Genomic DNA, 121,896 nt, shown 5'->3' on the forward strand with positions numbered 1-121,896 from the left:
TATGAACCCTTACACACAGACACATTCTTAATTAGGACACTTCATTGTCTTTCATTCATTTGGGACATGCTAAACATGCTAAAGTATTATCTCTAACCTTAGCCATAACTGGTTCATGTCTAGCCCTAACAACAACTCAATTCTTAGCCCTAAACTTAACCTACTCCTGATATTCTGCTTCTTATTGGGTCCAGGTTTTGGTTTCCATGAGGACTACTGGTGCTGAATAGGTCAGTGTTTATGCCAGAACAAAACATAGCTTAGTACATAAATAAGAAACAGGCGAAAGTGGAAATGTTAAGCCTTTACACTGAGCTTATCTTTATGACAACTTTTGTATTTACACTCCTTAAGAGTGGCATTGAAAAAAGACAATAGTGAAACTATTACTGTCACACTTTAAGTCACCATGTCAAAGTACTCTTGAGGATCGGTTTATCTTATCGCCCATTAATTGCTGATAGTTAATAGAAATTCAACTTAAAGGAGACATTCACAGTGTTCTAATTGTAATTGGCCATGCAGACGTAGGCATGAAAAAACGGATGGGGAAAAAACGTGAATGTCATGTGCATGTCAAGCCTCTGGTAGTGCTTCATCTGAGAGGTGTCATGTAGAACAAGATAGCTGCACCATTGTTTAGCTGCGTCTTAAAAATCTGGGCGTGTGTAGATTAAGTCTCAGGGAATTTCTTTTCCTGGAGCAGCCTCCCTGTGAGTCACCTCTTGACATCCAATCTCTGCCTCTGTGTGTGCAGTTGTCATGCTTAGCTCCTCGGGCAGTTTCTGCCTCCTGTCAGCAAGTCTAAACAAGGGCCATGTCGCTGTGCCGCGATGACTGAGAATCAGCCTGAGACTGTGTCGCCACAGACCCGTAATCTGAATTTGTCTCCTCCATTCAGCATTGATCTGACATTTGTGTTGTACCACTAACCTAGTCTGTGAGTCTATCTAATATGTCAGTCATTTGTTGGACATTCAAACAAGAAATTGGCACGTATGTGGTTGGCAACACCTTTTGTGTGGAGGGTTGTTTGTTTATAGATGTTGATGTTTTGCAGCTCACTAAAATGTTTCCCTAAAATAAAAATGCACTCTGTTTTCCATGTAAGAACAATTGCTTGATGGCTTTTTTAATATGGGCTATAATCACTTTGCCTGACGTCATATCCACAGAAGTGAAATTTGAAAAAACAAAGCATTGTCATTTCCAGTCACCACCAACTGATCTAAGAAGTAATGACAACACTAACGAACAGTGTGAGTAATGCTGTGACTCATCTTACTTCAACAAGGTAAAAGCAAATGCAGGTTCAGTTCAATACTATATAATAATAATTCATCTCTGAGAGCCAGGAAGTGACTGTGTCCACAATAATGAAACACAAAGAAACACATAGCCATCAATTTGTAAGCAACAATGTCGAGCAGCTGAACTGAACATTAAAACTGATATTTCAGCCAGGAAAGGTTTACAGAACAGTGAAACAATTGGTAATATAGAAAATAAATACTGTCAACAAAGACCTCCGGCAGGAATTAGATCACTATAGGAGAAGTGGTCAAATGAAGGAGGCCTCCAGGTGGCTTTATGATGGGCTTCTGAATGAACAACTGATGAATAAGGAAAAATGACCAGGCATCTAAACCTGGAGTGGTGCCATGGTGGAAGTGTGACAAGCGGTGATTATGGTGTCTATTTTTAAAAAATCTGAAAGGTGCCTGTGGAGACAACCAGGCTTTTACCTTTTGAGAATGCACCTCCACATTCACACTGTTGAAAGAACGACGTGAACAGGAAGCAGCTCAATCTCACTTAAAAAAATGTCTTGGAGGAGCCCAGGAGTGTAGTAGTCATGGGCAGAAAATGTCAGGTTTGAAAATCCTCTAGTGTGGGGCAGGCTTTATAAGAGTTTGAAGCAATGCAATGAGGAAGTAGCAGCATATTAGCGTCATCAGATTGATTCCTAACGTTAACAGATGAAGCATCATTTGGCTCATTCTGCATTTACACCCACACCGTGATGTTTTGATGTCCGTCATCCTGCTGAAAAAAATGTATCAAACCAACTTTAAAGCATGTACATATATATTACAACAAAAATATCTTTCAACGATGATATCCAATTAATTTTCTTTTTGACACAGGCAAGAGCAAACACAAGAAGAGGGTATGTTTACAATAATAAGTGTGGGAGTTTCAGTGAATGCGTTTACATTACAGACTCAAGTAGACCAATTAGACAGGAAGAGGTTTGTAAGAATGTCGCGTGTCTGTCAGTGTATGCGGGTTAATTGTCTCTACCTCTTTCATAATGAACGCTGCCTCATTAATCAAGGTCTTCCAGTGTCCTCTATTTCAACTGCGCTGAAATGGTCTGAGAGACTTCAGTGCCAATTAAACCAAAGAAGTTCCATACAAATACAGACAAAAGACATAACTTCAAAAAAAGAAGAAGAAGAAAAACAGTGCAGCCTCTCTCTCCTTTTACACTTTATGTAAAAACATGTCAGCTGACGTGTTGAAAGGTATGAATGTAACGATGTATTCATGAGTGTGTCCTTGGAGATGCACACACGTCCTCACAGTGTTAGCAAAAGTGAAGCAGATTACAGATTTATTGTATGGCCATTCATCACATTTATTCATTTCCACCGAGTGCGATCATGAATGAGTGCATGTTGTAAAAAGCTGTGTAATATCAGTGTGGAATTAATAATATAACAGCAATGCTACGATGCTACACTGCCGTGCAAATTATGCAAATGCCTTTAATATCTCATGTCCGGTCCGGGGCCAGTCTTTCGCATCCATGGCTCCGAATCGCTGGAATTAATATTAGTCAGGCGCTTTCACTTCCTGTTTTTAAAGCTGGTCTTAACACACACTTCTTCTCATTTCTTGTCTTCTCTCCTTCTATAGCCTTGTGAATGTTGTGGTTTTCATTTGTTTTCCACTTTTTAAAAAAACTGGATATTGACCTGTGTTTAATGTTATTGTACAGCGCTTTGGGCAACTGTGTTGTTTTTAAATGTGCTCTATAAATAAAGTGGATTGGACTGGATGTCTTATCTCTATTCATGACTGCGATGTAAGAGCTTATGAGTCTTAATGAAAACCTGACAGTGTCTCAAGTCCTTACTTTGATGGCGAAACAAGACGGCTAGGTCGGTTGATTTATTTGAATAAAAGGTTGATGCAGTTGTTGCAGTCTCAAGTCTGAAGATTAAATAAAATATACAAATAAATGACATTATTATATCTTAATATTATTGACTTTCCCCAATGTTTGGATTTATTTAGCACTGATTATACTGACACTTTAAGCAGAAAATAAAGTTATACTTTATTTTCACACACTAACAGTCAAAAACACATAGATTTGTATACTTGTGTAAGTGCATGAGCACATATATCTAATCTACATAATTTGTTTGATCTGGTAACCTGTTGAATCATGCCCATGCATGAAATAACCATTTAAAAGGTAAAACATTTTAAAGGACATGGTGAGTGGTTGAAGACCAAACACTGCAGGATATAATGAATGTTATGGCAATAGTGTGGGAGAAATCTGTTGCCCCCAGTCAATTCAAAAGCCATGTTCCTTCATGTGTGTCAGAGACCAACTTCACAGTTGTGTTTGATAGTGTTTTTTTTCACAGAGAGCATCAACCCTTTTGCCTTGAAATCCTTTCTAAAAAAAAAAAAAAAAAAAAAAAATAAAAATAGAGATGAGTCATTTATCACTATGACCGCGTATCCATCAAAATAACTCAAGGATATAAAACTTAAATTGAAAGAGGAACTCTTTTTGTAAGGTGACCTGAGGTTGCACCACATCTTTTCACTGAAACAGCAATCCATGTAGTTGCAGAATGAAAACTGGGAACAGTATTGTACCATAAAAAAAATAACTAGAGGGTGAAAACTCAGTAACTTCTGCTGTGGGCCAAGTGGTAAAAGGATGTTGAAAAAAAACAAAAAAACAGGACCTGTTATCCTTGAATTGCAATCAGAAATGCTGCTTAACAAAACATGTAACATGGCTGAGCAGACCATTTGGAAACTAATGCACAATCACAACACATTAAAAGAAACACAAATGTCCCCCTGCTAATGCAGCTTTTGGTTTGGACAATTTTCTTCACGACAATAAACATTCACTACTCTTCATCTACAATACGGTGCAGTGTCAAATGTAGAAACCAAAGAGATTGTGGAAGCATTTGTTAATTTATGTGACTGAAAAATAAAATCCAGGAGTGAATACTACCAGTCTATTCTCATCACAAACATATTAACATATGGCAATCTGACTAAAATGACTGAAGCTCTTCCTGAACTAGATTGTGTGTTTAATCAAATGTTAATTTTAAATGTCTTATTCATCGAGCAACTTCTTGCCTCCAACATAAAGACAGATCTCTCGCTGATTTCACTGATCTGCTTGAACCTGAGTTCACCTCCTCTGTTTCTTGAAATGTTCCTTCTGTGTTGAGTGTGAAATTGAATCCAGAGGTCAGACACATGTCAGCAAAAGGTGGTAATGGAAGACAGGGAATTGGGTAAATATTTCTGTCGGGGGCGCTCAAAGGACCAAGGGCAAAAGGTAAAAAAAAAAGATTAAGAGCCTTTGTCAAAACAGTGGACAAATACGGAAGTGAATAACTGCCACTAACAGAAATAAAAATACATCAGTGTCACTATATACTGAGATACATCTCACATTGAAATGTGCGTTGTGAAAATATGTTACGTATCACATTATAATGTAAACATTTTTTGTATAACCGTGCTACGTTTCACATTATGATGTGAGAAGTTGACTGAAAAAAAAGGAGCTTGAGGAAATGCTGTGCTGTAATTTGAGTCACAACACACAGAGATTGTGAAATCTCATTTGCTTTCTTCAGGAAAAGGGCCACCTGCATGATGAGAGATCCCACCCACCCAGAACACACTGTTCACGCCCCTCCCCTTTTTTTAAAAATTGAAATCATGCGTGTGTCACCGTGTGGAAACAAGCACCACATCACAATTTTATCTACTGTGCACAATAACGGTCAAATCTCAACCCGCACAAAAAGTAGAAATTCATCAAATTCGATAAATGAGCCATATTCCTTCATTCATCAGACGGGTCTGTGTCGCATTATGAAACTATTACAATTATAAACGTTTCATGTTACAACATGAAATGAACTGCGGTACTGTTGTGAACATCCTGTAAAACACGCTGTCTAACCACTCCCGTCCACATACAAGTGAAAGCCTGTTCCAGATGAACGATAATATGCTTTTCTACACCACAAATTCGTGTTCTGAGCCTTTTGTGATGTGAAAGTTTTTTCTTGTTGTTCCAAATAACATGACCATACGAAGCCAAGTGTGGCGAGGAGGTGAGAAGGAAGGGAACTAATATTACCCAAAAAAAGGGAAAGCTCGACAACGCCACCCTGGGAATTACACCCAGGGAATTACTCTCAGACAACGCACACAGGTTTGTGGTTATTCAGAGGGCATGAGACGTGGTTCCAAGTTAAGATACACCTTTTATTAAATATTCATCAGTTCTAAAATATCAATAAAACTTGTTCATACAAAAAAGGGAAAAACCTAATCAGGGCTGAGGCCAAAGTGGATAGACGAAGGCCAGTGCAGGGGAGGGATCCACCAAAGAAAAACAACAAAATCACCGGGCACACTCGGCAGACACTCAGTGAAGAAAACCCACTCCCAGGGACACAGCAAGACAGCACAGGAGGATGCCACCACCAGGTCACCAGCACCAGCCTACAGCAACTAAAAAGAGAGAGAACAACAAATCAGTGGAGTTGCACACACTCAAAAAAAGAAAAACAACATTCAGAGCCGGAACTTTGAAATTAACTCTAAAATGTACAGGCAGCAAGTGGAGTGAGGCTGAAATAGGCGTTATGTTAATAATAAAATAAAGTGCGTTAGAGTAATCGAGTCAAGACATAATAAAAGGGCTTAGATTACATTCTCAATGTGCTGTGTTAAAAGGAAAGGTTTTACCTTTAACATTCTTAAATGAAAAAAGCTGGACTTCACCACTGCACAAATTCGACTGTCCATTTTAAAACCCAGATTTGTGACTATAGGCTTTACATGCTGTGTCAAATGGCCCAGGTCAACCGAAAGGGACTCACTGGAGCCATTGGGTTCAAACACCTCTTCCTTTCACTAAAATGTTAAAAAAAGTTCAGGGCCATCCATACTTTGATCTCATCAAGAGACTCAAGAAGTGAATTGAGAGGAGGCCTCCTTCCGCTTTAGGGATACATAAATCTGGCAGTCATCGGTGTAACAGTGGAAAAAGAGACCATGTTTCCTAAGAATGGAAACAAAGGGAAGTAAATAAAGCAAAAAAAAGCAGGGACCCTAAAATTGAGCCCCGGGTGACCCACATGACAGGGGAGCAGATGAGGATTCTGAACCAGCAAGCCTTACACAGTTCTATCTGCCATATATGACCTGAACCATTCTAGTGCAGTACCACTAATGCCCACTATGTGCTGTAAACGAAACAGTAAAATGTTGGTGTCCACTTTTAAAAGCAGCGGTCAAGTCACGCACGACAAGTCACCAGAATCAGTAGGATGTCATTGAAGACCTTTAACTAAATAATGCGGATGCATTTTACAATATATTTGCATACCTTTTTAGCAGCAACAGACACTAACGAGAGAAGGAAGGGAAAAGGGCTCGAGGCAGCCGCCAGCATTTACCTGTGACCACACTAGCATTAGCCACCTAGTAGCACCAACCATAACGCAAAGAGAGATGACACTTACCACCGCCACACAACCACAGTAGCGCACACAGGGAGCAGCACACAACCACTCGCCCTACAACACAACGCAAATGCCTTGAGCATAATGACCAAACGAAACGACCAGCGACGTAAAGCAACGTGCTGCCATACCTGTTGTGAACGCGACATCTGACCCGGAAGTGACACAGGTGACGACGGGCGCACGGAGGAAGAACCGATGGGCGGATTACGGCTTTTGCGCCGGCTCACCTCAATGATTCAAGTAACGATAGCAACCAATGTGCACAAAAAGAGCCTACACCAGGTTCAAACTGACTCTGTTTACTCTAAAGGAATAGTACATTTATGATGCAAAAGGTATTGTGAAAAATGTTTGACATTCCATATTATATTTGAAATTACTATTTTGTGTAGTTTGCTCCCTTATTATATTCAATGTGCTTCTCTTCATTTATGTATGCAGGTTTACATTAAATTATATATATTTGTTATTATTAGCATTTTTATGCCAGATGCAGGGTTTGGGACCAGCACAAGAACACCAGATGTCCTTCTACAGCCCTGCCCCTACCTTCACTAAACGTACCCATGGGTCATATTCAAAAACTACCTATGGGTCATATTCAAAAACTACATATGGCCGTTAAGCTGAGCCCCAAATGCAGACACAAAAACTCAGTCGAAAGTAAAATCAAAAAATCTTTAATTTCAAAAAGCAAAGTCAGTCCAAAAACAACAAAAAAAACGACAGCAAAGCTGGGTAAACAACAAAATCAAAGGAGGCAGGCTGGCCGGAGCAGACAGGGACAAAAAGGGCACGTGATCCTGGCAAAAATGAAAAGCAAAATAAGTTGCCGTGACTGGGTTCAAAAGCTGAGAAGACAAACTGAGTGTTACCAGTAGGAAGACTAAACAATCTGGTGAATTGGTCCAGGCTTGAATGAGTGGTTCTCCGGCCAGCCTGCAGGGGAAAAGGCAAGCAGACACACCCACTCATGCAGACAGGGGAAAACAGACATAGACAGGAGGAAAAATTAGAGACATTTTATGCAGAGCCGAATAGTGAGTCGTTTGTTACTATATTTTCCCTCACAAATCTGATCAAACTGTAAAGATGATGTTTCCTCAAGTCTGACAGTGAGATGTCAAACCACACGGTTATGAGATTTACGTCAACAGAATGGCATTGTGCCCTCAGTAGATTCCAATTATGAAAGAAGCTTTTTGTCTCACAGCAGGTTTAGTGGAACATACATTAGCAGAACATACTGTAAGTGCATCATTCAGAGGCATACAGTCATTTCTGTTCTTTACTGGCTTCGTCTAATAGGCCTTTGATTTGTTGATAAAATTCATCCTGATGTTAAAAACACTGTTCATGTTTCCATTAAATGGGTCTATTTAATTATAAATGTTCACCCTGGACATGTTCACTTGTCTCCCTCACTAAATTGTTGCCATTGTGTTCAAAAACCACTTTTTCAGCTTTGATTTATTTCATTCTCAGAATCTGTCTTCACACGAAAATGTGAAGTGCAATGCAATGGTGCTCGTAACTTGCTGTTACTTGTTATGTCAAAAGCACAAACAAAACAAAAAAGTAATAAAGCAGCAGACGCTGTAAACGATTGTTGTGGCAGATAGAGAGTGTTAAATCAGAGTTCAAGATGTGGTTCAGGCTAAAGTTCCTTGTTATTTTTCTTGTCTGACCTTAAATTCTTGGCCGATCTATAGTATACATGAAAGGGGATTAAACTTGGAAAATGTGTACAATCTGTGCAGAAAAAAAACTTTCAGTGTTACATTTAACAAATTGTGTCATGTCACGTTGTCACTTTTAATGTTGTGCAGTGCTAAAGTATTTGTCCCGTCCACACAGAGGCAGAGGGAAGGGTGGTGACACAAAATATAGATGAAATATAGAAGAGTAAATGCAGCAAAGACCACAATTTGAGACCAGGCCAAGACCAAATATTGCTTTGACATGACCCTGGTGTGTTTTAACCCCATGACATGGCGTGATTTTATGGAGAGGACGTTGATGCTATGAGGAAAAATGGAAAACAAAAACTGCTATGGGGCCCAAACCTATAACCACATTAATAAGCAGGAAATTACCCTCATTTCATAATTTCAGCTAAAAGCGTCACAAGCTGGTAAAAGTCTATTACATTGATTATGCACTGGAGCCGTTGAAGCTTTTGTACATATCCATGTGGGTTATTTTTCAGATTTTTCGAGATGTTCCACTTTCAAAAACCATTACCTTATTTGTTGGCAGGACAAAGCTCCAAATACCTGCATCTTTCTATGAATTCTTTCTCAGTCCTCATGCTCTTCCTGGACCCACCGAGAGGTTGTGTCTCAATTATTCTTTTTTTTTGTGCTTTTTGCTGCTTCTCGCCATTCACCCCACCTCTATCTCGTCTTGTTTGTGTTTTATTGTTGGTCTGTTTTTGTTATTTTGCTGCTGGTTCACGATCCCCTCTCTCTTGTTGGCTTTAGTTTAACATAATTGTTGTATTGTTGATTTGTTGTCTTAGTCGCTCATATCTCCTCTCTTTTTTTCCTCTCCCCCACCTCTCCTCCGTCCCCTATTTTCCTCTCACCCCAACCAGCTGGATTTCTTCCCGTGGAAATCAAGTTGTTTTTTTTCTCTCCGCTGTTGCCTAGTGCTTGCTCATTGTGTGAACTCTTTCTTTCTTTCTTCCCCAGACAAGACGCCTTGCAATATTTGATTAGGTTTGATTGGTCTGTTAAGCACTTTGTAACATTTGTTAAGAAGAGCCATTTAAATCTTAATGCATAATTGTATTACATGTCATTTAGCCACAGTATCAGATGGATTGCCATTAAATTTGCTGCAAGCATACAATGGATTGTAATTATATGACTATATCAACTTCTTTGCTATAGTATGTTCCCTTTTTATCATTTTCAAATGCTATTACTTTCTATGTGAAGTCCATGTTGTTTGTCTCTGGGTGATCATCATAATGGCGCTGGTGTATTGACTGTCACAAGCAAGTCCAGTATTTATTTCAGCACAGCCACGGTGCTTTTTTCTTAAAAAAAAAAAAAACACTCACAAAAACATTTTCTCCACCTACAATTACTGTAAATATACGACAATGTTTCACTTTAATGGTATGTGGGTTGTAAAGAAACACACGTATACAGTACACACACATTCTGGAGATTTCTGGGGACAATAACCACAACCCAGAGAAGCACAAACAAGAGAGTATTTTTGATTGAAGCAACAACAAAAAATAAATAAATAAATGCATCTTTCTCCCGGGGTCAAGGCAACATCACTTCCACAGATTCTCTCTGAAATTGAAGGAGCAGGTAGTGGGCACTGCTGGCTCACACAGCTGGATTATGTCAGGTGTAGGTGGAAGCTATAGCATCACTGTGGGGTTCTGCTCTCAACTTCAACAGCTGCACAATAAATCATTGGCGCCACAAGGAACATTTGTGTCTTTGTCATAATACTTTCAAATCTGCACGCGGTCTCTTCTTCATTTGTATTAACTTTCTTTGCTGTGTGCTGAAGTGGTGCATGATTCCACGCTGTGCTCTCTCAGGAAGAAATTGATTGGAGAATTCGGAGAGAAGAATGGAGCTGCTAAGTGCAATCTCAAAAACTGTCTCTCTCTCACTCTGCATTATGTTCCCGCTCCACAACAAGGGATCGTATAGGTTGGAACAGGCTGAGAATATCATGGGAGGGAAAAGTCGGAGCAAATGCAAGCAAAGAAGTACACATTCTGGGCCACCATTAGTTTTGTTTTTTTATATATTCGGTATAAGTATTTATGTCACTTCACTGAAACACATCCAGAAAATACAGGAAACAAAACTGCTTCTACAGGTCAAAGTGTCAACAGCTGTTTAGTGTCACCTTAAAAAAAAAGGATTCATTTCATGTTATTAATAATGGCCACTGACATGTAATGGTAAAAATGTGAGTGTGGTCAAAGTAGCACCACGTCCAAAACATCACCATTCACATACTGATATACGTATTGTGCAGTGACAGGTCAGTATGTGTTCGACTGCATTTTTTCAGGGCTGCTGACCAGTGAATCAATCACTGTTAAGATTTATTCGCACCACATGGTTGTTGTTTGATGTCGATGCTAAAACTTCAACTGCAGTAGAACTTCTATTCCATTGCATCCACACAGTACAATGACAATAAAGGCTATTCTATTCTATTTGTGATGCCTGCAGTATGTGTGTGTATAGACATAATATAGAAACAAAATGTTCTGTGGTGCACTGTCTCTGTGTCTTCTTCTCCTGTCTCTCTACATCAGTGATGTCCAAAGTCTGATTTTTAACGGCCCGCAGCTTCACTTTTATAATGTATTATTTATGGTCAGGGACAGACTGGGACAGAAAATTGTCCCTGGCACGCGTCGGCCCCGATTATTTCAGCTGGTAATGAGTTGTGCTCTGAGACCAGAGTCAGACAAAGATAGTATATGCATTGACCAACTGCAAAATTGTTATAAACCAGTGCCTTTATTTTATTAAACATTTACATAAGCTTTGCCTATAACTGTTGGCGTTACGTAGCTGTATATATTATTTACCCGTGAATATTACATCATGTTACTATGTTATCTGACTGCAGATGGGAAAGAAAGGCAGAAGAGTTTTTTGTTTTGCCTATTAAGTTCACTCCTGTGTGGCTTGGGTTTGGTTACATTGAGAATGAATATAATGATATAAACCAGTGCAGTAGAGACACTAGCAGTGTTTCGGTAATTAATAATGCATATTGCTACATTACAACAAGTGATGAAGTCAACTCTTTTTAAACTTTTCAAGAGCAACAAATGTTTTTGGTCCATTTGTACATTAGTATTTATAAAAGTTTATTTTCTCATTTATGAATCAAGGGTGAAATATAAACTTCTAGTTTTTATTAATTGCAGCTTTTTACCTACTGTAGCCTACCTTTATGTTTTACCCATATAATATATTATGAGTCATATTAAGAATTATAGTTTTTTAGAAGTTGTTGCCTGACTCTAAATAGGATGCTCAATGTGCTCATGTTCTAAGTATACGGACAGCATCAAGAGGGTGTTATGTGATTGGCCCCTACTCGTCGTCATGGATACCACCTCCCAATGTTGCTAAATTCTGGAAAAGGGCAGCTCCTTCACTGTGAACTAAACACGTAAAGTGGTTTGGATGTTGTGAAACAGTGATGACGTCTGACCCGCCAAGTTCAAGGTCGAGATATTTCTGCTTCAGCTTTCTTGATTTGATTATACCGGTCTGTTTTAAAATATCTGTAGTTCTGCGAGGTCCATCGTGGAACATGAGTGCAAGCAATCACCTGCACCACCTAATCTCCCATTTCGCAGAGAGCCAATCTAAGGGTGAGTAGGTATTTATTTGAGGATTTCTAATCAGCTGTACGAACATCCTGCAAACCAACTCAAAGGATTCTAGTCTGTGTGACATAAACAAATTCTTTTTTTTTGTAGTATTTAATCAGGCAGACTCTCATGCCATTAGCCTGTAGTTGTTGTTGCTTTTATTGAGAACAAACATTTATGCAGTAAAACTCAAAACAAGATCGAGAATTATAACAAGTTACAGTGTTTTCTTTGAATTATTTAAAAGCATTTTAACAGTGTGAGGTGTACTTGTTGTTGGGTTCATGGCGAGCTGCACTGCGATTAAGAGCTATCATACTGGGGCTGATGTGTGTCCGTCTTTAGTTTTGAGAAGGATTTATTGCTTTTGAGTTGACTTTCACTTCACCTGAGACTCTGTGCAGCCGCGTCTGTGTGTGTGTGTGTGTGTGTGTGTGTGTGTCAGTGTCTTGGTGAAGCAATGCATCCACATGAGAGAGAGATGGGAGGGAGGATGAGATATCTCACTGGATAGTCGCAGATATATCCAGTGATATATTACTAAAAGTAAATTACAACAACTCACATGTTACTCATTTTTGTGGCTAGAATTCAGGCACAGATGTTTACCCTCTGGCATACAGGAGTGGCCGTGCAGTCACATATTTTGACTCCAAGTGCTATAAGGCCATCGTAGACAACCGAGGTGGAAGCGATGTCTAATTTTTAAGGCAAATTATGGACTGTTAATTCACTGGCATTAAAAAAGGTCCAGATCAGAGGTCTCAAACACACAGCCAGCCACTTAATATTAACTCAAGTTATTTCTTAATTTTGCATCACAAATACATTTTATTGTAAACTTTAACAACACAAATGCTTTTACTTTTGAAATTCTTTTTCTTTTTTCTTTTTTGCCCGCCCCTACTGAAGTTTTTTCTGTGCAGACTAGATGCCCAGTGGCCCAGAGGTCATTTGAGTTTGTGACACCTGGTCAAGATGGTTCCATGTTATATGTTTAGGGTCATTTCAGTGTCAGCTCCTTAAGGGATTTTGAGCGGCTTATACTCCCACTCTTTCTATCTGAAGTGTGACATTCAATATAAACATCCATCCATCTTCTTCCACTTTATCCTCCACATGAGGGTCACATCACAGGGCCACATAGAGGCAAAAAAAAACATCCACTCTCACACTCACATCAATGATCGAGTGTCTTCAATATAAACCTGCTGATTGCAAATATAAACATAAACCTCTGTTTTGTCTGTACAACGTATAAAACAGTTCCTATATTTAGGAGACTTGAATTTATCCAGTTTAATACTGCAAAACAACAACAACAGCGCTGTTTATTTACATGTCCTTCCACATCAGTTATCAATATTTAGACGTGAAAGTGGCTGTGCAACTAGCAGAGCACGCGCCACATGCCTACAGGTTACGCTCTTTCTGTAACCAAAACCGACCAGGGAGCTTCTCAATGCATTATATGAACACTCAGTATAGTCATTCCGTTAAGTGACGGGCGTTCCATGGCTGAAACACTGTCACGCTGTCAGAATTTGTCATTGTACAGAAAATGGAGACCAGTGTCAGCGCAAATTGTACATGAGGGAGAAAAAAGATGAATGGCTTTGGCAAGTGCAAAATGGTCACTTACATGCTTTAAGTGCATATTAAAGCTTTGCTTTTAACAGCTATACATGTGAAGCTGTAATTGTGCAATGGTCTTAGCAGACTATTGTGCAGTTAAAAAACAACAACTAACTGTTTCGTCTTTTTTGGGTGTGCGTTAAATATGAGTCTCCAAAGCCGCCCTCTGCTTGAATGATGCTGAAGCCTCCCTGTCAGAGCGACTGATCGGGTCTTCAGCCTCTGTAATCTGCAGGTCACACAGTGAGAACGGATGTCGTCTTTCACTCTTCCTCTCCTCACTCGTTATGCTTTTTGGACTTGTGTAAAAACCTTCCAGTGCCTTTTCAGGACTCCGATTCTCTGCCTGAGATAGAAAAGGGAATAACAGGGTTTCTGTGTTATATGAGAAGTAAAAGGAAAAACAGATCAACAGCAGCAAGAATTTCCAGCAGTTGTTTGTGAAGGTTCTCAGCCTTCTCAGTTCTCTCTAAATGCCCTGAGATACTCAAGGCATTTAAGTAGCATTTAAATGTTATAAAAACAACTACAATGTTTCCAGTATTGTAACTGCTAACTACTTTTAAAAGGAAAGGAATTGCATGTATGATAATATGTAACATTTATTTAAAAAGGCTTTTTTGCTTATTTTCTTATTTACTTCTACTTTCACCAGCGTGTCACTGAAGAAGTAAACGGACATTTCATTTTAATTCTGTCTTCAACAACTATGGTTTAATGTCGTGCTAGGTCAGAATAACAACAAACTGCACGACAACACTATCAATCTACTAATTCTCTGCCTTAAACATTATTTACAGCGACGCAATGTAGGATTTCAACCTTCAAATAATGTCTCCAAGATTATTTTGATGGCACACATGACTGAGCAGGTCTGAATTGACCTGGTTCTGGTTTTGTGTTGCAATTTTATGGCCTACATTACAGCAATAAACTACTGTTTATTTTTTGTGAGTTTTTTTCTTGCTTTTGAGCAGAATTTTTTTAGTGTGAAAGCTTCATCGTTGTTTAAAAAAACAAATTCTACAGGTCAAGAGATGCACCACTGATATCCCTTTTTCACTCATCAGCTAAATGTCACCTCACAATTTCTCAATTATATCACAGTAATGCATAAATTGATTCATTATGGACAGGCTTGTCATTTTCAAATAATTACATTTTGTTTTCAAACTAGAAAAAGAACCCAATATTCAAATGGCATGATAATTAAATTGTCCATTAGCTGCAATCAAACACCACTGGTGTCTGAAACAGATTATTTTTCTTTATTCAATGTTCGGTGTCCTTCTTCAGAGGCCTGAAAGGTGCCTATAAATATCCTGAATGTGAGAAATTCAACATGATCAAACTGCAGTGAAATACAATTTACTTTATTTATGCCCAGAACGTTGAACTATTATGTCCTGAAGGAATTAAATCCATTTTTAAATATATTTTTGCAGATAAATATAAGATCTGACCTATAAATACCTTCTAAGAGATTCTGAGAAACCTAAAGAGCCAATCGGAGCTTTTAAGTAAGATTGGTACTGTGCCAAAGCAACATGACCAGAAGAAAAAAACTAAGCTTTTTATAACATTGTAGGCTGATTTGCCCTTGTAAAAGTGAGTCTAATAATTGTTATACCCCATTTATGCAGTGTGTAACTGAATAGCAACACTAGCAGTGTGTACATAAAATATCCATCACCATCTATTTCATTGATGCAAGGTGAAATTCATTTATCTGCACAATGTTTACAGCAATGACTCAAAGATGCGTCCTGCTGTTGTTTACAACAGGTGGATCTGTACTTAAAGAATACTTAAAGAGCAATATTTCACAAAAAGCTTAGCCTTGTGGATTCATTACAGTGACATCCAACATCATCTGAGAATCCTGAGAATTCCAAAATAGAACAATTTCTTCTTTGGGTAATTTTATATAACATTGAATGAAAATCTGTGCTTAGGTAATAAAATATGAACATTTCACCAATGCTTACGTGAATAGTGTGTGATAAAGTGCCACATGCTCATGTACTCTCCTGATAGCTCACCAGAATTGTTTTCCCTAATCCTAGCAAAAAAAAAACAGAGCTGTCACTGAGACTCTCTGTGGCAGGATAAACAAATGAGGAGTCTCTCTGGGCGTATGACGTTTTGGCTTTCAAATAAAAAACAAGAAATTAAAAGCATCGCTTCGTCGCAATGAAGCGTTTTCGACAAACAGCAGAGACAAACAAAGGAGCTTCTCTGTTGTTGCATGGACAAATACTCTGAGCAGAGCGGAGCCAAAAGAAACTTTCTCGTCTGTGTGAAGAACTTCAGCAGCCTGAGAAGTAAAAGAAATCATCCTGTCAGGGGCTTTGACAAGGCTGACTGACGAAAGGTGAGATTAAAAACACCAAAAAAATAGGCTGAGGAGGTAAAACGAATGACTGTCAGCAAGTGTCTAACTTCTTCTTCTTCTTTTTTTTACCAGAACTAGTAAACTTATGATGGCACTTCACTGGCTGGCTGCATCCAATTTATTTTAGTTGTAATGAAACCTAGTCTGTGATTGCAACACATTTATAAACTGTTACTAAACCCCTAATCACCTTTTCTCAGGCAAAAACCAGTGAATATGGGTATCTGGTAATGTTATATGTAAATCCAGGTCTCAGCTTAGTGTAATATATTGAAATTATACATTTATATTTTATATTATACATTATACATATCAACAAACCTCCTCCCTCTCTTGTCAATCACTAGCTACTGTATTCAAAATTCTTATGCTGTGTTCACACCAGAAGTGACAAATGTTTTCTTATGTTTTAAATCAAGTAAGAAGTCAGATTATTTTCCCATAGACTTCCATGCAAATGGACTGCAACCAGCGGTGACACCGCCTTGTGGCTATTCAATAGATTGCTTCTTCCAGGTTGGCTTCAGCTCAGAAACAGGATGGAATTCATTTTCTATATACAGTCTATAGATTTCAACTGACTGAATACTTTTTTCGCTCCCCATCACAGTGAAACTGAGAAAGTATGGTGGCTTTCAGGAAGCATAAAAACACAAAACCCTTGAGACCCTTGAAACAACCATTGAAACAACCCTTGAGAACCCTTGAAACAATTGTTGTCTCTCTTCTTGGAAAGTGGTTGTTTATCACGGGAAGATGACAACAAAATACCACCATTTTTCCCTCTGTCACACAAAAGAATGACTCTCTGTTGACCAATCAATGGCGTAACAAAAGTGGAAATGGGGCCGTAGCAGTGAAACATGGTGGACTCCACAGAAGTGGACCTGCTCCCATATAAGAAAAAGATTCATTCTCTGATAAAGTACTTATATATAAAATCTATGTCCTTATCTTTGTGGAACATGTCGATTTCTCAATGAACCAAAGCTACAGACTTACCTTCTTGTTGTAAGTCAAGGTCTGCTTGACGACAGACCGTCTGAACGGGTTCACATGAAATTCTTCCTCACCCTCCACAGTCAGTCTCGGAATGGCCGTCATCGGACGAATAACACCAGGCTTAGTCTGGATAAAGGGAATTCAGAGGATTCATTTTATTTATTTTTTTCACAGCTGCAGCAGGCGACTAAACTTGCTGAAGTGATAACTCAGTGTGAACCTTTTTTGGATCCAGCAGATGTCTTGCCTTACTGGAAGACTGGGGCAAGCTGCCTAAAGAGGCCTGTATCAGCAGTGTAGAAGGAAAACATGAAAATGTTTGTCAGTGTTACTCACATTAGCATCTAAAGAACTGAGAAAAGCACAGACATTGATAGAAGGTTGTCCTCTTAATCCTGTGGAGTTATATTTTGAGGAAAATGCCCTTTTAATTCTGCTTTAACTTACATATTTGGTTTCTCGTCCCAATGATTTTGGAAGCGATGAGTTGTTCTGCTGAAAGTGGAAAAAAAAGAAAGACCTCAAAGTAAGTGCGGTGACTTTTCATTGGCATTTTGTGAGAAGCAAAATTGCTTGTGACCTTTTCAGATATTTCACAAAGCAAAGAAGGAAGAAGACCAAAACATTAGAGCTGAACTTTTGATATGCGAGGGAAAAAGATGGACATCATTTTTTGTCAGTGTTTTGTTTTACATGATTTCTCTTTCTCTTTTCCTCATTGAAGGATGAAAAGCTGTCCTCAAGTTCTGCTGAATGACGGCGGGCACTTAATACTCTCTCTCATAATATATATCCACACGAACACACACACACACATGCTTGTTTTCTCTGGAAAGCATGGGCGGCTCTCTCCTTTGATGAATAATAAACATATGTCTTTCATTTCTTGCACTGTGATTTTATAGTCAGAATTCACTTTTATCCCACTTCTGGTCTGTGTTCCAGTAAAACACGGCACAGTCTACCTGTTTCCTAACCTCAGGTTTATCTTTAACCTTGATATTTTACTTTAATTTCAATGGATGTTGCACTTCGACAGTGAAATTTTGTTCAAATGTTCAAAAGGATCTTGCAGCGGTAGCATGCACTCAATAAAAAAATAAGTGGAGAAGGGCAAAATAGACACATTTCTCTGGTCTATTTTGGCTCACTTCACAAACAAACGCGTTTCGGCACATTAGGTCCTCATCAGAGCATTTGTAATGCTGTGCGAGTTCAACTTTGCAAGCACTAACAACAACAACACCATCACATTCAGCCTCATACGCCACAAACTCAAACACAGCTCTTTAATTGATAATCTTAACTCTAAGAAATATTTCAGTCTTCATTTCAACACAATGTTCCCTTCAGTTCCATTTGCCATGTAAGCTGATCTACAGTATCTTATTGCATTGCATTTAGCACTTCACAGGAAAGTGTGAAAAGGTGCCGTGGGTCAGACACTGTGGCTTTTCCCTGACTTTATTCTGGTGTTTGTCTAAGGCATGTTGGTTGCTTGGTAACAACGTACAGTATGCAACAGGAGTGTGACCCTCAAGCACCTCGGGTAAAAACACCTCCGGCTTCTTCCACGCATTGTTCAAAGGTTTTTCGTTCATTTGTCGCTGTATGTGAAAAGCCTCATAACTTTGCTGAAGTTTGTGCATTTTCCAAAGATCTGTCAGTAGGAGTCAGATATTCTGCTGCCAGCACTTTAACATCATTTCTAACATAAAAGGAAAAACTCTGGATAATCCACAAGTCTGGTGCCACCACCTTGCCTAGTTCCTCCAGAGATTATCCTGCTATTGTGAATGCAACTCAGCTGTCTTTGCCTTACTGACCTAACAGCAAATTCCAGACAATGTCCAGACTTCAAGTAGTAAAGTAAATGTTACAAATCCATCCATCCATCCATCTTCTACCACTTCTTCCTCCACATGAGGGCTGCAGGGGGCACTAGTGCTAATCCCAGTTGACATAGTTGGCATGGTCCACCCTGGACAGGTCGCTAGTCCATTACTCTCACACTCACACCTACGGTCAATTTAGAGTGTCTAATCCCCAAATCAACATGGAAACAGGAGAACCCGGAGAAAACCAACGCACACACAGGGAGAACGTGCAAACTCCATTTGCTACAAGGCAAGAGTAATGTTAAAACTATTCCATATAAACAAGATAGAGGTATAGCATAATTTTCCTTTTACAACAAGAACATTGATTCCTTTATTTCAGGAGTAAATTGTTGGATGCAGATGACAAAAAAAAAAACCTTTACCTGCAGACCAACGTTGGTAGTCGATGACCTAGGGGGCTGTAGTGAGCAGATAGATTCATGATTACATTTTGCAGAAATATGAAGCCAACCTGCTTCATTTCTTACGAACAATTGCCGAGAAATGCATGAAACTCACTGCTGGAATGGAATTTGCCAGTATTTCATCAATAGCTGCATAAAGTTCCTCAGACTGTTGCCGCAGCTGAGCAGGCGAGCACATCTGTGGACAGCACAGAGTTACTGGTCTGTGTGTGTGTGTGTGTATATCACTGCAGAACACCTGCAGCAGTGATGTGTGTGGGGTAATACCTCTGCATGTGTGTCTGCAACACTTCTGTCCAACGTGTCGCTGGAAGTGTCTATTCGCTCTACCTGCTCGTCAATTGCCTGTGAATAGAAAGCAGAGTATAACAATTGATTCCCATGCACGCGCTGCTGTTTTCTGTTGGTGCTGGTTGTATGCTACAGCCTTAGAAAACATTATATCTGTATTCTTGCCAGACAGACACTAACTGAATTATACTGCAGTGGGAGTAACACAGTCCACAGACCACTTTGAGTCTAATTTGACCTTAAATTATGTGGAAAAAACTGACAAATGCAATTCATTTATCTAGAGCCCACAAACTGGTGCTCTGTCTTTTTTTTCAGTTACTGATAAAACAATGTGAAAGAGAGTTGGCTTATTTTATTCCCATTTTACGCTCATATGCTCATATACTGCAGTGCTCTCATGACAGATAATCTGCATCTGCATATTAACAAGGAGAACAAGATTAATTAGTAGGATTAGCGTAAAATGAATTGAGCTCAACTCACCTGCTGATCCATCAGAAGGGTGTTCGTGGGAATTGCAGCAAGCGATTTATAGCTTAACTTAATCTTGTGTGTCTGGAGTTTAGAGACAGAAGAGCATACACTGAATGTAAATGAATTTAAAAGTTAGGTTAGGACTAAAATTCATCCCGCGTTACATACAACAAAACACATCATTTGACTGAGTAAATTTAACCAAAGGTCAATCAAAAAACAACTTTTGCACACTGACACACATGATGAACAACATCAGCTTATGTTTCCTGACTGAAAAAAAAAATGAATTCCCAATACTGCTAATACTCAAACTCTGTCTGGCTTAGACAGAGTTTTGTTCAAAGTTCCCTCTTGCTTCAACGTATAACATCTCAGTTTGTCAGTCATGAGAATTCAGCCATGTGTAATGTGTTTGAAACCTCCGCAAAGCCATGATTTAAAAGTGTGATAAACCCTCGAAACTAGAGAAAGCGGTCAGAGCGTGCAACCCTTTGCCAAGGCCTGTGAGTTTGCCACAGTGTAAAAACACCTCTCTATCTCACAAGGTTAAAGATTTTAAATCTTTTTAAGAGACGTATCCTGAATACAGCTCAGTATCACCACTAAATAATAATAATAATTGCTCCATCAAAATCCTTTACTCACAAGAGAAACAAACACGAGACAACATCTAAAAAACTGAAATCTGATTTGATCCACGTAGTGTAGGAGAACAGAATGTCACAGGGAGCATATTAAATAATATCCTCAGTCTAAAAAAGTCATGCATGTCGGAAAGGGAGTGACTACCTTTCTTTTTTTACCCTCCCTGTCACTGCAGTCTGATATTCCACTCCCCGGCCTCGGGGAGGTTGTTGTGGAGCGCAGGGAGAGAGAAGGAGACGGAGTGAGGTCTCTGATTGGTGGAGCAGGAGAGGGTGTAAGCACGGGGGAGCTGGTGGGTGACGGCCATCCGAGAAAATTGATGGGTGTGTAGCGGGAAGGGGACAGGCAATGGGCTTTGTAAAATCCCTCTGATGTGGTGTCAGGTTTGGAAGCAGGACAGCTTCTCTCAAACTCACACCTTCCTGAGGTGGTTAGTAAAGAGAGAGGAGGTGATGCTGCATCTGAGCAAGCAGAGAAAACTGTGACATCAGATGAGCGTGACTGTGAAGGTGGAGAACAGCAGCCGGGTGGAGAGCGGAGTTTTTGAGAAAGCAGATGAAGTCTTGAGAGAGATGAATTTGATGGGTGACTCTGCGGCACAGAGGTGTCTCGCTCGATAACAAGTTTCGGGGAGAGGTTTTTAAGGTTATTTTCTGTATGGTACGTGGCAGCGTTGCTGGATTTCAGCTCTGGGGATTGGCAGGTGGACGTATGTGTGTGTTGCATTTGTTTGGGAGTTGCACAGTCGAGCATTTCTTCATGCTCTGCCAGAGAAACAGATTTAAAGTTTGAAAGCAGCGACAGTGGAGCCCTGGGTCGTTTTTTGCTTTTTGCTGGTGGAGGTGAAATAACCTGCTCCCATCTTGGCACGCTGCTTGAGTGAGTTTGCTCACAGCATCTTTTTGCTTGGGGGCGTGTCCGGCTGTGTTCAGTGGATTGCACAGGTGAGCGAGCAGTGACACATTTATTAGCCTCTTTGTGAACATGGGTCGTGCTATCTATAGACACTGATGAGGAGAAGCGTGAGGAGAACTCCAGGGGAATAGAGGCCACACTGGAGGCTGCTGAACAGGCTTTGCAGAAGGATAGGGTCACAGGGTTAACAGGCCAGCAGGGGGTGTAAGGCCTCTGAAGAGCAGAGGACAGAACAGGAAGGCGGCCTTTTCTAAGGATGGCAGTTAGGAGGGAAAGTCGGGTGAGAGGAGGTCGGTGCCGGGGAGGAGGGGACTGGGGACAGACAGAGGATGACAGGCTCTCACAGGATGAGAAACAGGTTTGAGGGATATGAACCAGACTTGAGCCAGGTGCCAGAAAGTGCCTCTTGATCTGGGTGACAGATGGGGAGAAGATGCCAGAGAGGACAGACGAGCAAGGGGAGATAGTGCGGCTGAAGGAGAAAGGAGAGACCACAGAGGAGGGCTGCACGACCGACCAGCTCTTGTCTTTGTCTGAGCCGTCTGACAGGAGGGAGTCTCTGGACGAGGTCATGGTGGGAAACAGGTCTACAGAGTCTGTGGGGCTGCTTCTGTCCTCTGACACTCTATTTGCAAAGCAACCCAAGCTAACCTCAGCACGTCCAGAAGTATCGTGACACTGTCGATGGGAAATGCCCCTGTGTTTATCAACAGCTGTTTCCATAGATGTCGCCCCAGCAGTTATGTGGTTGGATGTATTTTCAGGCTGAGTGCTGACTGAATGAGAGGCTTTAGTGAGAGTGTGGCTTACGTGATCCAGCGAAGGCTTCAACTGAAAGAGAATAAAAACATTTATTTAATGGATATTTAACTGTGTGTAACTTTTCTGTGCCTTATCTGGTGAATTTGAGTTCTACCCTTTGAAGGAAAGAAAAAAAGAGACCTTCTGCATTTGAAAAAAACAGAAATAATACATTGAATAAGACTTCAGAAGAAATTTACCGATGGTACTTTTCAATCTACTGGATTAAATATTTTAAATGAAATATCCTGCAAAGAGACACAAACACTTTCACCTTTTTTGACATGATATAATTTCTTTTTTGTTCGCTTATGTGTCATTAAAAGAGCTATAATTATACTTACTTTAAGTTGCGGCTCTGCTGGGACAACGTTTCCTGCTCCTCCTTCCACAGAATCCTTGATAAAGACAAACTCTGCTTTGAAAATCTCCCGGTCTGACATGGTCTCCCCGGTTGTCCTCTCCTGGGACACGGCTACGTTCTGACAGGAGAAAAGGAGGCAAATGTTTTGGTGGAAGTGAGCAAGTGAAACCTGAGAACACCCGAGGTGAAAGTCAGCGTGCCTCCCTGAGCTCAGCGATGTGCTCAGGTTCACCAGCCCACATGTCGCACACATATAATTCACACGTGCACGCACATGCCCTGCTAACATTGGTGTAACACATGCCTCATGGGCAAAGTGAGGCAGGGTCTGTGTCACACGCACAAATCTGAGACGAGTAAACAAACAAGATGGTATCTCAAAAGAGCCCTCATACATATTTATGTCGCTGATATCACTGTCAGTGTTACTTTTTTCCAAGCTACCAGTAGAGGCCACCAGTATTTTTCAAATCACATAATGGTGGCAAATTATTTTGGTCTTTGCCTTTCATCCAATTTAGATTTATGGACAAGTTCCGTGAAACTCAGAGCTCATTCAGCTTCCATAATGAAGTGAAGATGGATGATTGCTAACAGTGTAGGATACATCTGCCACTGTTTGTTCTCAAAAACATCAGTCAACAGTTGCAATGTCACAACATGTTTCTTGTCAGGAAACTTTCATTTTGAAGGTGAAAGCAAACTCTATTATAATTTTGTTTGGTGAGGGCAGTCTCTCACATTAGTATTCAGATAAGCTGTTGCCCTATTTATTTATTTATTTATTTATTTATTTGTTTCTTTCTTTGTTTCTTTATTTATTTATTGGATAGGGGCAATGCAATTTAACATGAAAGTGTTGTAGCTATTGCTAATTTCCATTTCCAGTACTTCGGTGGACTTTTAATTGTCTTTGCCTGTTGTGGGCTTAAGTTATAGTGATCAGCAAGAAAGCTATGCCTCTATGTCTTCCTGGCCACATATCAATTAATTAAAATCAAACGTGGAAAAGAATCACACCGAGGCTACATCCATAATATATGCATTTCAGCTCTGTGTCAGAAGTCATCTGCATAATCCATCCACCCTCAACCGCTTTATCCTCCACATCTGTCCGTGGGTACACCCAGGGCAGATCGCGAGTCCATCACAGGGCCACATGTAAAGCATCCACTCTCACACTCACACCTACGAGCTCTCAAAATCACTAAAACATGGATAAAACAAGATTCAAATCAGATGTGGAGTGGGACAGTGGAGTAGAGTCATGAGGGGAAGGCCGGTCGGAACAGGTGGATTTTGAGTTTGAATTAAGGGTTAGAAAAGAAATATTTCTGAGGTCAGGTGGTGGAGAGTTCCAGAGGCAGGGGCAGAGCGGCTGAATGCCCTGGTGGTGAGGCGGACGGATGAGACAATTAGATGGAGAGAGGAGGAGGATCTGAGGGAACCGGAGAGGTCTGACTGGTATGGAATAAAACTAAGGGGAAACAAATAATAACTAGGAAATTTTGACTGGAAGTGAGTGCAGGAAACGGCATCATTGTTTGCAAATTTCTTAGGTTTTGCTCATCCAGCCTAAAACACAGACTCTGAGTTTTCAAACGAAAAATGGAGCCAGCAGCGTTTTCAGTAGTGTGGATGAGAGGTGTTTCTGATATTGGAGTAGAAAGGATGGAGAAATTGGTAGCATTACAGTTGCTCCATCAAGAATAAAAAAAAACTAAAAAAACAAGACAAAGATATTAAAACATTAAAAAAAAGTGCAACATGTACAGATATACTTGGTCAGTGCAGGCCATGGAGGAGGAACTGGGCTTGTAACTAGATGGGATGTGGGTTCAATTCCTGTGTCAGAGATGCAGATGTGCCCAGGATGGGAAGAAATTCCAATTCTTATTCAGATTTATGAAAGTAATTCCACATCAGGAGCCAGGCCTCCATTGTTTGTGATACTAAACGGCATCGCAAGCCAAAAGACAGCACCACTGACAGCAGCTTTAAGACAATATTCTACAATAACATGTGTGATATTTCAGTGAAGCTAAAAAGGAAAGGGTGAGTGCTAATGACATACATTATTACTGTCATAAACTCCCACATAATTATGATCTAAAAGTACATGTGACAGAGTCTCACAGTGATAAGTCTCATAGTAATGAAAAGCAGCCAGAGGGAAAGTGAGACTGTATTTAAATCATATCAACTGTCATCACTGTAATACTTCCATGCCTGAACTTGCTGATTTCCATGGCTCATTGTTTATTAATTAAGTTCTCAATATGTGTCACTGAATAGACTGTCTCTTATCATATTCATCTGTGGTGCATATTAAATTCATCCAAAAGGACAATTAAGTGAAGTTTGACATTCATTTAATATCATATTTATGAAGTTAAATTGTATCTAACTTGATGTGGCTTTAGGGAAAGTTTTACATAAATTAGAATAAAGGTGTATGCTTCTTTTATTCTGTTTATACTTTGATATTAAAATGATTGTGTCCTCCTTCCAGTAATCTGGTGAGATGAATAGAAAACTCTTATCTGATGCTAGATAATTAGTCAGGTAATTATAGGCTCTGGGTATCATGTTGTTGGTGTATGTTGCCTATAGAAGCCACTCACACTAAAAACCAATGATGACATCTTGAGGTGCTTATACTACAGAGGGACACATGTGCAAATTAGCTTCTTTTATTTTGTTTTATTTTGTTTTGAAAAGCATAGGCTGCCGGATTAATGAGCTGCTGAATGTCTCATGTCCTTTACATTATGTCCTCGTTGTGTCTCCACGTGCAGGACAGTTTACAAGCTTTTGTTTGAGCAAAAGTAGTGAACATAATCTTACGATATTGAAGACTAAAAAGCCGTAGATTCATGTTTTCTTCCTGAGTGCAGGTGTCCAGTTGATAATCATGTCAATAACTCACACAACCACACTGTACAACACCCTGAACTATGACTTTAACACAGCCCAGCTTGGCCAACTGCAACATAAGAACAGCATTTATATGTTAATGCTTATTTTACCCTCCTTGAGTGACACTTTGAATGCCACAATTTAATTAATTTGAGCAACTCACAATTGTTAGAGGCAAAGGCAGCAGTTAACAGATTCAAAAGAAATAGAGAAGAGAGGATGATACCAGTATAAATAGAAATAATTCAAACACACACGCAGTCCGGTGTTGTGCATGTGTGTCCTCTAAAATATGGGAATGTTCAAAGTGCCACAGCTGTGTTGTCGTCAGTCAATGAAGGGCAGTCAGTCCTTAAGGTATGAGGCGAGCAGTGGGGGGGAAGCTGAGCAGTTAATGGTGCCACCCCCCCTGTGAGTGAGCCTTTGAAATCTCAAAGAGGCAGCTGGAAAAAAACCTGACTTCAGGCAGCAGGAGCAGTCGGAATGCACCGCTGTGATGTTGAAGCTGGATGAACATAGTAGCACATTAACCCATCAGCAGATGAAACCACTGTAGGTCTATGTCAGCCACTGCTCTGGCTGCTTTTAATATAGCCATCAGTTAAATATTTCTAGTTTGTCTGAATAAAAGTTAGGGTTAATGAATGAAAGAAAAGAAAAGATAAAGCTGCAAGCAGCATTGTGAGGCCCCTCCCAGTAAAGTTACAGGCCACTTCCTGTTTTGTGTTGAAAGGCCAGCAAAATTAAAAATGGCTGACTTCCTGTTGGGTCAAGTTCATGTTCGTAGACGTCTTCATGGTTAATTTGTTGTGTCACATATTGTTTCAAGCAAATCGGTCAATGTATGGCGAAGTTACAGGCCACTCCTTTTTCCTTTTTTCAAAATTCCAATCGTTGCCGTGGCCACGCCCTTTTGAGACTGCAAGACCTTTTGATAACCTTTAATCTTTGATGTGTCTAGTACAAATCCACACATTTGTAGGTATATGACCAGTTTGTTCTTTTACAAAACATGCAAATCCCTAAGATCCAATCCAATCCAACTTCATTTGTTAAGCACTTTAAACAAACCACAATAGACCAAAGTGCTGTACAGAATAAATAAAAGGCATAATAAATAAAAGGTTCAAAATTAGATAAAACAGCTTAAAATAAATTAGAATCATAAAACACAATAAGAATTAGCAGCCATACAATAAAAAACAATAAATTCTATTCAAATTAAAATATGTAAAATAAATAGATGGGTGCCAAATTCAAAATGGTCGACTTCCATTTGAGTTGATGCCATGGTCCCAATGGACTTTTGTGTTCGTCTTGGGCTACAACATGTTTCCATTAAGTTTTGTGAAATTTGGTGCAAATTAGTTTCGGCTATGTCCTACCACCTGGAACCACTATTCCATATTTCCCTTATTTTATAAAAGTCTTTGCCAGTTCTGATTTGCATGCCAAAAGAAAAGAAAAGAAAAAGAAACCAAACATGTCTCTCAACAAAGACTGAGGAGGAATATTAATGTTTCGTGTGGGTTTGTGGGCTCACTATGAAGCGCAGGAAAAATCAATCAGAAGGATTGACGACTGACTGACAGCTATATGAAAAGGGTAATGCTGAGATCTGGGGAAAAGCAGGGATTCATTGATCATGAAGCATACATGATATATTGATGTGTGGCGAGTGAGACAAGTTACATGATTAGATAGACTCAGATCATATCATATCAAGTATTGATGTTCATTTGACTGTTTAACCTTTTACTGCACGAGAGGAAATATTCCATGTTTCTCACAAATCTTACTAACACGTGCATTCAGAAATAATATTCAGAAATAGTGATACTAACAGTTAGATCTGTTTTCTGAGCATACATGGGAAGGAGTTGGACTGAGAGATGGATCATGCTGTGGTTCTGTATGATTTGTACCTCTGTACATGTTAATCGTGTTACATATTAGATGGTGCATGACGGCTCTTGTGGTCGCTGAGTAATGACATTAAGAAAACCAAATTACTGTCTTAGTCGGACTAAAATCGGACTTTTAACGTTCATGTAAACAAACTGAATGATATCAGTTTTGAGGGTGTGTGCTGCATCTATACCTCATTGGCTTTCATCTGTGGCACTTCGGATGTCTCCTCTGCACTCATAATGCTTTTAAATGGTAATTTCTGCACCACTGGCACAAATGTGAAAGTAGATGACCTAGATGGCACTCCTATAGAAACCTGTAAAACACAGAAACGAGGCACAACCGTTAAAACAGCGGTGCACAACCATTGTCACATGAGTTCACAGAGTGCTGATTTGATTTGTTTTGGCAGGCACTATTCCCAGGATGTTCGCGGGAAGTGATTTAGTATTTTGGTGAATGCATACAAACATTCACAAGGGCAGAGGAATAATATCAACAACCACAGAAACAGCCAACATGTATGCACTGCAGCTTGAGCAAATGTGACCAATTAACAAAAGTTTCCCTGCATATACACTGATTGACATCTCCATAAAATCCCCAGTTTCACATCATGCTGAATGTCACTGAATAATACATTTCTGCCTGCTGCACATGGTTGTGCACTGACACTAATGATCCATCATCACACATGCACAGACAGATTAGGCAGTTTATCTCCTTGTATGTCCACACGAAGACGTGCACTGTAGTGAGCTGCAATTAAATGATCATCAGCTCATATTCTCGTCTGTATGTTTTGTGCTGTGACAAAAAGTCACGTGGCTGGAACGCTGTTTAAAGAAGACAAAGTTGCTCCTTTGTTTGTTTGATACATGGTGATGAAAGCTTTGAAATCAGCATTGGATCTGTGACCTGTGATTTAGTTTGTAGCCATCATCACCGGCTTTGCTTGTTCCACCGCCATCTTTTCAATTTTGGAGCTGGTTCATGGAGCCAAATTTCAGATACGTCACTAAACACAAGAGATGCACACTCCTGCATTATTTTAGTACTGCATCTGCAGTAACCAGGAGAATCAAAACAGGGCAACCACTGGTTAGAACAATGACGTAGCAAAGACAAGTCACCACAAAGCACTGTGAGAGTAATTCATGACATGATAATTTAAGGATGTTTAAAAAAAACATCTAAAAAGGTAAAGTAAATTTCATAAAAGCTCTCATGTGTTGGTATCATAAAACTGAAGACTTGGACAAGCAGGTTTTGCACACATTGTGAAACCTAAACCTAATACATAAGATGCACAGAACACTGGTGATGATGGCTTGGTTCTCATTCTGTGCCCCCAGGTTTAAAATTGAGCTGTGAAATGAGAATGGTAATAGCTTCGCCTCCAGACAGTGACTCCTCTCTGTGATTGTAATCTTTGAGGGATTACGTCTCTAAAAATTCCCTTTCCATGCAGAACAACGTTGTTCCTGCTGCAATGCTTGTATTAAACTGCATGTACGTTAGTGTGCCATGAAGAGGTGTGTTCAGCCAGAATGGCAACATTATATCGCATACACAATGTATGCGATATAATGTTAATATTTGTTAAAGAGGGTTGGGGTGTTACAGTTCCTCACACTGCAAATTCAGCAAGGTTAACAAGAAAACAAGTTGCCATTTCACTTTTTTGCAAACCATGCAAAATGCTATTGAAAAAGACTTAATTGCCATTGTACTGTGGTGCAGAAACAACGATGCAGAGCTTTTTTGGATGCGTTACATATCACACCAACATTTCTAAAGCAACAATGTTCTCAAATATTTTAGGGGTAGGAGGTAAGGCAAGGTGTGACATAGCTTGTGAGAGTGAAATGTCCACAAGAAGAAATTGGGATCAGGACATCCCCATGTGTTTGTACGCTACAATGCATTGTGCTTGTTGTGGGAGGGATGATGACACGATGAAGACAAACCAAGACCTTTTCCTAGCCCTAATTCACTCACTCACTCATCTCCTACTGTTTTATCCTCCACATGAGGGTTGCAGGGGGTCACTGGTGCCAATCCCAGCTGACATAGGGTGAAAGGCACGGTAAAACCTGGACAGGTCGCCAGTCCATCGCAGGACCACATAGAGACAAACAATCATCCACTCTCGCACTCACACTTCCAGTCAATTTAACATGTCCAATTTTCCTAATCCACAAATCTGCATGTTTTTGGACTGCGGGAGGAAACTGGAGAACAGGGATATAGCCCACGCACACATGGGGAGAACATGCAAACTCCATGTAGAAAGGCCTAGTCCTAAATCAATTAAATTCCTATTTATTTGTATAGCACCAAATCATAAAGAGAAATGTGAAAGCACTATGTGTCAGTGGAGAGGGGGGAAAATCCGTTTTAGCAGGAAGAAATCTCTGATAGTAGTAAATTAAAAGTAGTAAGAATGCGATTGATTGGCACAAAAACCACACACAAAAAAAAACAGAGCCTTGGACACAGAAATCCGATAGTCAATTCTGATTTTGTCACTTTACTATGTGGTCCTAGATTGGATTGGACAGACACATTACCAAGACACTTATGAATGTGAAACTTCACATCTTATTTGCGGTGAACAGCAATTGAATCAGAATTACACAATGTTGTCGGTGATGTGAAGTTAAATTAAATCTTAATCTAAAAGATTGGATTTCATTCAATTTATGCTGTGCACATCGTCACAAGAAGAAATTTAAAAAAAAAACAGAATACATGAGGAAACAAAGTAAAACATGAAACACACAAGGGAACAAAACAGAAAACTGAAGAGTTCAATAAAGTAAAAAGTCTGCACAGAAAATCAAATAAACATATCTCAAAAGTCCAAACAAGAAAATAACCAGATGTCTAAAGCAACAAAAATGAAAATTCTAAAAAACAGTGTCAGTAAATCAATATTAGGATAAAAATAAGAAATCTCTGTTAGAACCAGATTCAAAGATGTGCAGCATCTGCCTCAACTGGTTGCGGTGAAAGGGGGACAGAGGAGAGGTGTCCTGTCTGTGCGGTTTTCATCAGCCAAAAACTTCAGCTGTTAAAACACTATGACACTGATCCGCATGTCTGCAGAGAGGCAAATAAGTAATGCAATTATGTCAAAAAGTTTAATAGCAACATGTGATCCCGGCCACTGCAATTTGGGTTCAAAGTTATTGTTACAGTCGTGATGAGGATGAATATGTTTCCTGTATAATTGCACTCCAGAAATCAAAGCACACACCGGTACTTTCTCCGCTCATTAATCACACTTCTGCCGTGCGCTGTGTCATCGGGTCGTCGGCAAACTGCAAACCCGAGATTGAGGGCAATGAAATGTACCTCTCTAATCAGCGAGGGTTATCGCACTACACACTTGAGACTCCATTAAAAAATGAATCATACAATCGCCTCTCAGTGACGCTAAAGATGATTGCTTTGACAAATAAGCTGCTCCACAAAGATGACCAAATGTTTCTAAACCATACTCATGTTTATAATACTGGACACAGACTTGTAGGTCAACATCAAAGTCAGAAATACATTTGAATGAAATCGAGAGGCAGTCATGAGAATCGGGTCACAAAGAACGTCCTTTAACTACACGCTCAATGCAGAACCAGCCAACACGCACATCACACATAATACATATGCTTGTTTTACAGTAGTAACGTATAACGTGAGCTTACGAACAGCTAATAGTGTCTTAATGCTAGATAAATCATGGTCACTAATCAGCTATATACATATATACAGAAGACTCTTGGCTTCAATAATTCGTGGCATTATAGCTGCTTATTTATTTATTTATCATACAAAACACATTGTTGACAAGGCAACAAGGCTAATAATAAATGTTCCTGTGAGATTTCAAATTAGATTTTAAAACACAGGATAAAGTGTTGATATCCTTTGAGCTAGCACATACAAAAGTTCATCAGAGAATGGTTGACTGGTTGACCCTCACCAGAGGCGGCCAGCTACAGGGTGATCACTCCTGAGCCTGCGTACGTCTCATGGGACTACGCATGGCAGGGGCGTCCTGCTCCCTGAGTCGAGTCTAAGCTGACCGCGTGCCTCCTGGCTTGCTACTGGGGCCCAGCACGGTCGTTCCTCTTCATCCAGAGCCACTAGCTGCTTCTCTCTTCTGCCTCTGATGCAGTTTTGATGACAGCGTGCTGGCTCTGGCCCCCAGGTCGCTCAGTTTGGAGGTCGATGTTGCTACGAACCCTCTGCAACCCTCTGATGGTGTGGAGCTGCTCCTGGTTGCTTTAGCCCCTTCACAGACAAAGGTAGTTGTCCATGGGGGGTTGGACACTGGTGGTGGTAGGGAGTTGATGGCAGCTCGCTTGCCCTCCAGGGTGGCTGCAAGGCTCTTTAGGACTTGATGTGTAAAGTGTACCGCCCCCTTGGTGAGACTGGTATGAACCGGTAGGAGGCTGGCCTGGAGCAAAGGGTACAACATGGATCCTCACCAAACCACTGATGGAGATTGGCTTGTAAGTAGCCCTGATGGTAAAGTTCAAACGCCACACTTCCATGGCCCACACATCCCTCTGAATCCCTCAGCTGAATCTCCTCCTCTCCATCCTCCATGCTGGTGCAGTGGCCTTACTCCACACCGGGTGGCTATCTTAATGCTATAATCCTACAGCCACAATCCAAGTAAGAATGGCAGAAGAAACGGCATAGACACAACCTACCTCAGTAATTATTAAAAAAATAATAATAATTAATGATTAATGGCACTAGCTGCTTTGCACACATTGTTGACAAGTTAACAAGGCTGAAACTAAATTTTCCTGTGAAGACATCTCTGAATTCTGTTCTATACAATTTTATTATGTGTACAATTAGTAAAACCACAATTTAGACCATTTTTAAACACTGCATTGAAATAAAGATGTCAGAAGTAAAACATGTTTACATTAAAAGTAGTAAGAACGTGATTATTTCTGTCACAACAAAGACTTTTAATGAAATACAAAACACAAAAGAAACTGAGAGCCCTAGACACAGAAATCTGATTGTGTCACTCTAGTATAGTATGTGGTCCTAGACTTAGATTGCACAGCCACATTCCCAAGAAAGTCAGATGCAAGACACTTGTATTATGAATGTGAAACTTCAAATTTGATTTGAATTGCACAATGTGGCTGGTGATGTGAGGTTAAATTAAAACTTAATCTAATAGATTGGACTTCATTTCATTTCACATAACAGAATACACAAGCCAACAATGTAAAACATGAAACACCCAACAGAACAAAGCAGAAAACTGAAAATACAAAGTTCATTAAAGAAAAAAGTCAAATACACATCATCTCAAAAGTCCTAACAAGAAAATAACCAGACGTCTGAAGCGATTGTGAGAGGCTTCACATTTAGTTTAAAGGTTAAAGATGAAATCTGGCAAGACAGCTGTGTATATTTCATCAGCCGTCAACAAATCAACATTAGGCTAAAAATAACTACATACCATTTACTTTTTCATGATATTGATGCCCTCTGGTAACCTCGTTGTTGTCACTTCATCAGTGTAGTCATAGCAGAACACGTTTGCACGGTGAAAGGTTAAAGAAGAGCCGCTCTTACTTGCCCGCTGGTGTCCTCCTGCAATGTCTCATTGCTTCGAGTGTTGCCCAGGTCATGCTGTCCTCACAGATCACATTTCCCAACCGCCGCCACAGAGTCACTGTGCTACATGTCACCTCAGTGTGCATGCCCTCACCCAGTCACTTATTGTGGTATGTCGGACATGTCTCAAACACTGAATACAAGCGGCACTTAATCACTTCCTGAAGCAGACCACCCTCGCTGGCGTCTTCACGGGGACACTCGTAAACAGTAGCTAACCAGAGAAACAGATATACTTGGAGGCAGTGCAAAAAAAAGGGCAAAATTCACATATGTGTACTTTACTTTGTTATTAATATTTCTAGCAACTTGTACATATTCTCCACTACATTTCCTCTAACTATTTTTGTTACTCGTTACTACCAAATAAAATCAGAAGAAGAAGAAGAGTTGGTAATGGTCTGTATTTATATAGAGCTTCTCCAGTCTTGATGAGTCGCTTTACACTATAGTTTTGCCATTCACACGCTGCAGTCTTGCTCAGGGACACATATAGACTAGCAGAGCCAGGAATTTAACACACAACCTTCCACCACTGAGCCACCATGGCTCAATCCTTACTCCTTTTATACGTTGTACTTCTAAAACTTTAAGTACATTTTATATCAGGAAATTACTTTCAATAGTTAAGTACAGTAAATGTCATATATTTTAAGTCTTTTAATTAAGTAATATTATAAAAAAAAGTGACTTCAACTTCATTTTCTGCTAAGATACTTGTACTTTGACTCAAGTATCCTTTTAAGGTACTTTATACTTTATACTGCTTGTTGCAAAGGTTGTAAATGGTCATTTATAAAGCATATTCATTTTGTTTGTCTGTTAAACTAGCTTTAGATACTTGAATCGGCACTGCACTATTTGCCATAGCTAATTTGTTATTGACACTTCACGTCAATGACTCGCAGTTCAGCGTCGTGTCTATAATAGAAGCTCTGTGAGAGGCAGTAAAGCTGAGTCCTTAGTTCACAAGTATAAACATTTGGGTGTGTCACTAAGTAAAGAGTTTAATTACAGACAAATACACAGCCCCTCCCTTTAGTGTTGACGGAGCAGGAAAATATAGCCCACTGCCAGCTGCTACCGAGCACAACGTGTTATCTCTCCACATTATAAACAAAATCGAGGATTGCAAATCTTATATACACAACAAAGGACACAAACAGTAAACAAAAATCCATTCATCCATCCATCCATTCAGCGCGCTTAACACATGTAGAATGATGTGTTTTTTTATTGTATACTCTGCATGCAATATGTATAAATGAGATGAAATGATGGGTTTTTTTTGGCAATAGTTTACACTGAGCATGAGAGGAAATCTCAGGACGACTATCAAGTTGCTGCACGTACTATGTCTGTATGTGTTTATGAGTTGAAGAGTCTGAAGGTGGCAGAGGGTTGTAGGGGACACAGTTTGAGGGGTAGTGGGATTAGTTATGTTTATAAAACCAAATTCTTTTTGATTAACTGTTAAAGGCAGGTCAGTGAAAAAAGAAAACCTCAGCCTTGCAGCAAATTGTTCTTGCTATCTACCCTAAATGAAAAATATCTGTTATCTGAAGCATCCTACCTTCCCCCGACTCTTATTCAAACTGTCCATTTGTCCATCAGAAGCCTCGCTCCATTCACCCGTTTACGTCCATACTTCAGGAAATTCAGACGCAGAGTGAAAAAGCGAGATGCACACTTATTTATCGGGGCTGTCTTGTGAAGTTCAAAGTGTATTGCTGTGCCGGTGTGAGTATCACCCTGCAGATTCCTTTTATAGCCACATTATATCCACAAATAGCCCAGCAGACAGCAGTCAGCCTACGGGGCACCAGAAACAATGTTCACACTGCATGGGAACAACAAGCAACACAGATCTAAATCCTTAATTTAGATTCTTTTTTTTCCCCTAATATAGTCAACAATGCTCATGTATTTCATAGATAAACAGCCACAACATGACAAATGTGCAGAACAACTCATTTTAACGCAACTCAAGTAGTTAAATTCAAACAGGCATGTATATATATATATCATTCTCATTATATGTGCATAATCCCTTCATCTTATTGTGTGATTTCTTTTGTATCTTGTGTAAAAAAAGGTGCTAAAAATAATGTTTGATTGATCAGAAAGGAACAATGTACTGTAGGCAATTGTCAAGAATGTTATAATTACCATATCACGCTCATTATATTTAATGTTGGTGAATGCTTCGATGTCACCTGACGTGTTCAGGTTGTAGTCAAGGCTAAAAAGGACAAATGAATGAAGGTGTCGCTGTCAGAAATCTCTGTAAAGATTTTCATCTTTATTTTATAACTGTAAGAACAAAAATAAAGATTTCGCCTGTGGATAATGCAAACTCCTTCTCATCCATCAGAGAATTGTGACAGACACATCTCAACATGTCTCCAGTGTAAAGTGTCTTTGAAATGAATGCATTTACTTGCTTGTTTGCCACAACGTCAGCCTCTCTGTCACCGTATCAGAGAGTGAAAACAGACCTCTGGCCTGGACGCTAATCCAGCAAGTACACTACTTTCTTCATTGCCGTCACAGCTGTTCCTTGTCTATTTCCAGCCCCACTCGCCCTCCCTTCATCTGCCTGTGGCAGCCACACACAAAGACAATGACAATTATTTTATTATTTTAGTTGTGGAATATACATATGAGAGACATGGCATTAAAAAATAAAAACATCTAAATTCCCAACAGGGTAAATATCTACTTGCCTTTGGGCATCAAATCCTCAGGAGGCAACAAGCCAAATAATTAAAGTCTTCAAACTGTGAACGATTGCTATTCATTTAATCCTGTTTTCCCATTTTGAAATCACATTTTTGTCAATAGCATTTAGCCTATAAATAATTGAATTAATCATTGCCTTCATTTGTGTGAGCTTTTTTTCTACTAATTCCACATGCTTCAACACAGACGCTTCATTCAAACAATGTGCAGCTCAATTAGGAAGTTATTGCTTGTATTTTTCAGATTTATTACAGATTTTCTTGCACATTTTTTTCCAATTCAAATGGGTGGAAAACTTCTCCAAAAACACATATTTTCAGGTTCTTACGAGTTCCACTTGGAATATTGGTATATATTATAATTTCTGAAATAACCAGCTACAAACACGTCCACATCCAAAGACCCAAAGACGAAACGAACAAAAAAGCAAAGCAAGTCTATTAATAATGAGGTTTTTTTTGTTTTGTTTTTTTTACTGTCCTGACTTTTTAAAACTAGTTTCTCTCCAGCAAAAAGTGCGACCACATCACATGAGTCTTAGCTACCCTCCACTGGCTCCTGGTCTGTTTTCATATTGATTTTAAACTTCTATTAATTGTTTTTAAAGCTGGTATCACTGGTATCTTTCTGAGCTCCTGCATTGCCACACCCCAACCAGAGCCCCAAAAAGGTCCTCTGCCCAACTATTGCTGGGGGTTCCTAAAACCAGACTTAAGTCTAAAGGTGACAGGGCCTTTGCCCCGGCTGCCCCCCAGACTCTGGAACAGTCTTCCCCTCTATATTAGAACCTCCCGGACCCTAAAGACTATTAAATCCTACCTGTCTGTTTCTGGACTTGAAACAGACAGAGGGACAGAAGGCTCTTAGATTCTCATCTTGACAAAAGCACATCACAAGTGACCTCAATGTTGTCATTAACATTCATCAACTCATCACCTCTCCTCTCATTTCGCCACTCTCGCGCCTTCCTTCCCTGACAAGACTGCTCAAAAACGGCTTATCCTCAAGATGTCAATACACCCCTGTGTATCGCTGTGCATTATTGAGAAACACACATTCAAAACATGGCCTGTTCTCCTTTCATTAATGAAAGAAAATCACTATTCTCTGTGGATGCAGGTCCATTGAATTCACCACATACTCCACCATCGATCCCCAGGGGCAGGTACTGTAAGTGTTGCCCACTGCTCCTGCTCCTTTTTGAGTGTGTTCACTCCTGGTATTTAAAAAAGATGTTAAATACAGAGGTCAAACTCACCATCACTAATTGGTGTGTGTAACAAAAAAAAAAAACTTTTCTAATTGGCCAGAGAGTGGATTCTGACATCCCTTCATGAATAAATTTACCTTTATCCATTTTATTTTAATGATCAGTGAATTAAAAACAGCAAAGATGGTGATACAGCACCCTGAGACTCCCATATGCTAATGATTGAGCTCTTTTAAAGCAGTTTAAATATTCAGTCTTTGGCTGCACTGTACATTCTTTCAATTATTTTAAATCAAGTTATTGTTTTATGCTGCACTATAATAGTTTATTGCTCTCTTTTAGTCCAGCTTTTTGTTTTCTTTCTCTCTTTCAATTGGTCTGTTTGTCTTGTCCAAGAAACGGCTCCTGGCACGAATTATTATTATTATTGTCATTCAGTGTCATTGCGGGGAATTGAGGGCGTTAACGTGCATAAAAACTCTTTCAATTTTGCACGGAGGTCAGGTCCGGCGAAAATGCGACATAGCGCCCAAAATTTAGTTCCACCGAATTTCCCACAACAACAAAAAAGTCGACCGTGACTATGGCCTTAACGCAACCGGAAGAGGGCTATTTTGATTTGAATGTTTCCAGTTCTATTTGTTCTTTTTATATATATATATATATGTATATAACGCACATTGAGTTGGCCCTGTGTATGAAATGTTCCAAAGCTGTCGTTCCTACTGTAAATAAAGGCATTTACACAGCCTGCCACAAAACCACACTGCAGCAAGTGTATTTGTATTCTTCTTAGTCATCTTGCAGCAGGTCAGCCATAGTATTCCAGATGGGTTGGAGAATTTGTTTTCAGATTCTCCTTGAGGATACTGTATGTCCCTGGGTCAGGTGAGTTTTACTATACAGTTTTCCCATCCTGCCCCCGAAATAATAGGTAAGAGTCAGGTACCTGGTCAATCCCTGGAGACACAGACATTTATATTCATGTAATTCAGGTGTATGTTTTGCAGAAAGCTGCACATCACATCACAAATATGGTGTCCACTAAGTCACGGGACGGGTTAAAACTTTCTCGAAACCAATCGATTTTTCCCCAAATTAATAAACTTTGGTTTTCCTGCTAATATTATTTTATTTCTCATTTAACTGTGCGTATGAAAGTGTAAGAATGAACATGTTTTTAAATATATGGAATAAGAAGCTATGCTGAATTACTTAGTCTTTACCTAAAAAGGTCCGGTGTGTAAGAATTAGTCGCATCTAATCTCCTATATTCCATACAATAAAGGATGTATTCTTCTATGACTGCATACTAAGTTTCCACTGAAAAGCACAAAATGCAACATATGCAGTAGAAACACAGCAGTGTAAGGTCATGTATATACATATATACATATATATATATATATATACATATGTATATATGTATCTACATAGCTATACAAACAGACTTATGAATAGTACATTTAGTTCTCTGCCAACAAACCCTCCTAAATGTTACACACTGATCTTTAACAATAAGAAGACAGGTGGTATTTAGCGGCACTGTGTCGATATTTAGTTAGCATTTTCAGTTAAATGTCATTTGAAAGAAGATTTTCTTTTATCAACCTTGGCCACAAAATCTTTCCAACCATATCTATATAATCATGCAGTATATGTGATAATAATAGTGGTAGTGTATGTTTGCACATGTGCATTCCTCCAGAGTTCTATTCCCGAGTGGTCTGAAAATGCTACAATGCTACATTACATGAACGACAGACAAGGACTCGTAGCTCATGATGCGAGTCTAACCTGCCACTCATTGTGTCTGAATACCATTTCACACGTAGGGGGTTCTTTTCAACAATTGACACGTCAGCCGGCAGACAGTGATCACTGCTCATAACCACTGACACAGTGTAAACACGGACAGGGACGAGCACTGCATTTGATGACTGCAACAAAAACACAACTAACATAGGTTATTATAATTGAAGTCGGTAAAGTAGGGTGTAATGATTCAATATTGAATATTTGCAGAGTGCAGATAGCAGAACTTGGCAGAAGAAAACTCCTCCAGCCTACAGCTCATTTCTTGTGCCTCCCATGAGCTGCCATCTAAGCAACTCTACACCCGACACGATTTAAAAAACACAATCAATACAGTGTTTCAACCGACAGTTGAGTCATTCCCCTGCAGTTGTTTCCCTTGACTCAAACTCAAACGTGCCAGGTTAGTTTATCAGTTAGCTCCAAAAAGAATGGAGGCAAAGAAGCTTTCACATTCTGTTATTTAATCAGTTTCTCTAACGTTCAGCATTTCTTTTACTTTTAGATTATGTACAGCAAAGAGACATGTTTTGGGTTTTTTTTTCTTCAGTTGAGTGATTGAACTATTGTGTTTGTTTGTTTTTTTTCACTTGTTTGATGTAGAGAGGGTGACAACAGTCACAAAAGCAGGTATTCTAGTGCACTGTCCACAAAGATATGAGATGTTTGCTTGTCTGTCTTTGTACTGAAAGAAGAGAAAAGCCTCCTGCAACAATATATGTGTACTTTATTGTGAATGTGAACACTGAACAGCTACTGTGAAAATAATAAAAGCCGTGAGATTACACAAAGGCAAGTATTGACATTAGTGGTTGCTACCATCTAGGTTTAACGTGTTTGACACAGTGTCTGATCACATGAAGTCTCAGGATGCTCTGTCTCCTCAGCCGTGTACCAGTTTGTCTCAGAAGAGACTATAAAAAGACTTTGCTGGTGTCACATAGTCAAAGGCTTTTACCAGAACACCCAGAACTTACAGCAGCATGATGGGAAACAGAGGTAGCCAGCATAGCATCCATCAATGGACTGCATGTAAAAGTATGTCATTAATTTCATTTGGATGTTGGAGAAGAGTCTGCTCAAGCTTCAACTGTCCATGGTTTGTAAAAAATAGTCTTTGTATTGCCCACGTCGCCGATTACTATTAGCAGCAGTTAACTTTAACAGACTGAAAGCTTTATAATGACTGTGAAAAATACATTCCCAATGTACTAACTCTCCAAAATATCACTGAATAAAAATGCTTCAGCCACTTATTGAGCACAAAGATGTGGATAATAACAGTCCTTGTCTTTCATGGTTGAAGTCGGAGGTCACGGTGGGTAGAACGCGCTATCGAAACAGTCGGGGTGTCTGTCAGAAATGTAAAAGTCATGCAGCGGCTCTCTGCCGAGGCTTTGTGTCAAGAGCTCTACATCTTCATCTGATGTAGAGGGATGAGTGAGGATGATCCGCGGGATCTGATTGCCAGAGATTGAAAAAGAAAAAAGAAAAAACAGTAGTAGGAAGGAGAATAATGATAAATCCTAAGTAGATGATGTGCAAAAAATGATATAACATCACACTATAGACCTAGAGGACGTGAGTGTACGACATTAGAGGGTGCAGTATATCATATAAGGGATGAGATATTTGCTTACGGTCATTGTGTGCTTTCCAACTTGAAGTGAGTCATTTTTTATTGATGCATCTCCCTCCTGTTCAGATAGAGGAAAGTTCAGGTCGCTCTTCATATCAGACTGAAATTAAAACAAGGAGACAAAAATTGAGAAGTGCATTCAGGCCAATATACTGTATTTATACGATTTACGTCAGGGTGCATTTCTGTATTATTATTTCTTTTGAAAACTTGGCTGAAGGCACTTTGGTAAAGCAAAGTAAATGATGCTTTGATTTGAATAAACCACCTACGATGCCATTGCCATTGCAAACAGCCGCCTCCATTCTGTTCATCAAACAGTCTCCTCCACATTCAATCTTGGGCTGCTTGCTTCTCTGAACTCTGCAGGGCTGTCGTCCCGTCACGTCGTCCGGAGGATCACAAGGCTCGTCTTGCTCACAAGCCTCCCCGGTGAGCAGCCTCTCTCTCAGTACTTTCATCTTGATTATGCTCCCAGCATTCCTGAGGGCACTGACCGCCTCGTGGTGGGTCGCCCCCTGCACGTTGAGCCCGTCGACCTGGGAGGACGCATTTTATATTTAGCGGCCAGTGAAAGTAGGAGCAGGGGTCAAAGGTGGAGGATCGAGTGGCACCACAGTCTCACTCAAAAACATGCACGTACATACACATACACAGGGTCTCTGAATGTCCATCTACTCCATAGACACACAGCTAGACCTCAGGGGATGCTCAATCATTCAACATTTGTCAACATGAGACTTTATGTTATTTATTGAAATTTTTGTGGCCCGTAGCATGAATTCTCATCAATTCATTTGCATTCGAGTTATGTCCCTGAGGCGGTAGTAAATGTTTTTTTTACACTCATTTTGTGGAAACTTTTTGGGTATGGGCGTTTTAAACATCAACAGGACTGCATGTTTTTTTGTGACAGGGTGCCCTTTATAAACCTGAGCCCCTGCCCCTTTTACATGTCTGTGCCTGACCTGCTCCCATTAAAGGCAATTATAAGGAGTTCTTTTACTCTTTACCAATTTCAAGATACATGTTCTGTGTGTCAGCCTCACGTTGGCTTCACATCCTCATGCTTGCTGATCTTGTGACGCCCTCCATTGGCCACAAAGGGAACACAAGCAGGAAGTAACATGAGTTTTATGTCAGTCCTGCAGAGCTGCATAAAATAAATTAGGGCTGCAACTAACCTTTATTTTCTTAATCGATTACTCTGTCGAGCAACAGTTTGGTCCATAAAATGATGTTGTCAAATGTCTTGTTTTTGTCCACAAACCAAAATTATTCTGTTTTAAAGATGTCTTTGTCATAAGGAGCAAATAAACCAGAAAATATTCACATTTAAGAAGCTGAAAAATCAGTAAACTTGTTTAAATGCTTTAAATGACCCTAAAAATTTGTTGAATATCAAAATAGATTCATTTAGTAAATAAGTAGGATAATCATCCAGTCAACAATATTTCCCATGGTGCTTTGTAAACTCAACAGTGAATGAAATATTGAAAATAATAATAAAAACAGAGACGCACCTCCAGTAACCTGTCTCCAACATGGATTCCTGCCTTTTCGGATGGACCTCCCTTTGTTACGCGGGAGATAAAAATGCTCTGAAAGGGACGAAAATCATGGTTTGTGATCAGACATTAAAAGCTGCAGCCAAACATTATGCCAGGACACCAGGACAAACCTCATCACGGTCTTTGTAAGGCAGAGAGCCTTTCCCTCCGGCAATACTGATCCCAAGACAATCCCTCTGGTCAGACAGCTTAATCTGTAACTAACAACATTGTCTCATAACAGATGACAAGCTGGCAAAATTGTGGAGCAAAAACACTCAACAGTGAAAGTGATCAAAACATGGAAATTAGCTACAAATACCCACAATCAATAGGTGTTCCTGCAGTGCTTAGTGCGACCTCACAGAGATAATTTGACATGTATGAAAGGAAAAATACAGTGTTTGCACTTACTCTTAATAGCACTTGGGAGATGAATGATTCGTGAGGAGGGGTCTTTTCTGATGCCAGAGAAGATTTCTGGTGCCCTGCGATGGAGGACGTCTTTCTATTGTGGACAGGGTCTCCATGGAGACCAGACCCAGCAGTGAGAGCTCTGCGATGCTGAAATTTCCTGCACTCATGGGTTTCACCTCTCTCGTGGCATAAGCGATGTGGTGTGGCATCACTCTCCGACAGCTGGCTCGTGCCATCCTGGTGATTAGAAACGAGTGGGAGCTTTTATAGTCTGTCATTGGAGCCAGATATCTCACTCTGAACTCACTTGCAATGCATTTACAAAAAGGACTGCGGGAACAGTCACTTCTCAAAGTCACAACAACCCTATCTGACATCTCTCAGATAGGGTTTTCTTGGAAAAATAATGTTAAAAAAAAAAAAAAAAGTTACTTGATGAATATCTGCAGTGGGAGTGCTGATAAAAATGCATGTGGCCATATCAAGAAAAATCAAGACAAACATGAACTGACTTATTGGAAAGAAGAACAACAAAAAAAAACCTACCTCCTCGAGTTGCTCAATTTCCTGTGCACCCTTTTCTGCACTGGAGTAGCGACCACACACACGGCCACTGACTGGGAGCTCTTGGGTTCCCTCCTGCAGACTATCTTTGTCTGGTGCCCAGCTGAGGCCTGTGGTGGTGCAGGTTTGGCTACTGGTCCTGAGGGGCAGGTTAGTGTGGGGATTTCTACGTTCCCGGAGACAGTCGGAGGACTCCACCTGCTTCTGAAAATTTAATTTCAAAGTAATACCTTCAAGGAAATTACTAGGGGCAGGGGGTGGATTAGTGGTAAATCAGTCCTCCATCATTTTTGAATGGAAATGTAAAGCATTGGCATGGTAAGACTGAAAGAGCAGGCAATGTGTTGTTTTTCTGGAGCTGATCTTGGGAAGTGTATTTGAAAACACAATAATGACAAAACCCTGTTTGATTATTCATAGTGTGTGCTTTCTTTGTGCATCTGGATGTCATCTTACTGCACAGCATAATTACAGTGCTTTCTCTTTGGAATACTTGTTTTTCAAAAGCTAAATGCAGCTGAGAAAAAGCTGAATTTTAAGTGCGTTGGTCTCTTTTTCTGCCTTTTGCAAAAAAAAAATCATGTAAAAATAGAAGAAATACAAACATGTTAGTACCTGGAACCACTTGTACCTATATCTGTTTGTTTTTTTTGCCTCAGAATGACTCATCTCAAGACTGCTGATAAATAATTAGACTGCATATGTAGGATGTGATGAGCTCTGGTAAATACACAACACATATTTTTCTAATACACTGAATTAATTCTGGCATCTGTACACCCGAGCACGTGCAGGGTGGACCAATCAGATACGGCACATGCTGGTGGAGAGTTACATACACGTCATGCACTGCTGGACAGATACAACAAGCAATGGAAGGGTAAGGAAATGAAAAATCATTTGAATAATTCATACTATATGGTTAATTAAAAAAAAACAGAATAATTGTATCTATTTTACATCGGACATGAAGCAAGTTAAACTCGGCCGAGAACGACATTGATATTCCCTTCCTATCTAAAAGGGGCCGACTAATAAAAATTAAAACAATAACAAGCACGTTGTTTGGTGTTGCACTCATTTTATTGATCAGTGGTTAAAAGGTTGTCCAGATCTGTCTGAGATCTGTCTTGTGCAGTTTGATCAGAAAAATAATTAAAAACATAAACCTTTAAAACACTTCAACCAATTTCTCTGGTCCACCATTTTTGCAATCAAGTTTAAAACAAATTATTACAACTTATCATGTACCATATAAAAGAATGAGATCAGAAAAAAGGGGGGAGATGTGAATTAAAGTTGAACTTCTAGCAACTTTGTTTTTAATCGGATGTCACCAAATGTCTGATGATTTTTGTTAACATTACTGTGCATAAAAGGGGGGAAAAATAAAATAAAAACACAGCTGGTTTTGGCATCTATTTAAAGAATATTGCAAAGCAGTGAAGCACAACACATAAATAATATTTATATCATTTATATCTGCAATAGCACATTGCAGATAACTAATTTACGTTCGATGGGCGGTACTTAAACTTACCCAAACTTAATCAATTAAGTAAACCGATTTATTATCCAAAATACAGGACTAGATTCAAGGCCATCCACTCACCCAATTAAAATAGTTATATGATTTGAATAAGACATTAGTGGCTGTGTTTTGTTTGTGATTGATTTCAAAAGGGAAGGAAAAAAGAAAGAAAGAACCAAGTTTGAAACAGAGAAGAAAAGGTTTAAAAATCTGTTTAAGAAATTTACTATACATTTGTATTTACATCTGAGCTGCCAAAAAGTATAAAAGTATCAATATTCACAAAAGACTATACAATAATCCTTAAATCAGTAGGTCCAAAAACTCCTGCCTTTATGTTTGCTCAAAATGTAAAAAGAAATATTTACCCAGTGTTTTAAAAATAGATATAGAACAAATATATAATACATTTAAAAAGGTTTGACCATATTATAAAGACTTATAATAGTGCAACTACCTAATGTATATTTTTTTAAAAAGAGGCTTTTTGAAAAAAAAAATAAAAAAAATTTTAATCTTTAAAATATCTTTTAAAAGAAGCGTCTTTGTGCAGATTATTGCTGTGGACATTAATTGAAAAGAGGAAGGCACAGCGGCCGGGTAGAGCGGAGTCAAACGCGCGTTTACACAGGACTGGACATGGAGCAAGGTTACAGGCGTCCCAGGGTTGAATTGGAGGGGGGGTAGGCCACACCAGGGTTTGTAGGTAAAAGAAAAAAATGGGGGCTGCAGGGGCTGTGCAGGACGACACGGTGAGACACAGGAGGTAAAAAAAAAAACAACAGATCTCTGAGGTAAAGGTCACACAGACGTGGTCACTCCATCTGCAGCGTTATTGACCTCATTTTTGTTGGAGTCCAGGCCTTTGGCAGCATTCAGGTCGTTGCGGAGGTTCTCGGCCGCCTTCTTCATCGTTTTCAGCTCACCGGGGTGAGGCGTGGCCCGCCGCAGTAGAGTTCCCTGTGTGGAGGGAAGAAAAACAATTTTGCTCTGCTCAGAATGCACACATGTAGCCTCAGTCTCAGAAGAAAGTTACAGCAAATACCTTCGTTATAGTTCATTCCCACTGGTCAAACAACCTGCTTAATGCCAGATTTTAAACTGTTTTTGTTTGTTTTTTTCAGTGGAGATTTTTAATGACTATGCAATACATGTTTTTATCAGCTTATTCTTCTGTGTCTGCTCCGTTTGCATCATTACGCACACTCATCTTCTTGCATTTGCATAGCCGTTACATTCTAAAACTCTGGAATGTCAATCATCAGATCATCGAAATGATTTAAAGAGAGACCACCACTGACAGTTCTTTTGTTTTCGGCACATCTGTGATGTCACAGTTCACACTCCTTCAAATCCTAGGTTTAGTGTGAAAGAGGCGTTAGGAACAAGTTGCCTAATAATTACAACCACATCCAGCAGAACAACAAAATGTCAAAGGTCAAGTGTGTAATATTTAAGAGGGTTTGTTGGCAGAAAGTTAAGTCTACTAGCCATAAGAATGTCTGCTTCAAAATAATGTAATAAGGCCAGGACCTTGCTCTATAGAGGCCACCATATTTCTACAGCAAGCCTGAAGTGACAAAATAAATAAAATAAAAATAAACTAACTATGTTTTGCATTTTGAAGTGGAAGCTTTCTACACAAAATTCCTTTCTAGTATGTGAATGCTAGGAAGGGTTAAGTGGTGGAGTCCTCGACCCTCATGGGGAGGATAAAGCGGTAGGTGAGTGAGTGAGTGAGTGAGTGAGTGAGTGAATAATAATAATAATGATAATAACAAAGTAGAAAGATCTTCAGACATGCCCTTTGACAGCTGTGTTACATTGTTTTGCTTTCATTGCTGTGCCCTCGAGCTCGCTGCTCTCACCTTTCCATCATCCTCATCATCATCATCATCATCCAGGAAGTGGATAGCACTGGTCCTGTTCACGGCTTTGTTGTCCCACGTGTCATCTGCCATGTCATTTACGAGGCTCTCCAGGGCTCCAAATCGGGCAAGTTTATCAGAACCTGGGAAAAAAAGCCAACACCATTTGTATGAAAATGCCTGCAGGAAAGTGCTCAGAATGACATTAGGTGAGTTACAGCAGGTTAACATCAATAAAGTGGTTGTGACTGTTTCTCAACAATCTGCCAAGTCAAGAAATAAAAGCTGTCACAGAGCCCGGCGCTTGTGAGAGAAACTGCCAGATCACAGTTTCAAATCCCAGCTTAGTCACAGGCTTACAGCGACACAATCTTCCCTGCCCCCAACTTCAGTTTCAGCCTCCACTTGTCTTACATCTGCATCTCTCCCACAGGAGAGACGGCCTGTCACAAAAAATGTATGAATAAATGTGTCATTTCTTTTTTAAAAAAAGGGAAAAACAAACATCTTTTCTAATGCAAAAAATAGCAAATTTTAGCAAATTCAAAATAAGCCACGTATTTATGAGCAAGTCAGTGGACGGGACGACAGCAATAAATAAATAAATAAATAAATAAAAAAAAACCTGCAGCTAAGCGTTGTATCAGGCAGCGATAGAGCCAGCCGCCAGCCGCATGTCTACACCCAGTGGGCGAGCTTTTACTGGCAACAGGCCAGATTCTGCTAAGCCTCTTTAGCCGTCCAATCCACTGCATTTCTGAAAAACATAACCAAGGAGGGCCCTAAGGGACAGGAGGGGGGCCTGATGTATCACAGGCTCTGTGATCCCTTACAGGACCTCATAACCGGCAGATACTGCGAAGAAGGATCAGAGGGCACGGAACACACTTTGCCTCTCTGAGCAGATCATGTGATGATGTCACCAAAACTGCAGGGCACTACATACATAGGAGATGATAATGAATAATAGTGAAATGTCCCATTTGAGCATGGGGGCAATGATGCTGCACATACGGTACATGACGTACACAAAAATGAAAGAAATACAGGTTGAGTTTATATTAGAGTGTAATTTTATCTTTTTTATTTTTTGTAATTTTCTTATTATTGTATTGTATTGTATTGTATTGTATTTTATTGTATTTTATTTTATTTTATCCTATTTTTATTTTTATTTTCACTCTATTCTCATCTCTTAACTGAGCTGGGGGAGGAATAAAGTCATTCTATCTTCAATTCAATCTATAGGCTACAACCATAGTATATTTTCATTTCAGCTCCATATTTAGACCTATCAATATGCATCAATATTAACACAACTAAAAGCACATATCCCATGTCCATTCAGTTACATGAGGTATACGCTTGCCAGGGAAAAGAGAAAGCAGATTTTCTTCTCAGCAGTTGTTTGCTCAGTTTAAAAAAAAAACTGCGAAGCAACAGCAATAAAAACTCACAGCAAGAATTCCTGTTCTTCGACAACAAAAGGTGAAAAAAGTTTAAAACTGAGTGACAGTCAAGTTACGGTCGATGAGAATCGATCACAGAGTGAATGCAGGTATCTGCGTCTTCATTTCTGCCAATTCAGACCAAAAACACTGCCCCAGAGTGGACGGAGCCTGCAGGTTTTCCTTGTAGGTTTACCTTTGTTGTCGGCCTCACATGGCTGCTGAGGCAGCAGCACACAGGTGAGCACCTTCTCGCCCGTCTCGGGATCCTCATCGGTCTGAAAGGTGAGGAGAGGCTGCGACTGGTTTTCGGACAACCACAAAGCTTTCAGCCGCAGCGTGGTCAGTGACATCGGTAAGTGTGTGAGCCTAAAAGGAGGGACATGTATCACTCACTGACTCATATATAAAGAAACCTCAAGATAACCTAAATGTTTGTATTTCCTTATCTTCACAACACTTGTCATGTCTTGCGTTAGGGTGAGAAACTCGTTTTGTCGTTATGAGGAACAGAAACACTGCCCTGACACAGAGGTGTACTAGTCTGTGTGTGCATTTGTATTTATATCTTTGTGAACTTACAAACCTATCTTTGTGGGGACATTTTTGTCTGGGCCTTTTCAGGATTAAGAATTGGTTTTAGGTTTACCATTAGAAGTGACTTTAGGTCACAGTAGGGGGTTAGGGACTTAGAAGTGATGGTTAAGGGGATGGGGAATGCTAAGATAAGTGAGGACATGTGTTTTACTGATTAGTTGGTTTGAACTTGTCTGTCCACCTCCTGCATATGTTACCTATTTCCAGAGACATCGAACACATGCAGCTCTGTGGCCTGGGACAGCTCTGACGGTATCCTCGTCAGCCTGTTCTCTCGTACACAGAAGACATTCAACCCGCTGCAGCCACCGATCTATGTAACAGAGGAAACACTGTGGTTAGGCTGCATGTCAGTCACAGACACAAACTTATACAGACTATAAAGACATCCAAAGAGATCCCAGGGGGATTTTTCCATTCAGTCTGGATAATGGAAGTATAATTAAGTAAAATTTAATGTCTATACATTCTGACACTAGCAGAGGGTTCTAAAGGTAGGAATATTTAGTCCCGGTGGCCAGACGAAGCAAAGACATGATGGGCAGAAGGAGTCCAGCAGTGTTACAGAAAAGGAGCAGGTTAATGTCATCATTTACACAAATTAAATATAAACAATAAACAAAGCTAAAGGTCTTAAATCACCAATTTAAAAATAGGAAACAAAACAAAACTAAATCAGCAAACAACAGGGTCAATAAAACTGAGCCAATGGTCAAGTATCACAGCAAAGCACACATCAATACATGGGCCATGGTTACACTAAGATTGTTAAGAGACAGTGCAGTCTTTGCAACAGTAGACACAGGGGCCATTGTACAAGGTCTAAAGAAGCCTTTCTGATGAAGCCTTCTATCAGGCGTGGCATCACTTAAACAGACAAGAGGTTAGAGACTCGCGTCACACACACACAGAACAAAACAAAACAGAGACACTCAGTCAGAGCTGGAGCGAGCAGTGAAAAAACAGAGAGACGAGAAAAGCACAACATGGAGCATTGTTGGTCCAGTACATGAATGAACTTAAGATAGACAATAAAAAACATCTCAAATTCACTCAAAAACAGTTGCATTAAAGAAGAACTGCAGACAAATGACAACATATCAGTCAGTGTATTAATAACAGGCATCAGCAAAATTGACGTTTGTAAGAACAATGACTAAGAAGAAGGAGAAGTGCAGTTCCTGTCTAACATCGGCAGTGTTGACATGATAATGAAGATGATGACGAAGATCAATAATTTCTGTTAACTTTGACACTTGCACCACCTCCAGGCAACAAGTGTTACAGCTCATGTTTTGTAGATCTGTGTTCAATGCAGCACATGTTTGACAATGACCATGTTGAGTCTGGTTTGATTCATTTCAATATTTGGTTCTGGGAATTTCAACCCTAAACTTCACATTGTGCATAACTACTGGTGTTAAAGAAAGCCCCCTTTCCTATCCACAACGTTTCATTCTCACATTTCGGGTCAATGGACAATCAAATTTTATAAAAAATAAAAATAAAGCTTACCTCTTTAGGCAGAGACATTAGCTGGTTTCTGTCACAATTGAAGTTGGAAAGACGCTTCAATCTCCCAATAGTCCTTGGTAAACTCTAGTGATGAATAAAACATTACAGTTAGAGAGATTATTTGCTGGCTCAAAACCAAATAAAAACCTATTAACCTAAGTCTGTTTAAAAGAACGTGTTGCAGTTGTCCCATTGGTCAAACTATCCATAAAATGATGAGATTCTAAACAAATATAACTAAACTATACCATTAAGAATACCTCAAACTAATAAAATGGTTGTTAGAAATAATACACATTTGAAAACATGGTTGGTGAATGAGTTCATTCGGATACATGGTGGTTAAATTCTCCAAAAAGCCACGTCCACTTATTCTCTCTCAATATATTTCCAAATGTCAATTTAAACAGATGCAGTAGATGCAGCAGCACACACAGTACAGCATGTGCCTTGGAGTAGATAATAGAGATAAAAACCAACCTGTAGATGGTTCTCTGTGAGCACAAGTTCAGTTAGACTTTCACAGTAGCCAATGCTCTCTGGAAGATAAGTTAGTTTATTCTGGTCAGCTTTCAGGATAGAAAGTTTCCGTAGTTTTCCTGCAGGGTAGGAAAAATATATGTTAGACGTCTAGGATAATGTGAAAAATGTACGTTGGTTAAAATTCTATTATTGGCTTGTTTTCAGTTTATTTTACAGGAAAGTGAGTTTGATCTCTTTTACACAAATGATTAAATGGGGTTTAAACAGATCACCTCCTGAGGGATGCATTCGTTTACCACATTCAGGGCATGCAGCTTCTTAGGTTTCATTTGAAAATACCATATTTTAAAAGGTAATAACAATATTTTCCCATTTGTAAGAAATAACCTTTTTAAATAATCCTGTAAAAACATTTTCAAGATATGCATGCAAGAAATAATCATGGTAATAAGGACAATGTGATAATTCACATGTTTACCAATGCTATCAGGTAGAGCATCGATGAAGTTCTGTGACACCATCAGGTCAGTTAGTGCCAGGAGACCTCCCAGTTCCTCGGGTAGGTGCCCCAGTTTGTTTTCCGACACATCCAGACACACCAGGCTTTTCATACTGCCCATCTCCTGAGGTTCACAGCAGAGATGTGTGGTAAACAAACACTTGTGTTACAGCAATATGACAACAAATACATGAGGGGACTCAGTGCTGTCTATGCATTTAATATCAAGGACAAACACATGGCACACAGAACATATTATTTGGCATAACGTGAAACATTTGCATTCCATCGAAAAACAAGACCGATATTTACATTTATATTGAGGGTGATGGGCTTATATGGACCCTTATATGACTTCATCCACTCTGCAGAGCTGCTGCTATGTGTTACACAGGGTTTGCCTTTGCAAAATTAAAAAAGAAATGCTGATTTTAAATGCTAATGAAATTGGATGGGTTTTTTTGTCAGTATTTTCTGATTGTATTTTTTAACAAATACATGTTCTTTGTTCAAACACAAATTATTATACAGCAATAAAAATGACTACATAAAAGAGTGATATTATATTTTACTATAAAGACAATAAGAACATATATATGAAAGAAGAAGTATAGCTTACTGCAGGTACTTCAGCCAACTGGTTTCCATCAAGCCATAAGTCCTTCAAGCTGACAAGACCGCCTATTGACTCCGGCTACGTGGGAGGGAAGAGGGAATGCAGCAAGTGAGAGAGCCAGGAAAATGGAACAGAGACGACATAAGAAGACAAAGCAAACAATATTAGTGACTATTTATTCTATTTTATCTACATTTAATCCAAACTCCTGGTGTGAAAACACAGCCAGGGGCAGAAAAGTGGAAGTAGAAGCCCTGAAAGATGAACAGAAATGCATGAAGATAAAACCTGCAAGTCTCAGATTCGAAGGACGTTCATAATTAACTGATTACCCATTAACCATTAATTAAACAGATTGTTTAAAAGTGGCATCTCAGACTGACGTCTGTTCATGAGAATATCGCTGAACAAGTGCACAGAATCATGAAGTGTGCGATGCTGTGTAAATCCTCATCATGTGCTACTGTTTCTGCTCCTGTTCAACTTTCTAACGTATTTTGTTCATTGTGTCACAAACATTCATCCATAGTAAATGATTGGTTAATAAAAACTTGTGCTGCACACAGCTGTTTTCAAGATGACGTTACGCTTGTTGTGGCCCTTCGGCAAAACATTAATTATCACAGCTGAGTATAAAACAAAAAAGCAAATCCCTATGTTCATTGTACACTAAACTGGAGGAAGAAACACACAGTAAAGCTAGTAAAAAGCCATTTCTTTGCAGTGTAGCTGCGCCTGATCTGAGGGTAAATCATTCACCATCAGAGTGAGACGGCTCACGTAAGATTACAACTTAAAACCACAGCTCAAAGCAGATGGTCATCCTCCCATCTGCGTGATAAGAGGTGAAAGCTGTTCTCGAGGGATGCTAATCTATTTGGACATGCCAAGTACAAGGAAATGGGAAAAAGTTTTGTTCTGCTCCGACTGTGACTGGCTCGGTGTCATTCTTCTGAAAAAAAAAACAAGCAAACTCGTACCAGAATCCAGAGAAATACAAACACTTACCAGACAATATAGTTCATTATTTCCGAGGTCAAGCTCTTCAAGTCTACGAAGCAACGATAGCGACCTGTGGTTGACATATGCAAAAGGAAAGGAAACAACTTATTACCCTCTGTTAACCAGGTAAATAAATGTACTATAAAGACTTTCCTTTATATGTACAAATAGTTAACTTAATGCAGTTAGTTAAATACTTACTCTGGAAGGAATGTGAGCAGATTTTCTCTGAGTTCTAATGAGATCAAGTTGGAAAGGCTGTAATAACAGGCAAAAGGAAAGATCATTATTGTGGAAAAAAAAAAAAAGCATCTGAAAATGCCATGAAAACACAAACTGTAGTTTATTTACAACTTCTACTGATGCACAATGTTCTACAATGTTTAATAAAACAAGACGTTTTATTGAGAGATAAATATGGCTGCACAGTGTCTGATTACGCTCAAATATCTGAGAACAGGAAGTACTTTAGAGGTGTGTCCGCCTTATCAAGGCCTTTAAACTTCAGCAGCATAAACAACTGCTGGTTTAAAGGAAGAGCAAAACGTGCTCAATGACTACCATGGACCAAAGTACTGTGCAGTGCTGCTTGTCAATGCTCCATGCTGTACATGTTACCAAGTATAGGGGGATGTTTATGGCAACAGCCACTAAGTACAGCACAAAGTCCACGTTGTTAATCAGAACCCAAACTAAACTACAGAAAGCACTTGGAGAGCACAAACATCCACCAGGGCTGCCCAGTTTCTGTATATGAATCACATCCAAAATTGAATAACGTCTTTCTTGGGCCGTAACCAACAAATCACATTATCATCATGACTCCTCTCTAAAGCCTTTACTGGAGTTAATAAACCTTGCAGGTATCTTAGTGAATCAAAATATATGGACTTCAATACCAATTCCTGAACCATGCCTTTTGTTAAATTTCTAAACACAACACAGACAGACACAGACACACACGTTAAGCCCCATCTTCCTCTCGTTTGAGGAACGGGGCCCATTTCTGGTAGTAAATTCCTGCTCGCCTCAAGGCAGCAAATCATGAGCACTGTTACATCGAAGGCAAACAGCATGCTGCATGCTTATTGGCTCACTGACTCTGATAAGATTAACTCCTTGGGTACCAAGATTTGACATCGAAGAACACATTTTCAATGAGAGGACACAGAGGAAGTTCGATACCACAGACATGTATGTCAGCGTCTTTATCTGTACACGACCAGCTCGAAAGATTGGCTGACAGTGTTTTCGAAACTCGTCTGTCTACTTAACTGATCATAGAGGTCACCTGAAAGATGTAAACAATCTCCAAGCAGCATCAAGTGTCTCATGTTTCTGTAAATGCCCCCTTTTTCCTGTTCCGACAGAAAACACTGCCATCTCAGGAGATGAAATGATGTAAATATTTATCTTATCTCTGTCTAAAGACAAAATGTCGCTCCAACTGCATCATGGCTTTCATTACCTTCTCGAGATAGCGAGCAGGCTACAAGTCACAGATTACGTAAGGAAGATAAAAACACATATGCGAGGCACATGCCGTACCGCGGAGGAATGGGTGTGAGATCTCTTGAACTTTGAGTGACTTGTTTGGTCGTAAAAACTGTATATGGCATTCAAAATAATGTAAATCAGTCACATGCACAGTCCCAGCCCTCATCCACTGCATGCTCGGTTTGTAGTCATATGAGAAACATAAGTCAACCACTTAGTCTCCAAAATGACAAGTAAGCATAGTTGTAATTAAATAAGTTTTTTGGAAGGACATTGCAATAAACTATGTACATTAATAAGAAGCAGATGGTTTTCAAGACGGCAGACAACACACACATTATTAAGGATATTTACAAAGCAATATTCAGTTCAACGAAACCCAGAATTTTAATCTCAGTTTGATTTTATAGTTATTATTTGAAGGTTTTTAAGACTGTTAATGTTCTAAAATCAACAAACAGAGGAAATATCTGGAAAACGACAAAGCTTCCGCACACGACAAAGTTACAAAATTAAATTGTATGGAGTTAAATCAAAAAATGCACAGGGTGTCTTGAATAAAATCTATCTATCATAGTGTTATTTTAGATTCAGCAGTCCTGACTTGTGAACACGATAAAAAAATTCCACCATGCATGTATTATCTCTGGGAGGTTAAGCAATAGTACTTAATTTATGGCCCTACAGCAAGCCGAGACAAATGTCTGTTTAGTTTAGCTCCAACTATTTCAGCACTCACTGTATCTAATGGTTAAAATATGCCATCCACACCACAACCAATAACCATTGGAAGCATCAGAGGGAGTGTCCCTGTCGTAATCAATAATCAAGTGCTATCAAACTCTTGGTTGGTGTTGTTTTATATTATGTTTATAAAAAACTACTTAGGTGGAAGGTGTAAAAAAAAAAAAAGGTGTTTGATCAGGAAACATTTTATATTATATGACTTCTATCAGCTATGACGAAATGCTGTCTTAGTAAAGTATATTTTTAGCTTTTACTCAGAGACTGTTGCTATTAAAACAACTACAAATAATTACGTATTTTTATAGCATTCAGTCAAATTTATTTATTTTCTCAACAAACCACAAACACAGTGGTGAGTGAGATAAATGAAACGCAGACAGAGACACAAGGCACCATGTGACAAAAGTCATTATTCTAGTGTGCCTGCAATTATTTCCAATATCTCTTCACGTTCAGTTTGGCACTGCACACGTATTAAGAGCCCTTAATAAATCACCTGCCAAGGTTGAAGACTGTCAAGAGACCCGCTGGACAAATATGCAATTAACAGACAGACATTCCTTGCATTTTTAGGTCGATGAATCTCACGATATAAGTGAATAAAGAGGTGTCAAAAGGACATTTACATATATCATAAGAACAATTAAATTACAGTTTGTTCAGATTAACACAGACTACCAACGAGGGTGTATTAAACCTTTAAATGTGGCTTCTGGTAATAAAGCTCTGTGTAAAGAGGACATTAAGACATCATGCTGAGGACAAATGTGACCAAAACAATGTGTGCACTTACTTTCCAATGTTTTCTGGAAGAACTTGCAATGAAATATCATTGATGGAAAGACACGTTAGATTCCGCAGCTCTGGAAAGGTCTCGGGTAACCTGTTACGAGTAAAACACAGCATGTGAGACACCAGCACAGAATTCTAAAAAAAAAAAATTTGACTTTGTCAAGTAATATGTTCAACATTAATGATGCAGATCATTACTGATTATTAGGAAAACATAGAGACCATGTGGCATTATGTCCACTGAAAAGATAAGCTATATTTAAGATGACATTCTGGCTTAAACGTGTAGTTTTCATGTTAAAACTGACTGTACAATAAAAATGACTTGCTGCATTTACTTATGTCCTCTATAAGCTCAGTTCTCTCTGTCACGCAATAAAATACACATTGATTTTTGCCATAAACTATCGCATTAAATTGGCATCTATCGATCATGTTTCTCTCACTCTGAGGAAAAGCAACCATATCCCGACCAGTGTCTTCCCACTGGTTGTTTCAAGACAAAACTTTTCTTTTGTGCTCACATTATCCCCGTAGCACAGTGGGCTGGCCAGACTACTTGGGTGCAAGTTGTGGTCACACTTTGATCCATCACGGCAACAACAAAAGATGCTTACAGCCTTTGAGCTCCTCTTATCTCCATTTTAGTGAAAGCCACACGCGAAAATGTCTTTCACAAGCTTACATAAATGTGGGCGAGACAACAAAAACAGACCACGTCTGCCCAGTATTCCTCCCCAGAAACAATTATTGGAACAAATGTGAGCCAGCGATCAAGACAGCCATCAACAAGTATTAATAACAGACTACACATCACCTGCAGCCTGCTCACAAGTATGGAGCTCCATGTAAGCTAACACTTGTTGACATAAACACAATGTCTACCACTGAAATGTCAGCTGTCAGCGTTTGTTTGTAAATATAAGACAAATTCATAAAAGATGGCTTGAAAAACATCTAATTTTCCATCTAAATCTTACATGGAAAAAAATACAGGTGTGGCTTTAAATAACCTCGTTAATCTATGACAAAGCAAAATGACAGCACATTCCTGCTAATCCCCAGCTGTAACTAGACCTTTACTATAAAACTGTTAAAGCGGAGAGAGTGGAAAATTAGATAACTAGTGTGGGAAAAAGTGTGTTTTGTTTGTATGCGTGTGTGTGTGTGTGAGAGAGAGAGATAGAGAGGGAGAGAGAGCATGTGTGCACTTAAAAAGTATTGAACAGCAACAATGCCTTTTCTAACGCTATTTATTGCTGCCTACTGAACTAGCAATGTGTTTGTGCCCCTGCTGGGATGCAAATTAGTCTGACCCACACACAAACAAATACAATCTATAGACACAAGCTGCAATTTGTGAAGAGACTGTATGAGTGTACATAGTGGGAGGAATAACAGAAGGTGACCCTTAAACACAAACTTTGTCAAAATTGTAAACATAAAACCATCTAATCAATAAACTTTTTTTTAATTAATTTTCATAAATTTCATAATTTTCTTTTAATCTAGATAATTTGGTCTTTTTTATTTAGCGGGAGGTCAAACAGTATAGGAAAATGGGTATGGAAATGAATATTTCAGAAAAATATGGTTTTATTTTTAAAGAGACCACAATTAAAGTCCCTGTAAAGACATAAAAACATCCCTTGGAAATGTGTCAATCACCACCTCACCAAATTTGAGTATTTAAAAAAAGTCACCAAATGTTTAAATATGATGCTTTAGATCATGTAAACATCAGCTTCACTCTCTGCTCTGAGACGGTGTGGGCGTGGCTGCTACAGCCGTCGCACACTATTCTGGTCTCCCTGCTCAAGTGGGGACCAGAGTCCGCGAACGTCGCAGTTTCGTCAGCGAGTAACTTCACATAAAAACGCTCCGATAACATGTAGAGAAGCGACAATTTTCACCATTTTGGTGGTAGTTCAACGACATATTGCACATAAACGGAGGTAGTTTAGCAGAAGTCCTCCACCCTCTCTCTCTTCCTCTTCCTCGTTGTCAGCAGCACCTGCAGCCTCACAGCAGGAGTCTGCTCCTCTTTCTGGTCTTCTCTACTTAGATAAAGTGTCAGAGGTTTTCTGTGTGTTTTTATAGACAGGTAAGACACATTTGTGGGACAAAGGCAGCAGTGCAGGAGACCGCGGTTAAAAGTGCTGAGAGTTTTTATATCGACACTATGTTTGAGGAGGAGTTATGCTAATTATGGTTCTTGTGCATTCTTGAAAAGACTACTGGAGAGAAACTTCTTCCAGTTTCGACTCCATAATTTTTTATGCTACATATATCATTTTTTACATTACATATGTTCTCAGCCACTATTTTCTAACATATACAATGTGAAGACACGAAATGCTGAATTTGCTATAGAGGATCTTTAAGTAATAAATATGACTCATAATTAGTGTTCCTTTCCGAAAAGTAAAAAAGCAACATAAACTGTGGGAGTACCTTGTTAATGGATTTCCACTGAAATCTGCCACTTGGAGGGCTTTGCAGTATGAAATGCTCTCTGGAATTTCCATAATATCTGAATAACAGAAAACAGAAAACAGAAATGACCTTTTGCATTTTTCAATGATATTTGAACATTCAAATATAAATGCACAACACGATATGCAAGTTGTCATCCAATACATGCCAAAATAATACATTTAAAATGCAAGACAGGAATAATGTGCCATGGTACGGGTCTTACGCTTATTGACTAAGAAAAAAAATCAAATGTACAACAATTTTATCAGGGCTTAAAACAAACAGGACAGTGTAATGATGAATGTTTGTAGTTTCTTTTGATTCTCATTTGATTTCCTTTTCAACCAGATGTGTGAACGAGCTATAGAAACCTCACCAGTGTTGCTAAAGGAATTTTGAGTTTATATCGACAACTTGAAAGATTCAGACGAATGCAAACCACAGATTTTCCATCTTCATTTGTTGCATAAGCTTCACTAATGAGGAGTAAATCTGTCAGCGCCGTTCATTGGTGAACTTAGTGGTGGCTTTCTCAACTGTAAAGGAATATTCTCACAGATTTGAACACAGCACCTGGTATATCACTCGTTTGCTTTTCTTACCATTTCGAGAGATGTCCAGTTCTACGAGCTGCATGAAGTTGGCTACTTCTGGTGGAAGTCTCTGGATCTCGTTGTCACTCAGGCCAAGTTTTCTTAGCTTCACCAGCTGGAAAAATGGCTGAAACAAGGGAAAGATATTGATACAAATTAGGTCTTTAAGTCACAACCACATCTCGAACAATGTTTGACTTGTCTTTTTACAATAACATGCACCATGTTTAGATTCTCAAAAAGTCCACTCATTTGTTTGCTTAAAATCAGGAGAAACAATAATAGCATTTGTATAGCAAGCAGCCAAAATGACAGTAGAGGACTGAGGGAATTGACTAAAAAGAAAGACAGAGGTTTAAGGAGTCCTAATTATTTTATTTTAAAAATACATTCAGACTGACTTGGAGCTTTTTTACCTCTGGCTTTTTTCAGTTGGATATGTCAGTAGTAATAAACCTAGCAGCAGAATCCACATTTATTGACAGGAGCTAGTTTGTGCATCTACTTTTAACGGCACCATTTGTGCTGCAGCATTTTAAATAGGAGCAAACATCTCTGGGGGCCTATTGAATTAGCAGACAAACACTGCCTGTTTCAGCTGGAAGCAATTTCTCAAAGACTACAACAAACAGGACCAACCACTCATAGAACTGAACTGATCACATGCCGCAAGGTAGAAGTACAAATGTCCACCTTTGTTGTCGGTTTCTAAAAAATTGAATATCCAGTTGGCACAGTTGTCTAAGGCAAGGGCAAAAGCAATTATCACAGGCACATACTTGACGCCCATGACAAGAGCAGGCAAAGCCTTGCTTGTGTGGTGGCAAAGCAGGTAGCTAACAGTGCTGCTTCAGCTTCCCCTAAGTTTTGGCATAAACAGAACAGAAAAACATTACCTTTGGCCTTTATATTTCTTCTGCTTTATTTTCCCCTACTGGCCATAAAGAGTCATCATTTAATGCAAACACTGAGGATGACTATAGAAATGCAGTGTTTTGATCTGTGTATGTCATATGCTGCTTTCCTATACTTTTATGAAAACATGTCATTGTAAGTGACAGCAATCCAAGCCTTAAAATCTCACAGGGGAACACTTCACTCATTAACAGTTGAAAAAACAACAGAAAACTAGACCTGTGTAGTTCCTTTTTTTAGTATTACCTCACTGTGCTGGAGCTGCATACAGTTTAGTGAAGATTAAACTTAACCGCAGAAAGAGCTTACCTACTCTCAGCTATGTGTACCGTACACAAATCATTCATAATCCTTGCATTACTGTTAAAGCCACATAAATGTTTTGAATTGTTTAGTACTTTTATTTTGTGGCATTTGGTCATATTTAAGACTTAAATTTGTATTACTTTTCAGTCAAAAAAACCTGCTGAAACCAGTCAGTTAGTGTGTACTCCAAGTCATTTCAAATCGGTGAATGAGTACACAGCTGTGAAAGCTGTCTAGTGTCCCCAGCTTAACCTGGACACTCTCCACATGCACCACAATTTCCATCCTCCAAGCTTAAACACGCAAATAATAAAATAGGCCAATACACATAAGATAAAATAAGATACCCACAACAATAAAATGTTAATTTTAGATTAATTTTATTTCTGTTATCAAGCTAACAGGGGTCGTATCGCCACCTAGTGTAGCGGAGGAGTCAACAAATGGATTCCCCACTGACTAGCTAGCTAGCTAGCTGTGCATGGAAATGTACTGACTGTCTCACTTTGCGTAGATGATCGCCGACACTGATGACCTGAACTAGTGTCAGTGAAGTTTTCTTTTTTTTTCTTTTTTTTTGTGTTCAGGCAACAAATGCACATACAGACTACATTTTAATAATGTGTGCACAATAAATAAAGCCCAAGAGTCCAAAAGTCAAACTCCACCCTATTACAAAATGCACTTGTCATTCCAAGGACTTAAGACAGTTCAAACAACTCTAATCCATCATTTCATCAAGCAAACAAACCTCTGTTCTTACAAGTAATGACTGTTTGAACTTTCACAAATGAACCACCTTAATTTCACTTTCACGTTTCACTTACGAAGGAAAAACCATACTGTAAAACGAGGAATTGAAAAGATTTTATATTAAAGTAATCTTCACCTTCTGATTCTATTACAATTCCTAATCAGGTCTTTTTCTTCCAGAACATAGGTAGGCCTGCACACAGTTTATTTTATTATCTTGCTGTCTCAGTGTAGACACAGTGTAGAAAAAGGTTTGCATATTTGCTATAGAAATAGCTTGTCATTATTTTAAGTGGATGAGAGAATATTTGAACACCATTTGTTTTCATTGAGTATGTCTTGGTCAAAGAAAAGAAATCCACAATCCTGTCACATTTAAACATAGACTTTTTACCCTCAATAACAAATGTGCTGTTTGATTGCGAGATCACTGTGTACAGAGTGAATACATTGCATTCCTAGAATTTAAACCCATACCGAATCGCTTTTTACCATTTTTCAGACATACAGCTATCACTTAAGCCTACTGGTCAAAAAACCCACTAACATCTGCTTCTTGTCTGCAGTGGTAAGGAATACAATCAACATTCACTCCCAAAGGACTGCAACAGACACAGACTGACAACTATGAATGAAGGAACATGTTAGTTTCTTCCTCTACTACTCTATTTTGGTAGTATAGATGCTGACACTAAAACCTATTCCTGCACAACAATGGTTCAAGCAGCAATCTGAAAATAAGTAGCCGCCAATGAGTTTTAAAGAACAGCGGAGGTAAAAGTATAACATTGTCACAGGACTCTACTATTGTGTGTTGCATTCCCGCTGTCGTAGCAAAGGTTTCTGGTATGTTCAGAAAGGCAAATTCCTGTCAGTGAGAAACAAGTTGATCGCCTTGTAGTGGGATTGCCCACATTTAAAAAAAAAAAACTGCATATATATGCTAGTTTTGATGTAAAAGAGGAATTTGTGAAATCAAGCCATGCGTTGAACCATTTGTTCCTCACTGCCGTGACTTGTCCTTGTCACAAAGTTTCCAGCACTGCATTTTTTTCCCATCATTGTTCATGGGTGAACAAAGTGCAGAACAAACATGCTGGCTTTGATAAAAAAATATTGATAGAATCAGAGGCAAATGATGCTCATGTTTCAGACAATTTGAAGCCAGTTCTTAGCTGTTCCATGCCTAATTGTGACTGTAGTCTCTGTTGACAGTCCACAACTCAAAGATTTGTCTCTCTCTTGATGATATCATCAAGGGAGTCTGCTAGTGTAGACTTAGAAATCTAACCTGATGTGTGACAGATCACGAAAAGAGTGCAAATTCAGGCAAAAGGTTTATTGCGCCAATATGTTTACGACTTTCAGACTTTCTATTTGAGCTACGCCTCTCTTTTATGACAGTACTCAGAAGCAAACACGGATACTTTGAAACCCTTAGTATCAGGGACTTAAGAGAAATGTCAATCAAATGTTTTTATCTGGCTCTCTAATGTGCTTGATAACAATAAAGAGAAGTATAGAAAATGTAGAACTTTAGCTTTAGCACAAACTTACTGACAGAAGAGGAAAACTTGTTCTTCTTGTTAGTGTCATAGAGCAACATGCCCCCAACAACCACCCATGTGTGACACACAACAACCAGAAAAAAGCCTGAGTTGAGAATACATTAACCATTTTCTCAATTCCCAAGTGAATGTTTGAATCTTCAGTTTCACCCTTAGCATTTCGGTAAGAGAGTGCATGGATTACACCTGTGCAAGTCGTCAAGAAAATCTCTTAACATATTCATGTGGCACAAGACACACATGTCTGTGTCCTATTCAAAAAGAAGTTCATTCTTATACTGCACCTATGTCACTGCATGTGCCAGGCCACAACTAACCCGCATTGACATAGATTAAAAGATAGATTCCAAATGAAGTTCAACAGGAAGGTTAAATAAAATACAGGCTAACTTCAACCGTCTCTACCACAGCCACATGTGAAAAACAACTGCTCTACCCTCCATGACAGTTCTTTCTTCCAAAAACATCTTCTAGTCTTAGCTAGTTCAACCACTAGGTTTCTGCTATGGGATTCACACCAACTTTCTTAACCACTTCAAACATGTCACCAACCCTGCAGCTTCCTGTCTCAGACCAAATATTACATGTCATTTTGGAAAGACCTGAATGGTGGTAAAGACGACTGTTAGTTATATTGAACTTTGGCTGCAACCAATTTTGATTTTATTTAAAGATTCATCTGCAGATTTCTTATTTTATCAATTGATCTACAAAATAAAGCCCAGTACAATTTCTCCCACAAGAAAACCTTCTTTACAAAACTGTTTTGCCCAGCAGAATAAAATATCTAGTCTGAAGTTGAATAACATGAAAATAAACTGAAGATTTGATTGTTTTCATTCAGAATGATAACTTTCTTGATTTAAATAATCATCCTAGTTTATCAAAAATATTCCTGATGTAATATCCTGCAAATTGAGGCGTATATAGATATCAGACAGCTTGTTTCATTCGTTCATTTATTTCTTCACTGAAAATCCTTTCACCACAGAAGATGTGGCCTCTATACTTGAGAAATAGTTAATGCTAAATCTAAACATGATAAAGGAGTAATGTTTTGCTTTGTCAATATAAGAAATGTTCTCAGTATACCAGCACAATGCAGATGAAAAGAAACTCAGTCTTAAAGCTTTGCTGGGGGTTGGTACACTGGAAACTACATTAATCTTTTATACATTTCAACAGCCTGCTATTCCTGCTTTCCTAGTCTTCCTCCTTGACAAGTTCAATTCCACGGCTCGTAAGTAACCCGATGACTTCTCCTTGCAAACTAGTCACATGAATCTTAAGAAAATCTAAAATAAATTACCTTTACTGTTTGCCAATTCAGTCCCCACCCCCTCAGAACAAACAAACAAGCAAAAGAGAAATGGGGCTTAGCAAGTAAAACTAAATAATCTAAACCTTTATATCTCTCTGATTTGGTCAGTAGATTTTCTTTGCAAAACTAATGAAGCCATCTCCTCAAATTCAACTTGCCTCATCTTGTTACTGTAAAAACACACCTTTGTGCATGTTTTTATCTGCCTGCCGGAAGAAATGATTGGAGTCTTGTATGTTACTGCATCTAGGCCACGTCACACCATTGACAATGCAACAATAAATAAAGCAGAACTGGTCAGCATTTATTCAGTTCACCACCTCCGAGGCAAATGTGATGAAGCCACACAATGAGCACTGGGGTGAACTGATACAAAAAGGTTTATCCAGTTGGACGTTTCTTGGGCTCACTCAGCAAGGATTGATGACATTATTTACATGCCAGAGAACACAATCAACAGTTCCTCTAGATGGCATGCAAAACGTCCACCGCTATATTCTCAAAACATACTTAGAATATTTTCTAGTGCCTAAAGACTGCTGAATTGTCCAACAACTGTATTCACAATAAGAGTACACCTGCTAATCACATCCTCGCAGTCACACGATGGACAGAAAACAAGAATGGAGAGTTAACTACTAAACATCTACTGGTTTGTCAGGTGTGCCGTGTGCCAGATGTGTAGGTAGAATAATTTTATTGGTCTTGTATGTTTCAATTTAGGTCATCGATTCATTAGAAAACGCTAGCATCAGCATTGCACGAGTGGGGCGACAACAAATCACATAATGCTGTCTTTGTTTTCAGTCAGAATACCTGTTCCTGTCCTTTCTTCTGTGGACAAAGTAAGCAGTGTGACACAACCATGGGAGGTTGCTAACCCTATCTCTGTTTCATCAAATTCTGTGGGCATGGCAAGCTGTAAATATTTAGTCTGCTGTCTTTTCTTTCCTGTGCAAATCACTGTATGCTCCATTCAGATGAAAAACAACTCAGAAAGAAATGCCCTTCAAAAAGTCCTTCAATCCTATCAGCTTAACATGCAACCCGACATGGCTTCAGTTATACGAGGTCAGGACAGTTCCACAAGACCCTAAGTCTTTCCACTTGTCAGGAACAGCTGTAAACCCAATAAATTAGCAAAAGTCTTTGAAGCATACAGTGACAATAACTTAACACCGTTTTCTCAGGACCTCATCAGAGCGAAACTGAAGGAGCCTTCAATAGTAAAACTGGTTTGGCCACAAAAGTTAAAGGGAATATGTTATGAAATCAAAAAGTCAGTCATTATTTCCCTCACTGTAGGTCTATACACTGTAAGGATATGAGAAGACTCCAGCTCAGGATCTTGAGCTGATATCCTACTTAATCGAGAGCACTAGAGTCACCCCTTAGTGTGATTGTAAAAATGTATAACTACTTTAAAATAAAAACTGTGTGGTGTGCGTAGCCTTACAACAAGCTTTTTATGTGCAACTTAGGCAAGAGCCTTGCCTTACAGAGGCTGCCATCTTGTGTTGCCATGCAACCCAAATGGACTAACTATGGCTTACAATGGAATCAAAGGCCTCCTTTACACCTAGCATTAAAATGCGTTTTCTGTGATTTGATTGCAAACGGATAGCACCTGACCACTTGTAAATACAAGTGTAAATAAAAATGAGGGCGGCTTGTTATCCGATCTGCCAAACGATTTTGAGGAGGTGGTCAAAGACACATTGTGACCAGATTGAACAGAGGTGTAAATGTGATGTGTCTCTGATGCGTCTCCGCTGAGCGGAGGTACTTGGTGGCTCCAAGTACAGCTAACATGACAGCTGCAACAAAACTGCTTGTCAACGACGACTTCTTCTCCTGCTTCAAAAGCAAAGATGAGTCCATACAATAGTGCAACTTAATGTGTGGCTATCATTGATGTTGTTGTTGACATGGCAGCAGACAGAGGTGATGTAAAGGGGGATGACCGTGATCAGATAATACCAGGTGTAAATGCATGTGGTGAAGCGCTATTCGATTGCTATATGTACACAGAAAAATGCATTTTAATGCCAGGCGAAAGAGCGACATCATTTCTGGTATGAGTAGGGCACTGTAGTTTGACACACTTGGGAAAGGAAGGAGTGAGCTGCGGAGTCCTTCGTTACAATCAGCAGTCCCACCATTACATATCACTAATTGTTGTACCCTGGACACATTGCTGACAACTGATGGCCATCCATAGCCCTCGTCGGTACATCATGTGTGCAGCATGAGCTATCAAACTGCAGCGAACGTTTGTGTGATGAAAGCTGCCGTTTATATGCATCACATCTGCTGGTAACTAAAGTAATTCCTCTTACACAGGTACAGAATGTACATGATGCAGTTCAACCCAAATGCAAAATAAGGTGGAGTTACATTTAGTCATCACTCTTTGACACAGGCTGACCCTTTTGGCCTTCCATACAGTGACATGCGGCCCCTGAATTTGCACATTTCCTGTTCAAATACAGGTGAGAAATGCGAGGTGCGGCAGCAGCGAGCCTCCCCACGGACTGTGCTATCACTCACACATCGGGTTGATCCATGCGTGCCTGTGGCTGTCTCTCTGTGTGTCGCCAATATAATGTTTGCAGACACGTTTATTATACACCCAGACTTTTATCAGTCTGGCTATTATCTTTAATTAATGTGTGTGACAAATTTGGATTTCCCGATCGAACATAAAACAACAATGAAAACGCACAAAGGTGAGGCAGACAGTACCCTGCCACTCCGAAAGGTGCTTGATGATCTTGGAGGGTGCAGAGCAAAAGCGCTCTGTTTCTTAACTAAACATGTACCTTACCTATGTGTGTGCAAAGAATGCCGATGAGATAAGAAACATAACCAGTGGTAAATGTGCATGCTGCCAATTGAACAGTGAATAAGCTCCTTTTTTGGGTTCATATATTTGTAAATCTGACTCTGAATGAGCACGGCAAAGCTCCCATAGTAGACCTTTAAGTGTCAGCATAATTATCCCTTTAAAGCAGTAAAGGTACAATTTTGTAAGTGATTTTGTAATATCTTACAATGATTATAAAATGACAAGTTCAAAGCTGTCTCCATTCGGTCCTGGGTTATTTCTGACCTCAGAGTGGGATCACCTGCCCTAACAGGTTTGACATATAAAAGACGCAATGTCAGGACTGTGACATATGGGACTCAAATAAAAATGTTTTGGGATCAAACGCTGACTAGCTTAGTCAACCTGTAGCAGTGGGAAGTGTAGCAGGGGAAAAGTTTCCACCTCCACTGTGAGCCTGCTTTGCAGATCTTGCATAATTATTGTCCCCCGAGTCCTCCTCAGACTCTCACGGGATGTCTGATCAGCTCTGTTGGGGAGAGCTCCGTGTCAAAGGCTCTTCAAACCGGAGGGACACGTTCCATGTGACCAAAAATAAGCTGCGGTACACCGCCTGCCTGCCTGCCCGTGAATGTGGGTCTGTTTTCTGCTTACCTTTGGCAAGTCTCGGAGCTGGTTGGCATCCAGCAGCAGCTCCTCCAAACTCCGTCCGTAGCGATAAATCTCATCGGGCACATAGAGCAGGGAGCAGTGGCGTTTATCGATCATCTCGACATGACGGTTGCACCGCCACAGGGGGATACAGTGAAACATCACGGGGGAGGCGGCAATAAATCTCGTACTCGTGCGACAAATAAACAAACAACGGGGAGGAGTGGGAAGGAGGGATGCAACAGATTGCTACGACGGGACAGTCCCGGACTTAATTCACCGTCAAACAACAAGCCGAGCGATACTCACGAGCGACTAAACACCGAAACTCCAGCTGTAAACAACGCTTGCTAACGCTCGTCAGGTCGCGGCGAACATGGGGATTTCTCTCCGTCGTTGTCTCACTTTACTTTGAAGGCACCTGTTTTCTTCTTCTTCTTCTTCTTCTCCCCTGTACTTGGTTCTTTACTTCCCGTCGCTGTTAAAATCACTCCCGTTTAATTTAAAAAGCACAGGCTACATCTCAGTGCACAGGCGGGCAGCATTCTCGCTTTTTCCGTCTCGTCCCGGAGTTAATTTTCTCTCCCGTCCAGTTTCTGACCCGGAACATTCACTCCCTCATTCCAATCCTACGTCACCGTTCCAGGCTGCTCCTCCCTCCGGTCCCTCCTCTGGATTGTCCCGTCCCGCACAGGGCCGCTGAAGTAGTGCACAGAGGACCGGTAACAGCCGCGGGGGGCCTCCAGCTGAGGATGGACACCCCAAGTAAAAACAAACTTTTTAAAATGTAGTAGTGAAATATTGACTGGTCTATATTCTAAATATTACCCAGCAGTATGTATGATAAGCTATAAAAAGGCAGTGATGAAAGATTAGTTTTATTTTTTATCTCCATCAAAGACGTTATGTTTTCACTAAAAAGAAATTCTGTTTGTCTGCAAACGGAATAACTCAAAAAAGTTAAAGGCTCAGCGTTTAACATTTAGGAAGGTTTATTTGCAGGAATTTAACATACTAACCATAAGTGTATAAAACGTTCCTGCTTTTGTCGTTGTGTTTTGTCGTTGCATTTTCTGTTTAGTTTAGTTGGCGTTTGTGTTTTGTTATTTGCTGTGTTTTCCTATTTGTGGTGATAATTTGCACTTCAGGGCCACCGTGGAAGCAGGATAGGATATATGTTTGTCAGAATCAGAATAAAAATGTGTCCGTCGTGACAGAAAATCATCTTTGGCATGGCTCATACATAAACCAATGGAAATGAAGGAGGAAACAGCAGTTAAAAAAGTGTGTCCATCGTTTCTTGTAAGCGTAGGAATAATTGTTCCCCTTAAAAGTGCTAAGAACGGTACTAGCATTAGCATTAGATGTCCCCAATTCTTAAAAATAGGGCCTTTTGAAAAAGGATTTTAATTTAATTTTCTAGGGATGTACAGTAGGTTATGACCCTTGGAATACATTTTGGTGGGGATCTGGATTCAAATTCAGGATTTTCTTAAACTATTATTAACCTTCCAAGAGAAAACTTTCTTTTATAACTCTGCCAAAAAGTGTCAGATTTACTTTGAAAAATCTCATTTAATATTGTTATATAGGTTTTTATTACTCGTGTACTTTGAGCATAATTTTGAATGACATTAAAAGTCTACGTATCTACAGCATTTCTATCTCAAGAGTGTAGAGCGTAGTGAGTAAGAACCTTCACACATATTTTTACCCTTGTTCACTTTTTAGGAATATTTGGTCTCCTGCCCTACAAAGTATTTTCACCAATTTCCTTTATTTAGCTTTACTTAATGATTAAAAATCCAGGAGTAGAATCCCAATCTCGCATAGGGCACCAACATGCATAGGGTCGACCCTGAATGGATCCAATAATTGTGAAAGTATTGTCTAAAATGTTAAAAGAATAACTACTTTAATGCTTAATTGGGTCTGTTGTCATAAGCTTAGATGGAGGTTAATCTATTTGAATTTCTAAATTTAAAAAAGGACATACTGGTGTCACTTTCCAGGTTGGATGTTCAAGTCAACTCAACCTTTTGTTGCAGAGGCCTCTTGTGGTAGGATAGTGTCATTAACCATCAGGTTATTTTGCCACCAGCCTCCAAGGTTTGCAAGGTTTTAAGCCCTGATGTCAAAGCCCTTTTTTAAGCCCTTTGATAGGGTTAGCAACGCAAATTCCAAAGTTATACACTTCTACAGAGATTCCAGAGATGCATAGTGGCATTGTTTTAAACTATTAAAAGGTCAAGTGTGTAAAATTTAAGTAAAATGGGTATTAATTTGGCAGAAATTGAAAATAAGTGTAAAATCACTTTATTATATAAAGTGTAAGGGAAGAGAAAGGTGAGGTGAGGGATATTCCGCAGGTGCAACATTCATTACACAATACACACAATGTACCTTTAAAATGAAAAAAGCCGAACAAGGGGTGTAATCTAAGCATCTTGCCACAGGTGGCACTAAAGTCTGCAGCAGTTTCAAAACCTCCACTCAGTGAGAGTCCTTGACATGTGGCAGATAACCTTCCACGATAAAACACATTCTAAAGAAAACAAAAACTTTTCCTCCCACAATGTGAGACACTTTGTTGACATTTGAGTGGGTGTCAACAAAATGTAGGGCACAACACAGAAAAAGATGAAAACATCAATTTAATCAAATATACTATGAGCAATAGTTAATGTGTATGTATCACTGTGTGTACTGGTAGAAGAGGTAGGTTATACCATACATTAGTGTAAAAGTGTTACGTTATCTGAAATAGTTTGTGGCAAAAATGTGTTCACTGAAAATAACATTTCTCCTGACATCCTCTAGAGGGAGCAATAGCTCATTTAATAAACTACCACTGACTGTCACACAGGGACTTAAGAGACAAGAAGCGTCTAAATCATGTGAAGTTGCTGATTTAATTGTGAAGTAATAGTGAAGACAATTCATTGTTATTGAGGGGAACAAAACATGACATAAGCCTACGACGAAGACAACAACACAGAACAATTGATGGAGAACACAGACTTATTATAGAGATGACTGTGCACTTTTCCCACATTCTCAAACAGCAACATTGCACAATTATCTGCGTCCCAACTGTTTCTTAAATGCCTTTAAGGACTTCGCCATCATTGGAGCCACTCCTGTGAGAGCAAGAACATAAAGCACAATTATATCCTTATTCGAATCTCATCAATGTTAAAATGTTCATCAGTTCAATCAGCTCACTTGTTTTTTTGCGAGACTCTTGTGAATTTCCTCCGCCTGAACTGGAGCTGCTGAACCTGCTGGACCTGCCGGGCTCATTGCAGCTTGGACGCAATGCAATGTCTTTCGGTTTCACGCTGTATCAAACAGCACAGAGACATATATAGTGACAGACTCTTCTTCATTCTTTATTCATCCATGTGATGACAGCTGTAAAATGTGTCTAATAAGAACGAGCTGCCGTGTAACCAAACTAAAACCAGTTCCGTGTTTGGCTAAGTCCAGGCAAACAAAAAAACGGTTTTACTCTTGATATTTTTAAGTATAAGTAGCCAGTAAACAACCTCAAACCCTGTATAGAACATTCTCTGCATTTAGGACGCCAAATCCCACCTGTATCTGAGCTGATTAGGCTGCTGAACAGCAGTCCCATGGATTTCCTGCTGAATTCGCACATCTCTTGGTGGCTTGGCAACAGTGTGAATAAATGCCATCTTCACCTGCCGACCTTAAAAAAAAAAAAAGTATAGAATGTAAGAATAGTCTGTAGTTTAGAACGTAACTTCATGGGGAGTAATTTTCATGTTTGCACTGCAATGTATGACTCACCTTTGGGTTTATTAGAATGTGCTGAAATGATACTTTTTGTCAATCTCTGGAGTTTCCGTTCCCTTTCCTCCGAGAGTCTGATATACATCTCTTTCCACGATTCATACTCCTGAAGTTGGGAGTCTTTGAATTCTCGCTGACAGTGTTTACCCCACAAGTGGTCCGTCACTCCGATGTAGATCTGTGGAAAAAAACTTGTTACTGGGCAAACAAAATAAACACACAAAGTGTTTTAGTGATCCATGTGGTTGCTTAATAATGTAGAAAGGTAATTTAAGTAAACCTGCTTCTTAACAGCCATATTTTTGGTACATTATGGGTCATTTCAGGATGCACAGCATGAAAAGTAAGATAATGTTTTTAATGTTTTACAGACTGAGTGCCAGATATGACAGTTAAAGTCAATATTCAGATTACAAAAATGCACAGCGTGTTGTTTTTCTGTGGATGCAAGGACTTTAGTATGCCGAATATCTAACAACAAGAAAGCAAGTAGGTAGTCAACAACGCAGTGAACACAAAAGTGATACGTAAAGGGAGATAAACGATCCAACAGCTTTTTGAACTTGGATGAAAGAAAGCTAGCTAAGTCCTGCTTACAAAGAGCATTTTTGAATTTCTCTATTGTATATCATAGAAACATGAAGATGTCCGGGTTTTCTGATATTCAACAGACTAAAGTCTATTCAAATGGCGGCCCATGGGCCAAATGCGGCCCATAACTAAATTCCTAGTGGCCCAGCCTGTGTTTGCACCAGAAATGAAGAAATAACGAGAGAAACACATTTCACTCTCACTCAAAGATTCCTACGTTAATTCCTACAGTAGTCTGATGAGGTTTGATAGCAGTGTTGGTTCTTTTGTATTCTGTAAATGGCACTTTGAGATGTTTGTGGGTCGTACGTGACATTATGTTTATCTTATTTCAAAGAGAAACAAATGCTAATAGCGTGCACCTTTTTGATATATGCACTCGAGTTGCACCTGAGATAGTTGCAGCTAATACTGTGCACTTTTTCTCACACTTTGACGTGTGCCAAGGACAGAAAATCTTTTTATTACTAGTTCTTTATTTATTTATTTTAAATGCACTTTTTGTACGTTTTTAAATTTGTCATCAGCTGCTGCTTACTGGCTGCAGAAAATGTCTGGCCCAGCTAAATTTCTTGGTTTGAAAATGCAGCCCAACTGAGTTTTTAATTGAATAGTTCTGCACTAGAAGATACCAGGGTCACATCTTCAGTTGTGTATTTTATCATCATGAGGTGGTTCAGGCATCTGGTAAGGATGCCTCCCTGGGGAGGTGTTTTGGGCATGTCCTTCCGGAAGGAGACCTCGGGGCCAACCCAGGACGTGCTGAAGGGATTATGACTCGCGGCTGGCCTGGGAACGCCTTGTAATCCCCTCCCTGGGAGGAGCAGGCAGAAGTGGCTGGGGAGAGGTTGGTCTGGGCTTCATTGCTAAAGCTGCTGCCCCCACGACCCAGACCCGGATAAGTAGAAGACAACGTAGCGGAGGGAACGGAGGCATTTTGGCACAATAATCAAACAATCATCAGCAAAATAATCAATAATCTATATTCAAGCAGAAAACAATCAAGCTATACAGTAGGGATTGCAATTATTCCTTCAGTGAGAGTAAATGTTCTCACTTACACCGTTAGGTGATAATTGTGTTTTTGTTAGATTGACGCCAGACAAGAACTCTGTGATGCATATTAGAAGGTAAAACTTAACTAAACTGTAGCTTGTATACTCCATATCAGTTTTGTATGTTATAAAAGATTATAAGCAAACCACCTTGGTGAAAAGCACAAAATCAAATTCAATTGCAGCATATGAAACGAATCAGCAACCAAGATACACGACAAACGCTAACATCATCTGGTTGACGACTACATCACGGCCACATCACATCCTTTTTTTAACTCTTTTAACTTTAACTGTTCAATTATCTGAACAGTGGATTTGTTCATATCTATCCAGACAGTGAGCCTCCAGTCCTCAGAAGGGTAAGCCCCAGTGCTCAGCAAGTGTACCTAATAAATTGGCCACAAAGTGTACGTCTGTCCTGAATATACTCATGTGTCACATTCTTACTGGGTTGCATTCTTCAATGCGTAGCAGCTGCTCCGGCATACACCTCTCCAACACTGGCTCCAGGATTTCAAATGGGACTCCACCTGTTTCATACAGCACTGAGAGGAAAAAATCCCTACACTTAAAAATCCAACGTACTGACAGAGACGTCACAGCGGCACATGAAATAACTTCTTTGACCGTGACTCACAGTTAATGTTGTTCTGGAGTGTGCGGATACACTGCTGGTACAAGCTCAACATGGTTGGGAGGAAGACCATTTTGGCCCCAGAGTAAACTTGCATCTTCTTGTTAAGTCTCTGACCAGTGAAGACGGCAGACTCATCGGAGACGTCATAGAAGTCCATGTCTTTCTCAACTTTAAGACAAAAGACAGGGGGGTCAAAAAGTAACAAATATAGAAAATACACATGCATATATATATATTGATATATATGACACCTTTCCTATCAAAGTACAATGCAGTGGATTGCTTTTCACATTCAGGCAGAATGGCGGGTAAAGAAATGCTCATCAGGTCCATTACAGATTTCTGAAACATAAAAAGATTAGTAGTTAATATAGATGTGTTTAAAAGTAACACTTTCAAAATAATTTTCAAAAATACCTGGTTTGGAGGGCTGGCATTTATAGACAACACAGGCAACTTGGAAGGTTCCATGTCAGGATCTTTTCTTGTTCCCTCTTTCACAACAGTCTTGAATTTTTTGGAAGTTTTCTTTGCTCCACACTGTTTTTTTCTCTTGCGGGCATTAACATCATAGTTCAAACACGACTCAAAAGACTTGGAGGGTTCCTCTCTGTCACCGTCCCTCTCCTTGTCTCTGCGTTTCATTTTGGCCATTTTGTTTTTGTGCTGTGAAAGCTCCTCATTTTCAGACTGTTTGAGAGCACCGTGCCTCTCTTTACTCATTTTCTTCCTTTTTTTCTTCTGGACCTCTGAGCTCCTCGATATTCCTGAGGATTTCTCGTCTCCAAAATTGTCCAGTTTTAATGTTTTTGAATATTTGTCGTTGCATGTAAATAAAAAAGATTCTTTGTCTTCTTTTGATGAGTCTTTCAATGGCCTTGATTTCTTACTTGACTCTTTTTCTGATCCAAAGTTGATTTTCAAGTTTTCCCCAGAATCAGACCTGGATCTCTGATGCAGGTCCTCTAACTTTTTGTTTTTACATAAAATGTTGTCATCTCCCAATTTTTTTTCACTCCAACAATTTGTCTTTTTTGGAGCGTGTGAACCATCCATTTCGTCCTTAGCGGTTTTCTTTTGTATGACATCATTCTGAAAGTTATTCTGGGTCTCTTGTTGAATTTTATCTCGATTTCCCTTACTTTTTCCATCTTTCTCTTTACATCCCCGTCTCTCTGTATCATCTTTCATAGTTCCAGTTTTGGAGTGGGTCTCATCTGAGAAATCCTGACTCTCACTGTGACATGTTGACCAGTTATTGTTTAAATCCTCTGTTGTGAAACCAGCAGCATTTGGACAGTCTGTGCTGTCCTGTTTGTCTTTAACAGACATAGTCTCTGACAGAGCTCCATCTTCTGTGAGGCTGCATCAAGCGGGAAACATGACTTAATTTAGTCAAACATGCACACAATCGACTAAACATTTGACTAAAAAGTTAAATAAACATCAACATCACCTTGTGCCCTCCTTAGAAAGAAGTTTTTTCCAACCCCTAACTAACGTTTTGGCAAATTCTCCAGCTAGTTTGTGTCTGCGCAGAGAGTTTACCGTTTTGCCTATCCCAGTTTCCTATACACACAGAAACGTGTTAATGTCATAGATTTTAATTAAAGATATGCATAATGCCCAAGAAAAATGTATCAACACTAAATGCAACAGACTTACAGCAAGAATGTCTACGGTGATATCCAAATCCTTGAGTTTCTGTAAGACCTTGAGAACCTACAGAGAAAGGAAGGAGCACATCAACAGGGATTAAATGATCTAACAATAGCATTATTTGGCCAAGCATCTTGTATGGATGGATTTAGTTTTGTCGTGTGCACACACACTGAATGCTGCTTGAATGTGAACTAAAGAGAAGAAAACCTGACTAACCAAATATGGCGGTCCTGGTTTTGGATCAGCACAGTTGCTGATTGTGCATTCAAAGCAGAAGCTATTAATGGAAACTTCAGACACCCACTTAGGCTGCTCCATTTACTGCAAACTATAAATGGACAGCTGCTTAAATCTCACTGTATATGCACACAGGAAGTGTGTGTTCTAAAATGTTCTAAACATTTTCACTAAATCTCTAAATACTTTGGGCCAGTTTAAAGGCACACACTTACAACAAAAAATATAAACACGTGGCTTAAATTACAGCGTCACAGCCTGTGTGGATGATGGACAGCCACAAGTTGAACAACTGGAGAGGAGCAGACAATTTTAGCAGCTAAGTCCCTCCCCTATTCAAACAGCCTGACCCCCACAGTGAGGTGCAGTCCAAATGTGAGGTGCAAACTTTTTGTCTGTCTAAAAACGACACCAACTAATAACAACTGTAAAAGCTATAGAGTCCCTTCCGATAGAGAGTTGTTTGTATCATTACGCACGCGCGCACCCCCACACACAGGTGGCAAATCTAAACAATCAGCGATGAGATTAAACCTGTATAATTATCAAACAATCCAGAGGCTGCATGGCTTCCCACCCGCCGTGTATCTACCGTAGCAGACTCAGCCGTAGTGTCTGTGAGCTGGAGTTTGAACCGCATGACTTTCTTGACCACATCAGAACTGTTGGCCATCGTGGTGACTCACGTGCCAAACCGTCTACACACACCGGGCAGCGCGCGCCCATTGATGACACTATTATAATGGGGCGTAACCGGAGACAGGGATGATTATGTCACCATTCATAGTAAACATATTGAACACGAGCAGGGGGTGAATGATGACGAATTAAAAAAAATAATAATAATATGGGCCTGTGAGCATAATGTTGCTGTGTTTAAATGAAAAACTAAACATGAATGGGAAATAATTACCTCTTAGAAATTGACCCTGGAATCACAGCAGCCTCATGAGGGGCTACTGCCACCTTGAATTAATCCAAATCAGAAAGCGTTACTAAAATCTTCTTTAAATCACAGTATTAGCAATAGAAATATAAACATGTGCTTTCAGAAAGAAATAAGACCATTTATATTCAGCCTTTACTGACTAACACATGATCTGCACACAACGGATTTTATTACTAGTGACGTTTTGAGTACGACAAGTTCTTCCTGAGATTCAGGAAGACTGTAAGGAAGAAAGAAAGAAAGAAAGAAAGAAGAAGAAAGAAGAATTGATTGAGCACACTTCTAAATGTTCTATAATTAGATGTGCTTGTCATGTTTCTATCTTACATTCTATCAACATATCCACAAAGACAGCATAATCTAATATTAACAGATGTAGTGGATACATGTGTATGCTTCCTCAAAGCAAAGAGAAAGAGGTTCTCAAATTGAGGCAGCGGTCTCATGGTGGGCTTCAGAGAAAGAAAAATTTGAGTTCAACTAAAAATGAAAACATATCATAGATGGAATATCAACAAACAGAAGCTCTTGTGCTGATCCTAATTTCTCAAGAATTAGAAGAAGACACCAACCAGCCATTTTATGTAGCACAAGGGACGTCTACTAAAGTGGCAGGAGTGGCACCTGGTGTGTTTTGCTGCTGCTGAAGCCCACCTGCTTCAAGGTTTGACATGTGTTCAAAGATGGTCCTCTACATACTTTGGTTGTTACAAGTGTTTGTTTGGAGTTTTTTTTATATTTAACTGTTGCCTTTTCATCATTATAAACCGGTCTGGCCGGTCACCTCTAACCTCTGGCGTGGATAAGGCATGTTCACCCACAGAACTGTGGGTCACTGGACATTTTCTATTCTAAGTCCCATTAGATCAGCAATTTATGATAAACTCAACAACAACCATGCCATATTCAAAGACACCTCAATCACTTTTCTTCCCCATTCTGATGTACAACATTTGAACATCAGCAGGTCACCTTGACCATGTCTACATATTTTAATGCACTGAGTTGTTGCCATGGTGTACAGTGTACATATGTGTACCAATGAATGTATATAACCCAATAACAATTTGCCTTCTGAAGGGGAAGATGTCAGTAATGTAAATTTACTCTAAGGTTAACATAATTAAATGAACTTGTAATGAAGTGTTTCACTTTGAATCATCTGTACAAATGTGCCCATATATACAGCTGGGAATGTTTTACTTATATTCATTTCTAAAGGAAAATAAGATGGTCTTAACACATGTAAGAGCTAATAATTTTTTCTTGACAATGTAATCTTCATGGGACATCCCACTTAGGTCTATGCCTCAGGAGACTGTTCACATCAACTGACTGGAAACTATTGTGGGACACTATATGTTGGGGGTGTATGGTCCCTGCCCTCTGCCATATGCTTTGCACAATACCTGATTGGCACTTGCTCCCCTAGAGGAGGAGTTAACTGCATGTCTCTTTCAGCAGGGGTGATTACTGGTCTCTCTCTCCTGCTCCAGTAACTGGAGGCGCAAGTTCCTTCTTCACCAGCCTTAACTTCAAGTCAAGTAAGTGGAGTTTTCCCATGCTTTATTTTAAACTCTTTTCTTACCTACTTCAAAAGCAAGAAAGTTGTCTAAATATGTTGGCATTATTGTAAAAACAATAGCCTTTAAAAAATAGCCACAATGACAGTAGCCTGCAGTTTTGCCAGTGTTGTGGGTTAACAATATGGAGTGGCTATTAAAGAGTGTTTTTGTCATGGAGAAGTATTTTTGTACATATGCAGGAGAAGCCTGACATTGTTAAATTAAACAAAGAAAAAGGGGCAAAAAATGTTTCCCCCAATATGAACCTACACACTCAGAGGACATGAGGCCTGTTGCTCAGTGCTCATGTCTCAAAGTCTATAAAAGGAACGTCATGGCAGAGCCGTCCAGCGATGCTATTCCTGGACATACTGCTGATAAATTGTGACAGATGCAAAGACAGACATGTTGACCCACTCACTCTCTCACTCCAGCATCACCTAGTAGCAAACATGTTTTCATAGGTGTCAGCGTCTACCAGTGTCTGAATACATTTCACTAACTCTAAAACCAAAGAACTTTCCTCTGTAAAACCAATCATTTAAATGAGCAGTGATTTTTATATTGTTGTTCAGCTTGGGGTAAACAATAAGTATGTAAGAAGGAGGCTAACAGGAATTCAAAAGAGGGTAAATGTATGTATCTGCACATTAAATAATGACAAATATTTCAGAAATACATGATATTTTGATGCAAATCTCATGTGAATGTGTCAGACCCACAGCACACTTTCAGCCACATCACTGATGGTTTGACTAGAAGAGCAAATTCAATTTTGCCCATCCTTTGCCAGAATAATTGTAAATGTAAAGCAGACTTTACAATGCTTTCCTGACAAATATTGCATGTTGTTTTGTTGTTTTGTCTTATGTTCAGGTGTGGGCTGTGTTCTGCTGCTTCAGCCATGGCACCTAAAAAGAACAAGGCGACCAAAAAAAGTAAAGGAGACATAAATGAAATGACCATAATGGTTGAGGACAGTCCCGCCAACAAGATCAATGGGTTAAATGCTCTGTTAGAAGGAGGAAATGGCTTTAGCTGCATTTCAACCGAAGTTAATGATTCGGCGTATGCCCCTAATCTTCTGGAAGGTTTAAGCAGCATGAGACATGAGAGCTTCCTCTGCGATCTAACGGTCTCCACCAAGTCAAAGTCATTTGATGTCCACAAGGTTGTCATGGCCTCCTGCAGTGAGTACATTCGTAACATCTTGAAGAAGGATTCAACACTTCAAAAGATTGAGCTGAACGACCTTTCACCTGTTGGCCTCGCCACTGCCATCACCTACGCCTATTCCGGAAAGCTGACCCTGTCACTGTACAGTATTGGCAGCACTATTGCTGCGGCTATGCTGCTCCAGATTGGCACCTTGGTGAAGATGTGCAGTGATTTCCTCATGCAGGAGCTCAGCGTGGAGAATTGCATGTATGTAGCCAATATTGCCGACGCCTACAGTCTTAAAGAAACCAAGGAGGCAGCTCAGAAGTTCATGAGGGAGAATTTCATTGAGTTTTCAGAAATGGAGCAGTTCCTGAAGCTCACCTATGAGCAGATCAGTGAGTTCCTCTCAGATGATTCCCTGCAGCTCCCCTCAGAGATCACCGCCTTCCAGATTGCCATGAAGTGGTTGGACTTTGATGAGAAGAGGCTGAAGTACGCAGCCGACCTCCTAACCCTCATCCGCTTTGGCACTATCACTGCCCAGGACCTGGTGAGTCATGTCCAGAGCGTGCCCAGGATGATGCAAGACTCTGAGTGCCACCGTCTCCTTGTTGATGCCATGAATTACCATCTGCTGCCATACCAACAGAACATCCTCCAGTCACGCAGAACAAAGGTACGTGGTGGCCTCAAGGTGCTTCTCACAGTTGGTGGACGTCCTGCCCTGACAGAGAAATCTCTCAGCAAAGATGTCCTCTACAGAGACGTAGATAACGTTTGGAACAAGTTGACAGAAATGCCAGCAAAGAGCTTTAATCAGTGTGTGGCAGTCTTGGATGGCTTCCTCTATGTGGCAGGTGGCGAGGACCAGAATGATGCAAGAAACCAGGCTAAACATGCTGTTAGCAATTTCTGCAGGTAAGAGCTGATTGATTTAAAATTAGAATTTTATCATATTGTTTTCTGTACAACCACAAAATAACCTTAATTCCCCTTTGATGGTTTTTTGTTATTTTTCAGATATGATCCCCGCTTCAATACCTGGATTCACTTGAACAACATGATCCAGAGGCGCACCCACTTCAGCCTCAACACTTTCAATGGCCTCTTGTTTGCCATTGGTGGAAGGAATGCTGATGGTGTTCAGGCCTCTGTGGAGTGTTATGTGCCTTCCTCCAACCAGTGGCAGATGAAAGCTCCTATGGAGGTGCCACGCTGCTGCCATGGCAGCTCCGTCATCGATGGCAAGATCCTTGTATCTGGAGGTTACATCAACAACGCCTACTCCAGGGCTGTGTGCTCGTATGACCCGTCCACTGACACCTGGCAGGATAAGAACAGTCTCAGCACACCTCGAGGATGGCACTGCGCTGCCACTGTGGGAGACCGAGCCTATGTCATGGGTGGTAGTCAGTTGGGAGGTCGTGGGGAGAGGGTGGATGTCCTCGTCGTTGAATCTTACAACCCTCACAGTGGGCAGTGGAGCTACTGCACGCCTCTTCACACAGGGGTGAGCACAGCTGGCATTTCCAATTTGAACAACAAGGTCTATCTCCTTGGAGGCTGGAATGAGGGAGAGAAGAAGTACAAGAAATGCATTCAGGTTTTCAACCCTGACCTCAATGAATGGACTGAGGACGATGAATTGCCGGAAGCTACAGTTGGCATTTCATGCTGTGTCGTCACCATACCCACAAGGAAAACACGAGAGTCCAGAGCCAGTTCAGTTTCATCTGCACCAGTCAGTATATAAGGGTTTCATTTATTAGAATTCTGTATTTTACATGTCCAAAGGTCTCCAGCTTTACTTGGTTCTCAACTGTACCAACAGTTAATTCATTGGGACTACATTTAATTTAACTTTCTTTTGATTAGCAAAATGCATGGGAACATGTTCCTATAAAAAAAGTTGACAAAAAAATCTGTTGATTTAAAGGTAATTAAAGCCAGTGCAACTGATACACATGTTGCTATTCTCAATGTTTGTAGTTTAGTATTTTTCACATCATTCATGTCAGACAATGTTTATGATAGAGACAATCTGTGCATAATAGGTGTCCATGTCATTATTTTTAGTCAAAGAAATTTCCATTTGGGGCCAAAAGTTGGGATCTCATTAGCCCTTTTCTATGGCAAATGTATGAAAAGTTTAAACACAATCTCAGTGTTAAAATTAATCTGTGACATGTGTGACTGAGAAAAAATGACACTGGATTATGTGACAGTCCAGTTTATGGTGACGACAACTACTGTGATTCTCAGATACTTGAACAGACTAATGAGTGTGTTGTTAATGGAGCTGTGTTGGCATCACCTGCCAGGTGTAGGTGTTTGTGATTGGTGTTTAAACACACTGCACAGTTTTCAGTTGTCTTGTGCCGTGGGTTATATGACTGACACAAACACCATCAGCAAAGAAGAAGAGGGTTGAATGGATGTGTATGTGATAATAATAAACTATTTTTAAATAAAGAAAGAGAAATGTGACTCTGGAGAGATGCTGTCAGCCTGAGCTTTCCTGGAAATCAGTATGCATGAATTCCCTGACTGCTCATGTCTTTTTTTTTTCCTTTGTTTTTAAATTTAAATTTAAATTTAAATTAAAGAAATGAAGTACGCTATTTTGAGCTGTGGTCAATCATTATTTACTCAGATGCTTTTGTTGTTTTATTAATAATGCTTTTTGTTTTTAAACTTTTAAAGAGATGTATTAATGTTAATTGCAATTTTCAAGAACAAGAGTGATATGCAGGTTAAGGAAAGAAGTGAAGATCAGTGAGCAGCAGTATGGGTTCATGCCAAGAAAGACTACCACAGATGCTTTTAGAGTGCAGCTGGAGAAGGCCAGAAGAACACCATGAACTTGATCAGGTGCCAAGAGATGTCTGTTGTATTTTATGAGGAAGTCGGGAGTGGCAGAGAAGTATGTGAGGGTGGTGCAGTATATGTATGATGACAGTGAGACAGCGATGAGGTGTGCCGTTGGCGTGACAGATGTGTTCAAGGTGAAGGTGGCATTTAATCAGGGATCATCTCTGAGCCTCTTCTTGTTCGCAGTGGTGATATGCAGGTTGACAGATGAGGTGAGGCAAGAGCATCCGTGGACTATGCTGTTTGCAGATGATATTGTAATCTGTAGTGAGAGTATAGGGGACATGTGGAAGAGAGCCTGGAGAAGTGGAGGCATACTTTGGAGAGAAGAGGAATACTTTGGTTATATTTAGTGCTGTCAAGAGATTAGAAAAATTGAGCGATTAATTAATTATGATCTGTCATTAATTGATCTCTTTTTTAATCTCACCTAAAAATTACTTACAAAAATCCTCAACTTGAGGTATTTTCATTTAAATGTATTATTATATTATTGTGGCAGATCAAAAGATTGATAACAAAAAGGGGCTTTATAAAGTCATTTATTGTTTTGACAAACTTGAACAGATGCAGCTATTTGCATTCCGCTGTGTTCTTTTGTCAAACTCCAAATACAATTTTTATTTATTTATTTTCAAATAATTGGAAAATACAAATTAAAAATAAAACATCAGGTCCATATAAAGTAGCCTGACGGTCGCAGACTTGTTCATACGCAGGGTTTTCTCTTCCAGTTTAAGAGCTTTGCTATGGCTTGCTAAATTGCTAACATTAGCTGTGACTGGGTGCTTTGCATTGACATGGTAGGCTAAACTTGAGCTGCTTCGGTGGTAAGCAAACTCCTTCTTACACAGAAGGCATATCACCTTATTAATGGTGCTGTCGGGGTGTTTTTGAAATTTAAATGTCCCGTTCATTGGGCCGAGAACTCTCACATGCTCCTCCATTTTCATGTCTCCTCTCTGCCCTTCATACACAATGACAGTTAATGTCCACTTCAGGGTGCGACTGACCATTGTTTTCCAACCCCAGCAACTCAAGTACAAGAAGCCCAACACATAAAAATCGATTTTATAAAAACGCAAGTCACATACAGAAACAGTAAAGTTGGACGATGAAGTTAACACGATAATGTGACACCCATATTGGACAAAAAATGTTGATGGTGTAGCTGCCGCGCAGGTGGAAAAGAGGAAGACCACAACAAAGGTTCATGGTTCACCTGATTAACGGGGCAATCACAATGATATGATATGATTTCATTTTTCATAATTAAAATAATAATAATTATAATAAGAAGAAGAATGATAATGATGATAATAGTAACGATTTTATTCGTTGGCACCTTTCTTGACATTCAAGGTCACCTTACATACAATGCAAACATAAAAATAGAACCAAATACATAAGTAACAAAGTATAATTTTGTGAATGTGGACTGACACTATTATACACATACACTTTACGCTAATGTCAAAAATGCAAGACAAGTTAGAACATTTTATTTTACACATTTTCTCATTTTAATCCAGTCAGTGTCAAAGAGAATAAACAAGAGACACACCTTTGTTTGTTTTTTACTTGTTTGTTATACGTCATCTTAACTTAAATGTAAGGCTTTCACATGTATGCACTTAGACAGGTTAGTGTCAATAATACGTTTTTTGTCTAACATTATGACTTTAACCTATAAGGACAGCAGCCAGCATGTCACACTGTGAACCCATTCTAATTTGTGAGTGCGAAGAAACAGGACTACAAACATGTAAAATGAACCAAGTAAATACATACATGATTTATGCTCACCTGTCACTTTGTTAGGTAAACAGGACACCTATAGTTTCAGGATTGACATCCGGTGCGGTCTTTAGGGTTCTAGGTGGATTGTTTAGAGATGATGTAACAGACAGATTACTGTTGCATTTCTTCATATGAACCTATCTGGCCATTCTCCTCAGACCTCTAGCATCACCTAAAGCATTTTCGCTGTGGAAACTGCCACTGACGCTTTTTCAGACCATTCACTTTAAACCCTGCAGATGATTGTGTATGGTAGTTTATAATATAAGTTTATAAGACATATGTTTTTCATATACTCACCATGCCAAGTTCAAAGTCACTTAAATAACCTTTCCTCACCGTTCTGATGCTCAGTTCAGAATGCAGTCATAGTTTTAATCATTGTGCTTGATACTCTGCTGCAATGCTAAACAGGAAAGATAGAAAGGTAGAAACTAATTACTGTCAATCAGTTTGTGGCTGTGTGTGATGTACAATAAGGACAATGTTGTCAACCAAGGTTTTGAGCACTGTCTTTCAAATCTATTAAAACCACACCTAGGTCGCCGGAAAGCAGCAGAGTATTAGTTTCTGATTGTGAAAAAAGGATAAAACAACTTCACTGATTATTAAGGATTATGCTTTATGTATACACACTGTAAGATTGCTGTGTCACTCTCACAATCACCTTCTACTTGTCTTGATTTAGCAACATCATTCTTCAGAGCTGGCCAGCCATAAAAATGACTCACTCCTTACTTTGATGTGCATTGCGATTGCTTTGTGGTGCTTCAGTTTATCCTTAGTCATGCTTGAACATGTGTATTCTTTTATTTTATTAAAAGGAATACATTTAAAGATAAACTATTTTCTTTTTTCAAACATGTATTGTGAAGTATAAAAGTACGTATTTAGTAATGAATTGGATCTACAAGGGAAATGTTCACAAAATATGCATACATTGTAACATTTACAGTGAATCCCACCACTTTTTAAGTGACGGTGCTTATCGAGATACATGTCAACATCTGGTTTCATTGTTTAATGGAAGGGTTGACTTTAAGTGTAATTCCTCTATAATGACTGCCTTATAGTAACATTCAGTAAACTGATATGTTCTCTGGATATGATATGATCTCAAGTATGCTGATTTGTGAGCTTCAAGCGGATATTGCAGAGAGAGTGACACCAGGATGAACTGACTTTTCAAAAAATAAATGAACATAAAATGGACTCAAGGCCAAGTAACATTATAACCAATGTAATATATGTACTGTCTGTTTTAAATTCCTCCACTCTGATTCAATGGGACAACACATGTATATCCACCAGCAATTTTGTTTACAATATTTACAGAGGCATAAAATGTAAAAAGAGGAAGCAACAGAAAAATACAATTGAGGGAGCTAAGACCCCTTCAACATCACATGGAAAATAATCTTGCCATGAATTAAATAAAATTGCCGCAATTAAAAGAGAACATTTCTCAAATTTCTCAAGTCCAGTTACTACTGATACTGAATGATACTGACATTTATGACCTGAATTAAAAAAAGTATCTACACATTTTATTTGACTTACCTTAAGTTTACTCAATTTTTGCCAATAAACCTTCAAATTGATGGATGTTATACACTGTACATGTAAGTATATTTTTAGTGCAAGTGCACTTATACTACAGTGGTAAATTTCAGGTGTTATTTGTTTTATTTAAACTTCCTTCGTGCTGTTAGCACTCAATGCCTCCAGATCAGTGGTGGGAGGGCCCGAGCAGGGAAGAATGCTGAGTCACGATGATGTCACTACGCACCCCGTCACGTGTACGGAGCCAGGAGGAGGGCGTGGCCTACGTACATTTAAGTCATCCCAAGCATCCAACAACGAGCATGCGAATGAGTGAGTGAGCGAGCATCAACTGTCCGCGTCACTGTCAAGATACCGCAGAGCTGCACTTTTACAACAACAGTCCGCAGTTGTTCACGTGGCTGAAGCCTCCACGCACTAAGTTTTTTTGTCTTCTCTTCTTCTCACCAGCCCACGGGTGGACTCACTTAACTTAGCTAACCGGTTATTAGCTTGTTATGAGCCGGGGCCTGCTTCTTGTGGCTGCTCAGCTGAGGTAACTGTCAGGGCACCGCCGCTCCAGCAGCCACGCTCGGGCTCTGAATCCTTGCCCTTATCTCACCGACAGCAGCCCCGAGGACCCAGGCTGCCTGCTTTGGTTCGAGACCTACATTCTAGCCCCCCGCGACACCACAGCTAGCTAGCTAATAGTCGGCGTGCGGGGTCAGAAAAAGTAACAGCCTCCTCCACCACCACCACCTCCTCCTCCTCCTCTCTGCCGGTCTGTGCCATGGGTCTGCTGTCACTGGGCTCTCCACTGAACTGGGAAGAAAGCAAGAAGTATGCGGACCACATCAGAAAACACGGCATCATTCAGTTCCTCAACATCTACAACAAGGTGAAGGATCGTCAGAAAGATGTGCTGAAATGGGGCGATGAGGTAAGAAACTTTTTGTTTGTTTGTTTTCACTCTGTTGTGGGTAATAAAATGGATGGTTCGGCCATGAAATCTGACAGATACATAAAACTTAACTGAGTGAAAATCTGTTTTGGTCTTGCTTTGTTGACGACATAAGATATAGGTGGGAATCACAGGGAACCTCACGATACGCGATTCATGGTCAATTATCGCGTATCAGACAATTGCATAGCAATATCTGTCTTACGGAAGAAAACAAAGTTATAAGTGCAGGATTTCTCTATTTATTCACAACATAGAGAACATAGTGCATTAAGTCTATGGAGCATCTCTTAAAGTAGCTTTCTCCACAATTATCCTGCTGTGAACTTCCTATTCTTCACCAGGTAACTTTCACCCACAAGTTTCCCTTCATGTGAAAAGTGGCAGGGACTGTTTACTTTAGAGTGCCTTAATTTGTTAAAATTAAAATATCGATATTTTCCCCGGCGTAGCGATTATTGTATTGTGTAATAAGATATAGTTAATCAAATCAAAAAATAATAATTGAGGTTGCACGATATTAGGAAAACAGGCGATGTGTAACAAAAGTACAAAGAAAAACCATCCTTATTATCTATAATGTTGAAATAAAAAGTTAAGCTTTTTTTTAAAAAATGTAAACTTGTTAAATATGTCTGTTATCTTCTAAGTACTTGAACGATAAAATAAAAACATTTTTTGACATGTTCAAAACCAGTAAATATCTTAATGGCAGAAAACAACACACACTTCTTTCTTTTTTTACAGAGAATCATTTCACAAATCTAAGCAGTCAAAATGATCCACCTCATTGATTTCACTACTCTGTTAGGCGGCATGGACTCACCGTTTCCACAACGGCACCACCTGGCAACTTAATCCTTGTTTCAGTCAACAGACTTACTTAGGGCCCCTCTTTGTTTCTGCCTTCACTTGCTCTGTAAAGGTGCCTGTTCTGTGTATTTGCATTAATGGAGGGCTGCAAATTTTCTGAATCGATTTTGAAAATGAGAATGTAAGCCCCACTGCATCAGCACACATCTATCAAACATGAAACACTCCCACTTTAAAAAACCTGAACCATCCATTTAAACTCAACCATTGTAAACTTATTGTTGGCCAACAATCCCAATTCTGATCCTGAACAGATGTGCTATACACAAAAATGCCAAGAACAACCAGTTCCCAAATATTTGTCCACACGTAAATTGACTGAGAAGCTTGTAAAAAGCTGTCTCAACTTGTACAGAACGAAAGTTTGGCAAGATATGCTGTGATATTTGTTTTAAAGGTATGCAAACTGACATTGAGTATTTGCAAAAAAATAAAGAATGTGTGGTTATGCTATTAGAGACAGGACATAGAGACACCAGTTTTTTTGCTAAATTGCTGCACAATTTATCTTACAGCAGAGCATCTGGATGTTGTGCAATGTTTCTACACTGTAGTTCAGTTATACGTCTTTTATTATATTTATTATAAGAATTCTTACTTGAATGCTAAAGTTTAAAGAATTGTTTTCCTGAAACATTTTGTCCATTGATATAATCTGTAAGCAGTAATTAATGTGTTAAACGATCAAAATCAAATTTTGAGGATATCAACTAATTATTGTTGCCCATATTGCCCACTCCTAAGTACATGAGTGTTTCAACATCCAAAACACATATGAAACTTTAAGCTTACTGCACAGTATCAGTGTATATACTATGCCATTCCTGATGGTGTAACCAAGTCACTTTGTTGTTTACATGTAGCACCACCACTGGCGTGCTTTATAGGACGAGACAAACCGTTTCTCCGGATACATTTTAGACCTTAAAGAAAGTACTGTTGTGCAACATCTTAAGTAAATGTTCTCTTGTTTTCAAAAGCTCCCAAAGCAGGTTTGCCTTTCTACATTCCCCCCCATTCTAGTCCATAAAACATCACAGCGCCAAAGCTTGGTGCAAAGTGTTTTGATTTCGAACAATGTGGAATGCTGTTGTGATAGAGTAATCCCCCTTTCAGACAGAGGATTACAGGGTGGGCAGCGTCAAAGTCAAGGAAACGTGACTGATGAATTGGAATCGATGTGACGGCGTCACAAATGTCAGCTTTCATCTGAGGTCGAGGGATTGGAACTATAGACTAACCTACTACATTTGCTCTTAGGTCGAGTACATGCTGCTGGAACTGTGTGACAAGGATGAGAAGGTCCGACTTGTCCTGAAGGGTGAAGATGTGGTGAAAACGCTTCAAGACCAGGGTGAAATGATCAACCCCAAGTATGTAAACCCCTCTATTGTCACAGTGTGAATGTCTTTAAAAAACTAAACGTTCTCATATAAAAGATTAATTTCATTTTGTTTCCACCTTGGTTTTTTTATTTTAAGACTAATGAGTTGAGTCATAGAATTTTGTGTCTTATAAAGGTTTTACTACTTACCTTCAATAGATAAATGTAAAATCCAATACAATCCAAAATAGCGTCATGTTATATGCTTCACTATGCACAGACACTAAAAATGTAAATAAAAATGTAAATAAAAATCAGCCAAAGCATTTTAGCTGAGTCATGTTTGGGCAGTTTATTTCCTCTTTTTTGGGAGAACAATATTTGTTACACAGTTGGAGATAACTTCACAGTTCATAAATGGTCTAATATGACTGTATCGGACTGATATCAGTATCGGTTGATACTCGAGGTTTTGATATCGGTATCGAAACAAAAAAGTGTCATCATCCCATCCCTGCTACTTAGACAAATAAAACTCCATGACTTTGGTAGTTGGCTCTTATTATTCCACAATCATAGTAACTATGCAAAGCCTCTCTAACACTAAGAACTAAATTAATGTTACACTTTTACTTAGGGCACAAATTAGAGCAAAGGTAAGAAAAATACAAAAAACTCTAACATGTGTTAACTTAGCTTCTGTCTGTTGAGGTTCTTATTCATTCAAGTTATTGTCAGCAGTTAGAGAATAACTGGTTGAAAAAGGTATTCAGGTATGTGGCTGGATACTTTTCTAGATAGTTGATAAGTTAAACAATGCAGGTCGGTCACCATCTGACCCACTTTCAGGTTGTTGTTGTTTTCACCCGCGTTGAGGTGTGAATGAAGGTTGTCAGGGTCTCCTGAGCGATACACTCTGCTATTGCAAGTCCTGGGTTGTAAGAGTGCTGAGGCTCCTTTAAGGGCCATGTTTTATGTGTGTGTGTACACTGAATGAGTGGTTGAGAGACAGCGAGGCAGCAGCGCATTCAAGTGTGTGTGAGGCGTGTCCAGACACCTGTGCCAGTGTGTTCATTTGCCAATAAAACGTAAACGTGTCAGCCCAAGGCATTTTTTATGATCGATTGGTGGTTTGCAGAATTCTTTTGTGGCACCCCTACTTTAAACACATCTTAAATAAAACTGATTCAATAAAACCACTACCTACTCTGAGGTCATGGCTGCGTCAGTAGAATGGAGTAGAATATTTGAGAAGAGAAGAGTAGAGGTGGGTTTGATCTTCCTCCCAGGCAAACAAAACGACTGAATTTGACTAATCGCCTGCATACTGCTGGCTCCCTGTATTTGACTTTCAAAGGCACCACTCATTCTAAAAATTCTCTGTGCCTTTTGTGTCGCACACAAACAAGTGTGTTTTGTTTAAGACATGCACACAGGGACAATAAAATAACTTTTTTTAAATTGAATGAATACAGTGATGCTCAGTTTTCAGTTTTTTATTTTATCAACAGTGGGAATAGTAGAGTTGATATCGACCTCATTACTGCCCCTCTGTCTCTCACACACATTACACAGCACTCGCTCAAGCACATGTACATTGAGTTTGCGCTTGTTCTGCCAATATCACGGCTGACATCCAGTTAAGAGGGAGAGTGCTCAGTCTGCTTAAGCAGAGAGGTTATTGTGGTACCGAGACCCTTTCCCATGGCCTTTTTTTCTTTTTGACGTAAAAGGCTTTAATGTGTTCACAAACTCTTTTATGTTTCTGCAGTCACCCCACACTCTGGAGACCAGAGTATAGCAGCTATATGGTTGAAGGAACTCCAGGGCAGCCATACGGCGGCACTATGTCAGAGTTCAACACTGTGGAGAGCAACATGAGGAAGAGACGACGAGAGGCCTCATCTGTCCTCAACCAGAATGAAAGCCTCTGCACCATCACCTCATTTCCAAGGTACTTGCATAGCTTTTATCGTAAAATGACTTGGATTTTGTGACATGCAGTATACATATGAAGGTTTTCAAAAATACACTTTCATGAATAAAAATTGGGCTTCCCTTGTGCCCTGGAAACAGTTTTGCAGTCGTAAAACACACAATTATCTATCAATCCCTGTGGATCACTGTACCAGTGTGGGTTGACGACAGTGTAACAACAATAAGCATTTAAAATTCACTTGTCACTTGTGCTGATTAATGAGGCATTCACTTTAATTGTTGACCAACGATCTGATCAGCTCAAGCCGAGTCAGCATAATTGCTAGGTTGTTTTGCATACAAAGGCTTAGTGTTTGTAGCAGCAATCTTGTTTTAAGACTTTAATACTTGAATTTTACTAGAACAGGGTGCTCTAGTATGGTGTGATAAAGATGGTGGCAGTTATTGAGCTTTCAATTGTACATGTATGTTAAGTTCAGTCTAGATATGCCACAAACGTTAAATAGTATAATAATAAGAAGAAGAAGAATATGATAAATTAAAATGTCCTCAAAGTTTATGGAAACCTGAATCTGCTTTGCTGGTCCTTTTGTGTAGGTTAGGTTGTCCAGGTTTTACCAAACCAGAGTACAAACCAAGTCCCGTTGAGAAGGGAGCGTCAAAGTCACTGTTCTTCCCAGACGAAGCCATCAACAGACACCCGAGGTTTAGGTACGTCTTCACAACAGTGTGCACGCATGCTTTCCCTCACAAATCAAGAAGAAAGTACAAAATCTACTGCTTTTTTTTTTTACAGCACCCTTACCAGAAACATACGACACAGAAGAGGAGAGAAAGTTGTTATAAATGTTCCAAGTAAGTTTGGGGTGAAATTACTTAAAATACGTTTTGTCACTTTGCCAATCAATGTCTTTACGGGAGGGGGGGATCACATGTACTCGGGGAAGGCGACGACTGAAAGTTACACATTTTCTAAAACAGTTCCATTCTGTCAGTTTGCTTTTAGAAATGCTCCATTTTCCAAACAGCATTTGTGTCTTAAGATAATCAATTTAGCATTTGATTTGTGATTCCCCCTTTTAATTAATTGTTGAATATGAGGACAGGCATTAGTGTGTACAGTTTGCATGCTCTGATCTGCATTCATTCTGGCATTTAATTTGCCTCCTGGACTGTGTGGAATGAATAAGATGCCATTCCCTGTTTTCTTTTGTCAAGTCTTCAAAGACAAGTGCACTCCATCTCCATTTGTGGAGGAGTTTCCCGAGGATGATGGTGAAGCAGCAAGGGCGTCTTTACCCGATCACATCTACATGGACGCCATGGGCTTCGGCATGGGCAACTGCTGTCTGCAGGTACTGAATAAACTAATGGACCAATGTGGCGTCTTTGAGGCTTTGTCTCCTTGAACTGTCCTTTTTGTTGTTTTGTTTTTTTTTTGTCTGGACGTGATGATGTAACCTGCACTGTTTAGTGTTTTTTGGGTCACTGCAACTTAACAATCTCCAATAGGTGATGTATAAATGCACTTCAGTCTCTTTTATTGTGCTGTTGCAGGTAACATTCCAGGCTTGCAGCATTGATGAGGCAAGATATCTTTATGACCAACTAGCAACTTTCTGCCCCATTGTGGTGAGAAGACATTACAGCATGTCCTTTATTTCTCCTTTTTTTTATTCTTTTCCAGCAGGACTATGTCAAATTTTGTAAAGTTTTCATGTTTGTTTGTTTTGTTTTTTTGTTTTTTTTTTTTTAAAGAAGCTTGGGTTCTAAAATCTAGTTCACAGTATGTGATTTTCAGTGTGATAGAGTGGCTGTTGACATATTTTGCGAGTTGCCGCTAATCAGTACATGATCAAAACCTAAACAGGAACACAACTACAGCTCATTAGAGAGAAGGAGGAGGAAGAAGTTCAGCAATTGCTCTAAATTAAGCCTGGTTTCCGCAGTCACGTCCCCTGTCACTTCTTGCATAAATGAGTTTTTGCGACAGATTTTCATCTTGGATGAGATGGATGCTTTGTCTGTGTGTGTGTGGGGGTGTATGGCAGTACTGGCTGTGTGTTTGCGCTGTATATGACGTTTGTTATTGTTTGTTTTAAAGATGGCATTGAGTGCAGCCTCACCCTTCTACAGAGGCCATGTGTCAGATATTGATTGTCGCTGGGGAGTTATTTCTGCCTCGGTGGACGACAGGACACAGGAGGAGCGCGGGCTGAAGGTGAGTGGATTAAAAAAAGTGCAGATCCTGTGCAGAAAGAGTTTTTTCGTCTGCGGTCACTGAATCTGTTGCTTTAGCGCAGGGGTCTGCAACCTGCGGCTCTAGAGCCACATGTGGCTCTTCAGGCCCTCTGTGATAAATGAAATATGGGAAACCATTCTCAACACTTAAATGAAGTAATGTGTACATATAGATGTACAAATTTGGAGTCCTATCCATCTTTGGATCCACATACTTGTGCCAGGCACTTTTTCTCAAGCATGCACTACATCAAATTCAAATATTGCTTTATGTATTTCAAAGTCGGTTACTTTTAATTTCATGAACTTATCACAAACAATAGGACTAGGTCCACAGTGATTTAGGTAAAAACGGCAATGAAATGTCAAATAGTTTCTGCGGCTCCAGATGAATTTTATTTGGGTGGAAAGGGGACAAAGACGGCTCTTTTCATACTAAAGGTTTCAGACCGCTGCTTTAATGTAACTAAACTATTGTCTGACACGATTTTTCCCTCTTGCAGCCCCTGAAAAGCAACAAATACAGGATCTTCAAGTCACGATACGACTCTATTGACAGCTACTTATCCACCTGTGGGGAGAAGTACAATGACATCGAATTGACAAAAGACAATGAGATCTACGAGCAGCTGCTCGCCGCAGGTAATGTCCTCTCGGAACGCGTAGAGGGACTGAATTGTCCCGAAACCACATTTGTGTCTCCATGTTGAAATGTATACTGTAATAAAATTCCTTGAAGCTTTTTACAGTAACAAACTAAATGTTTTATCTCTACAGGAATCGATAAGCTACTTGCTCAACACATCGCTCACCTCTTCATCCGGGACCCACTCACAGTGTTCAACGAGAAAATACACTTGGATGATGAAAATGAGTCTGATCACTTTGAGGTGAAGTTTCCAGTATTCTCTAAGGCCTGTTTTACACTGTGTGTGTGTGTGTGTTCGTTCTTCGGTTTCAGCGTTTCAGTTTTCAAAGGCAAACTCTAAAACACAGCCTCACTGTGAACAACACAGTTGGACACGATTCAGCAGATCAGCGCAGATGCTGCTGCTGTCACGCACCTCACATGCATCAAGAGTGAAACTGACTTAAGGCGTCTCGTCAGAAATCCAACTTTACAAGCTTGATTTCTGCAGGGCTTCATTTTTAACTCTCATCTCTCAATCATGTTTTGAAGAACCTCCAGTCGACCAACTGGCAGACGATGAGGTTCAAACCTCCACCTCCAAACTCTGACATCGGCTGGAGAGTTGAGTTCCGACCCATGGAGGTAATTTCCAGTTGCACCATCACCATTCACTCAAATCCCTCAGGTGTTTTGCATACAGGCAAATTGACACTCAGTGGTGTGTTTTTTTTCCAGTTTCCCGTATGTATATATCCCCACACAGTATACACACACACCTGAGGATACAGTGATATGCATTATTTAGAATTATTTAGATTCTTGGATCATATTTCTGACATAGTCTATCAAAACTTCTTTCCCTTTCTGTCTTTCAGGTACAGCTTACTGACTTTGAAAATGCTGCATACGTGGTCTTTGTGGTGCTGCTCACCAGAGTGATCTTATCCTATAAACTGGATTTCCTCATCCCTTTGTCAAAGGTGAATGCAGATCCACATCCAAAGAATTTTAAAATTGTAGTGTCACACGGGGACTGATGTGTGTTTATTTTTAGTTTAGGCCATAAAGAAGCAGAAGCACAACAGGTTTCAGGAGTGAATTCTACTGCTTGTAAAATACGATCATCCAGCTGTTTGACATAGTTATTTCTTCTTGCCCCCACCCATTCTTGCTCTGCTGGTGTACACACACCGAGCCTGTTGTCAGAGATGTCTTCCTGTTAAAAGGGAGTCTCTTTTTCTCTCCACTGAGGCCGATTGTTTGCTCATTGTGTGAATATTTGGGTTTCTCTGCTCTCTATAATGTTGTAAAGGTTTCCACCTCACTTTGTAGATAATATATGTTTATTAAATTAAATTGAATTGATGCAGCATGCAGTTAACGTTACAAAGGCTACTCATTGCGTGCGCAGTTTGCCTCCCCGAGATTTTGACATTTCTGTAACAGAAAACATTTTGTTTTCATCAGGTTGACGAGAATATGAAAATGGCACAGAGGAGAAACGCGGTCAACGAGGGCATGTTTTACTTCCGAAAGGACATGTTCAAAGGTGAGCATAAAGGCTATAAAACACTGTACAACTTCAGCCTGATGCTTGTGACAAGAGTGTCAAATAGTCCTGAGTAACTGACACAAGTGTGATGTCCACCAAAAGGCTGCAACCCAGGCCTCGATGGTACGTCTGCTGCTCAGAACGGCACGGAGACCGACGGCGCTAATGAGGAATACACGCTGATGAACATCGACACAATCATCAACGGAAAGGTGATTATCGTCTGATGCTGAATGACTCTGTATGTACGTTTCCATGCTTGGTTAAGTCGTGCCATTTAAATTGACTGCTGTCCTTCTCTGAAGTGTCCGCCAGGTGGTGCTATGCCCCATTTGAAGCTTGTCAGAACTAGGCATTTTCTGGTTTATTGCATCACATTATTTTAACAACTTTAGTCTTTCTACCACCCATTAACCTCAAAAACATTGAATTATTTAAGCTGATGGAGCCTTAAAAAGGCCAGTTAGAGTCCAGGTGAATGTACACAAGCGATAATAAATGAAATTCCAACCACATTATCTGTCAAACTAATGTGTCCACATGTATTCTAAAAGTCTGTCTTTAGTCAGAAAAATAACACAATAATATTAAGACATACTGACTGTTGATGCAGGTGTGCCAACACCCCAGCTGTGCCTCACAGAGTGGATACTGCTCCTCTTGTTTCTCATCCAAACCATGACACGTGTTTTTGTTGTCTGTCACCAGGAGGGAGTTTTTCAAGGTCTCATCCCGATTCTTAACAGCTATCTGGAAAATATGGAAGTCGATGTGGACACTAGGTGCACCATTTTGAATTATCTGAAGCTCATCAAGAAACGGGCGTCAGGTAAATGTTCACCAAACACTCACCCCATGGGGGAATCCACTGAACGCCTATGCGTTTCTGTTGCGGCATCCGAAGTTGAATTTGCATCCACGTAAGTCGACAACTTCCACTAACTACTTTTGTGTCGTTTCTCCAGCGGTATGTCTCTAACACAGAGAATAGAGTTAGCATGAGCAGAAAAGTCAATCACTGATACAACATTAAAGTGTTATTTTCAAAATAAAAGCCCCCCGTGTTGACACCATTTGGTATTTCACTTAACTACATTGCTGTGAAAAAGTATTTGCGCGCTTCCTGATTTATTATTTTTTTGCATGTTTGTCACACTTAAATGTTTTCAGATTTCAGATTAAGCGATTATATTATTTATTTGGCTCTATGTGACGTAACTGTGGTTAATCACATTTTTTGGAGTGCAGTTTCACTAGCCACACCCAGACTTGTTGAATCAAGAGAGCACTGTACATCAGCAACACTCTTGCAAATCCAGTGTGGTCAGTGAAACCTCTGAAGTCTCTCGTGCAGCTCTAGCGTTCCACAGCAGACGGAGCTTTGAGCACATCCGGTGGGTGTTGACGGATCGAGCATTGCAAATGCAACGTGCCGCAATACGCGCTCAGTGGAATCCCAGACTTGACGTTTAAGCCATGACCGAGATTTGCATCCTCTCACGTCTGATCACATCTCACTTTTGCTTATTTGAAACAGGCGAACTGATGACTATGGCCAAGTGGATGAGGGAATTTGTTGCCAATCACCCGCAGTACAAGCAGGACAGCGTCATAAGTGACAAGATCAACTACGACCTGTGTCTAAAGTGCGACCGGATCGCTAAAGGTGAAGAGCAGTGCCCGGAGCTCATTGGAAACCCAGTAAACAAGGTGAAATGAAAAAAATAAAAACAACGTTATAGAAATGCATCATCACTGTAAGACAAACACGCATGTGAAGACAGACCAAAATGTGTGGTTCAACAACAAATGTGGTCCAAGTGTAAGAGAATGCAGAACAGCATGTGTGTGTGTGTGTGTGGTAATGATGGAAAAAAAAACATACCTGCATAAAATGTATGTATATATGTTTTAGATTTTTATGATTACAAAATTATTTTAATAGGATTACGACATATAAGAGGTTGTGGAATAGAAATCAGATGTGTATTTATTTTTATCCAGAAAATAATGGCTATCTGTGTGAGAATGTAAATGTAGCAAAGAGCTGTATAGTAATCTGATTTTAGTCTTGTGTTCTGTAAATACTGTATCTTGACTCTAAGCAACGGTAACATCGTAGGCACTCTCTGTTTGCTAGAAATCAGACATTCTTTATATTTGGTTGAGGGTTGTTTTTTGGGGGGAGGGGGGTTGTCTTTTTATTTCGTTTTGCTGGTGACATCATAGTGGGACCTTTTACTGTATGTTGCATCAGACTGGAAATATTAATCAGCTGTTTGCAGTGTGATGCAGCTCCAAAATAAATCTGTACAAAAGGAAATTGGTCTGTTCTCTTTTCTTTCTTTTTTTTTCTCTTGTAGGGAATAGATTAAGCCTGTTCAAATATTATATGGCTTAGGCCATATTAAAGGAATACTTCACCGATTTGCATTTAGCTTTGTGTTACTAGAATATGGCCAGTATTTTTGAATGAGTCGAGAAATATCTTCATTCTTTGTTTTGTTACGTGCCCACCAGTGACACTTGGTCCAAGCCTTGGTCCGAGGCTTCAATCTGCAACGCTAATTCAGCACTTTTTACCCAGAATGTAAACAGTGTCCGCCATCTTTGCTAACAGTTACGCTAACAGGACCAAGTGTCACTGGTTCGCACGTAGCTAAGAAAAGAATGAAGATATTTCTCAACTCAGGGGAAACTGAGGTTGGGAAGCACAATTTTTTTTCAAATATACTACCCCTATTCTAGTAATACAAAGTTGAATGCAAATCAGTGAAGTATTCCTTTAAAATTAAGGATGTACTTGATCAACCCTTGTATAGAAATTATAGAAATCTTTCTATATGATGATATATGATCACCTTGTTATATACACCTACAGAAATGACTGCAATCAACCAGAGCAAAGCAGCCTGGAAAGAGCACTGTAAATGTATATGTACTGTTAAAAAACAGTTAAAAAAACACACACACATACTTATCAAGTGTGAACTTACATACATGTAAATGAGGGTATAAATAGACATAAAATGTAACATGTAATTAAACAAAATAAAATGTGCAAGAATGATCTTTCCACTGACTGAGTTGTTGTGTCTGACGGTGACAGGAGATGTATTAATTATTATTATTATTTACAATTCACTGCATTTATGTAGCAACTTTTAAAATATGGGTGCCTTTAAGAGGATACATAATAAAAAGAGAACAAAGCAGACCTGGTCATCAGATTATAAATGAGGGTTGATTACAACAATAAAAGCAGAGAATCAAAAAGATCAAAATCTAGATATTACATCATAAAAAGAATATCAATTCACTTGTAAAAATGTTGGTGGATTATTTTTCACAGAGTGGATGCCATGACTGAGAAAAGGCCATTCACCCTTGAACCTCAGCTGAGTAGTTTCTTATCAAGTCTAGCAGTGGTCAAAGATGAAGGTCTGTCAAAGAGCAGGACAGCAACTTATCTCAAATACAGCTACTGTAGCTGGAACCATTTCAATTTTCTTGCCAATTGCCAGCAGTGTATGTATGGTATTGTAAATGCATTTTACACAAACTGTAAGGAAACTGGGCTGGTTGTCATTTGTCCAGCAGATTATTGGGTCAAAGGCTCATAAAATATTGGTGGAAAGAAAATAATTTCCAAAAAAAGCTTCACTCTTGGACAGCAACATTTAAACTTCTACATATTTGGCTCCACTTAAAATAAAAGTGTGTGTGGTTTGGTATTTTTTTAATAAATGCTGATTCATTTGCTCCAAAAGTCTTTTTACACACAGCATGTCCTGCAGTCAATGACCGAACCTTCTCATCCACAAGATGGTGATGTTGAACTGCAGCTCCACATAAAACTGAACTGTGATGAGAAATTAGAGCATTACCTTAGTTTGACCTGATCGTATGATCACAGCTGATACAGGACTACACTGTGTAACAAAAAAGATAAAATAAACTACAGAGAGATCTCAAAGGCCGCTCCGTTTAGGTAAACAATTGCAAGATTAAAATAACATTGACTTGTGCTGCAAATATAACCTCGCTGGTGGATGTAATAAATAAATAAATGAATGAATAAATAAATATTTGATTGACTCTTTGAGAATTTGGTCTGCACTGAATGTTCAACACACAAGGCATTAACTTCTCTTTCTTTTTTTCTTTTTAAACGATTGTCCAATGTTTTCAGGAATGCAAATTAACTATCAAACAATTTTCCTTTTGCTTGTCTTTTTGGGCTGTAACAAAAAAAGCTCATTATTTAGGTAAATGCAACACCAAAAATAATCATAACAAAAACAGCCCTTACATGTGTAAGAAACACAGAAACAAAACAATTATGTGAAAACAGCAGAATTATCATCCAGCCCTCACAGATAAGACTCTGTGTAAAATGTTTGAAAATGAAAAATCTGACCTTTGATCCCTGGAGACACACTATACTGTATATAGACTACATCTGTATCTCCTATAACATTATTAATGTCACACTGAGTCTGAATCTGTTCAATCAAATCAAGCCACCATTAATAATATTATTTACACATGTGATAAGATATAGATGAGAGATAGATCATTTACCAGATTTACCATGACGTGGCAAAATACACGCATCAGTATATAAATGAAGTAATAAATAAGAAAATGTGCAAGTTGATGGACGGACAGAAATAGAAATTTAGAGAGTACAAATGATTTGGTCACTATAACGCCTTCCTTAATTCGCTCTTACTGAAACCAGGTGATATGACCCAGCTTTGAATCTATTGCTTAACTTTTTGTGTTACGAGTTTGTGTTACTTTCCGTTGGTATAATCTGAATGATGGGTTTTAAAAACCAGAGTAGCCAAATGCATATTGATGTAGTCAAATCTTGTACAGTGCATCCCATTTATACATAAAATATAGGTCTGGACTGACAGCCTAAAAGACACTGTGTCTTCACTGATGCTCGTAAAAAAAAAAATCTCTTTCTCCAGATACCGTCCATACACAAACCTACGATATAGGTTATAACGGCCCACGGGTTTAAATCAGGCTCAGGCTCATAATTAGAGTTAATTGGTCGGGTCGGACCAATCTAAACTCTGCTGTCAGGTCATGGTGACAGATGACCACCTTGTGGCCTGCCTGAGACTAGCAACCACCTCCTACTGCCCTGACGACACAAAACTTCCTCTTCCCAGTGCCAGAGCACCAAGGTAGAAAAATGCACAACTCACAAAACTCACCTTTTTTAAAATTATATGTGGATGTGTCGTTTTCGTGTGTACACTGTAACTACGTCATTGAAATGCTGTCGGCAATCGATCAGAACAAGTAGAACTCGACAGACCAGAAATGTTTTGATTGATTTGATTTTAAAAAAGAAAAAGGGTTGGGCAGAAGCATTTTTTTGACAACTCTACAGCCATGAAATCAAAAGGGATCCAGACTGCCTGATTATTATGGGTCATAAGAGGTTTAAAATGACCCGAACTGTGTAGAGTCCTGTGTCGTGGAAAAGCCACATAAAGGGTTAAGAATCTCTCCATCGCAGTTTGGCAAACAGGGGTGCGGGTGGGGGGCAGTGGACAAACTAACTTGCATTTGGGTCCCCACAAGTCTAGAAACGGCCCTGGCAAATTTGAACTCTTCCTGCATCTATTCAATTTCCTGGTCGTCGAGTTGAAAGAGTGTGTGTGTGTGTGTGTGTGTGTGTGGTTGCAACACACCGGTGGGGTCACCTCCTGGCTCTAAACCTCCTGCAGGGCACCGGGCCAGTTCCTCCCACTTTTTCCCACTGAGCGACAAGGCTGCACATTGTGCTCAGAGCGGACCAGTCACACATGAGCCAGGGTTACTCAGCCGATCTCTCTCCCCGCCTCTAAAAGTGGACACACACACACACGCGCGCGCGCGCACACACACACACACACACACACAGACCTGCATCTCTCTCTCTCTGTCTGTCTGTCTGTCTGTCTCTCTCGCTGCGTGCACCGTCTACATCTGTGTGTGTCTGCGCGCGTCTGTATGTGTGTGTAACGGCTGAACTTAATGGTAAGGCTTTTCACTTGTTTTATTGATTTGTCAGTAGGATGTGAAATGTTGCTGCGCGCGCGGCGTCGACTACTGTACATGTACTGCAGCGATGTGTTCGGGTGATGCTGAAGCGATGACCCGCGCTGTCAATGACCGACAAGTTTTTGCTGTTTGTCATAACAAAGAACAACACGTGAATGAAATGTGTAAGTTTAAAGTGACTTGATGATGATGTAATGGCGCACTGTGCGCTCGCTGCTGTGCGTAAAGGGACGTTTAGGGTATGCATGTGATCCACTGTAGAACACAATTGTGTGGCATGATTATGAGATTTATTGCGCTTCAGCAACATTTGAGTACGTTTTTAATCACGGGTTTCAAACTCAAATGAGTACGAGGGCCACTGAGTGAAAAACAAAGAAAGTATTACTGTAACTAATCTATAACTAGTATAACTAATCATGTGAGCTTAACAGTCACATCACAATATTCCGTTGTTATATCACTATAACGATATCTATGAGGACATTTTATAGATTTTTACAAATACAAGTGTGTGTTTTGATGTATTTGTGATGTAAAATTAATTGGTGGGCCTTATGAAATTGATTTGAGGGCTGCATTTGGCCCACCTGCCTCGAGTTTGAGACCTCTGTTTTGAATGCGTTGGTCCTGCAGCATTGTAGGTGCAGCCAAGCCTAATATTAATATTAATATTCAATGATTATACTCTTTTCCACTGTGGCAAAGTTGAGAGAGAAAACTTTTTTGATGCTGTCTCAGTCTGACTGAGATTTAAAAGATAACGTGCACAAAATATTGTTATCTATCTATTATCTATCTATCTATCTGGCTGTCTGTCGTTTTCTCGCCGTATGCAAACCATATCATAACATTCACACATACAATCTGTGTGAGAACTTATGATAACTTATTATTTATTGTTTCATGCATGTAAACATAGTAGATTCCATATGGTCATGCATGAATGCACGCTGTATAAACAGTCAAATAAACGCTATGACAGACACAGACACATTTCATTATTGTCTGTGTGTCATCGTTACATCATTGCCCCGACAAACCTTTTATCACCTGTGATTACTTGTTGTACTGATGACATGTGCCGTATGCAGCAAAGACTCATTGACGGTGCTGTGCTCACATGTCTGTCTCCCTGCCGGTTGTGGGTCATCGTGCGCTGGTGCAGGCCTTGCAGATTATCATGTTTTGGTACACCCTAATGTATCTTGGATAATCAGAGCACAGGCTTCTCTGGACGGTGCGTGACCAGAATAAGCCGTATTTAGTTCCCGTAGATAAGTGATTGTGGACGAACGCAGCAATCCATATAATGTGATTATTTGGCTCGACTTGCTGTGACATGGGTTTGTGACAGTCATACTTTTCAGTCGTGGGCTGTGAGGCAACTGGGATGATGAAAAAATTTATAATTAAGTTGAAGTTAAGCACAAAGCTGAACGACTAAAATAAGGCCACGTGCCGCCTCAGTTCTACTGGTCATATGTCAGTATCATATGACTGCACAAATCAAATAGAGATGCTTTAGCTGAATTTGATAGACATTCTCATATTTCTTTTCAAGTTCATTCTGTCAACGTGTGGAGCTGAGGGTCTTTTTTCTTCTTTCCTTTTTTCCACAGACATACTTTGACTACATACATATGACTCGCGTATTCAGTAATGCAGGGAAACAGGTTAACAAACAGTTAGAGTTGTGTCGTCTCCTCGCTGAAGGAGGTATTATGGAAGCGGAGCACTCATTTGTCTTGTGTTATGCAGTATTTCCAGGTGTAGACTCAGGTGTGGAGCTTGCAGTGTGACATAACAGGACAGATAATAATGTGTAGCTCAGGTGGAAACAGAAAACGCAGATATGCTGCAATTTTTTTAGCTGTGAGGAGGCATTTTTGGTGATATAGTGGAGTCAGTGCTGTAAATACATTATATGTGATGCTAAAGAAAGGTTCTCCGGGTTCTCCGGGTTCCTCCCATAGTCCAAAAACATGCAGATTTTGGCAGATTGGACACTGAGAGTGTCCAGAGTGTGAGAGTGGACGGATGTTTGTCTCTGTGTCCCTGTGATGGACTGGCGACCTGTCCGGGGTGTACCCCGCCTTTTGCTCTATGTCAGCTGGGATTGGCACCAGTGACCCTCATGTGGAGGATAAAGCGGTACAAGATAGATGAATGCTAAAGAAAGGGTTTGTGCTTGAGCGGTTTCAGGTTCTCATTTCCTCTTCCACTTCTTTGGTAAGAAAACCAGTTCAAGTAGAACAGAGTTCATGTTTTGTGGATGTACGAGCAATTGCCATATTATCATCGCTGAGCATGACACAGTTTTCGCGGACCAATCTGGAGCTGACAGACACATTCTGATTACACTGGTGCCATCAGGGACAGAAGGGACACTTAACAAAAGGCTCACCAAATAAAATGTACTCCTGCTTTAGTCTTTGATAGCTCCGTGTCGCGTTTAGACAGTCTTTTCTGAAGTTTGTAAACCACTCGCAGAAAAAACAGCATTTTTAACACCAAATTCACAAGGTAACACATTTAAACTTGGAGGAAGCAGATCATAGTTGCTGTGTCACTCTTTAGTATTTTGTCAAAGTGAAAAAAGGCAAAGGTGTAAAATTAAGAAATCTTTCTTTGTATCCATTTGTATGTACTAATGGATCCTAATAACTAAAGTAATTTAACAAGTAACAAGCGACCGAAACTCAAATAAGTCAACTAAGCACTATCAAAGTAAATCTTCCACTGTACCTGAGGGTATATGTGTGTGTGTGTATATATATATATATATATATATATATATATATATATATATATATATATATATATATATATATATATATATATATATATATAATTTGTGCTCATTTATTCTGTAGAGCATTTATGAGGTCAGGCACTGATGTTGATTCGCAATCTGTGTTCCAGTTCATCCCAAAGGCTCTCACAGAGGTTGAGGTCAGGTCAGGCGAGTTCTTCGACACCAGACTCGTCAAACCTTGTTTTTTTATAGTCGTTGCTTTGTGCACTGGGGCACATTCCTCAAGCTGTTGGAAGCATGGCGTTGTTCCAAATGTCTTGGTATGCTGAAGTGTTAAGATTGTCCTTCATTGGAGATAAGTGGTCTAGAGCCCAAAGCCTGATTAAAACACCTGAACTCAGGTGTGGCCAAATTGCTAGACTTCAGAATGAACAATAATAACGTTTAACGTCAAACAAACTTACACTGGTGAATCAGGATGTACAGGCTGGACCACAGGTGTCAAACCCACTGTTCCACATATGCCTCCTGCTCTGCATCTCTACTATACATCTTATCACATCCTTTTCATTGATGACCATTTTTATGACTAAAGTGTGTGTGAAATTATTAACGGGTGTGTCGCGTGCTGTGTTTAGGTAACAAATGGAGGCCTTCAATCATAAACTGAACACTCACATAGACTCATGGCTGGGCCCCAGAGGTAAGTCAATTCTGTATTGTCACTTCTATCTGTGATGTAAGCAGTCTTGTATAAAGTACCTTAAAGGGATACTAGTATATGCCCTTTACTGTACTTAATAATCAAAAGTAATTTTAATGATATAATATTTACTCAAGTTTAAATTATTGTAAGTGCTAACAATTGAGCCGTGGTAGCTCTGTGGTAGGGTGAGTTGTCTTTCAACTGGAAGGCTGTGGGTTCAATTCCTGGCTCTGCTAGTCTATATGTGTCCTTGAGCAAGACACTTAACACCGCGTTGAAGTGTGTGAATGACAAAACTACAGTGTAAAGCAGCTCAGCAAGACTAGGAAAGTGCTATACTGTAAATACAGACTATTACCAACTCTTCTTTTGATTTTATTTGGTAGTAAGGAGTAACACAGATAGAGTAAACGTAGTAGACTAAAGGTTGCTAGACAAATAAATAACTTAAGTACAGTAAAAAAGTATTTGTAAGTTGTTACATTAAAACACTTGATGCAAAGTGTAACAAGTCATGTACTTACTGCTTAAACCTCAGATAATTATCACAGTTAAGAGATAATGTTGCAACTGGGTAAATACTGTGTAAAAAGTCATTACACACTGTAGAGACATGCATGGACTTGCACATACAGTACACATAAATGCCACTCTGATTTCTCACTGGAAAACCTTTTGAGGTATTGAACAAACCTTGCTCAACGGCTGCTTGTCACCTCTGAAGATGATTAGTTGTTACCATCGAGACGGCAGCGAAACACGACCTCTATATCTCCATATTTCAGATCAGCGGGTGAGGGGATGGCTGCTGTTGGACGACTACCCACCAACCTTTGCACTCACAGTCATGTACCTTCTGATTGTGTGGATGGGGCCCAAGTACATGCAGCACAGGCAGCCGTACTCCTGCAGAGGCCTTCTGGTGCTCTACAATCTGGGCCTCACGCTCTTGTCTTTCTACATGTTCTATGAGGTAAACATGCTGCACGACCGCTGAGCTCGCAACGTCGTGCATAGAAAACAGAACAAACGTACCCACAGCACCTCTAATCTGACATTGTGAGAAAATGCTTATAGTCTGTCTTGCCAGAATTAATTCACATCACTCCAATGACTGTCAAATTAATGTAGTCAGCAGACTAAAACACAATAAGTAGTCATTGCATAATGTCTTAGATTGGATTGTGTAGTGTATATAAATTTGTGGTAGGTTAGATGGTCCTACTAAAGGGAGAAGAAGAAGAAGGTTAGGTTGGTATTTGAAGCAGGTTTCAAAGGCATAAGGTGAAAGACATATCAGTCTTCTTATCCAACTATCAGCAAGATAGTCAGTTTCAAAATGTTATACTAAATCTAGGAAATAGTAGCACTGAAACAAGGGATAACAGCGAGCTAAAGCCAGGCAGGCTGATGGGTTTTTTTTCTGATTTTAGGCTGATTTGAAGAGATTATCTGGCCAATTTATCCTGTAGAGTGACAGATTAACAGACACGATTTTAACGTCCTCAGACGCATCAGAGTCATGAGCAGAACCCCGCAACAACCAATGCGAGCGAGTTGACTGGCAAACAGATGTTGCCTTCTTTTGTTTAGAACCGTAACTTGTACAAGCCATGTTGATTCCGTCTTCTCAGCCATGACTTCCTCCAGAGATTATTTTTTTTAGAAAAATGAAAAATGTATTTCATGTACATTTTAGTCTATTTGTACTTTCTCCAACTACTTTAATGCCTTTTCTAGTTATTATTTTAGTATTTCAAAATGAAGTCACGTTGAGATTTGAGACTGGGTCATTTAGCAGCATTAAAAGAGTATTAAAACAAATGACACCAGAAACAATTCAGTACAAAAACAAAGAACATAGCACAAGGCAGCGATATTTAAGTGTTCACTCATCAATTAATGAATCTTGTGTCTCTGTGCTAAGATAACATTTAATGTTAGACAGGGGCCTGCAGCTGCTGGTGTGTCTCACTGAAAATGTCCATGAGACAGTGCTATGAGGGAGGGAGAGGGACACAGCTGGACACTGGCAGGGTCATTGTTTCAGCGATGAAACCCCTCAGCACGGCCCCCTATTGTTTACTGGAAAACTGTGTTTTTATGACTTTCTGAATAAATAAGCGGCTGAAAATGATCAACCCCCCTATGGAAACTAACATGGCAACATCTAAGCTCAGTTTGATGTTAGGTGATTTATTGTAGTGATAGTATCTGTAGTTAGGTGTACCTTGGAACATCACAGCGTTGTTTCAGTCGCCGTGTAAGTCTAAAGTATCATTAGTGCAGTCATTTCCATCCAGTTGGCAGAACAAGGACCAGGTAGAGAGTTGCCTCTGTGATAAAATCAACCCTGTACTCTGACCAAGGCTCTGACATGGGTTGAGTTTTAAATATGACATGACACCAAACCAAACAAACCAAATCTTTTTCTTGTCAAACGTCCAGGCTTCAGTGGTTAATCACATGACAGTGATAATTACTTTTGTTTATTGTTTTAGTGACTTCGTCATTTGAAATCTTTTTTTTAATCAAAGTTGGTGGAAGGACAACGCCTGTGCAGACACAATAAAATAATCAAATAGTTACGAAATCAAAGGTCATTCCTTTGCTGGCAGTTTCTTGGCTAATGTTAGTGAGAAAATAATTTTGTGAATCTGCATTTAAACCCTACGATTTATGAGCATTTAAATATATTTATTGTGGTTCGTCCCGTTTGTTTATTTAATGTTCAATGACATTTATTGGAATTCTAAATGGATCAGTAAATTCACAATCACAATAACTATACTTGTGACAATAATTCACAGAACTTCCCAATAAAGGTGTCTGTGTTGACATGGAACTATGTATAGTTCACAATTAAAACATGTTAATGATGCAAAATGAATAAAGGAACTCATTATGCACAGATATCATGTGCTACTTCATATTTTAATCGCTTTTACCATAATTAAATATTAAATATTCAGTAACCACAACCTCACAACAGCTAGATATGTTACCAGATCTACTCTAGTTATTACCAAAGAGAGGAGAGTCCTATTTTACTACACCATATCTGTCAAGTTTCACTTTTACAGTTAAAATATTGCAAACAATATTCAAAGCAAGAAATAACTTACTTCCAAAAAAATTGTTTTAGACATTGTTTTCAGAGAAACAAGGGGCATATAATTTAAGAGGGAAAACTAAATTTAAGTTTTACAACAAAGTAAAATACAACAATACAAATTTTAAGTAAATGTAAGGATGAAGAACAGCAGTTTAATCCAGGACGATGTTGATGATGAATATGTAAATATTTGGTGATGGGATAAAGCAGTGTTTAATGGAGTTGTGTGTAATAGGAATGGAGTATATTATACTTGTACTCACTACTTTTCAAACATGTGACTATCTTCTTTAGCTTGTTAGTGCTGTGTGGCACGGTGGCTACAACTTCTACTGTCAGGACATTCACAGTGCGCCTGAAGTGGATAAGAAGGTGAGTCTGTCAAAACTACACTGTGAAAGTACATATATAATAAATCACAAGTTCTTTTTTGAAAGTATTAACTGCAAACGAAGGTACAAATAGAACACGAGTGCTGTAATATAGGTTTAATGACTGAAAACTGCTGTGGTTTCTAAGCTGCAGAGACAATGAGTCAAATTAATCCAGCTCTTGTTGGCACGATGACCGTCTTTGGTGTCCCTGCGGTGAAAACAAGGCTCACAGTGAAAATGTGCACAGCTTTGCAGTTCAGCCACAGAGAGTAAAACTGCTTTATCACACTGAGAATATCTATAATAACAAATCTTACATTTTTAGGTGATAAAGGTCCTGTGGTGGTACTACTTCTCCAAAGTCATCGAGTTCATGGACACGTTTTTCTTCATTCTACGAAAGAACAATCATCAGATTACGTTTCTTCACATTTACCACCACGCGAGCATGCTGAACATCTGGTGGTTCGTCATGAACTGGATACCCTGCGGCCACTGTGAGTGTTCTAACACAACTTTGCCCTCCAGTGAGTCAAATCACTCCAGTGTCCACATCCATCAGGCTGTTTGGGCTCACGGCGAGTTAAATAATTCAAGTGCTCTATCGTTAAACCCATTAGCTCTGAAAACAGCCTGTTTTGCCCACAAAGCCTTGAAAAACACAAAGTGACACCTATTGACCCGAACACTGCTGTGCTGTGTAACATGCTTTTTTATGCTTTTCTGTGTGCGAAAGCAGTAACGCTCTCTGGGTGTTAAATCATTTCATTAGACTTGGACATAATGTGATTCTCAAGGGCTCTATTATTTCTGAATTACTTGATGTGAAAATTGTTGTAATGGTACAAACAAACAAAATAATTTTCACTCTTGGGATTATTATCATAATTGATTAATCTGTTGATTATTTTCTTGATTATTCGATTGGTTCATAAAATGCCAGAAAATGTTTATCGGTGTTTACCAAACCTTGAAATGGTTTTGTTTTAATATGTCTCATTTTGTCCAAAAACCAAATGTATCCAGTTTTATTGAGGGATGCACAATATTGGACTTTTTGTCAATGTCCGATATGTCGGACATTGACAGCTTCAGAGGTAATTTATGGCTCTTTAAACTATAGTACCTCCTCAACGTGGTCATAGCACGGCTGCATGAAACTGATGTGACATCATTTTATATGCAACACAAACACACAAACCAGTGACGAGCAAAGTGGTTGTTTTCAGTGTACTAAGTCATTAGAATCAGTTCATTCATTCATTCATTCATTCATTCATTCATTCATTCATTCATTCATTAACCAATCCTGCATGATCGAAGCACAGACTCTGTCTGACACAGTCACTGAACTGAAATGATATACTAAATATACCAGACTCCTCTGTTAAATATTGACATTTTAGAAACGTCTGTGCTAAATATTGGGACATTAACGCATTTTTTCAGGATTTTTAAGTCTTTTTAACTAATCAGTTAAATGAGTTACCAGTTCAGCATTGTTCGGTTTGATTCCGGTGTCGAACGTCACACTCTTGACTCTTCTAGTGACAACGCTCTCTGACCAATCAGTGGCCAGCAGTCTGTTGACATCACATTTTAGTATCAGCTTGGAACCTCGCCAGAAAAAGTACAAAAAAAAAAGTACCAGGTACGATCCCTAATGGAAAAGTGTCTTCTATAGTGAAATGAACATAATATTTTGCATACTTAAGTTTTCTTAGTTAAATAATAAATACACAGAAAAAAAATAATAGTGCCAGCATAGATATTAATTACCAATATCTGCTGATACCGACATCATGCAGATAATATCATACATCCATAATTTTTGTGAATTCTTTATTATGTGGAGCAAAGAAACCAGAAAATATTCACATTTAAAAGGTTAAAAAACACACACACAAAATTGTTAGTGATTAATTTAGTGATGAGGCCTAGATCACTGTCCTCCTCAATGTAACTTGACATGAATTGACCGTAGATGACTAACTTCCTGTGTCTCTTCTATGTGTCTGTCTGCACAGCGTACTTTGGTGCCTCCATAAACAGCTTTGTACACGTGGTGATGTATTCTTACTACGGCCTCTCTGCCATCCCAGCTGTGCGGCCGTACCTCTGGTGGAAGAGATACATCACACAGTTACAGCTGGTAGGTTCCTTCCGGTGCTGGAAGAAGGAATAATATGTTTTATTCAAGTGAAAAAAATAGCAAAATCACAATGTTCAAACATTCATTACATGTAAAACTCCATCATTCAAAAACATTTACCCTATTTGACTGAAACAATGTCCTACACTGCATAATATATTATGGGGGTTGCTATTTTTGGTGTCATTAATATGTAATTAGCCTTTTACTGCTAAGGCAAAAGTTCTGCATCTTTGTGAAAACAGCGACATTGTGTTTGGTTTTTTTTTTGTATTTGTTTTTATTTATTTCAGATTGCCTATAGGTTGTGCTGAAAAAAGGATATATTCCACATTCTTATAGCCTCTGTATATACATTTTAACATAGTAATGGGGGAAAAAAAGCAGCTGTGTTCTAAGGGTTAATAGAATAATCTACAACAAACAACAAACAATTTTACACCACAGATGCACATACAACACATATTGATTTTTTTTTTTAATCTTGAGAGATTTCTCTGGCTATTTCCTGCAACAACCACAGCTTTAGTGCAGTGCAGACAAACAGTACCATCCTTTTAAGTTATCTTAGGCAGTGGATCAATATTACTGTATACACTGTAGCTTCGCTGAGTCACCTTGTGTGTGTGTGTGTGTTTTCTCAACAGATCCAGTTCTTTTTAACCGTCTTCCACACAATGTCCGCAGTCATATGGCCGTGCGGCTTCCCCATGCGATGGCTGTACTTCCAAATAAGTTATATGGTTACCCTCATCATCCTTTTTGCAAACTTCTACATTCAGGTCAGTTTAAAGAATAAATCCAGTGTTCATTTCTTGATTTTCAAAGTGATCTACTTCATCAGTCTTAGTTGTGTATGCAAAGCCCGATATCGCTGTCCCACACTAAAGGACAATTCTGGTCCCGATCTGGTCCTGCGAATAATTGTAGATTTTAGGCTTATTTGAGCAGATTATCTGGCAAATCAGACGCATCAGAGTCTCTCCAGAGTTTGCCATTGACATAAAATGAGCGCAGCAGGAGATTGTCTGATTGAGACGCGTTTCACGACATCAGGAAGATCTTCTAAGGCTCCAGGTGATGGGGGTGGGGTTTCTCCTGCTGCATTTTCACATGACCTCACTCAGATATTACCTGGAGATTAGACTAGAGCGCTGGCAGGAGAATCTTTACAGAACGTCAGAAGCGACTTCCGCAGACACTTCCACAGAATGTCCCTATAGCAGCAATAGATGTTAATAGTCTTCGTTTTGTTTTCCTTCTACACAGCTGTAAATACGTAATCCACAGCTGAAAATGTTTAACCTTAATATTTGTGAATTATAGGATGTATATTATTGTTTGTTCATCGATGAAAACATGTAATTTGGCTTGTTTTGAGGCTGACACTATTTGAGTTTAAACACTTTTGATATGAACAAATTGCACATAAATACTTTTTGGTTTGTGTTTTTGTACCTTATTCACTTTTCCATTATACTAACATGTTCTCTCTGCTTCTCTATGTCTCACACAAGACGTACAAGAAGCGCAGTGGTTCTCAACAGAAGGGTTCTCCTGCACATGGACATACAAATGGAACACCATCCATGGAGCACAGTGCACACAAGAAACTAAGGGTGGATTGACCTTTGAGGAAGTATCACCCAAACTCTCACTGTAGTGTATTAGCTAATGCTGCTAGAAGGTATATGTATTTTCTTAATTAAAATAGCGTTGACTTGAGATTAAATAAGCCATAGCTACATATACATCCAGGGATTTTTCATGTTTTTGCACACTGCACATGGTACAATAAGGAAAATATTATTATAGTTCAAGGACAAGAGAATTGTATCATCACTGGGTTTAAATTTAAATCCATCCTCAGCTGAGTGATTAAGTATTTATTCATAAAACCGAGCCTAAAGGTGTCTGGTTTTAGTTTTTGATTAAAAAAAATATGTGACTGTGAAGATCTTAGTTGTGCAAATTGAGGTTAAATATTGTGGAAATACAAAAAAAAAAAAAAAATTAACAAAACTCACCCTAGATATGCCATTTGCAAAATCACTGGCATTAATAGAATTTGTAGGGTTGTTCATTTGATTAAGACCGCACTCGCTCTGCACCACATCCTCTGCACTAAAGAAAGCACAATAAAAAGTAAATCAATGTAACTGCTTTGGGGTCAAATTTAATATAAATGTTAGTTTTAAAAATACACCAGATTTGGAGGTTCTTTGTACAACTGACAGTGTTTTCTGAGAAATTGGTATTAAACATGAATTATCACTCATGAAACTGAATGAATGAATTGAATTCAATCAACTCAGTCATTGAATTGGCGCCATGTCTAATAGTACTGTAGCGATTCAGTGGTGACACCAAGTCCTTTTTAAAAAATAAATAAATAAATAAAAAATATGACTGATACTGCACAATATTTACACCTCAACAAAATATGTGTTTTGCTACCAGCAATAACACTCAGTTATTCAATGACACTCAGACGGTCCAAAGGTGACAGCTCCAGACAGTGATTTGGACAGCAGAAGGTTCCATTACATTTGTTAATGAAGATAAAAGAACACAGTGGTTACTATGGCCTTATCTAACACTTTCCCTGTGCGGTGACATGACACTGAAATTTGCCCCTGTGTAAAACTGTAACGCATATTTAATGCAGATATTAACAGCACATGTTAAAAATGCAGCATCCAAGATACAACGTTAAGTAATAAGGTCGAGTAGTTTTTAGTATCTAACTCTGACATTAACCTTTTACCAAAAAGAAGAGTACTCAGTCAGTCATCATCTAACCGCTTTATCCTCCACCAGAGGGTCGCGGGGGTGCTGTGCCAATCTCAGCTACATTGGGCGATAGGCGGGGTACACCCTGGACAGTTCGCCAGTCCATCGCAGGGCCACACACAGCTAAGAAGTGTACTCCTTTCACACTATTGTATCTATTGCAGTCTGACCCAGTAAATGCAATTCAAACTTAAATTCACCTGCTTTTTAGGTCTGTAGTGCATAGGGTTGCCAAGTTTCTGATAAGAAAATAAGGAATGCTAATGTACCTGACATATTGCAATTTACATTACCCACACACACTACAAACTCACAGATTAAAATATCCGGTTAAACTGTTTTACAATAGTGTTTCTATGTATTTTTCTGTATCATTCTATCAACCAAAATGAGTTTAAAAATGTATATTTATACATTTTTTCACCCGAGCAGTATTCTCCTGGTGCCATTTTACCTTTATACCTTGCTGCGTCTCTGTTGCTACATACACAGGACTCAAAGTGACCAATTAAAAGTGCACATTTTCTGTTTAATGAAATCAGGAGAAGGATTGTATTTGCCCATCAGACTAATCAGACTGTAATTTTTCTGTCATGGTTTTGCCGTGATCATATTTGTTCAATACGGCACACGTGTTACGGAACAAATCCTTATTTTACTGGAATGGTGGCTGCCCTAGTAGTGCACCATCATCGGTAACCTTAGGTATCAACTCTATTAAGTCAAACTAATTTAGTACTTCACAATCACTATTATATATTCATATAATATATATATATGTATATTTTACTACTGTATAGTTGAGAATGAATGCTATCAACCCTAGAAACTGCAATTAGGGAAAATATACTCCCCCCACTTATTAGATGCTCATGTATTTAATAAGAAAAATGTTGTCTTTATCACAGTTAAAAGCTATAGAACAGTAAACAATAAGGTGCATTCTGGACCAGTTGATTTTGAAAATTATGAAGTCACACTTACTTAACACAATAGTGATGTTTATCTCAGGTTAAATAGGAAATGCTCGTTGTTAGCGAAGATAGCTCACCACTCACAAGTGGTTAGCTTAGCCTAGCATTATGAAACTGGGGGAAAGGTTAACCAAACGATCACCCTCCTTTTCATCTAACCTTTGTTGAGTGTCACTAGACAGACTGTTTCCCATTATTTTGTTATTTTCAGTCTTTATGCTAGTTAGCTCTGTGTACATACTTTTTAAATGTAATATCTTTCTTCTCAGCTAAAAAGAAATGTTTTTTTTGTTATCATTCTCCCCCCAAGAAAACATCAGTTTTCTCAAGTAAAATCAGTAAATCATGATATTAGTGTAATTGTATATTGGGCAAGAGTGTTGCAGTGTACACAGTTCCAGTCACCAATGTCACATTAGATCATGACATAATATGGTATAAAAAGAAAGCTACACAGACGTTGAAGTGTAAATTAAACACTGCGTCACTCCACTGTGCTAATTCAGTCTAATGACACTCTACAGTATGGCCTTAAAAACTGAGTTTCTCTCAGATGACCTATATTCATTGTCACTGCTTGTGTGGTAGGGCTACAACAAATATCCGATAAATCAATTACTAGATTAATTGTCAATTATTTTAGTAATCAGTGTTCTTTCAATAATTAAAACAAGCTTTCTGATTTTTCAGCTTCTTAAATGTGAATGTTTTCTGGGGTCTTTGCTTCATATAACAAGGAAATCATTAAAAATCATGTTAACTGGACACTGAATGGTCATAGAATGACTGCTAATGGCTAGGGAAGAATAGGTTTATAGGATATTACTGTTAGATAAAAAAAAATAAAAAATCTGAATTCTGTTAAATCATTAATTCCATGACACAACAAAACAAACTAATCCTGCTGGTAAAGCTTCATTCTTTTATGCACATTCAGTATTCTCATTTTTATCTATTTAAATGTGATTACATTTACTCTTTTTATGCCAACATGTTGAATAAAAATGTTAAACATTGTTACCGTGAGCATATTAACATGCCAATGTTAGCACTGTAGCTGAAACCAGTGGCTGTAGACTTGTTAATTAAAACTCTGATATTATCAACAAACGTTGAAGATCTGCGAGTGATGCAAAAACAGACTCTTATTGTGAACATGAATGAACAGTTATTTGAATAAATAAATAAAATAACTTGATCACACTGACGGTTTAATTGTGAATTACTAGACTGTATCAAATTACAAATGTGAATGTATATTTGGAGGAGGGGATTATTCTCATTCAGCCCATGACTCCTACTACTTTGCTTATTTTCTCAGGTAATACCATGTCAGCTGTTAACAGTCTTAACATGTAATGTAATGTTGATTGCTAAAAGTTTCAATAAATGACAGTTTACTCCAGAAATGTACTAACACTTTAAGAGGTTTAAAGTTTTTTTGTGTGTGGCCCACTTGAACAAAAGTGTGACGCTGACTTTTTGTTTGTCCTAAAAATATCTGCTCTAAAAAAGGTCTATTATGCCAGGTTTATACGACACTTTGCTAATATATAAGATCAACTTTCAGTCACATCATTCCAATCCAAATGTCAATGACTACTGAATCCAACACACAAAAACATTAAAAAAATGCTTCTCACGCCCTGAGACTTTTGCATAGTGCTGTACATTTAAAGCTATGTCACAACTCTCAATTCTTGTACAGAAAGCATCATTTTGCAATACTGACGTAGTGCTCGGACGTCTCATCAGAATCTGATTCATGTTACATCACCTGAAAAGGTTTTTGCCGACATAAAACGAATAGACCGGCATCATGATGAAAAGCCTGCAGGGTCCACTGAAAATAATGAAGGTTATCAATCTGCTTCATGTTTTATTTCATCCCTTACTGGGTCAAAGAACGTTTGTTTTTCCTGTTTTCTCAGAGCAGAAGAAACCAGCTCTTAACTCATTGTGAGCATTGATTGTAGAGTGACGAGATGCGGATCAGGTTTAGGTTAATTTAGTTTGGTGTTGTCAGGATACATCAAGGCTGGTGATCTGTGGCTGACAGAAACAGGATAAAATACAGTGGTGTAAATAGGCCGAGCAAAGTCAGCTACAGACTTTTCAAAGGAGGCCGATTTATTTCCAATAAGATAATTTGCACTTTCATCATCCTCCTCTTCCTCACATATACACTTTAGATACGGGTATAGTGAAATTAGATTAAGATGGAGTGAGAGATAATTATTAGACTTTTCATGCACTCTGGTCAAAATTCCTCAGCTCAGTACAGTATTTCTGATTTTCTTCGAAGTACCACCACCAGCAGCTCAGCCTCTGGTACCTACTGTACATTATATGACTGCAGTCAGTGATTCATCTTTCTCTCTAGTCAAAATATCAGCCCCTCACCTCAAGTGGGTTTGGTATGACCACCTCATTACTCAGCAGCACTGTGATCAGACTCCATGCACTGTACTGTATATGTGACACACAGGGCAACCGTTTGTGAGCTTTGGTGGTTTATCTGCTGGCCAGTCACTGTGCAAACAATGACCTACTCACTGATTTTACAGAACCCATGGCCTGAGGGAGACAGAGAGGACAGGGGGTGAGTGTAGCGGGTGAAAATCTGCTTTACAGCAACAGTTTTAGGCTCTGTTATGTTCTGTGATGTGTCAGATTTATAATCTCTCTTGATTGCATGATGACATCCAGGACACAAATCAGAGACTGTAGCAGTGATATGACCCACAAGTATGTCACATCTGTGACTGAAATACACATCTCTGTTTGAGAGTTTAATACAATAAATACATTTAACTATAAATAGCACCTTTCACTGTAAATAAAGTCTCAAATTAAAAACAACTTCATAAAAGATCAAGGATCAATATCAACTACACACCTCCTGTGTAAGTGAATATGGTATGTATTAATCCCTGGGGTGATAGTCAGGTGTAAATAAGTACCATCTTCACAGCTTAATCACACTCTAGTTAGTGTTAGTTAAAAGAGTATTTTTTGCTAAAAAGCATCAAAACATGAGGATTTAAATTTGCCTTTGCAAGATCTGTGGTTTTAGAGTAGTTTAGTAACCAATGCATTCAATTCACAAATGATATAAACTTAATCCAACCTTCACATTGATTTTTTTTCCTCCTCTGTAAATCCCATTTCATTGGTCAGTTTCCAGAAAATGTAATACATGGATTATAACCTCTGTGTCCACAGCAAAGATAAATTAAGTCTAAAAATACATCTGTAATGTCGTTCACCAATGTTGTGGAACTGTGAGGTAAATAAAAGGTTTGAACATTTGCTGGAATTTTCCTGGCGTATCTTTGAATACTGTATTTGTTTATTGTTAACAAAACATTGTGAGAACATGTTCTTTTCACCAATGTTTATTTAAGGGAGAAAGTGCACCATAACACACAAACATTAATAGCAGAACACTCTTTGCTAAGAACAGGTAGAGATCAGTTGCTAATTATTTTAGCTCTCAGCACATTGCCATCATTTCTGAAATCAGAAAATAACTAATACATTTATCACACAAACCTGAAATGTGCCATGCTCTGGTGTGGGAAAACATTTGATGTAGCTGCAGCACAAACTTAACAGGGTGACGAGTACATATTTTATGTAAATGCAGTCGGAACGTTTGCTGTGATCTTCACAGGGATCATGAGCAGGTCTCCATGCTGCGTTACAGTGGCTGCTCAGAGAAAGCAGTGTAACTCTTCACACGTGCAAAGTAGAAGGGCGTGTACATCCTGTTCAGGTCAAACGTCGTGACAACCGTCTCGCCAGTCATCCTAAAAATGTAACTTGTGTCAATGCCGAGACAAACAGGCAAATCATTTGACTGTTTCCAAAACCACTGGTACATCGAGTCTTACTTGTAGTTTATGTGGCAGGAGTGGTGGATCCATGTCAGCTTACTCTGACGCCCCCCAGAGGACACATGCAGTGCCACATGGAAGCTGTGTTCGGCTTCTGGTGCTGGGTTCCGCCTGCAGAACCGACTTCTTTGAATCTCGGCCCCTTTCTGCAGTAGTAGTAGTGGAAAATAAAGACAATAAGACTAGTGCAGCAAATGTATATCTTATTTTAAGTTAAGTCTTAATAAGTAAGAGGTTTCTCTTATCACATTCAAGGGCAATGACGATGTAATGTATAAGCAAGTAAGTAGCAGGATACCACAATGGTCAGCCATTGAGCATTCAATGACCATAAATAGCCTTCGTCGAGGTGACATGTACATTTTCTATAAAAGGTAACATTAAAACAATGAGTATAACAACACAAGAAGTCGCTCTCACCTCCTCCTTTTTCTTGCAGACAACAGCAAAAACTTTGGTTTGATTGTCGGTCTCCTGTGACAGACGGAAATGACCGAGCAGGACAGGATCCAGTCTGTAAAAAAAATAATATATTTAATGATAGAGACAGAGGGACATGCTTGTGGCGGCCGTGAGTTTGTGGAAAATAGAGGGTAGACCTGTTGTTTCTTGTACGCAAGCAGGGAACGACTGACTGAGGGTCATCAGGGGTGGTACACATGAGGACGTGGCCGTCAGGGAAGAAGCGGAGGTACCTGTGAAAGCAATGTCAACACTTACTGTAGCTTTGACATCTAGACCACTTGCAATTTAAGAATAATCATTTAAAATAAAAAGATTTTTACCTGTAGAACTCAACTTGGTGCCAAGGTCTGTAAAATCCATCCAGAGATTGTTCCCCTTGACGAATGTATGATGTCTTGCTGATATAAACACCTATGGAAATTCAATAGAAAAAAAGCAGAGGCACCACACTTGAAGTCGCAGTGTCACACTATATTTTGAACCTGGATGTGTATGGACAAATCTTATGTGTCATAAGACAGTACATTCTAGTTTAGTAAATGACTAAATACTTTACCATCAAACCGGACACGAGGCCTTTGCAGAAACATCTCCCTCCAGGATTTGAAGGGTACAGTTTTGATGCAATTCCGTCCCCAGACCCGATAACAAGCTAAACGCCAGATTTCTGGGTCTCTGGAGAGAATTTAAGAGTGAAAACAAAATGATTAAGTCTGAGTGTTCAGCCACAATATGAGATTCTATTTTTTCTGATCATGATTAAGCTGTTTAAATTAAAGAGGGGCCCACCTTGCACAAATATAGAACCCCCGGCAAACCAAAGACATCTGTTCCAGGGCGCGTATGTCGAGGTCATTCGACACAACCCAGCGAAATATGTACATCAGAATTTCTCGCGGCAAGGCTGCATTCACAATAAGACAGGAAAAACGTTCATTCACGTTTGTAATGATGTAATGTTTGCAATCAAATTGATTAACCTTTTTATTTACCTGAAATGTGAGTCTGAGCCATTTCCAGCTCAGGAATGCAAATCTTTGGAGAGAGGCTTTCCAGATTGAGCTGCTGCTCAAAGTAGGCAAGCAGATCTTCAATCTCGCCATCAACATCACTGTCCCCCATTTCGCCATCAACAAAACCGTGCTTCATGCTACAAAAATAAAATACATAAATTCTTGAGTTACGAGTTACAAAAATATGTGCTGTCCAAGTCCTCGCCCATGAGTTATTGCATTCACAATGTCGAAAGCTGTGGCTTTTTGGTTCAAAACAGGATGTCCAAAAAGAAAAAGCAACTCACTAGCTTTGTCCAGCTCTTTCTGCTTTGGGAGGACGGCTGTAGTTGATTTTGAACTCAATGTCAGGCACAAGCTGCATGGCTAGGCGATAAAACTTTATAGCTGGGGAGGAAAAAAAAAATTATGAAGAAACAATGTGGTTTCTAATAGACATTAATAACTCTCCATTTAGCGTTATGGTGATGGCCTTTGAATTGATTCACTGTTCATTTCTGAAATAATTTCCATCCAAGATAATGAATGCTGGTTAGAAATGATATTTTCAAAGAATAAGATATAACACACTCTGCAAACATACCCTCATAAACAGCCCCATTCTGCTCTTCCTGAACAGCTCTCAAGAACAGCTCTGTGGCCTGAGGGGAGAAGACTCATTTTAGTATTCGAGTGGGGAATTACATTTTAGTGACAGCACTCAACATCACATATAAGGAGTGAAACTTGTCATGAAAAAAAAAAAAAACACATTAAAACGTACTTTCTCCTCCTGAGTAACGTCTTGGTTCCTCTTCAGACCTTTAGCTCGCAGCAGTCGGTCACCTGTTCCACAAGGTCCAGAGCCCGGTTTGAGCTCAGACATCCACTGAGCTCTGAACGCATTGAGCTCCAGCTGCAATTCAATTTAGAAAGTTTTAAGTGCCAAGAAAAAACAACTTCTGAGAGAGACCGGCTAATAGGTCCGCTGATGACTCATTAATCTAAGTTCCCACATTTTTCTTCTCGGAAACTTCATAAAATGCTGCTAAGAAACATTTTCAGTATTTTTCAGTATTTGACAGTATAGACATCAGCCACTGGCTGCATTGCTTCATAAAGCTTGGCATCAGCCACAGAAGAATTCCCATCACTCAACCTCTATTTGTAACCTTGAAAAGTTTGAAATGTTCATAAGCAAACTTTACAAACAGGTCGCTTCAGCATACATTCCCTTAAAACACAACACTCTTTAAAATATTGAGCACAAACAACAAGCAGGAAACAGAATTGAAATATAAAACAACATGACAGTGAGAAATATTGCTCTGCTAAGGGTTGAGACACAAATGCAATAGCCACTGACACAAACAATAACGTATTCATCTGAAAAGACAATAGTCAAGACTTCTCACCTGAAGGTTTGGGTCATCCAAACCTTCATCTTCATCCTCGATTGTGCCTCCAATATCCGCGTTTTCGTCAGCCTTCACACAAAACAAGTGTAGTGTTACTTCATACCTTTATGATATGCAGTAAATGAATGAAAATCCCCAAATAATTTCATTGTTACTTTATTGTTGTGGTGTTAGAAATAAAGCAGAAAAAGTACAGTAGATTTTCCGTGGACTGTATGTACCTGTGTACTAATAAAGTACATTTAACTATATTTATCAGACTGTTGTAGTTAGAAGTTGCTTGTCAGACTAATGTTTATACATAAAAACATATGTAAGGTTAATTAACTGGCCATATAATGTTAATTATAACTTTCTTGCTATTATATCAACTGCAAGATTTAATAAGATTAGAGCAAAATTCAACCGTCAATACATGCAATACAGTTGTAGTTTAGTTTGACTTTTCTACTTTGGGTACTTCAAATTCTCTTACACCTTACTTTGGTAAATCTTTAAATGCAGGATTTTAAGGTTTTTGGGGGGTATTTTAATGTGTGTAATGATAATACCTTTCTCAATTGTATTATTTAGGAAAATAATATGGTGTACTTCGACAGGCACGGATCATATAATTAAATCGCTAACTGTTCAATACTGTTTTGAAAATCGCATGGAACACTAACTCATTGCCACAGACAAAAAGCAACCGCAATATAGGAAATCCAGGACACAAAAACAGGTTTGTAAATATCAGAGACAATCCCGAGAGCACACGTCACACTACGCCGTACATTACAGGTGACCACACAGGTGGCGTTAGCTCAATAAGTTAGCCTGCTAACTAGCTCGCGGGCTAACTCGGCCTCTGCGGGAATAACAACAGAAATATGCAAAGTCACCCACCATGACAGCTGGACGCAAGGTCTTCCGTTTATTCCCACAAGCCGACAACACGAGCGTTTACAGTTCACGGTCGGAGAAACGGACAACACAGCGAACATATTTACGAGCTCGCAGGAACGCAGCCATCTTGCTGAGTGTCCCGGAGCTTTACAGGAAGTGGAGGCACGAGAGCGGAGAAGCCCTGCGAGGAAAAGCCTAATCTGGAAGGGCCTTTTCTCAGATATAGACTGGCAGAGAACGTGGTTGTTACCACACGAATTCCCTATTTATGAAATTAGGGAAGAACATGAAAGACAAGTCCAAACAATATACAGTGCTAAACATATTTATTAGGCCACAGCAGACCTAAATTAACAGCATTTTATGTTTCTTTAACGGTTAATACACCAGTATGTAGAAGTTATTTAACTGAAATGATATT

General features: G+C 39.3%; 8 protein-coding genes and 1 long non-coding RNA gene across 16 annotated transcripts; 3 read left to right on the forward strand and 6 right to left on the reverse strand.

Moving 5' to 3' along the window:
* Window positions 1–5,535: 5,535 nt before the first annotated feature.
* Window positions 5,536–6,988, reverse strand: LOC122782030. The gene is made up of 2 exons (XR_006361879.1): window positions 6,953–6,988; window positions 5,536–6,875 (listed from the first exon to the last, which is right to left on the reverse strand). It is a non-coding gene; the product is annotated as an uncharacterized LOC122782030 (long non-coding RNA).
* A 5,346-nt stretch (window positions 6,989–12,334) lies between these two features.
* Window positions 12,335–35,249, reverse strand: LOC122781426 (muscular LMNA-interacting protein). 5 transcript variants are annotated; one of them, XM_044045058.1, is made up of 12 exons: window positions 35,096–35,249; window positions 28,058–28,183; window positions 23,018–23,155; window positions 21,102–22,703; window positions 20,319–20,390; window positions 19,809–19,886; window positions 19,636–19,719; window positions 19,500–19,535; window positions 17,684–17,728; window positions 17,457–17,519; window positions 17,237–17,362; window positions 12,335–14,185 (listed from the first exon to the last, which is right to left on the reverse strand). In XM_044045058.1, exons 1-12 carry the CDS (start codon window positions 35,123–35,125, stop codon window positions 13,979–13,981), a joined length of 2,607 nt encoding a protein of 868 aa, XP_043900993.1. In that variant the 5' UTR covers window positions 35,126–35,249; the 3' UTR covers window positions 12,335–13,978. The 5 variants fall into 5 exon arrangements, with proteins under 5 accessions (XP_043900993.1, XP_043900992.1, XP_043900995.1 ...); XM_044045057.1 differs by having other exon boundaries at window positions 17,684–17,731; XM_044045060.1 differs by lacking the exon at window positions 35,096–35,249 and adding an exon at window positions 33,365–33,626 and having other exon boundaries at window positions 17,684–17,731.
* A 4,761-nt stretch (window positions 35,250–40,010) lies between these two features.
* On the reverse strand, window positions 40,011–44,459 carry LOC122782086 (protein scribble homolog). The gene is made up of 8 exons (XM_044046287.1): window positions 44,420–44,459; window positions 43,442–43,689; window positions 42,893–43,132; window positions 42,610–42,693; window positions 42,452–42,529; window positions 41,201–41,467; window positions 40,930–41,028; window positions 40,011–40,749 (listed from the first exon to the last, which is right to left on the reverse strand). Exons 1-8 carry the CDS (start codon window positions 44,457–44,459, stop codon window positions 40,603–40,605), a joined length of 1,203 nt encoding a protein of 400 aa, XP_043902222.1. The 3' UTR covers window positions 40,011–40,602.
* A 64-nt stretch (window positions 44,460–44,523) lies between these two features.
* Window positions 44,524–68,078, reverse strand: lrrc1 (leucine rich repeat containing 1). Its single transcript, XM_044046343.1, has 14 exons — window positions 67,470–68,078; window positions 59,135–59,252; window positions 58,509–58,587; window positions 56,056–56,145; window positions 53,220–53,276; window positions 53,025–53,088; window positions 52,020–52,094; window positions 51,380–51,524; window positions 50,899–51,017; window positions 50,419–50,502; window positions 49,101–49,216; window positions 48,503–48,675; window positions 46,859–47,001; window positions 44,524–45,950 (listed from the first exon to the last, which is right to left on the reverse strand). The coding sequence occupies exons 1-14, from the start codon at window positions 67,626–67,628 to the stop codon at window positions 45,792–45,794; spliced, it is 1,581 nt and encodes a 526-aa protein (XP_043902278.1). The 5' UTR covers window positions 67,629–68,078; the 3' UTR covers window positions 44,524–45,791.
* Window positions 68,079–70,359: 2,281 nt separating this feature from the next.
* On the reverse strand, window positions 70,360–76,164 carry eloal (elongin A, like). Of its 4 annotated transcripts, none has more exons than XM_044045310.1 (12): window positions 76,060–76,118; window positions 75,447–75,558; window positions 75,234–75,290; window positions 75,025–75,137; window positions 73,986–74,931; window positions 73,820–73,910; window positions 73,569–73,736; window positions 73,379–73,476; window positions 71,280–71,460; window positions 71,064–71,178; window positions 70,692–70,807; window positions 70,360–70,606 (listed from the first exon to the last, which is right to left on the reverse strand). In XM_044045310.1, the coding sequence occupies exons 2-12, from the start codon at window positions 75,546–75,548 to the stop codon at window positions 70,545–70,547; spliced, it is 2,049 nt and encodes a 682-aa protein (XP_043901245.1). In that variant the 5' UTR covers window positions 75,549–75,558; window positions 76,060–76,118; the 3' UTR covers window positions 70,360–70,544. The 4 variants fall into 4 exon arrangements, with proteins under 4 accessions (XP_043901245.1, XP_043901246.1, XP_043901247.1 ...); XM_044045311.1 differs by lacking the exon at window positions 76,060–76,118 and adding an exon at window positions 75,683–75,739; XM_044045312.1 differs by lacking the exon at window positions 75,447–75,558 and having other exon boundaries at window positions 76,060–76,164.
* A 1,726-nt stretch (window positions 76,165–77,890) lies between these two features.
* On the forward strand, window positions 77,891–81,101 carry klhl31 (kelch-like family member 31). The gene is made up of 3 exons (XM_044045066.1): window positions 77,891–77,960; window positions 78,858–80,060; window positions 80,163–81,101. The coding sequence occupies exons 2-3, from the start codon at window positions 78,886–78,888 to the stop codon at window positions 80,893–80,895; spliced, it is 1,908 nt and encodes a 635-aa protein (XP_043901001.1). The 5' UTR covers window positions 77,891–77,960; window positions 78,858–78,885; the 3' UTR covers window positions 80,896–81,101.
* A 4,545-nt stretch (window positions 81,102–85,646) lies between these two features.
* On the forward strand, window positions 85,647–97,198 carry gclc (glutamate-cysteine ligase, catalytic subunit). The gene is made up of 16 exons (XM_044046449.1): window positions 85,647–86,295; window positions 88,450–88,562; window positions 90,285–90,467; window positions 91,049–91,162; window positions 91,248–91,306; window positions 91,670–91,806; window positions 92,009–92,083; window positions 92,556–92,672; window positions 93,196–93,334; window positions 93,470–93,582; window positions 93,873–93,965; window positions 94,199–94,303; window positions 94,791–94,872; window positions 94,978–95,087; window positions 95,584–95,704; window positions 96,413–97,198. The coding sequence occupies exons 1-16, from the start codon at window positions 86,146–86,148 to the stop codon at window positions 96,592–96,594; spliced, it is 1,893 nt and encodes a 630-aa protein (XP_043902384.1). The 5' UTR covers window positions 85,647–86,145; the 3' UTR covers window positions 96,595–97,198.
* A 3,657-nt stretch (window positions 97,199–100,855) lies between these two features.
* On the forward strand, window positions 100,856–115,241 carry elovl5 (ELOVL fatty acid elongase 5). Its single transcript, XM_044045170.1, has 8 exons — window positions 100,856–100,920; window positions 104,341–104,405; window positions 105,194–105,381; window positions 107,818–107,895; window positions 108,223–108,394; window positions 109,925–110,049; window positions 110,697–110,831; window positions 111,567–115,241. The coding sequence occupies exons 2-8, from the start codon at window positions 104,348–104,350 to the stop codon at window positions 111,675–111,677; spliced, it is 867 nt and encodes a 288-aa protein (XP_043901105.1). The 5' UTR covers window positions 100,856–100,920; window positions 104,341–104,347; the 3' UTR covers window positions 111,678–115,241.
* A 1,957-nt stretch (window positions 115,242–117,198) lies between these two features.
* fbxo9 (F-box protein 9) lies at window positions 117,199–121,642 on the reverse strand. The gene is made up of 13 exons (XM_044045169.1): window positions 121,476–121,642; window positions 120,588–120,659; window positions 119,957–120,088; window positions 119,777–119,834; window positions 119,481–119,580; window positions 119,173–119,330; window positions 118,970–119,084; window positions 118,737–118,855; window positions 118,501–118,591; window positions 118,315–118,410; window positions 118,136–118,229; window positions 117,713–117,861; window positions 117,199–117,628 (listed from the first exon to the last, which is right to left on the reverse strand). Exons 1-13 carry the CDS (start codon window positions 121,476–121,478, stop codon window positions 117,520–117,522), a joined length of 1,296 nt encoding a protein of 431 aa, XP_043901104.1. The 5' UTR covers window positions 121,479–121,642; the 3' UTR covers window positions 117,199–117,519.
* Between the last annotated feature and the right edge of the window lie 254 nt (window positions 121,643–121,896).

The sequence above is a fragment of the Solea senegalensis genome, linkage group LG15 (assembly GCF_019176455.1).
Source record: "Solea senegalensis isolate Sse05_10M linkage group LG15, IFAPA_SoseM_1, whole genome shotgun sequence".
Taxonomy (NCBI): Eukaryota; Metazoa; Chordata; class Actinopteri; order Pleuronectiformes; family Soleidae; genus Solea; species Solea senegalensis.

Excerpts from the sequence above, each read along its gene's own strand:
- klhl31 (XM_044045066.1), top strand. The coding sequence starts at position 78,886 with ATGGCACCTAAAAAGAACAAGGCGACCAAAAAAAGTAAAGGAGACATA. Across the intron at positions 80,061-80,162 it reads GCTGTTAGCAATTTCTGCAG|ATATGATCCCCGCTTCAATA; the intron begins GTAAGAGCTGAT and ends GTTATTTTTCAG.
- fbxo9 (XM_044045169.1), bottom strand. Across the intron at positions 119,581-119,776 it reads GAATGGGGCTGTTTATGAGG|CTATAAAGTTTTATCGCCTA; the intron begins GTATGTTTGCAG and ends TTTCCTCCCCAG. Across the intron at positions 117,629-117,712 it reads TCCTGCCACATAAACTACAA|GATGACTGGCGAGACGGTTG; the intron begins GTAAGACTCGAT and ends TTACATTTTTAG.
- LOC122781426 (XM_044045057.1), bottom strand. The coding sequence starts at position 35,125 with ATGGACAGTTTGAATAAGAGTCGGGGGAAG. Across the intron at positions 19,887-20,318 it reads CCCTTCTGATGGATCAGCAG|GCAATTGACGAGCAGGTAGA; the intron begins GTGAGTTGAGCT and ends TTCTATTCACAG. Across the intron at positions 19,720-19,808 it reads TTGCAGACACACATGCAGAG|ATGTGCTCGCCTGCTCAGCT; the intron begins GTATTACCCCAC and ends TGCTGTCCACAG.
- elovl5 (XM_044045170.1), top strand. The coding sequence starts at position 104,348 with ATGGAGGCCTTCAATCATAAACTGAACACTCACATAGACTCATGGCTG. Across the intron at positions 104,406-105,193 it reads CTCATGGCTGGGCCCCAGAG|ATCAGCGGGTGAGGGGATGG; the intron begins GTAAGTCAATTC and ends TCCATATTTCAG. Across the intron at positions 110,832-111,566 it reads TTGCAAACTTCTACATTCAG|ACGTACAAGAAGCGCAGTGG; the intron begins GTCAGTTTAAAG and ends GTCTCACACAAG.
- LOC122782086 (XM_044046287.1), bottom strand. The coding sequence starts at position 44,459 with ATGTCGTTCTCGGCCGAGTTTAACTTGCTTCATGTCCGAT. Across the intron at positions 42,694-42,892 it reads TCTCCCAAGTGCTATTAAGA|ATTAAGCTGTCTGACCAGAG; the intron begins GTAAGTGCAAAC and ends TGTTAGTTACAG. Across the intron at positions 42,530-42,609 it reads CTTACAAAGACCGTGATGAG|AGCATTTTTATCTCCCGCGT; the intron begins GTTTGTCCTGGT and ends CGTCCCTTTCAG.
- eloal (XM_044045310.1), bottom strand. The coding sequence starts at position 75,548 with ATGGAGCAGCCTAAGTGGGTGTCTGAAGTTTCCATTAATAGCTTCTGC. Across the intron at positions 73,477-73,568 it reads ACTCCAGAACAACATTAACT|TGCTGTATGAAACAGGTGGA; the intron begins GTGAGTCACGGT and ends TTTTCCTCTCAG. Across the intron at positions 70,607-70,691 it reads AGAGTCTCGCAAAAAAACAA|GAGTGGCTCCAATGATGGCG; the intron begins GTGAGCTGATTG and ends TTGCTCTCACAG.
- lrrc1 (XM_044046343.1), bottom strand. The coding sequence starts at position 67,628 with ATGTTTCACTGTATCCCCCTGTGGCGGTGCAACCGTCATGTCGAGATG. Across the intron at positions 58,588-59,134 it reads ACTGGACATCTCTCGAAATG|ATATTATGGAAATTCCAGAG; the intron begins GTAAGAAAAGCA and ends TCTGTTATTCAG. Across the intron at positions 48,676-49,100 it reads TTCGATGTCTCTGGAAATAG|GCTCACACACTTACCGATGT; the intron begins GTAACATATGCA and ends CCCTCCTTTTAG.
- gclc (XM_044046449.1), top strand. The coding sequence starts at position 86,146 with ATGGGTCTGCTGTCACTGGGCTCTCCACTGAACTGGGAAGAAAGCAAG. Across the intron at positions 91,807-92,008 it reads TGGGCAACTGCTGTCTGCAG|GTAACATTCCAGGCTTGCAG; the intron begins GTACTGAATAAA and ends GTGCTGTTGCAG. Across the intron at positions 93,583-93,872 it reads ATGAGTCTGATCACTTTGAG|AACCTCCAGTCGACCAACTG; the intron begins GTGAAGTTTCCA and ends CATGTTTTGAAG.